Raw genomic sequence first — 144,179 nt, forward strand, 5'->3', positions numbered from 1 at the left:
ACTTAAAGAGCTGCTTTTCACCCGTACTTGGCGGGATAGAGTGAGTTTACCGGGTCCGTCCGCCATCTTGGGTGGGGGTGAAGTTGGTGAGCACTCCGGGCGCCATCTTGAGAAGGTCAAGGGATGCAGGAGGCGGACTTCCGCTCGGTCCAATACCTTAAAGGAATGATGGACCAAGCGCGCAGCAGATACGCGCAGTGGGCGCGTCGTAGGCGTGCCGGAGGTGCACCAGAGGTAAGCCCGTTTGCGCCCGTTCGCGCAACGGGCGCGCATAGGGCCGCTTCCTCTGGACTTTTGCATTCTCCCCGCTTAGTCTATTCCAGGGCTGCCCTTCTGGAACCTAGACCTATTCTGGCGCCTCGGTCTCAGAAGGCAATTGTTTCTCTTCGGTCTCAATCCCTGTCCTGCGGTTTGCTTAATGTGCGGTCGCTTTGCAAGCACCACACAGAGATTGCCTTCCCGATTGAATCCTCAGGTTTGGACGTGTTGTTTCTAACCGAAACTTGGACTCGAGAGGACTGCCTAGTTGAACTGGGACTTGCTTGCCCCCAGGCTTTAAAATCATTCACACCCCTCGGCTGAAGAACAGAGGCGGTGGAATTGGTATCATCTACAGAGAAAAGCTGGGTCTTTTTCAGCTTAAAATTGGTGAGGTTTCTGGTTTTGAACTGATGGGGTTCTCCATTAAAGATCTGGAGAGAACGCTGGTCACAGGTGTGCTCTGCTATCGTCCGCCGGGCTCGGCACCTTCCCTATCAGATTTCCTTGACCTAATATATGACTTATCCAACACTCACTCTAAGCTGTTGGTCCTGGGGAATTTCAACTTATGGCTGGGGGGTCCACTGGATGGGGCGTTTACGACACTTTGCCAGGCCTTTGGGGACCTTCATCTGCAGCAATTGGTCTGCTCAGCGACTCATAAGGGAGGTCATGGCCAGGACTTGATTTTTGCTGATGCTCTATTAGCAGTGGTCACCGATATCCTACGCCAATGCTGGACTGACCACGCACTTGTGGCTTTCTCCCTCTGTATAGGGGATTATTCCTCTGAGGCAGCTGGGGTAGGAGTGGCGAAACTGGGCAGGCCTTGGTCTCGGCTACTCAGTTTATCTCCTTTGCCCTCTTTACTACCAGACAATTTTGGTCTGAGTAACTCAGTGGAGGAAAGCTACTTGAATGTGTGCCGGTCGATTACTAACACGTTAGACAAGGTTGTTCCCTTTCGTAAGTCCTGCGGGAGAGTGAACCGGGCCTCTCCCTGGTACACGGAAGAGCTTCGACAGCTGAAGTTGAGCTGTAAACGTGCTGAGAGGGCTTGGAGGAAGCAGTATTTACCATCAGCAAAAGCCTCGTTCAGGCTCGCACTGCAGGGCTATAAGGCGCAGATTAAGTTGGCTAAGGCGGCTTTTTTTGAATCCACCTTGAATCAGGCGCCTAATAAATCGCAAGCACTGTTTAAAATCGTCAGGGACATGTCCCACCCTATATGTGTGGCTAACACGGTCCCCGCGTCGCAGGCCCTGTGCGATTCCCTGGCGGGTGCTTTCGAAGAGAAAACTGCTAAGATCTTAGAGGGCCTAAAACACCCTCTGCCCGCTGCTCTCGGCCGGGGAGCTCCGGTTAGCCTGCTCAGTCGACCCCGGCCAGTTGGCTCCAGCCCTGGCCTGGGAGCTCCGAACGGGTTATCCAGTCGACCCCAGTCGACCGAATCGGCTCTCCTAATAGGAGCCCTTGATCTGGGAGCTCCGGGTGGCCTGTCCAGTCGACCCCAGGCAAGTGCCTTTGGCCCCGGTCTGGGAGCTCCGGATGGCTCACCCAGTCGACCCCAGTTGAGTTTCCCAGTTTTTAGCTTGGGAGCTCCGGATTTTCTCTCCAGTCGACCCCAACTAAAACTTTTTCCTCGTCCCTCCTATGAGGAATTCTGCAGTGTGGCAAACACAGTGTCCTCTGGCTCTCCGCGTGATCCACTGCCTCCCAAATTTTGGAAGGCTTTTCAGACGGAACTTTTCCATCCTTTGCACTCCATCTGCCTCCAGTCTCTGGAGTTGGCATCTGTCCCTGTGTGCTGGAAGCTAGCAGTAGTGTCACCTCTGCTTAAGAAACCAACGCTGGACCCGACCTGTCTTTCCAACTATAGGCCAATTTCCTTGCTCCCTTTCCCTATTAAGATCATGGAAAAATGGGTGACCCGCTCGCTCTCAGGTTTCCTGGAAAACATCGGATGGTTCGATGAGGCACAGTTTGGCTTCCGCCCCGGGCACGGGACGGAGTCCGCGCTGGTAACCGTATTGGACAACCTTTGTTCGCGTGTCGACAGTGGTCGGGCAGCCTTTTTAGTGCTGCTCGACATGTCGGCCGCGTTCGATACGGTCTGCCACCAGACCCTTATCAGGAGACTGGAAGAGTGTGGGGTCACAGAGGATGCAAGAGACTGGCTCATATCCTTTCTTGACAGTCGGCAACAGTTGTTCTTGCTCCCTCCATTTTGCTCTGAGCCAAGGAAAGTAGGGCAGGGGGTCCCACAGGGCTCGGCCATCAGCCCAATACTTTTTAATCTGTACCTCCGCCCCTTGGTCCAGCTTAAAAAATCTTTTGGTGTCTCGGCTTTTAACTACGCCGACGACACCCAGCTGGTCTTTTTCCTGGAGGGCAACAATGCGGTCTCACTGGAGACATTCCATCGCTGCATGGCAGCCACAGCGGTCTGGCTACGGGCCAACTCCTTACAATTTAACAGCGCAAAGACAGAGGTGCTCTACTGCTCCACAGATCGGATCTCACGGACACTTCCAGAGAACTTTTGGCCTGCCTCCTTCCCCGAGCCAGTGTTGGCTGCTGAATCTGCTCGCAACTTGGGGGTGATCTTCGGCCCAAATTTACAGCTTGACATGCACGTCAATAAAACCACGTCTACGTGCATGATGCTGTTACGCATGCTGCGTAAAGTTATGCCCCTTCTCCCCGCCCAAGCCAGGCCGGAAGTAGTTCGCGGTACCATACTTAGTCGCTTAGACTATTGTAATGCGCTACTTCTAGAGGCCCCAAAAAATCTGGTGGGGAAGCTACAACGGGTGCAGAATATGGCCGCCAAGTTCACGTCCTAGGTCCAGTTCTTCTACCCTAGCTTTGAGAGAACTACACTGGCTCCCGGTACATCTGAGAGTGCTGTACAAAGCCGCTTGTTTGGTGTTTAAGGCAGTACATCAACTGGGCCCGATACCACTGCAGAATATGTTCACTTGGTATTCTGCCCCACGACTTCTCCGCTCCTCTTCGGCGCACTTGCTGGTAGTCCCGAGGTTTCAGAGAGTCAGGATGGGTGGCCGCTCATTCAGTGTTGCAGCGGCCAAACTTTGGAACTCCCTGCCACTCTCTTTGAGAAGCCACAGAGACTACCTTCCGTTCAGGAAAGCGTTAAAAACATACTTGTTTCCTAAAATTGTTGTGTAAGTGAACAGTGCCACCGCTCAAGTTCAAAGCGCCAGAATGCCCTCTGGGTGACAGGACTGCGCTTTATAAATACACTAAAATAAAATGACCTTATCCTCCCCAGCAAGTGTGTGGAATTATTGCTGTCATTTAGTGACACATCAATCAAAACCACACAGCCCGGGGAAAGAGGGTTAGGGTTTGGAAAATGGATGGGAATGGGGGTTTTTGGGAAAGTTTGTTGAGAGAAGAAAAAAAAAGCACAGCATGGACAAACAATAATTGAAGATAAACAAATCTTTGGGTACAAAGCTATCCATAAATCTTTTAAGTGACATAAAGGAAGTGCATGCACTACTGCATGCATGGTTACTGAAAAGTAAGTAGTACTTTCGACAACCGTGAATGAAAGAATGCGACAGTACAGGGCTGCAGTCATAATTATGCGTTTTCACTTGCCTATCTCTGCACTCAGAGAAACACTTCGTACATTAAATTAGGTTTTAAAACTAGCAGAAGTAAAACCTATACAATGGCTGTAGGGATGAATTTAGAAGCAGAGATCAAAGAAATGCAGAGTCACACTCATAGAAGTTCACAGCATTAACATTACTTAAAAGATAATTAAAAAAGAATGGATATTGTATCTGTATGTTGTTGTAGTTGTCCTGTTGAATTTGGTAAGTTGCATGCATCTAACCATTCCTCTTATTAGCGGGACTCTTCCATTCCATCTGACGCTCCGTCCATCAATGATGGTGACCAGAAGACACCCTGTCCACTGCCTGCCTGGCGGATGCTGAATTACGGCTCGCTAATGTGAATCCTGACTTCATCCTTTTTTTCCCATTGCACAGGCTGAAACCCGGCCTGTAATTATTGATGGAAAAACATAGAACACCACTGACAAATAAATATAAGGTACGTAGTGGAGTGGTGTGGCTCACTGGTTAGAGGCGGCAGACCTGGAAGCAGAGAACGGCCCGGGACCTGGGTTCAATTCCCGACGCGGTAGGGTCGTGGACCAGGGTCAGCGGACTCGCTAATTCTCGCCTCGGTGCCTACTCTAACCAGGGATCACACTCGGCAACTCTGGGCATTAGCTTGCCTCATCTCTACAACGGCCCCCCACATTCGCCGGGGATGCCTGGTTTCACCTTGGAGATACCCAGTAGGGACCATCTCACAGGGATAGCCAGGACGGGTTCCCCAGCGGTCTACAGCGCCACGACGCCTCAGGGCAGCAGTGCGCTTTACAAGACACATAAATTACATTACGCTGTGTAGTGCAAAAAGTCACACTTTGAGTTTCCTAATAGACAGTACAATATTTTTGAAAGTGCGTACTCTGTCTGAGTCTCCTTTTGAAGGATAAATAAGTATGGGCGAATTAATTTAGCGGATCTTTCCCCTCAAGCTAGGTGTACTGTAAACTGTTTTTTAGAACAAAATTAGACCTTCCCAGCAGTGCTCCCAGACCCTTACTAAACCCAGTCGCAAAAATGTAGAAGACCCCCAATCAGATCTTCAAAAACGAGGCCTAGTAGAAAATGGTGACAAAACGTACTTTGAAAGTAAAGTAGGCCCAAATCCCCCCTTACCCACCATGGATTGTATTCAAACCACTTGCAATCAAGCAAAAGTATCCATACCCATTATTGCTCCAAGACTCGCAAACCCCCCCACAAACACCAGGAACCCCCACAAACAGCCCCCCGAAAACGGTAGAGTAAGAGAAATCTCAGAAAATGCAAAAACTTTTTCCCCAGGGATTTTCTCCAAAACACTTTCTTTCGGGTATTAGACCTTCCCAGCAATGGCCCGAGAACTGTCAACCCGGGCGAAAACAAGTTTAACACCCCCAACAAGCCAAAAGGCAAAACACGGGAAAAGCCACACTTAGAAAACTTTGGGCCTACCTGGAATTCAGTCCAAATGCGCTTTGCAGCTAGGCCCCAACTCCCCTTTTCCACCATGGATTTCCTGTAAAACAAATGCAATCAACATTAGACTGTGTCCAAAACACTTGATTCCGATATTAGACCTTCCGAGCTATGCCCCCAGACCCCACCAGCCACCCGCAAACAAGCAGAACACCCCCAAGCAGGCAAAAAGCAAAAATGGGCCTACCTTCAATTCATTCCAAATACGCTGCGCAGCTCCCCTTTTCCACTATGGATTTCCTGAAAAAAAAATACAATCAAAATTAGACTGTGCCAGCAGTGCTCCCAGACTCCAAAACCCACCCACAAAAACCCGGAAGCCCCCCAAACAGCACCCCAAAGACAGGCAAGTGAGCAAAAATGCAAAAACTTCTTCACCATGGAATTGGTCTAAAACACTTGATTCTGATATTAGACCTTCCGAGCTATGCCCCCAGACCCCTGCAGCCACCCGCAAAAAAGCAGAACACCCCCAAACAGGCAAAAAGCAAAAATGGGCCTACCTTCAATTCAGTCCAAATACGCTGTGCAGCTAGGCCCTAACTCCCCTTTTCCACCATGGATTTCCTGAAAAACAAATGCAAACAACATTAGACTGTGCCAGCAGTGCTCCCAGACTCCAAAACCCACCCACAAAAACCTGGAAGCCCCCCAAACAGCACCCCATAGACAGGCAAGAGAGCAAAAACGCTAAACTTCTTCACCATGGAATTGGTCCAAAACACTTGATTCCGATATTAGACCTTCCGAGCTATGCCCCCAGACCCCTGCAGCCACCTGCAAAAAAGCAGAACACCCCCAAACAGGCAAAAATGGGCCTACCTTCAATTCAGTCCAAATACGCTGTGCAGCTAGGCCCTAACTCCCCTTTTCCACCATGGATTTCCTGAAAAACAAATGCAATCAACATTAGAGTGTGCCAGCAGTGCTCCCAGACCCCAAACCCACCCGCAACAACCTAAAAGCCCCCCAAACAGCACCCCAAAGACAGGCAAGTGATCAAAAGCGCAAAAACTTTTTCTGCTCCGATTTTCTCCAAACCACTTAGACCTTCACAGCAATGCCCCAGACCTGTCAACTGACCCGCAAAGAAGTAGAACACCCCCACAAGTGCAGATTATTTCTTCATTGGGTGTAATCCAGCCGTCTACTTTGAGGGAAATAGGAGTCTGGAGGAGGAGGATAGAGAAGCATGTTCTTGTGAACTTGTGAACCTGAGGAATGCAGACTGCGGCACCTTCAAATCAATAAGCAAATAAGTGAAGACAGTTCTGCTGATGGACTTGTTTTTGTGATTAGGTGATTAAAGTTTTTTTTTGTATAGATTTTGTAAAACAAAGAAAGACAGACACACAGGAATGAAAGTGAATAAGGACGAAAAAGAAAGTTAGTGATTCATTGACTCATTTTCAGGGCTCGGTGTCAGGGAAGAAGAGCTCGTCCTCAAACTCTGCGAATTCAGACGGGAGTAGGTCAGTTAAGAGAGAAGAACTTCCCTCATCTAAGTTGGTGTCCTCCTCGTCTTCTTCCTGCGTGCATTCTCGTATTTTGTAATCTGGTGGTATGAGGTGCTGATTCATCTTGATCATTGTTAACCTCTCCACATTTTTGGGTGAGAGGCGGGTCCTTTTGGAAGTTACAATGCCACCAGCAGCACTGAAAACACATTCAGAAGACACGCTTGCGAGTGTGCAAGACAAGTAAGTTATAGCCAGGTTGGTGATCTCTGGCCACACATCTCTTTTCCCATGCCAATACGCCAATGGGTCATCATGAACATAGACCTCAGTTGAGTCATTCAGATAGTCCTGCACCATCGACTCAAGGTTCTCCAGGGTTCCTCCACTTTGCTTACTTTTTTCTGGGACCTTTTGAGACGCAAACCCAAGCTGAGTTAGCCAATACTCTTATTCACTCAATGTTACTGTTGTGTCTGGTGCAGATGATACGGTTGCTGGTGTCGTTAACGGCTGAGAGGGAAAATCATTCACTTCTGCCACAGCCACAGATGCAGAAGTGGATTTTTTTGACTCCGGATTACCTGCTGATGCTGATGTACTGCCTTTTCCTTCAATTTCCTGCCGTTCTCTTTCAAACCGACTGGCTGACACAGCTAGCCAATGTTTGTACTTTGTAACATCTGCGTCGTCAAAAGGAAAGAATACTCTGCCTGCCACTGCCTTTTTGTACCGTGGATCCAGAATAGTAGCAGAAATGTAATGCTGTTCTGTATGGATCTTTTGAAGACGTTCATCGCAAAGTAGGCGCTGTAATAACTTCTCCGCCAACTCAAATGCTTCTTGCTTTCCATCTTTCTGAAACGTAGAAGACACCGCCTTCAGTTGGTGCTCTAGCATGCGCAACAATGGGATAGCTTTTCCCAAATTACAGTCCTCCCTGCTGACTGCACGCGTGAAGACCTCAAAAGGACGAAGCATGTCTGTCAGGCTTTTAACTAGCTCCCACTGCTCCCCCTGTATCCTCAGGTCTATCATAGGTATACCCAGTTTAAAGAAATACTGATCGACTACCGCATACTGCTCACACAGACGCTCAAGCATGTAGAAGGCTGAGTTCCAACGTGTTACCACCTCCTGGATGAGTGCTTTCACTGGCACTTTACGTTCATGTTGCAGGCACCTTAGCTGCTTCCGGGCCTTAAAAGAATGGTTGAAATGTGTGCACATTCTTCGGCAGGTGGTCAGTAACTCGCACACTGGACTTTCTTCACTCAAGAATTTTTTAACAACCAGGTTTATACAGTGCGCCAAACACGGCACTCTGAAATAGTTACCTTTATCCATGACCTTAACTACATTGGCGCCATTATCCGTGGAAACATAACCAATCATGCGTTTTCTTGGGGACAGCCATTGAAAGACCTTTGTGTTAAACTCATGCAAAATGTTTTCTCCTGTATGATTTTTCTCCATGGCAAACATGGCTAGTGTTGCATGTTTCCGAGCAGCTTTATAAACTTTGTCCGTATCAACACCTGCGGTTACCTTTGCTTTAACCCCTGAAAAAGAGACCCAGTGTGCAGTAATGCACATGTAATCATCGGCTTGGGAACTGGTTCACATGTCTGTTGTCAGATGTATAGTGTAAACAGCACTCTTCTGCAAAGCTGCCCCAAACACCTCCAGCACATCTTCATGTTGTGTTGGAACCGCAACTCTGGCAAAATAGAACCGGCTAGGAACCTTCCATTTAGGGCAGAGCATTGCCTCTAATTCAAGAAAACCCACCCCTTCCTCAAAAGAAAAAGGGAGAAGGTCCAGCGCTAGCATTTTAGCCAGCTTAGTGTTATACAGACGCGTCGTTGGGTGGTTGCGTTCAAATGGCTCATCTGAAAACAACATGCTTCTAATGGTGGGCTGGACCATTTTACGGGATGATGATGACTTCTTCGACCCAGTTACGCTCGGTGATGATGAACTTTTTTGCATTGGTGTCTCACTCTCTCCCACACTCTTAGTGTGGCTCATATATCTTGCAGGGGGTGTGCTGCTGACAGGGGTACTGGGTGTAAGTGAAGAAATGTTTGACGCTTCTTCCTCCTCGTCATCATCAGATGAAACATCAACAGATACAATTTATTGACTTGCAATTCGGGCTGCCTTGATCTCCTTTAGGTGCGCATGCCATTTACCAGTGTGCTGTCTCTCAAGATGACCTCTCTGGCCTCCGGTACCATAGTTGGTACCAAGCTTACCACGACTAACTCGAACCTTACAAATGGTACAAATGGCTATGTTTTCCCTTGTTGGGCCAACACTAAAGAAGTCCCAAGCTGCGGACTTCAAATGCCTGTGGGGGCGGAGGAGGCGATACTGGGAATGCTAATGCCAGATGGAGTGGAGGATGTGTGTTGATGAAATTTACTACGTTGTGATCTTACAGCACCACTAATTGAGGAAATGGAGGTCGAGGTGGATGGAGGCCCCTTCGGGCGAGAAAATATGGAAGCGGTAGGTGGTGGTGTACTAGTTAACTGCATTGGTGGTGGTCCCATTGACACATCACCAACATCACGCTCAGCAGCATTTCGGGATAGGGTAAAAATATCTGTTTGCTGCATGCCCGCTGAGGCTGGAGTGGCGTCTATGATGACTGCGTCGTGGTTGTGATAGTCTTCATCAGCAGGAGTATACGCCACTTCTTGTTCAGCGTCATCACACTCCATAACTATGAGACTTTCGGGGACCTTCCTTTTATGCTTAGCTACCTTTGTCAGATCATGGTGTGCCTCACTCTCAGACAGCCGTGGTAGTTCCCAATTTTCATCCATATCATCAGAAGGAAGGGGGCTTGAAGAAGATGTAGACACCATCCTTGATCTTTTCCTTGCTAGGGATCTGGAAGACAATTAATGATCAGGAGGAGTGGCTTCCTCAAATGATACCTCGGCTTGAATGTCGATTTCCTGATGTGCCCCTACTTCGGGAGGAACAACTATTGTGGGCACTTGTGCCGCTCCATGCACCTCTGCTTGCGCCTCTCCTTGCACTGCCTCTCCTTCCACATGTACTTGGGCTTGTACTTGCACATGTGGTTGTTGTTGCGGCTGTGGTTGTTGAACACTCGTCACATGAGTTACAACAACCTGTGTTGATTGAGGGATGCTGCTACTTTCTTGCGATGAGCCAACATCACTGGTCGATGGTGATTGAACAACTATACTGGCTGCCTCTGCACCACTCAAGGGCTTGGACCTAAGTTGGCGTGGTGGTGGTGGCACTGAGCCCAATGGAGCGGAGGTTCTGCTCCCAGCTTGGTCCCCAGCAGACCCCACTGCTGCTGCAGGCGTACTATATTTTTTCAAAAAAAATGCGGCGGTCGGCACACCAGTCTCCTTGGTAAGTGACGCCACTTGCTTCTTCTGCTCCTTACTGGCAACTTTCTTGCTAGAGAAGCTACGGGCAACTTTTTTTGGGGCCATCTTCTTCAGATGTCAGAACAGCAGCCCGCAGTTGCACAAGTTGCAGAGTTGTCTGTGGCCACATGTGACGTTGTGCTGCACACACCGCAGTAGGACTTGTTCCTGGCACTGATCAGGAACGATGAGGCTGATGATTCGTCTTTCTGCACCTAAAAGCAAACGAAGCCAGAGGAACATCAGTTAAATAAATGTTGCATATGTAGCGCTTCAATTAATAGTTTGCAAGTAAGCATTTTTATTATACCCACCCCCCAAAATGGAAAGACCAATAAAATGCACCACAGACAGAGTACCCCTGGGCATAATGGATGAAAGCATGGCAGACTGGGTGCAGGCCTATGGCACAACAAAGCGCACTGCCTGGCTTCTAAATGTCCCCTAGACCCCCACCCACATGGCCAGGCCCTGCCTGGACCAAGCCTCAAAATGGCCCCCACCCACATGGCCATGCCCCATCAACACCCCAAAAAATCGAAAAATCGAAAAACACACATAAATCACCACAATCCAATGCCATCCATGATGTTTACAAAGAGACCCCACAGAAAGAATCAGTCCATGCACCACAGACTACCCCTGGGCAAAAGGCCCCAACAACAGCAAAAAAATAAAAAAACACACAAAAATCACCACAATCCAATGCCATCCACGCCCTCCATGATGTTTACATTAAAGAGACCCCACAGAACGACTCAGTCCATGCACCACTGAGTACCCCTGGGCAAAAGGTCCCAACAACAGCCAAAAAATCGAAAAACACACAAAAATCACCACAATCCAATGCCATCCATGCCCTCCATGATTTTTACATTAAAGAGACCCCACAGAAAGACTCTGTCCATGCACCACTGAGTACCCCTGGGCAAAAGGCCCCAACAACAGCCAAAAAATCGAAAAACACACAATAATCACCACAATCCAATGCCATCCATGCCCTCAATCATGTTCAAATTCAAGACAACCCACAGAAAGACTAGGCCCATGCATCCCTGAGCACCCCTGGGCATAATGGATGAAAGCATGGCAGACTGGGTGCAGGCCTATGGCACAACAAAGCATACTGCCTGGCTTCAAAATGGCCCCTAGACCCCCACCACATGGCCAGGCCCTGACTGTACCAGTCCTCAAAATGGCCCCCACCCATATGGCCATGCCCCATCAACACCCCAAAAAATCGAAAAACACACAAAAATCACCACAATCCAATGACATCCATGCCCACAATCAGGTTGAAATTCAAGACACCCCACAGAAAGACTAGGCCCATGCACCACTGAGTAACCCTGGGCATGATGGATGAAAGCAAGGCACATTGGATGCAGGCCTATGGCACAAAGCACACTGCCTGGCTTCAAAATGGCCCCTTGACCTCCACCACATGGCCAGGCCCTGCTTGTACCAGTCCTCAAAATGGCCCCCACCCACATGGCCTTGCCCCATCAACACCCCAAAAAATCGAAAAACACACAGAAATCACCACAATCCAATGCCATCCATGCCCTCCATGATGTTTACATTAAAGAGACCCCACAGGACGACTCAGTCCATGCACCACTGAGTATCCCTGGGGAAAAGGCCCCAACAACAGCCAAAAAATCGAAAAACACACAAAAATCACCACAATCAGATGCCATCCATGCCCTCCATGATGTTTACATTAAAGAGACCCCACAGAAAGACTCAGTCCATGCACCACTGAGTACCCCTGGGCAAAAGGCCCCAACAACAGCCAAAAAATTGAAAAACACACAAAAATCACCACAATCCAATGCCATTCATGCCCTCAATCATGTTCAAATTCAAGACACCCCACAGAAAGACTTGGTCCATGCACCACTGAGTACCCCTGGGCATAATGGATGAAAGCATGGCAGACAGGGTGCAGGCCTATGGCACAACAAAGCACACTGCCTGGCTTCAAAATGGCCCCTGGACCCCCACCCACATGGCCAGGCCCTGCCTGGACTAGGCCTCAAAATGGCCCCCACCCATATGGACAGGCTCCAACACCACCCCAAAAATCGAAAGACACATAAAAATCACCACAATCCAATGCCATCCATGTCCTGATCGATGTTTACATTCATGACACCCCACAGAAAGACTAGGCCCATGCACCACTGAGTACCCCTGGGCATAATGGATGAAAGCATGGCAGACTGGGTGCAGGCCTATGGCACAACAAAGCACACTGCCTGGCTTCAAAACAGCCCCTAGACCCCCACCACATGGCCAGGCCCTGCCTGTACCAGTCCTCAAAATGGCCCCCACCCACATGACCATGCCCCATCAACACCCCAAAAAATCGAATAACACACAAACATCACCACAATCCAATGCCATCCATGCCCTCCATGATGTTTACATTAAAGAGACCCCACAGAAAGACTCAGTCCATGCACCACTGAGTACCCCTGGGCGAAAGGCCCCAACAACAGCCAAATAATCGAAAAACACACAAAAATCACCACAATCCAATGCCATCCATGCCCTCCATGATGTTTACATTAAAGAGACCCCACAGAAAGACTCAGTCCATGCACCACTGAGTACCCCTGGGCAAAAGGCCACAACAACCGCCAAAAAATTGAAAAACACACAAAAATCACCACAATCCAATGCCATCCATGCCCTCCATGATGTTTGCATTAAAGAGACCCCACAGAAAGACTCAGTCCATGCACCACTGAGTACCCCTGGGCAAAAGGCCACAACAACAGCCAAAAAATTGAAAAACACACAAAAATCACCACAATCCAATGCCATCCATGCCCTCCATGATGTTTACATTAAAGAGACCCCATAGAAAGACTCAGTCCATGCACCACTGAGTACCCCTGGGCAAAAGGCCCCAACAACAGCCAAAAAATCAAAAAACACACAAAAATCACCACAATCCAATGCCATCCATGCCCTAAATCATATTGAAATTCAACAAAACATTTGTATCATGCACCCATAACTAACCCTGGTCCTACTGGATACTGTGGCTACCCACACTATATTTTATTTAATGTTCTGAAAAAGTTCCAAAATTGTAGTTGCAGCAACTGTAATGCCCCAAACAAACTTACTTGTGAAATTTCTAATCAAGTCAAGTCAAGTACTTTATTTGGTTACTATTGATAACCATAAAAGCATACAAGGCACAACATTCATTTACATTACAAATATTACACAAGGTCAGAATTATAAATCATTTTTCCTTTCGATCAAACAGTAAACAGTCAACACCACCAAAGATAATCATGAGTTAAGGGAAAAAGAAATTTTAAACGGGGGTTAGGATTCGTTACATCTTGGCAAAGCCGTATTGTTCATCATGCAGAAAGAAAAATAACTGTACATCAATATTTACTGGTTGAGGCAATATCCTTGTCCAATTGAATCGCGCTATCTAGGACAGGGAGTAGGATTTGATGAATTATAGGTGGGTATCTGCTTGTAGTTTATCGGTACAGGGCCCCTCTTATCCACCCAGTGGTTTCCCTTTACAGTCCAACTTGTGATTGGAAAATACGCAGTTCTGAGGTAGAAATCATACAATTCCCGTGTTGCTATTGGCCCATCTCCTCTTTGTGGCTCCCAGCTACGCAGGTATGGGACGACCTGGTTATCCTTAAAATGAACAATTATCAGGTTTCCACCTATCGTTTTAGGTCGGGAACCTATCCCCCCCACCCTTCTCACATTTAGAATTCTTCTGTCAATGTTGAGTGGAAGTGGTCTGTTCTTCGACAACCAAAACTGTACTTTGGTTTTAAGGTCCTGGTAACCTTCAGTTCTTCCGATAGTGAGCTAAGGCACTCCTGAGAGGACACACACATAGGGGGCAGCCTCCGGTGGTAAGTTTATACATTTGTTAATTTTAGCTAACCCCTCCTAACTCCTTTCTACTTTGTTCGACCCTGCTCTAAGAGCAGAGCTAGGGGCCCTTGTCGATTTTTTCGGTGCCTCCTTGCTTTTAAAAACTAATGGCACGGAATCCAGTAGCTGGCTCTGGGCAATGTTGCTGTTAACAGAGGTGTTGAGCTTATTTGGAGCAACTATGCCCCGGGAATGATTGTTTAACTTGGTGTTTTCATCTATTTTTGAGAGCTTTTCCCCAATTCTCTCTATTCTCTCGATGAGCGGGGATAGTAGAGTTTTGAGCAGTTCTTCTAAATGGACCAGAAAATAGAGGGTAAGAGGGATACAGGGGTTTCCGGTGCTTGACGTGCTTTGGATGTCTCAAGGTTTGTGGTGTCAATAACTAAATGGAGGCTTGAGTTTATTTTTTGATATTTCGATGATTTCCCCTTTACGTTTTCTAATCTGTGAGGAGACTTGGGGGTGTTTTGTCGTTTGGATGGTAGATGTATCTGTTGGTACAATGGGGGTTTCCAGGGGAACTTTATTAAGTTGATACGATATCCTAGACTCGGGGCTTCCGATACCAGTAGAGCGTGTAGGGGAACCGGTTTGTTCAATTCCCTGCTCGCTAGGAGTATACCTAGTATTGCAAATTGCATTAAGTTCCCTGAGAAGTGAAGAGTTTGGTGAATCGGTAGAAATCGAAGGGGGTCGTACGTGACATGCGGTATCATGAGGAAGGCTATGTTCTATGGTCTCAATGGCCGATGTTACCCTTGTTAAATACAGGTCCAGTGTCCCCTTAAGTGGCCCTCCCTGTGAAGAGGATTGTTTAGGGGACCCTTTGGGGGTCATGGTGCAACTAGCTTGTGACCCAAAAGCACGCACCTGAATATGTGTCCAATGGGTATCTTAATCGTCAATGGTGCTACCTGGGGAGGACTAAGATGTTTGTTTTCAGCCTCTAGGTGATTAGGCTCTAGGTAGGCATACCTTAGCTTAATACGTTTGTCCCAAAGAGCCAAGATGGGTGTCCCGACCCGACCTCTTCAGGCCTCTGAGGGCCCGCAAGGGAGGGCTGGCGATAGTTTTATGCGCCTCCTGGCACTAGGATGCGGTCACGTGGTTCCCTGGGCTGCTGGGGATTGCAGTCCCCTGACGTGCACTCCACACGGTGGCCGGCGCTTCCCCAGATGGAAGTGGGAGCGGGCAGCGGGAGGCAGGCGGCCACCCCAGCAGGTCGGACAGCAAGAGTGGGAGCAGCCCTCCACCCGGACTCCCCAGCGGCAAAGTCAGCAACAATCAGGCAAGGTTTAAGACGCTCCCCGCAATTTCTAATCCAAAAGTGATCCAAAGAAAGTCAAAAAGGCCTCAAATCCAAATATCCAGCAGCATCCACAAAAAGTAATCCTTCCAGGTCAAGATCCAAATCAAAGTGACCAGGACATGAACAAAGCACTGGGAGGAGCCTGCCTGACAGGAAGAGGAAGTTGGAGACTGTGGGGCACTTCCTTCCTCCGACCCCCCCCCCCCTCCAAAATGGACTCCTTGCAAAAAAAAAGTGCAGGCAAATGTCAACCTGAGGAGTTATTCTGATAAAAATCATCATTTTCAGAAGGTTTATGCTGCCTGCTATTGGATTCCTTGTGCAGAATTGCAAATTTAGCAATTTCGCAAACGCGAGATTGTTGCTGCCCGCCGCATCTACGTGTTCGCAATTGTTTACTCCCGCGATGCGTGATCACGGGCCTTTATGACGTACTCGCGTTGACAAACTCTCGCTGTGCAAGGTGGCAAGCCGCGATGACGTAATCGCGGTCGACAAACTCCCGCGGGATCCCGCAGCAAGATCCAAAATGGCGCAGCATACGCAAAACATGGAGAAAAACAACTCTGCAAACGCTGAATGACGGTAAGTGAACGCCGCGCGCCGCAATATTGTATCACCAAGCGAATTTCTGGCGGATCGCAAATTTGCTGAAAATCCGCAAATTCCGCAAGCAGAACGGATTTTACGCCCATACTTAGTGCATAGTGATGACCATGGCTTTACCGTGCTGCCCAGTGAGAAGGGCACCAAACAGGCAAGGTGCTATTTGTGCAAACTAATGAAAAGCGCTAGGCTCGGGAGCTATACTTCGTGATGGTAGTGCATTAAATGCCCGCCTGGTATTAAAATGAAAAACACCGGAAAAGATACGCTTGTTGGTGCGCATTGAAGGAAACCCGTCGGGCATTAAAATGAAACCACCGGAGAACAAAGAGCTGTGAAAGGTAACACTTATTAGCTTGAAACATACAAATGAAAACTAAACAATTTACTAAGTATACGTTTGTGTGTGCATATTTAAAGGAAAACCGACCAAAACAAAGCTCTGTGAAGTTCCATTTCACATTTAAAGGAAACCGAAGGAAAGCAAAGCACAGTGAAGTTCCAAAGCTAAACAATTTAATAAGTATACGTTTGTGTGTGCACATTTAAAGGAAAACCAACGAAAACAAAGCGTTGTGAAGTTCCATTTCACATTTAAAGGAAACCGAAGGAAAGCAAAGCACCGTGAAGTTCCAAAGCTAAACAACTTAATAATAATGATAAGTTTGTGTGTGCACATTTAAAGGAAAACAAAGCACGTGAAACAAAGCTAACAGCAAACGAAAGGGCTAGTTGAAGCTGTCATGATAACAAACGCATGCAATGTCTTAAAAAACAAGCGGCACTGAAGGAAGTGTGAAGAGGGGGTGGAGAAATGCGAAACACGGCCTAGCGGCCGTGAAGTGTAAAGAAAGAAGGAGAAATGCGAGACACGGCCTTATAAGTATACGTTTGTGTGTGCACATTTAAAGGAAAACCGACGAAAACAAAGCTCCGTGAAGTTCCATTTCATATTTAAAGGAAACCGAAGGAAAGCAAAGCACAGTGAAGTTCCAAAGCTAAACAATTTAATAAGTATACATTTGTGTGTGCACATTTAAAGGAAAACCGACGAAAACAAAGCACTGTGAAGTTCCATTTCACATTTAAAGGAAACCGAAGGAAAGCAAAGCATCGTGAAGTTCCAAAGCTAAACAACTTTATAATAATGATAAGTTTGTGTGTGCACATTTAAAGGAAAACAAAGCAAGTGAAGTAAAGCTAACCGCAAACGAAAGGGCTAGTTGAAGCTGCCATGATAACAAACGCATGCAATGTCTTAAAAAACAAGCGGCACTGAAGGAAGTGTGAAGAGGGGGCGGAGAAATGCGAGACACGGCCTGGCGGCCGTGAAGTGTGAAGCAGGAGGAGAAATGCAAGACACGGCCTTATAAGTATACGTTTGTGTGTGCACATTTAAAGGAAAACAGACGAAAACGAAGCGCCGTGAAGTTCCATTTCACATTTAAAGGAAAGCGAAGGAAAGCAAAGCACTGTGAAGTTCCAAAGCTAAACAATTTAATAAGTATACATTTGTGTGTGCACATTTAAAGGAAAACCGACGAAAACAAAGCGCTGTGAAGTTCAATTTCACATTTAAAGGAAACCGAAGGAAAGCAAAGCACCGTAAATTTATACTTGTATAGCGCACTACTCACCCGCAAGGGTCTCAAGGCGCTTGTGCGAATACCGCTGTGGAACCCGTCCTGGCTTTCCCTGTGAGGCGTCTACTCCTGGGCACCCCCAGGGTGAAGGCCAGGCATCCTTAGCGTTGTGGGGGCCGTTGTGGAGATTAAGCAAGCTATTGCCCAGAGTTGCAGAGTGGGACTCTATGATTAGAATAGGCACCGAGGCGAGAATTATCAGGTCTGTGTAATTTTTGAGCCCAAGACCCGCCGAGACGGGGAATTGAACCCTGGTCCCGGGCTAGACCTCTGCATCAGGGGCTGCCGCTGTAACCATTGAGCCACACTTCTCCACCGTGAAGTTCCAAAGCTAAACAACTTAATAATAATGATAAGTTTGTGTGTGCACATTTAAAGGAAAACAAAGCGGGTGAAGTAAAGCTAACAGCAAACGAAAGGGCTTCGTTGTGCAAAAATTTGACGGCAATAGAAGTTAATTAAGAACCGCAGCCAAGCGCTCAACTTCAAACACACGAAGACAAGCAATGGCGGCTTCCTGAATCTGACCCCTGGTCACTTAATGGTGATATGGTCAACATGAATAAAAAGTCTGGTAGATGTTTCTGGGACTTCAAAGCCATAGAGGGCCTGGGGCGTATTTTGAATAAAACTATTTTAGAGTTAAATAACTGGAAAGGGTCTGAGTTAATCCACTTCAAGGATCTTATGGAGAGAATCATTTTGGATGTTAAAAAATCTAATTTGACACCGAAAAGGACTCTTCTCCCAAGATCGATTATTCTTCTTAATAGGGAAATAAATAAGTTAGTGAGGGAGCAATACTTGTGCAGATCAATTGAAAGACTCCATAAAATTGATCGCTTAAAAAGAAGGAGAAACAGGATTAAGAAAAAGATAAAAAAAGAAAAAGAAGATTCCCTTTGGATAAGTCTATGGGAGGCAGTGGTTCATGGCAAAGTAAGACAGTTTTGGACCCTTATTGGGGAGGGATGCGGTGCAAGAGTTGGTCCCCTACCGATTCCCATCCCTGAATCATCATGGGTCAATTATATCTCTACCTTATACGCTTTGAATGGGGAGTCGGTTGAGCTTAGGGACCTTAGTATTGAGCTTGACTCGGCAATAGAACCCCCCTCAGAAAAAACTATTGAACAGGCGATTAAGGATATGCGTACTTCAGGAGCCATGGGACCTGATGAACTCCCGATATCCATCCTGAAACAGGAGCCAAATTTATGGAGCAAAATATTGTTTCCTGTTTTCAGTTTCTGTTTCATGAAGAAAATTGTCCCCTGTTCTTGGAAAGGGAGTATACTGGTGCCACTCTTCAAGAAGGGCGATAGGGATATGCCAAAGAATTATCGTCAAATAGCCCTTCTTGATGCAACTGGAAAAGTTTTTACCAAATTGTTTGCTAGCATTAATTAATGATTGGGTTGATGCAAACCATATATTACCCCTAGAACAGACTGGATTTCGAAAAGGGCACGGCACCTTAGATAATCTTACTGCACTACAGATCATTTCGGATAAATATGTAAAGGTCCATGGGGGATATGTGTATGCGGCATTTATAGACTTCTCCACAGCATTCGATAAGGTGGATCGCTTTTTGTTGTGGAGAAAGCTATCCGCAATGGGCATGCCTCCTCACTTGTTAGACCTGGTGCAGGTTTTACATACTGATACATGGTGCCGTGTCCTGCAAGGTGGAGCAAGGGGGCTATCATGAGTTATCCCATCAATTAATGGATTGAAACAGGGTTGTCTCCTTGCTCCATTGCTCTTTTCCCTCTATATTGCGGATCTCCCTGCATCTATCTCTGAAAGTGATGGTATAGCCCCGGTTGTAGGGGGAATTCCTATTTCCTGTTTGTTATATGCAAACGACATCATAATATCAGATCTAACACCTAAAGGGTTGGCCAATCGTCTTCGAGCACTTGATCTTTTTTCCGAAGCCCATTTCTTGAAGATTAATGCATCAAAAAGCAAAATTATGTAGATTGCAGGGAGAAAAAAGTTAAAGTATAAGAATTTTGTATGGTCAGCTGGCGGTCACAAATTGGAGGTGGTAAAGACATATGTCTATTTAGGAAAAATTATCTCCAATATTTTAAGTGACAAACCCCACACTGATAAAGACTCCCGCAAAGCTTTATCCCTGGGAAAGGGTTTGACCACTTTATATTTAGCCACGGGGAGAAGACATTTCGATCACCTACTGGAAGTCTTTAGGGCAAAAATTCCATCCTCCCTTTTGTACGGAATGGAATTGGTAGATCTAAGGCAATGGAATTTTTTACACACCATAGAAGGGAAGTTGTTAAGATCTATATCTTCTCTTAATACTGCCTGCTCAGCAGCCGCCTGCAGACTTGAATATGGCCTTCGCAGTAGCTGGGTGCAGGGCCTAGCAGCGGTAGTAGGGTGGGTGGCTAGTTTGGCTAGAGGAGAAAAGGGTACATTAAGAGACTTTATGAAGATTGAACTTTTAGGCAGTTTAAAAGAACACTCACAAATTGTTAAAAATTTCAGAAAGGCAGTAGACCTTCTTCAATTGGAAGAGACCACTCTCTTTATTATTTCTGCCACACAATTAAAGTTACTTCTGAAAGAGGCAACCTGGGATCTTAGTTTTAAAATGGACAAGGAGGCTATTTTCGCTAAGAAGGGAGCTAACCATCTTACTGACTCGTATATGAGAAAAGCGATTCAACCTTATGTCACCTGGAATTTACCTCATGGCATCCGGTTTCTCCTAAGACAGGATCTACTGCCATTAAACAATCTATTAGCAAAATGGTACGGTTCTCCTGCAATTTGTAATTTTTGCAACTTGTCCACCCAGGATTGCTTGCATGTTCTCTTCATATGTCCCATATTGCGCCCATTTCGGCGCAAGTGGTTAAGATTCATATGTCTGCAATTGGGTATTTTAAATGCTAACTCTTTTTTACTTGCACTGTATAACCCTCCCAATGAAATTTTCTGTTTTAATATTTTTAACTTTTTTTAAATGTTTTTTAGCTATTTATTGATGACTTTTGTGGCTGATGAAATTTGACTTCTCTGTATTATTTGTAAGCATTGTAAAGGTCTATTTTGCATTCAGTGGATTTTGTATTGTGTATGGTTTTTATGTGGATCTCCTCGGAGTTCCAAAACATAATAAAGGAATTGAATTGAATTGAATTGAAGCAATGGCGGCTCTAACGAAACTGGTGCTCATGTGAAGCGCTGTGATACTCGATGTCTGGGGTGTAGTTCACGCTATATAAAAAAACACTAGGGGAGGAAAGACTCTTACGCAGCATCAGTATGATATTTTGAATATGGCAAAAAAGTGGTACTGCATGAGCGTTCGTAGCAAGTGATTTAGTGGATAGCACGTTTTTACCTACAGACAAGCCAGTAGACTGCCACCGCAGAGTCGATGTACATTCCGACTGAGGAAATGCTGACATCAGCTTTTCTGTTCAACTGGCTGCCATCTAAGGTATGCTTGCAGGGCGCAGCGAAATAGCTTAAGAACGGTTGTCGACATGAGTCATTTTATCTTGATGGAAATGCAGGCAGGCGCTCAAGAGACACGAGCTGTCAAATTAAGAAAAAGTCTCCGTCTTTAATTTACTGGCTGCAGCTGAGTAAACTGCCGTTTTGACACAAATAGGCTTCATTGTGCAAAAATGCGATGGCAATACTCTTACTTCTTCCTGCGCTTCTTTTGCTTCTTTTGCTTCTTTCTATACATTACTTACTTCTTTCTGCACCTCTCTTGCCTCTTTCTCCATTTCTCTTGCCTCTTTCTGCACTTCTCTTGCCTCTTTCTTTACAACTCTTGCCTCTTTCTGCACCTTACTTGCCTCTATCTGCACCTCTCTTGCCTCTTTCTGCACTTCTCTTGCCTCTTTATGTACTCTTTATGTACTTCTCTTGCTTCTTCCTGTATATCACTTGCCTCTTTCTGCAACCGACTTTCTTCTTTATGCACTTCTCTTGCCTCTTTATGCATCTTATTTGACTTTTGCTGTACCTCACTTTCTTCTTTTTATACCTGGTGCACTAGAAACACCCTCATTCGCCTGGAGTTCTCTCTCAATCAGCAAAATCTGGAAGAGCTGTCCGCCTTAAGCAAATATTACTTTTTAACAACGGCGGCACAGGAGAATACATTAAAGGCAGTCTTGAAAGGTATCTTCAGAGAGCCAGGGAACCACTGGTCGGCCACCCTTTAAGTGGCCAAAGTCCAACTCAATCTTGCCATGGACTCATGGAACCCTGAACACGTCAAATACTTCGCCATTAAAAATACGATTAAAAACAAGTGCATGCGAGATCACGGGAACTGGATCTGGAGTCGCTGGGAAGAAAAGGCTTGCATGAGACATTGGGTTTTCCGCATACCCTGCAAACCTCTAAACATCATCTCACGCAGGCCGTGGGCCGTGCTGCCCTGTACAAGATCTTGGCTTACAGACTACACCCACTGTCCCTTAAAGAACTATATCCTTGCAGTCAGGTCAGCTCAAGAGTCCAGGAATGCAGGCTTTGCCTGTATAAGCGCGAGTCTTTGGCCCACCTCCTCTTCTACTGCCAGGCCCTGCGTTTGGCTCATAGTCTCTATCTCAGGCCACTACTAAGACAATCGGGGTTATGCACTGCAAAGGAGGGGATTATCCATCTTTATGCCCTGTCCACGGTAAAGCATATGGCGGCCTTTGGAAAGTTCATCTTTCTAGTACGGGCAATGCTGATGACTTCTACTGGTCTGATTACAGAGGCTCCTGCAGGACAATGATCCTTTTCTGATGTAGCACCAGGGCCCATGGAGCAATTAGATAAACTGAACTTTTGTAATCTTCTTGATTTTAACTTTTGTAATGTTGTTATATTTTTATTTTAGTTTTATGTAATGGTTTTCAGTAACCAAACAATAAATATCATTCATTCATTCATTCATTCATTCATTCATTCATTCATTCATTCATTCATTCATTCACTCATTCATTCATTCATTCATACATTCATTCATTCTTTTTATACCTCTCTTGCCTCTTCCTGTACATCAGTATCTTCTTTCTGCAGCTCTCTTGCCTCTTTCATTACCTCACTCTCTTATTTGTGCACCATTCTTGCCTCTTTCAGCACCTCACCTCCATCTTTCTGCTCTTTTCTTGCCTCTTTCTCCACCTCTCTAGCCTCTTTCTGCATGTCACTTGCTTCTTTCAGCACATCTTTTTCCTCTTTCGGCACCTCACTCTCTTCTTTCTGTACCTCTCTTGCTTCTTTCTGTACTTCTCTTACCTCCTTTTATACTTCTCTTGCCTCTCTATGTACCTCTCTTGCTTCTTTTTGCACCTCACTCTCTTCTTTCTGCACCTCTCTTGCTTCTTTCTTCAGTTCTCTCGCTCCTTAGTGCACTTTTTGTGCTTCTTTCTGCACCTCTCTATTGCCTATTTATGCACTTCTCTTGCTTCTTTCTTTACGTCACTTGCCTGATCTGTTCCTCAGTCGCTTCTTTTGCATATCTCTGACCTCTTTTTGTACCTCACTACTTCTATCTGCACTCCTCTCGCCTCTTTCTGAACCTCTCTTGTCTCTTTCCCCACCTCACTTACCTCCTTCTGTACCTCGCTTGCCTCTTTCTGCACCTCTCTTGCCTCTTTATGTACTTCTCTTGCCTCTTTTTGCACCTCATTTGCCACTTTCTGCACTTTTCTTTACTCTTTCTCCTCTTCACTCTCTTCTTTCTGTACCTCTCTTGCTACTTTCTGTACTTCTCTTTTCTCTCTCTTCAGTTGTCTTTTCACTTTCTACATTTCTCTTGCCTCTTTCCGTACAATTCTTCAACTTTCTGCACTTTACTTGCTTCCTTCTGTACTTCTCTTGCTTCTTTATGCACTTCTCTTGCATCTTTAAGCACTTCTCTTGCCTCTTTCTGTACCGCGATTGTTAATTTCAGCACCTCACTTGCTGTTTCTGCTCTTCTCTTGCCTCTTTCTGCACCTTACTTACTTCTTTCTGTAGCCTTCTGGCCTCTTTCTGCACCTCTCTTTTCTCTTTCGATACCTCTCTTGCCTCTTTCTGCATATCTCTTGCCTATTTTGATACCTCACTCTCTTCTTTCCGTACCTCTCTTGTCTATTTCTGAACCTCTCTTGCTTCTTTATGCACTTCGCATGCCTCTTTCTGCACTTCTCTTGCTCTTCTCTGCACCTCTCGTGCCTCTTTCTGCACTTCTATTTAATCTTTGTGGCCTGCTTTTGCCTCTTTCAGCACTTCACTCTCTTCTTTCAGCACCTCGTTTGCCTCTTTCTGCACATCACTTTCTTCTTTTAGCATCTTGTTTGCCTCTTTCTGCAGTTCTCTTGCTTGTTTCTGTTCTTCACTTGCCTCTTTCTGTGCTTCTCCTGCTTCTTTCTGCACTTCTCTTGTCCTTTCTGTACCTCACCTGCCTCTTTCTGCACATCCCTTGCCTCTTTCTATACCTCACTATCTTATTTCTATACTTCTCTTGCCTCTTTCTGCACCTCCCTTTACTCTTTCTGTAACTCACTCTCTTCTTTCTGCAGCTTTCATGTCTTTTTCAGTACCTCTTGTGCCTCTTTATACACCTCACTCTCTTCTTTCTGCAACTCTCTTCCCTCTGTCTGCTCCACACTTGTCTTTTTCTGCACTTCTCTTGCCTCTTTCTGCACTTCTCTTTCCTAATTCTGTACTTCTCTTGCTTCTTTATGTGATTTTCTTGTCTCATTTTGCCTATTTTTTCACTTTTCTTGTTTCTTTCCGTGCTTCTCTTGCTTCTTTCTGTTCTTCTCTTGCTTCTTTCTGCACTTCTATTGCCTCCTTCTGCACCTTAAGTGCCTCTTTCTTCACATCTCATGCCTCTTTCTGCACTTCTCTTGCTTCTTTCTACACATCTCTTGCCTTTTTGTGCGTATCTCTTGCTGCTCTCTGCATTTTCTTGCCTCTTTCTGTACTTCCCTTATCTATTTATGCACTTCTCTTATTATTTTCATACCTCTCTTTTTTTTCTGTACTTCTCTTGCCCCATTCTGTACTTCTCTTGCCTTTTTCTGTACTTCCATTGCCTGTTTCTTCAGTTATCTTGCCTCTTTCTGCACCTCACTCTCTTTCTTTTCTACCTATATTGCTCTTTCTACATTTTTCTTACTCTTTGCTTGCTTTTACATTTTTCTTACTCTTTGCTTGCTTCTTTCTGCACTTCCCTTGCCTCTCTAATCACTTCTCTTGCCTCTTTCTAGATCCCGATTGCTAATTTCAGCACCTCACTTGCTGTTTCTGCTCTTCTCTTGCCTCTTTCTGCAACTTGCTTACTTCCTTTCTGCTTACCTCTGGCCTCTTTCTGCACCTACCTTTTCTCTTTCTATACCTTCCTTGCCTCTTTCTGCACCTCTCTTGCTTCTTTCTGCACCTCTCTTGCCTCTTTATGTACTTTCTCTTGCCTCTTCCTGCACCTCATTTGCCACTTTCTACACGTTTCTCTCCTCTTTTTTCCTCCTCACTCTCTTCTTTCTGCAACTCTCTCTTGCTTCTTTCTGTACTTCTCTTTTCTCTCTTTTCAGTTGTTTTTTCCCTTTCTGCATTTCCCTTCTTTCTGTACTATTTTGTAACTTTCTGTACTTTACTTGCTTCCTTCTGTACTTCTCTTGCTTCTTTATGACATCTCTTGCTTCTTTCCTTCTTTCTGCTCTTCTCTTACCTGTTTCTGCACTTGTCTTGCCCCTTTTTGCACTTCTCTTGCCTCTTTCAGCACCTTTCTTGCCTCTTTCTGCACATGTCTTTCTCTTTCAGCACTCCTGTCTCCTCTTTCTGCACCTCTCTTGCCCATTTCTGTACTGCTCTTGCCTCTTTCTGTATTTCTCTTGCTACTTTATGCACTTCCCTTGCCTCTTTCTGCACTTCTCCTCCTTCTTTCTATACCTATCTTGCCTCTTTCTGCACCTCACTTGCCTCTTTCTACACTACTCTCTCCTCTTTCTGCACACCACTCTCTTCTTTCTCCACGGTGTTTGCCTCTTTCTCCAATTCTCATGCTCCTTTCTGCACAACACTTACTTCTTTCTGCACCTCTCTTGCCTCTTTCTGTACTTCTCTCGCTTCTTTCTGCACCCCTCTTGCTGTTTCCTGAACTTCTTTTTCATCTTTGTGCACCTCTCTTGCCTCTTTCCGCTCTTCTCTTGCCTCTATTTGTGCTTCTATTCCCTGTTTCTTCGCATCTCTTACTTCTTTCTGTGCCTCTCTTGCATCTTTCTGCACCTCACTTGTCTCTTTCTGCACATCTCTTGCTTCTTTCTCCACCTTTCTTGCTTTTTTCTGTACTTCTCTTTCTTCTTTATGCACTTGTTATTTCCCTTTCTGCATTTCTCTTTCCTCTTTCTGTACTTTTCGGCTTCTTTCTGCCCTTTACTTGCTTCCTTCTCCACTGCTCTTGCTTCTTTATGCACCTCTCTTGTCTCTTTCTGTAATTCTCTTGCCTCTTTTGAGCTTCTCTTCCTTCTTTCTGCATATCCATTGCCTCTTTCTGTACTTCTCTTGCTTCTTTCTGCACATCTCTTATCTCTTTCTAGACTTCTCTTGCCTCTTTATGCACATTTCTTTCTCTTTCTGCTCCTCTCGTTTTTTTTGCACTTCTCTTGCTCTTTCTGCACTAACCTTGCCTCTTTCTGCACCTCACTCTCTTCTTTTGGTACCTCTCTTACCTGTTTCTGTACTTGTCTTACTCCTTTCTGCACTTTTAATGCTTCTTTCTTCACCTCTTATGCCTCTTCTTACACTTCTCTTGCCTCTTTCTGCACCTCTCTTGCCTGTTTCTGCTCTTTTCGTGCCTCTATTTGTGCTTCTATTCCCTGTTTCTTCGCATCTCTTACTTCTTTTTGTACCTCTCTTGCATCTTTCTGCACCTCACTTGTCTCTTTCTGCACATCTCTTGCTTCTTTATCTACCTCTCTTGCTTTTTTCAATACTTCTCTTTCCTCTTTATGCACTTGTTATTTCTCTTTCTGCATTTCTCTTGTCTCTTTCTGAACTTTTCGGCTTCTTTCTGCACTTTCCTTGCTTCTTTCTGCTCTGCTCTTGCTTCTTTATGCACCTCTCTTGTCTCTTTCTTTACTTCTCTTGCCTCTTTTGAGCTTCTCTTCCCTCTTTCTGCGCATCCCTTGCTTCTTTCTGTACTTCTCTTGCTTCTTTCTGCATATCTCTTATCTCTTTCTAGGATTCTCTTGCCTCTTTATGCACATGTAAGGGTGGGCGTAAAATCCGTTTCGCGGGCGAATTTGCGGATTTTCCGCGATTTCGCGATCCGCGAATCTCGCAAAATCGCGGTAAAATCCGCGAATCAGCGGGGACGAATTTGCAGCCAAGCAAGGGTTACAGCAGCAGGTGCAAAAGTTGAACCTAATTTCTTTGTAACCTTTTACAAAAGGGTTACAAACAAATTAACTTCAACTTGGACACCTGCTGCTAATTGCTTCCTGGCGCCTCCTTGCCTACTTGCAACTATTCTCTGACCTTGCTCTGACCCTTGAAGCAGGGTCAGAGAATAGTTACAAGTAGGCAACGAGGCACCTGTCCAAGGAATTAAACCTCATCAGGAAGCACTTACAGATATAAAAAACAGGAAGAAGGGAGAGGATGGCAAATACACCTATTTTGAGTTGTCAGGAGGGGTTAAACTAAAAGAGACCTTTACAGCACAATTTTCATATGCATTTTGCTAAAAATAAAAAGCTGTATGTTCTGTAGGGGCAACTCAGGAATCTGGCCCTTCAGAGATCCGGCCTCTCTTTCTTTCTCTCGTTCTCTCTCTCCCTCGCTCTTTCCCTCTCTTTCTCTATCTATCTATCTATCTATCTATCTATCTATCTATCTATCTATCTATCTATCTATCTATCTATCTATCTATCTATCTATCTATCTATCTATCTATCTATCTATCTCTCTCTCCCTCTCCCATAAACAACTGCATGGGTAACTTCGCTATGCAAGCGGCTCGCGAAGACGCAAAAAACCCCGCGAACACGCAAAAAACCAAAAATCTGCAAATTCGCACAAATTCGCGAATTTTGCGGATCGCGAATTCGCAAATCCGCAAATTCGCGGATCGCGAATTCGCAAAATTCACCCATGCTTATGCACATGTCTTACTCTTTCTGCACCTCTCTTATTTTTTTCTGCACATCTCTTGCATATTTGTGCACTTCTCATGCCTCTTTCTGCACCTCTCTTGCTCTTTCTACACTAACCGTGCCTCCATCTGCACCTCACTCTCATCTTTTGCTACCTCTCTTACCTCTTTCTGTACTTCCCTTACTCCTTTCTCACTCACTCCCTAGAGGCGCCAGAGAGAGCAGCACGAGAGAGAGAGAGCATTTTCCGCAGAGGAGTAGGCGAGAGGAGGCGAGCAGCGGTGAGCGGTGGCAGGAGGTTCCTGCCGAGAACCGTGGCTGTAGCTGAGTACAAGCTGCCCACAAGCCACCCATAGCCGCTCGCAAGTCGATTTCGGAGCACCGCAGCCCCGCAAAAGCCGCTTTGCAGCCGAACCAAAAGCCTTTGAACTCCTGAGCCTTCAAGCCGCGGTGCGAACTGCATCTCGGAGCACCGGGGCTCCGCTGAAACGAAAGCCGAATAGTAAGCCGGGGCAGGCCACCAGCTGTGGAGGAGAAGCGAGAGCTGAGGCAAGGCTCCCGGGCAGTGTAACAGAGCTGACAGAGCTGGTGCCGCCGGTACGGCAGAACCAACGCAAGGCACAGAAGCAGCAGCTTACCAAAGGAGACGATCGTGACAGAGGGCTATTGACAGCAGGAAAGCCCCTGAGTCCCTTGAGTTTAAGAGGGGATTTTAAAAGGCACGGCTGCAGCAAAAAAGTTTCTGACATCAGGACACCAGGACACTAGGAAGCCCCTTTGGAAGCCCCATTGGAGACTAAGAGGGGGGTTTTGCAAAAGCTGGAGCAGCGGTTCAACAAAGACAGAACCAGCACAAGAGGCAGAGGCAAAGCGCCAGCGACACCCCCTGAACCCAATCAAGAAACAAGTAAGGAGTGGTAAAAGAACAGGGTTCAAGGGTCAAAGGGCCAAAGGGGACGGTAGAATCGAGAGGGGCGGTAGAAAATACTGGCACTTGTATGATACTAGTCCAGTCAACCTAGTTTTTGGTACCAGAGCAAAGGGGCTGGAGAGTGATACCTATGAGAAAAGTACATTTTGACAGACTAATAGGACATAACAAGTCATAAAGGTGAGCCGAGATAGCGGAACCAGTCATTCAAACTGAGTGCATTTGCTGTAACATAGAAATACATTTTTACGCTCCTTGCCAAAAAGCTATTTATCCAACCATCCAATCCCCGTTTATACTCCCAAGTGTACTCCCCCGACGGCAGCTGTCGCGCAGGCGGCAGACGGGCTTGGGGATTCCAGGGAAAGACAACGCAGGAGAGGAGTAGGTAAAGACAAAATTCCGGAAAATTTGTCTAACATGCGGTCAGGAAAAATTCGACAATCTCGAACACAGAAAGCAAAAAGAAGGTTGACAGTAAAAGGGAAAAAAGATGAAGGGAATAAAAGCAATATAGAAGAGTCAACCAGGAACGAACAATCTGACCAGGCACCTACTCACATGGCGGAACCTTTTAAGTTGGGAAGTGAAAAGTTGAAATACAATTTTCAATTCTCAAAAGAGCAAGGGGCAACAACACTAAACAATAGCAATGGTGTAAAATCTCAAAAAAGTCCAAAACACCCAATCTGCTCGATTTCATCATGCAAAAAACATAAGATAAGAAATGACTCTGTAATAAGAATAAGTCCTAACCCCAAAGAAAAATCGACAATAAAAAATTGGCTGATAAAAACCTCGGCACAAGTTCATGCACCTCATAACCAAACAAAGTCAACACCCAACAAAACATCAGATGAGGCTAACAAAAGTAGCCCAGCCCCCATTAATCAGAGCAATTTAGGATCCCAAACAAATCTGCAGAAAAGCGCACAAAAGATCGAGTGGTCCAAATCTTTCTCGATCTTCAATGAAACAGAATTGCGTAGAATGCTCGAAGAAAATACACACAAGGAAGCCGACCCAACGCAACTGAGTCTAGAAAATTTGAGAAAATTGGAATACCCGGATAACATCGGTGAAAGAAAAGCTAATGGTCAAGAAAGGAAGCTAACAACTGCTCCAATAATCCTTACATCAAGCCCAATAAGACAACCTGCGGATAAGAGCCAAGACTCTACCATAATAAAGAGCACAACAAAAGAAGAACACCCTATAACTATTTCTTCTTTAGAAAGTTTAAATAGATCAATAGGGGTACACCCACAACAAAAGGAAGGAAAATCCACACTTTGGGGGATGTGCTCCTAAAAAGTTTACAACAAGCAATTAATGCGCTGAACTTTCAATCCAACAAACTCGACGTGCAGGTAGATTTAATGAACCTAATCGCATCTCACATAGCGGGAATACATTTGAAACTGGAAAAAATTTTGTCATACATCACAAAAGAAAAGGAGGAAGATAAAAAATGGAAAGAGAAACTAATAGATCAAAACTGCGTTTGTAAGGACATAATAGATAAATTAGCAACCTTACCAGACATCTTGAAAGAAATATTAGCAGTAACAAGTGGGAAAACCAGCAAAGGTGATAATCCCAATACAGAGGATAATAAAAACGGAAACCAAAACAGAATAAGTCACATCATCGAGGAAGAAAAAACTTTAAATGATACAGATGAAAACAAACAAATAAAGAGAGGTCTGGGAGAAAACAAAACAATGGGTTCATCGGGTAAATCAGAACCTCTAACAAAAAGACAGCGGAAACGGGCAAGGAAGGCAAGAAAAAATGCTACCAAAAGTAAGCAGGCAAAACAATTCTTTGCCATCTTCGAACAGAAGACAAAAGAGGCCAGAATAAACCCAATCACAGACACTCCAATTACAGACACCCCTACCAAATAAGACGGAAACAAAGAAACAAACACAGACGAAGCAGAGGAACAAACAAAACCCCCAGCCAGAACCAAAATAACAGCAAACACACAAGAAAAAGACGAGGAACAGTCAACCACAAACAAAGCCAATGACAAAAGCAAAACGCTAAAATTAAACTACAGAGAGGTCTCAGAACAACAAAAAACAAAGGAAAATAATCCAAAAAGGGAATGTGAAACATGGGACAACAAAGAATTAATCCAGCATACTGAAGGAAACTCACCACACATCAAGGAAAAAAAGGAAAAAGGTCAAAGACAAAAAATAGAGGCCGATCAAGCGAGGAAATTAAATATTGGCCTGATCATAACGGCAGGAAATAAAGGAAGAACATGCAGAGACCACGAATCTGAGTCAAACAATAAAACAAGCCAAAATGGAGGAAATTTTCAAACAGGTCAAGAAGAAACGCACCTCTTTCAACAAGCATGCACAGTAGATTCCATTCGTCCGGACTTAACAACTATGGCCGGCCAAAATGACAACATATCCCACATTCAATTTGATCCAACAGAGGGAAAAAGGAGAATTTATCAAACCGGACATCCCGAAACAGCAAGAATGGAAACAGAATGCAAATTACTGTTCAAGCCGGAATTCCAAACAAAAGGACATTCAGACACGCTGAACAGGGGAAATATCCTTTGATTAATCGAAGAGATACCAATACTGAGGGGGATAACAACAAGTGACCTGAAAGCAGTTGAATTTATCCAAGGAAACACAGATATGGACTCGGAAATAAGCAGTACCACCTGGGCATCTAAAGAAATAGCAGAACTCATATTCTCAACCAGGACACATTTTACAGAATGGGGAATAACCTTAGAGCGTCTCACCCCAATAAAATATCCATTCCCCTTACTAATCAACAAGATTACCCAACCTAAAAACGCAAAGGGAAAAACCCAAACAATCCTGAAAGGAGCAAGAAATAAATCTATTTCGGAACAAGATCTGAGTAGTACTAAAACAAAGCAACTATACCAGGGTCTGAAGGAACACAATGACTGGTCCTGGTTGGCACAGGCGCTAAATTGCCATCGATCCTGATGTATGTAAATTGATACAAAACAATCAAAGACCAAATGCCAATTTATCCCCAAAACCAAAAACAAAAATAAGGATTTGCTCGTGGAACTACATGGTTTCAAAGAAATGTCCCAAGACCGAGAAACAATAGATTACCTGAGTAAATTTGAAATAATTCTACTCCAGGAAACCTGGAATGTAATCCCGAGACAAATCATGGGATATGAGGAACATCACATAATGGCAGAAAAATGTGCAAAGTATGGACACCCAAGGGGAGGTCTGTCAATCTTTATTACCAATAATTTTGACTGGAAAACTGAACAGCTTGACTCAGGAGAGAATTGGATACAAGTGATCAAAGTAGAGCCGAAAGCAAACAAAAAGAACTCTGGATGGAGTTTACTTATTATAAATCTATACATTCACCCAGACAAGGCGTTCAAAATTGAAAAAGCTCTAACTTTGATAAATTTGATAAAATCTTTACACAGAACTTACCAATCGCACGAGATATTCATTTCCGGTGATTTCAATTGCAACCTAATAAAAACAAATAGGAAAAAGGATAAAATCCATAATATTTGGAGCGATCTGGAACCACTAGGTCTAACAATCCTAAATGGAAAAATGGAGGGAGACATACCCGCCAAAACCACTTTCTCCAGTGGGAAAAAGAACTCCATAATTGATTTCACCCTAACAAGCAATGAACTAAAAAAGAACATAGAATATTTTGGAATACAAACTTGACCTGAGAGCGACCACTTCCCACAAGAGACAATAATGAGGTTAAACACCGAAGAGAAAACACAATTAGAATTCCTTTCCGCAATTCCGGAAATATACAAACTGAAAAAAATCAAAAGCAAGGGCCCAGTAAAAAAGGAGATAATGGACTCAGTTTTAGAATATGAAATTTGTTCTATGGGCAGGGAAAACCAATCACCCATAGCAAATTGGGAAAATCTACATAAATTTGTGCTGGGAAAATTTGCAATAAATACACCGGTAATTTATGGTCACAAAGCAAACAAAGAGCCGTGGTACAACACCAAACTAAGAGATAAGAAAAGGGAAATTGCGAAAAAATTAAGAATAAGGGCAGCAGAAAAAATGTCAGGAAATGAAGTAGATAATAACGACATACATAAAATGAGGAAAGAATATAAAGAGGACTGTAAAAAAGCTAAAAAAGCTCACACAGAAGAAATCTGGGCAGATCTTTTAAGAACAAGTAAACTACCAAATAGTGGAGAATTTTGGAATATAATAAATAAACTTTCAAAATTAGTTGGTGAACAAGCCAATATAGGATTAAGTGAAACAACATGGGCCGCTTATATCAACAATCTGTACAACATCCAGAGTTATCCAACCAACATAGAAACAACCAAAAATCTAAAAAAAGATCTAGAACAAAAAGATACAGTTCCCGGACAATGGAAAAACGTCCAGCAGGAAGGCACTGCCCAAGAGGAACAAGCACCGTTGACAACGATTAAACACCTAACCGCACTAATAAGGAAAATGAAAGCGGAAGGAGCAGCTGGCCCAAATGGAATGCCGAACGCCTTATTCAAATATGACACTGACTTCTGGGCAAAATACTTGACCCCACTATTTAATTATATTCATAATGAAAAAAAGATCCCACCGTCCTGGCAAGGAAACATCTTCCATCCAATTCATAAAAGTGGATGTAGAATGGAACCCGGGAATTACAGATTAATAGCTTTAATCAATGTGGAGGCAAAGCTTTTCTCATCCTGTATATTGTCCCTACTTCAACATTGGATAAAAAACAATAATATAATACCCAAATTTCAAACCGGTTTCAGGGAAGGTATGGGCTGCTTAACCAACCTGTCAGCACTGTCGTTATTGATCGAAGGAGCAGGGAAAGGAAAGACTGGATTAATAGCCTGCTACATAGACCTGAAAACCGCCTTCGACCGAGTCCCCAGAAAACGCCTATGGAAAAAACTGGATCTTTGGGGTCTACCGCCGGCATTAATGGAAACAATAATGGCACTATATAGCAGAACATGGGCAAAAATAAAACTGGGAGACGGAAGAAGAATATCTGCAGAATTAAAAATAACTAATGGCCTCAAACAGGGCTGCGTGCTCTCCCCAAGCCTTTTCAATATATATCTGGCCGACCTAAAAGACCATCTCCAGAATGCAAACGGACATCCGCCAAAATTAGCCAACGAAAGTATTCAGTTTCTCCAATATGCCGACGACATAGTAGTCTTAAGTCAAATGCCAATAGGCCTACAAAGAATAATATCAGAATTAACAGACTATTTTGAGAGAGAAGGCCTAGAACTAAACATCAAAAAAACAAAAGTGGTGAGACTAGCGGGCAATAGTAGAAGATCTTTCAAATGGTACACAAAAGGTAGACAAATCGAGGAAACAACTGCTTATAAATATCTGGGAGTCACAATAAGCAAAAACATGTCACTCTCAGACCAAAAAAGAATCATCACCGCAAAAGCACAATCACTGAGCTTCGAGTATAAAGTTCTCCAAGATAAACTGCAATGTCCATCATACGACCACCTGCTAAAGGTAATGGCAGCCCAAGTTTTACCATCACTCTCATATGGACTGGAAATATGGCATGGAAAAGAAGCAGCCATTTTAAATACCCTCCAGACAAAAATATACAAATCTGTATTCCATCTATATAAAGGATCAGCCCCGGCTCAAATAAGACTGGAATTTGGTTTACAAAATCAAATATATCAATGGAAAGCAGCTCTAGTGAAATGGTGCTGGAAACTAAGATCGGTGGAAACGGGCTCTTTAAACAACTTATGTTGGCAAGAAATTAAAAAACAATATGACCGACATGAATCCAATTCATGGGGCAATGATCTGCGAGCATTAATAGAAACCCTCAAAATAGAGGAGATCTGGAAGAAACCACCGGAAGAATCATCTTTCAAAAAGATTTGCAAACTAAATGCAAAAGCCTTATCTTTGGTAGAAGACAAAAAGACTTTGGCCAAGCGGCGCCATGCATGGACCATTTTAAATTCATACAAACAATTATGTTATGTTATGTTATGTTATAATAAGTTTATATAGCGCACGGCTACTCTAAAAGAGTGTCCCGGCGCTTTCCACAGGCAGCTCAGTGTAGAATAACATAACAAGGAAAAACAGATACAAGAAAAAGAGAAAACCCACCAGAAAAAACTAGAGATTAAAAAGCCAAGTCTTCAGGCTCTTCCTGAACTGAAGCAGATTGGAGGTGCTGTGTAGCGTCAGTGGAAGCGAATTCCACAACTGGGGTGCCTTGAAGCTGAAAGAGCGCCCCCCCAGTGCGGGCCTTCCTCACAAGCGGAACCACGGCAGTGAAGAGAGATTCGGACCGCAGTGAGCGGGCTGGGCGATAAAAGGCCAACCTCCGCTGCAGGTACCCAGCACCTGAGCCAAACAATGCTTTGTGCATCAGCGTCAGGGATTTAAACACGCCTGACCCAAGACCACCTCTCCTTCAGGAAGAAGCTGAAGACCTGGTTGTTCGAGCAGTAGCGGCACCCCCCCCCCCAGCGCCTTGAGACCCTACGGGTATGTAGCACGCTTTATAAGTGTCACTGATTGATTGATTGATTGAAACATAATCCGCTTCCGGATGGGCAGCCAGTGGAGCGTCTGCAGCAACCCAGAAGCTCGTGCTTGCCTATGCAGGCCAAAGATGGCGTGGGCAGCAGAGTTTTGTGCCACCTGCAGGCGCTGGACCAGATAATCAGGGAGGCCAAGAAAGAGGGCGTTGGCATAATCCAACCTGGATCCAATGAGCGCTTGCACAGTAATCCCCCTATGCTCCACAGACAGCAATGGAAGGAACTTGCGGAGCATCTTCAAAATGCCAAAACAGGTGCCGGCCAGACCGAGAACATGAGCTCTCAATGAAAGCTTGTTGTCCAGCTTGACACCAAGGTTTTTGGCAACCAATGATGACTGTGCGGGAGGACACATGTCAGACGGCCACCATTGCCGCCACTCAGGGTCGGTGGCACAGCCAAAGAATAAGACCTCCGACTTACTGGAGTTGGCTTTCAGACTGTTCCGCTGGAACCAGTTGAAGACCATTCCCAGACAGCCCCGAATACTCTCTCCATCTAATGCCTGGTCTTTACCGCATGTGAAGAGGAGTTGCGTGTCGTCGGCGTAGGACACGATCTGGGCCCCATAAGCCTCCACCGCCGCCGCCAGAGGGGACATAAAGATGTTAAACAGCGACGGGCTCAACACAGAGCCCTGTGGAACCCCGACTCCCAATGGCGGCATCTCGGCGGAGCTCTGGGAAACCCAGATCGTCTGGCGGTGGCCTTCAAGGAAAGGTGTGAACCATTTGAGCACCGTCCCCCTAATGCCGATGTCATAAAGCCTGGCGAGGAGCGCCTCATGGGGGACGGTGTCAAAGGCTGCGGACAGGTCCAACATGACTAACATGGCCTTGCCACCAACATCCAAGGTCTCCCTGATGATCTCCGAGACCTCCAACAACGCCGTTTCCGTGCTGAAATTAGGACGGAATCCGGATTGGGATGGATGGAGCAGATTGTTGGCTTCTAAAAAGCTTGACACGACGCCATGGACATGTTTCTCAGTGATCTTGGCCAAAGCCGGGAGAAGTGAAATTGGCCTATAGTTGGCCAGAACCTCGGCATCAAGACCAGGCTTTTTCATGAAGGGGATTACCATCGCCCTTTTCTAGGTGCGAGGGACACTCCCCTCCCTCAGGGAGGCATTGAGGATGGGATTGACCAGGGGGTTCACCACCGCCGCCATCCCGGGCAAAAATTTGGCAGGGCAGGGGTCTAGTGGCGAGCCTGATTTAAGGCTGGCCAGCAGCACCCGAGACGCCTCGCTAGAGACGGCAGGAAAGTCTGACAGCACTGCAACAGGCGTGGACGATGACCCATGTCCAGCCCCGGGGCCGCAGCCACCCACCTCAGAGCTCTCCAAGAAGGAGACCTGAATCGCCTTGATCTTGTCGGTAAAAAAACTGGCGAGATCACACGCCCACGCATCCGATGATACTGGCGGGGGTAAGTGGGAGCTGGGGGTCGTGAACTCCTTCACAACAGTGAAGATCTCCTTACAGGAGTTCGCCGACGCCTCAATCCTCCTAGCAAGATATTCTTTCTTAGCACCTAGGATGTTCCGGTGGTAGGCCTTCACAACCGCCCTGTAGGCAAGCTTGGCCTCCCCGTCGTACTGAAGTCGCCAGGCCCGCTCCGCAACCTTACATTGGCTGCGAGCCACATGCAGCGCCTCCGTGAACCACGGCGCAGATTGCCGTATTACCGTGGACCGAGGGGCTGCCTTTGGGGCAAGATCATCCAGCCTTTCAGTCAGCCACAGCTGCAGAGCCTCAGTGTCTCTTTCCAGATCCCCCTAGAGGTGGCAGGGATGTTCCGTAAGCGCCTGCTCCAAAATATCAGGCGTCACTCTGTGCAACGCTCTCGAGGCTGGTCTAGGCAACGTGGGGGCGCTGTTGTCCGGCCGCCCATTCTCCAGCACGGGAAACCTAGTCAGCCTATTATCCGTCCAGAGCACCGGCAGGGTTTCGATATCAGCAATCGGGACTGACGAGAACACTTGATCAAGGGTGTGCCCTTTCTCATGTGTAGGACCCGACACAAACGGTGCGAGGCCAAGCGGAGATGTAATGTCCAGCAGTTTAATAGCGTCCGGGTCATCTGTCACGTCAAGGTGGAAATTGAAGTCGCCTGCCACTACACAATGCTGTGTAGACAGCGCCAGCTCGGAGATCGCTATCTGCAGGTCCTCCAAGAAGGAACCCGTAGGGCCTGGCGGCCTGTAAACCAGCAGCCCCTTAAGCGCTTGGCCCGGGGACAGTCTGAGTGTAAAAGCGAGGGACTCAGAGCCCCCGATGGGATTCAGGGGGAGAACTGAGCAGGAAACGTTCTTCTTCACCATACAGCTACTCCACCAGCCCTTCCCTTAACTCTGTCCTGCCGGAAAATGTTGTAGGCTGGAGGAATGGCAGAGAAAATGTCCGGATTGGACGCCTCTCCCAACCAAGTTTCGGTCAGGAGAAGACATAAGGGATTTTCCCTAACAAGGAGATCATATATGTGCAGGGCATGGCTACCTACTGACCTCGTATTGAGCAGCAGGCATAGATGTTTAACACGAGCCTCGGCAAGCCTATGGACGTTGACCGGTGTCCAAATAGGCGTCGAGCTGCAGCCCGGGCAGCGCCGTTTACCCTTGAAATGCCCCAGAAAAACCGAGCGACAGGAGCAGGAATAAGTCTGCATAGCACGCAGCGTCGCCGAGGTGTAACTGATCATCCTCACCCACGCCTGACCGGACCGTCGTCCACCGCCGCCCCGACGCCTCCGGGACGCTGACGGGCGCAGACGGGCAGGACTCCGGCACGACTCAGGCTAAGCGAAGGCGTCCACCTGCGCGTCCCGCTGCGCGTAAGGGAGCAACTTTAAATAGGCGCTCCAGTCAGCCCTTAGCGCGCGAGTCCGCTCCAAGATGGCGGCCGCCGCCGGATGAAATGCCCCAAGCTAAGATGGCGCCCAAAGTTGTCCCCCAGGACCCGGACCCACCAAAGTGGTGGTGCTTTGTAGGCAAATAATGCACTTTTTATATGCGGTGAGGGGAGTGAGGGGCGCGAGCTACAGGCAAGGAGACTAAAATCAGGGGTAAGTTAAAGCAAAAGCAAACCGAAATACAAAACAAGGAAGTCTTAAAATACACAGCGCTAGTGCCAGCGCGAGCGCAGCAGTGTGGTAGGTAGTAAAGACCGCCGCCACACAAAGGACCGCCTTAAATAGGCGTTCCAGTCAGCCCTTAGCGCGCGAGTCCGCTCCAAGATGGCGGCGGCCACCGGATGAAATGCCCCAATCTAAGATGGCGCCCAAAGTTGACCCCCAGGACCCGGACCCACCAAAGTGGTGGTGCTTTGTAGGCAAATAATGCACTTTTTATATGCGGTGAGGGGAGTGAGGGGCGCGAGCTACAGGCAAGGAGACTAAAATCAGGGGTAAGTTAAAGCAAAAGCAAACCGAAATACAAAACAAGGAAGTCTTAAAATACACAGCGCTAGTGCCAGCGCGAGCGCAGCAGTGTGGCAGGTAGTAAAGACCGCGGCCACACAGAGGAACGCCTTAAATAGGCGCTCCAGTCAGCCCTTAGCTCGCAAGTCCGCTCCAAGATGGCAGCCGCCGCCGGATGAAATGCCCCAATCTAAGATGGCGCCCAAAGTTGACCCCCAGGACCCGGACCCACCAAAGTGGTGGTGTTTGTAGGCAAATAATGCACTTTTTATATGTGGTGAGGGGAGTGAGGGGCGCGAGCTACAGGCAAGGAGACTAAAATCAGGGGTAAGTTAAAGCAAAAGCAAACCGAAATACAAAACAAGGAAGTCTTAAAATACACAGCGCTAGTGCCAGCGCGAGCACAGCAGTGTGGTAGGTAATTAAAACCTCAAGCCTACCTCATAGCGCACTTCCGGCTATCTTTAAAAACAAAATTCATGGCCCTCAGAATGGGAGACCACTGCTCCAAAGACCTGATCCCGTAATGGAAAGACACGCATCAGGGACGAAGTTGTAGGCTATGTGACTATCACAGTGAGACCTTGTGTCACCTCCTGTGCACATGTGAATCTTCCATAGAAAAAAGGAAAAATTTATTGAAACCTATTTTTAATATGCTACAGATCCGTACCTGCAGGCAAGCTGTGACCAGCTGGATGGGAGCAGGCTCAAACATTTTAATATGCCGCGGGGTAAAATTCATGAACTTCGTAGAGACTTTGCTCCAAAAAATAGAAACAGACCACAGATAAGGCCTGGGAGGAAGTATTTAATTAATGAATGCAAAAACAAATTTTAACAACATGAACTTTTAACCAGTTGTTATTTTAACAGAATTTTTGTACATGTATGCTTTATGCTTGTGACAAATCAAATAAAGTAAATTTTGACTGACTACTCCTTTCTGAACTTTTATTGCTTCTTTCTGCAGCTCTTTTGTCTCTTTATATACTTCTCTTGCCTCCTTCAACCTTCTCTTGCCTCTTTCTGCATTTCTATTGCCTTGTTCTACACTTTTCTTCCTTCTTTCTGTGCTTTCCTTGCCTCTTTATACATTTTCTTGCTTCTTTCTTCATTTCTCTTGCTTCTTTCTGCACCTCACTCTCTTCTTTCTGCACCTCACTCTCTTTTTTCTGCACCGCTCTCACTTCTTTCTGCACTTCTCATGTATATTTCTGTACCTCACTTTCCTCTTTCTGTACCTCTCTTGCCTCTTTCTGTACCTCACATGTCTCTTTCTGCACTTATCTTGCCTCTTTCTGCACTTTTCTTGCTTCTTTCTGTGCTTCTCCTGCCTCTTGCTGTGCTTCTCTTGGTTTTTACTGCACCTTTTTGCCTCTTTCTGAACTTGTATTGCTTCTTTCTGCAGCTCTTTTCTCTCTTTCTACACTTCTCTTGCCTCCTTCAACCTTCTCTTGCCTCTTTCTGCATTTCTATTGCCTTGTTCTACACTTTTCTTCCTTCTTTAAGTGCTTTCCTTGCCTCTTTATACATTTTCTTGCTTCTTTCTTCATTTCTCTTGCTTCTTTCTGCACCTCACTCTCTTCTTTCTGCACCTCACTCTCTTTTTTCTGCACCGCTCTCACTTCTTTCTGTACTTCTCATGTATCTTTCTGTACCACACTTTCCTCTTTCTGTACCTCTCTTACCTCTTTCTGTACCTCAATTGTCTCTTTCTGCACTTATCTTGCCTATTTCTGCACTTTTCTTGCTTCTTTCTGTGCTTCTCCTGCCTCTTGCTGTGCTTCTCTTGGTTTTTCCTGCACCTTTTTGCCTCTTTCTGCACTTTGCTTGCTTCCTTCTGCACCTCCCTTGCCTCTTTCTACACATGTATGTCTCATTTCTGCTCTTCCATTGTTCATTCATGCACTTCTCTTGCCTCATTCCTCTGTACTTCTTTTGACTATTTTTTACTTCTCTTGCTTCTTTTTTTACTTCCCTTGCTTTTTTTTGCATGTCTCTTGCTTCTTTCTGAACCTGTCTTGCCTCTTTCTGCACTACTCTCGCTTTTTTCTGTAACTCAATCTCTTCTTTCTGCATGTCTCTTATCTCTTTCTACACCTCACTTGAAACTTGCTGTACCTCACTCTCTTCTTTCTGCACCTCTCTTGCCTCATTCTGTACCTTTCTTGCCTCTTTATACATCTCACTCTCTTCTTTCTGCAATTCTATTGCCTCTTTCTGCTCTCCATTTGTGTCTTTCCACACTTCTCTTGCTTCTTACTGTAATTCTCTTGCCCATTTCCGTACCTGTCTTTTCTCTTTTCTCTCTTGCCTCTTTCTGCATCTCTCTTGCCTCTTTTTGTACTTCTCTTGCTTCATTCCCTTGCCTCTTTTTGCACTTCCCTTGCCTCTTTCTGCATATTTCTTACTTTTTCTGCACCTCTTTTGTTTTTTTCTGCACTTCTCTTGCCTCGTTCTGATTTCTCCTGCCTCTTTCTCCATAGCATTTCCCTCTTTCTCCAGTATTGTTGACTCTTTCTGTACATCCCTCTCTTCTTTTGGTACTGCTCTTACAGCTCTCTGCACTTTCCTTCCTCCTATATTCACTTTATTTGCTTCTTTCTGCACCTATCTTGCCTCTTTCTACACTTATATTGCTTCTTTCTGCAACTCTCTTGCCTCTTTCTGCTCTTCTCTTGGCTTTTTTTGCACTTCTCTTCCCTTTATCTGCACATCACTTGCCTCTTAATACACCTCTCTCGCCTTTTTCTGTACTTATCTTGCCTCTTTCTGCACCTCATTCTTTTCTTTCCATACCTCTCTTGCCTCTTTCGGCACTTCTGTTTCCTCTTTCTGTACCTATATTGGCTCTTTATGCACCTCATTTGCCTCTTGCACTTTTCAAGCGTATTTCTCCTCCTCACTCCCTTCTTTCTGCACCTCGTTTGCTTTTTTCTGCACTTCTCTTACTTCTTTCTGCACTTCTTTTGCTTCTTCCTGTACTTCTCTTGCTTTTTCTGTACCTCTCTGGCTTCTTTCTGCACTTCTTTTGCCTCTTTCTTCACTTGTCTGTACATTTCTTCCTCTGTATGCACTTCTGTTTCCTTTTTCTGCACCTCTCTTGCCCCTTTTTGTACTTTTATTGTCTCCTTCTCTACTTCTCTTACCTTATTCTGCACATCCCTTGCCTTTTTCTGTATTTTTCTTGTCTCCTTCTCTACTTCTCTTACCTTATTCTGTACTTCTAGTGTCTCTTTCTCTACTTTTCTTGCCTCTTTCTGCACCTCACTCTCTTCTTTCTTGAAGGACAATGATTGCTGTGCTTGAAACATGCTGCCTTTGAGAAAGGAGATTGCAAAACATGTCAGACATCATACTGCTACATTTGTGCGACTTAACAAAGCTGCTCTCTTTGAATTAATTTGCCTGACTTGATGAGTACACTTTGCCTGGGGCAACTTCTTTGATTATATTACTATGCCTGCTCGGCCAAGAAGTTCACCACCGCGGGATCCCAGCGGACCTCAGCTTGCTTTTTTAGGCAACGTTATATTATTTTTAGTGATTCGTTTTATGCTTTTCTGGTGACTCCCTTGTATAAGTCTTATGCTAAAAATATTAGGCCCGAGTGGGTGAGGGTGATGAGCCAAAAATAAAGGTTATATGCCTGATTGGCATTAAAAAATTTTTATGGTAACAGATTCCCTAGCTGTAATCTGCTTATTACAAAAGAATTTAAAAAAAGCCAACAAACTTGAATTATTGATTGAGTAAAGTATATGATAAAACCTTTTAGAGTGGATTGCTGGTAATGCTTTGTTATTTAATGAAGTCATTTATTTTATTTCACAGTAGTATGTAAGGATTTTTGTGTTTGTTACTTCTATTGAAAAATCTTTGAGTATACGATCTTAGAATGCACACTAGAAGCATGGTTTTATCTTTTTATTAAAATCAAAATCCCATCCGGGTGCATACAATGGATGTTGTGTTCACTTTAAGACAAACAAATAATGGCAATAAAATTAGCTAGTAAACTGAATAGCAGGAAAAAATACAGTGTATTTTGTATAATAGTTCTCCAACTCCTCTCTATCTCCTCAGTAATCTAATCTTTTAAGAAATCATTGATTAAAGGGGGTAAAAGTCCCTAATCTACCAACAGCTACAATCTTTAAAAAAAGTCACCAAATTAACCTTTGTGTAATCCCTGTTAGCTCTGCACAAGACAGTGGCACCATAGAGGCAATAGGTAAAGTATTTATGCAGGACTAAAACTCTTCCAAATTAAAAACATGAAAAAATCCCCTTGCATACTTTGTAAAATGCAAGACATTATTTAACACTAACATGACGATCCAATCAGCAGGAGCTCTTTTGTCTTATGTTTTTTGTATTTTGTGAATCTCTGCAATGTATCTGATGTAAAGAGCTCCGATACCCTAGGGTCTGGCTAGCGCTATATAAAACTTCTTAAATAAATAAATAAATTTAAGAAAGCTCAATAATGATGTTGGATAGAACCAAGATCTAATAGTGCCTGGGGTTGAGAGTCTGAAAAGTTTCAGTGCTCAATCCATCATCTTATTGTGTTTGCAATGTTTGCCCTAAGTTGTCAGGGTATGCCCCGACATGGGTCCTTTGCTCATTTTGCCACTGGATTCAAGCTAGCCCGGCTGAGGAGTGGTGTTGCCCTAAAAATGGTACAAGGATGATTGTTTCTGGTTCATGAAAGATCTGGCTTGGCAGTTTGGACTGGTATTTTTTTCCCATGAAGAGCAGGGTCAAGACTGATTTGCATGTGGCTGGGTCTGAACTAGGGCGGCGAAGTGAGCTACCAGTGATGGATTTAACCCAGATCTAATAGTGACTTTGGGTGGGAGTCTGAAAAGTTTAAATACTCTGTCCATTATAATATTGTGTTTGTACAGTTTAAAACTGAACGCACAGGCTGTAATGACAGTCCTAAGCCATAATTAAAAGGGCTACATAAGTGGGTAGCACAATAAGTGCTGCAATCCCACTAGAAGCAGTTAATGTACATGCACTAGGTACATGTTATACAACTTTACTAGGTACTCACAAGGAAATTAAATGTGCCAATTGGCTTTAAGTCAATTTGATCATGTTTAAATGAAAAAGCACAATCACTTTAGCACTTGTGAGCAGTGGTAAAGTGCATATTGTCATAAAAGCTTACAAAATCAGATTCAGAAAGCAGGAGGGTAAAATAAAAATGTTTAACGATGACCTTGTAAAGAAGGCCAAGTCTAACAAGTCTCAGAAATAAAAGAACCTGTGTACATTTCTAGGTGGACTCAATAATTCACTCGTATTCCTTAGTGGATCAGTGGACATATTGTCCCAATGGAGGCAGTTGTTTTCTATGTCTCGGCTCTCAACAGCTATGGTGTCCCCAAGGCAGTTAATAAGAGTCTGCCTGTAAGTGGTTCACTGTGCCTTCCTCTAGCCTTCAGGAAGGGAAAGGTGTTTTCACCTTTCTGGTTGCTTGATTCTAAGCCGGCAATCCATGGAATCAAAGATGTTCTCTACCCTATGACATAAAGGCAGCTGAAATACTCTACTTAGCCCTTATTGTTTGGTATTAGAACAACAAATCAGATATAAGCCCTGTTAGACCTGTCAGTCTTAGGGTGATCTTCCATCAAAATTCCTTTTTTCTTGGCCATAAAACTATGTGTTCTTTACCATTGCCAACCAGTGCTAAAGTTCTTGTGCTCTCTCCCCTCTCTAATGGTAAAATTGCCTTGCACCCAATTAGAAGATTGAATTTAATTGTAAGCCCTTAGCAAAGTAGTAATATAGCTACCCATTTATTTATTTATTTATTTTTTCAATTTATAGGGCGCAACAGCTACCCAAAAAGGGTTTCCCGGTGCCTAGACACAGCTAGTTAGAGGACAGGAGAAAGGGGTAATGGCTATTGAGTTTTATTGTTCAAATAGCCAGGTCTTAACAAGCTTTCTGAACCTGGTATAATGTTCTTCCTTTCGGATGAAGGGAGGGAGCGTGTTCCAGAGGGATGGTCCCAGATGGGCGAAGGATCTGCCACCTACTCTCGCCCGTTTGAATCTCGGCACACAGAAAAAGGCTGCCGTCTGCGACCGAAGGTTACGCTTGGGAGTGTAGAGGTGGGCGAGGGTTTGAAGATATTTATTTGTGCCCGCTTTAATTCTGAACATATAGTTCAGGGCTTTAAAGCGGATTCTGTTTTCAATCCTGAGCCAATGGAGTTCCCGGCGATGGTTCGAGACTCCGGAGTTTTTGGGAATATTGCATAGTAGACAAACTGCTGCATTTTGCACCACCTGTAGTCGGCCGACTACTGATTTGTTTGCGCCCAGATACAGAATATTGCCGTAGTCAAGCCTCGATGTAATGAGGGCATTGACTACGGTCTTTTGCGTGGAAAGAGGCAGCATCCAGAGGATTTTCCTCAACCATTTGACTATGGTGAGGCATAGACCAGTTACTTTACTGGCCTGTTGATTCATGGATAGGGAATTGTCCAGAATTAATCCCAGATTTCGAACTTGGGTCACCGGAGTAGGAAGAGCGCCCATCTGGTCAGGCCAGTGTACGGGATTCCACAGATCTTGATGTTTTCCCAGGACCAGAATCTCCGTCTTGTCACCGTTGAGTTTTAACTGGTTTTTCGTCATCCAGTTCAGGATGTTTAGGAGTCCTTCTTTGAGTAGAGAAGGGGAGTGAGGACAGGATTCGGATAGGGAAAAAATGATTTGGGAGTCGTCGGCATAGCTCATAAGAGTGAGACCCGATTGTTCAACAAGGTCGGCCAGGGTTCTGAGATATAAATTAAAGAACAGAGGACTAAGAATAGACCCCTGAGGCACTCCATGGGGTGCCGGCAGGATATCCGAAGTGGCTCGTGAAGGGGTAATCTGGAAGGTTCGGTTAGTCAGGAAGGACCGGATCCAATCCAGTGCCTTTCCGCGTACACCATTTTTGTGCAATTCTTTGACGAGTGTTTCATGGGAAATGGTGTCGAAAGCCGCGCTCAGGTCTAATAGCACGAGCGCGACCGTCTGACCTTGATCAAGTAGCTTTAGGATGTGTTCAGTGACTCCAAGCAGGGCGGTTTCTGTAGAGAAACCAGCCCTGAAGCCAGATTGTGAGGGATGCAGTAGAGAGTTTTCTTCTGCAAAAGTAGCTAGAGCAGAATGCACGTGTCTCTCCAAACATTTGGAAAATGCCGGGAGCAGGGATATGGGTCTGTAATTGGCGAGGATTTCCGGGTTTGCAGTCGTTTTTTTTAGAAGGGGCGTAACCATGGCATGTTTCCATAAGGCTGGGACAGTGGCAAGATCAAGGGAGGAGTTCAGAAGGTTTGTAATGATCTCCAATGAGTTATCACCAAGTTGTTTAATGATTTTGATAGGAATGCGGTCCCTGGGGGAGCTGGATTTGATGGTCTTAAGAATTAATTTCAGTTTGTCTACTGAAAGAGCAGGCCAGGATTCCAGTAAGTTGGCACAAGGGGAAGTTGGTTCTGAGTCAGAGGAAGAGGATGGTTCTGTATTGTTTGCCTTGATATCTAGGATGATTTTGTCAATTTTTTCAGTGAAAAAGCATGCTAACGCCTGACATTGTTGAGTGTTTAATGGGGGTGCTGCAGCTGTAGTGTGGGCACCAGCCAATTCTTTAACTTTGTTGAAAAGGGTTTTTGGCATATTAGTGGCTTCCATGATAGTTTTTGAGACGAAAGCAGCTGTTGCTTTTGCGCAGGCCGTGTGATAAAGGTTCCTGGCTTCCTGGTAGCTTTTTTTTGCGTCAGGGGCGTAATTCTTACGCCATTTGCGTTCGAGCGCTTTGCATTTGGATTTTTCGGTTTTTAGGCTATCATTATACCATGGAGCCGGGAGGCGGTGTCTACTCCCTTTGATGCAAGAAGAGGGCAAACATTTGTTAGCTGCATCGCTAAGCCAATTTTGTGCTTCGGTTGCTAGGCAGTCCATGTTTGAGCTACAACTTGGGGGGTTGTCTTGTTATGTCGAGTTTAGCAGTTCTAAGTTCACTAATTTCCAATTTTTCCTAGATGAACCTTGAGAGTCATGTTGCGAGTTGGGGGAGGGTGGAAAAGTAATGCTGAATTTTATTAGTTGGTGGTCAGACCAGCCTATGGGCGAGGTGGCAATACAATTGAGTTCACTGATGTTGGAGATTATAGGGTCCAGCAAGTGGCCAGCTATATGAGTAGGGCTAGAGTTGATCAGGGACAGATTTAAGGCCTTCAGGTCTTCAAGTAGGTTAGAACAGGAGGGTATGGTGGGGTCCTCTAGGTGCAAGTTCAAATCGCCCAGCAGGGAAAAAGTACTTAAAGTAATATAATAAGGGGTGATAAGATTGGCTAAGTTAGGTACCCATTGAGAAGGATTTCCTGGGGGTCGATAAATCAAAAGGCCTGACATCGTGAAGTTCGGGTTCAAGGAAATTTTGAAAAGACCCGCTTCACAGTCTGGAATAGCTACTGGTTCCAGAGTGCATTTTAGCTCTCTATTAAAAATAATTGCTATTCCACCACCTAGCTGTTTGTTCCTGTCTATTCTGACAATGGCGTAGTTGTCAGGGAGGGCGGTAGCAACATCCGGTCCGGCGCTATCGTGCAGCCAGGTCTCGGTTAAGAAAAGGGCACTGGGACCGTTTTCAGCTAAGAGGTTAAAAATATCGTATTTGTGTTTTGGCAATGATCGGCAATTTGTACTATAAAATACGTAATTTAGAGGTTCGTTTTTACGCAGTAACTTGCTTTTTCTATGTCTTCTGGAAGTGTCAGGGTGGGGTAGACAAATTGAGGTGGACAGTTTACAGTCAGCGCAGAGCGTATTCCGACTTTATGGAGGTTAAATATTGAGCACCTAGGATTGGGGGTAGGGCGCAGCGCTTTCAATTCAGATGACGATCTTACCAGCCTGAACAGTGCAGGGGGAGCGGAAGCCTCTGCCTCGTGCCCCGTCCTGGCACGGACGGGCACAGACGGGCTAGTCTTTGGCGTGTCTTCGGCGTGCTGATGGTGTGCCCGCTGCGCTCGACCGCTGCGCTTTCGAGAAGTGAGCATGGTAATAAGGAGGAGGAGGGGGTGTGGCTACATGGGAGGGGCGTGGCCCCTAGTCACGTGGGTGGTGACGCTAAACAGGGATATTGATCTTCCCACAAACAGCGCTCGAGATAAGTGCAACAAAGTTATCACAGTTTCAAGTTCTTAAAATCAACAGAAAACAGTGCGCGTGTGTATACAATTTTAAAATTAGTCTAGGAGCAAACACCCCCGGCTTCCGCCTCAAGGGTAGCTAGCAGGTATACCCAGGGCCTATAAATTAAATAGCAGCAGTTATTGTGCACTCACTCAACCTGAATGTACAGTTTTAAATTGCCATTTCAATAGTTTATGTTGATGTATTGAAAAGGAAATCACAATCCTTCCATTTTAACACATGTAGGTCACACCTAGGTTAGGCCTTGAATAGTCCAATGGTGCAGTATATGCAAAATATTGGACATGCACATTTAAGTTTTACATCTCCTAGTAATGCCAAAATCCTACATTAATTTTCCACTACTGCAAGGCCTACTTCTCCCATTGGATGACATTGGGATGCATTATTAGTGTGTGTGAAGTAGTGTGGCTCACTGGTTAGAGGCGGCAGACCCGAGAGCAGAAGTCGGCCCGGGACCAGGGTTAGATTCCCGGCGCGGCAGGTTTCTGGACCAGCGTCAGCGGACTCGATAATTCTCTCGCCTCGGTGCCCACTCTGATCAGCGATCACACTCGACAACTCTGGGCATTAGCTTGCCTCATCTTCACTAACGGCCCCACCAGACCGCCGGGGATGCCTGGTCTCACCCTGGAGATACCCATTAAGGGACCATCTCTCGGGGAAGCCAGGAAGGGTTTCGCAGCGGTTGAAGCGCCTTGGGACCCTCCGGGTAAGTAGTGCGCTATATAAATGCCTATACATTTACATTATTGCATTTAATAAGTGCTAATCTTCAAATGGGACCAGGTGACATGTCGAGTTTGGTGTCTAAGTAGTTGTACTTAAAAGCCCTCCTTAATGGTAAAGTTATATTTTTAGTCACAATTTGAAAATCTAAATTTTAGAAAGCTGGCAATTTCCTGTTCTCATCATTTGGTATCTGCTCCCTGTATCCTGGGTCACATGACTAGGCTTAGTTGGCAGTTGGTGCCAGACAGTGACACAAAGAGAAGCTAGGTGTGGGCAGGATGGGCCACTCTGAGTTAACAAGGGGGAGGAGCAATCAACTACTACACTTACACTTACTCTTGTGATATCCAGCATTGACTATGCAAACCCTTGTTACATCGGACTTACAAAAGATTACAAAGACTGCAGCTTGTCCAGAACCAGACAACTAGATTGATGTACTGTCTGTCTGTAAGTGGTTCACTGTGCCGTGGAGTGGTGTGGCTCACTGGTTAGAGGCGGCAGACCTGGAAGCAGAGGACGGCCCGGGACCAGGGTTCAAATCCCGACGCGGCAGGGCCCTGAACCAGGGTCAGCAGACTCGAAAATTCTCGCCTCGGTGCCTAATCTAACCAAGGATCACAATCGGCAACTCTGGGCTTTAGCTTGCCTTATCTCCACTACGGCCTGCCACAAACGCCAGGGATGCCTGGTTTCACCTTGGAGATACCCAGGAGGGAACATCTCACAGGGAAAGCCAGGACGGGTTCCCCCAGCGGTCTATAGCGCCACGACGCCTATGGGTAGCAGTGCGCTTTACAAGACACACACATTTACTAGCAGCCAAGATACTGCCATACAACACCCCGTTAAGAAAACCGCATTGTTCCCAATCACAGAACTAATTGTATTCAAAGCAGGTTGCACAGTCATTAAAACCAGGCAAACTAAAAGTTATTTTTTCATTACTTAGAGAATACAAACTATACTCTCAGGCGTCATCTCAGATCGCCAAATCTTAACCTTCTAGAGGTCCACAAATAGCGCAAGAAAAAAGCAGAAGGTAACCAGGCTTATGGTGCTGGCTCCTGGTGCCTGGAATTCTCTTCCAGATAGCATACACTTTTCAGACAATCTTATGACTGAAGTGGTCCTCAGCCCTGCTGCTGGAACACCCAGCACCATGAAAATGTTTGGTGTACGTACACATAACATAACATGTCACAAAGGCCCTGTCTGAGTACTCTTGCAAACGATATGACACTATTCAATTGTGACCCCAATACATCTGGGGCCAAAGCTTGATGGCAGGAAATTGCAAGCCACTCTGGCTGGTGGAAACCTATAGGAGCTTCTCCTACTTCAAAGTAGGCACCAAGTTTAAATATTGGACCTCATACCCCATCTCTTTAGTATACTTCTGTACATGTGTATGCTTTGCTGCCAGATTGACTGCCACTCTTCTGCCCTGGTATTCTGCTGTTCTGATGCCAGCTGCCTTCTTTGTTAAGAAGGAAGACTGGACCTGCACCCTTCATCTCAGGATGAAGTGGCTCCAAGGTTCAGTCAGCTGACCTCCTGTTGTGAGCTATGGGGACATAACTAGCTCCAGAGGGTCCCTGCAACTGCCCAGCAGACCTGCTGCCTGGAACTACTGCCTGGACCTTCAAGTGGACCTGCCCGAACCCTGATGGCCTCTGAAGTGAGTTCCAGATCCCCAAAGGTGCCCCTCAGGGCCTAAAACATTGGTGTGTCTTCACTTTAGCTTCCCTTGAGGGTTGTATGCTCCTCAGGGACTCAAACACAAGTTTTCAGTCATGATCTTGCACCCCCTGGCACCCACCAATGATACCCAGTAATGTGAGAGCGGCACTTCGTGTACAGCATTGACAACTCAAGGGGACCACTAATGCGTAGCGGCAGCCATGACTGTCTGCAACGCTCAGCCTACTCTTTGTGCTACTTTGATGGCTATCTGTACATTTCATCCTGCTCCTCTCGGCCTCTTCCACTGCAAAATGAACTCTTTACGCAGGACTGTGATGGTTATTCTTTCAAATGGACTAACCTAGTCCACGTATTTGACTTTAACCCTCTGTTGCTTTATTTTGCCAGTTCTGCAGTTTTGTTAATTTGGAGGGACTGGAGGCATCTTTCCATCATCTCTACGGACTCCCGCTTTCGTCTTTCTGTGGGCACTACACTCTGGTGGGACATGGAGTCCCAGAGTGCAACACTGCATCACCATCAGCCCCAAACTAGCCGCAGCTGCTGAGGGCGGAGGCATCAATACCGCGCTATAAAGCACCGCCAAGCCCCCGCTGGACAGGATGCGCCGGGCGAATCGCGGGCCAAGGGTGGGCCCGTCCTTGCCCGTCAGTGACTGTCAGAGGCTGGGCTGGTCCACATCTCTAACTTCCTGGTTGGACGCCCCTAGCCCCATTAATAGACCACCCCAATTCCCTGTGTTAACTATGCCCCCTCTACTTCAATATTCCAGTTTCTAATAGATTCCAGACTCTGAATCACATGGATGCAATAGATTGATGCTGGGGTGCAGATAGACAGGGACAGGAGAGTCAGGAAATGGGTGTTAGCAAAAGGACGGTGGATATGTTGGAGGTGGTTTCATTCCCACTTCAGTCACCGGATGGGAACCTCATTTTGTTAGTAGACCCCAGTTTGGATAGTCAATATGCAGGGCTATTTACCTTCTGCCCACAGGGAGTATCTAACAGCCCAATAATGGAGTTATCTGCTGACCATATGGGTACAGAAGCAAGCAATATAAGAAAGGGGTATACAATTACTACATGGAATGTAGCTGGTTTTAAGAAGAAACAGGATACCCCAGCTTGGATGGATTTCATTGATTCTAAGCATGATATTATATGCTTACAAGAGACTTGTTATGCTAATGTTATGTTAAAAGCACTTAGTAAGTGCACGTATACCAACGGTTTCTTGACGCTCAAGTGAGGATAAAGACCATGGCAAGAGGGAAGCTCAATCAGGGTATGCTTGGGTAAACAGCCACTTGGTGTATGGTACCTATGTATGTGGAGGGGATTACATCCTATTGGCTCCCTGCTAATAACTGGTAGAGCTAAAGGAGGCCTGCTAATCCTTGTTTCCATTAAAGTGACTGCATTTAAATTGAATAAGTGTGTTACTGTTGGTGCCCATAGCCAGAGTATGTGGCTTCATTTTAAAGAAAACACAACAGGTGATGGACCGAATGTGGATCAATGTCACACACTCAGCCCATTCCAAAGACCTGGGCCCAAATCCATCGCTTCTTTGCACTCCACACCACCCTGGGTTAGACAATGGCGATATGCAAATCAGCTCTGACCCTGTGCCCCATGGGAACAGTCCAGTCCGAACTACAAAAGCCATGTCCTTCCCAGAACGGAATCAAGCATCCGAGGACCGGACCGGCTTCGAGGTAACACCTTTCATCAGCCCGGCTAGCTTGACTCCAGTGGTGTGGAGTGCCTGGGACCCACGTCTGGGCATCCCCAGCGCACCTAGGGCGGAATATGCAAACACAACAGGTGATGGACCGAATGTGGATCAATGTCACACACTCAGCCCAGTCCAAAGATCTGGGCCCAAATCCATCGCTTCTTTGCACTCCACACCACCCTGGGTTAGACAATGGCGATATGCAAATCAGCTCTGACCCTGTGCCCCATGGGAACAGTCCAGTCCTAACTACAAAAGCCATGTCCTTCCCAGAACAGAATCAAGCATCCGAGGACCGGACCGGCTTCGAGGTAACACCTCTCATCAGCCCGGCTAGCTTGACTCCAGTGGTGTGGAGTGCCTGGGACCCACGTCTGGGCATCCCCAGCGCACCTAGGGCGGAATATGCAAACACAACAGGTGATGGACCGAATGTGGATCAATGTCACACACTCAGCCCAGTCCAAAGATCTGGGCCCAAATCCATCGCTTCTTTGCACTCCACACCACCCTGGGTTAGACAATGGCGATATGCAAATCAGCTCTGACCCTGTGCCCCATGGGAACAGTCCAGTCCGAACTACAAAAGCCATGTCCTTCCCAGAACGGAATCAAGCATCCGAGGACGGGACCGGCTTCGAGGTAACACCTCTCATCAGCCCGGCTAGCTTGACTCCAGTGGTGTGGAGTGCCTGGGACCCACGTCTGGGCATCCCCAGCGCACCTAGGGCGGAATATGCAAACACAACAGGTGATGGACCGAATGTGGATCAATGTCACACACTCAGCCCAGTCCAAAGATCTGGGCCCAAATCCATCGCTTCTTTGCACTCCACACCACCCTGGGTTAGACAATGGCGATATGCAAATCAGCTCTGACCCTGTGCCCCATGGGAACAGTCCAGTCTGAACTACAAAAGCCATGTCCTTCCCAGAACGGAATCAAGCATCCGAGGACGGGACCGGCTTCGAGGTAACACCTCTCATCAGCCCGGCTAGCTTGACTCCAGTGGTGTGGAGTGCCTGGGACCCACGTCTGGGCATCCCCAGCGCACCTAGGGCGGAATATGCAAACACAACAGGTGATGGACCGAATGTGGATCAATGTCACACACTCAGCCCAGTCCAAAGATCTGGGCCCAAATCCATCGCTTCTTTGCACTCCACGCCACCCTGGGTTAGACAATGGCGATATGCAAATCAGCTCTGACCCTGTGCCCCATGGGAACAGTCCAGTCCGAACTACAAAAGCCATGTCCTTCCCAGAACGGAATCAAGCATCCGAGGACCAAACCGGCTTCGAGGTAACACCTCTCATCAGCCCGGCTAGCTTGACTCCAGTGGTGTGGAGTGCCTGGGACCCACGTCTGGGCATCCCCAGCGCACCTAGGGCGGAATATGCAAACACAACAGGTGATGGACCGAATGTGGATCAATGTCACACACTCAGCCCAGTCCAAAGATCTGTGCCCAAATCGATCGCTTCTTTGCACTCCACACCACCCTGGGTTAGACAATGGCGATATGCAAATCAGCTCTGACCCTGTGCCCCATGGGAACAGTCCAGTCCGAACTACAAAAGCCATGTCCTTCCCAGAACGGAATCAAGCATCCGAGGACCGGACCGGCTTCGAGGTAACACCTCTCATCAGCCCGGCTAGCTTGACTCCAGTGGTGTGGAGTGCCTGGGACCCACGTCTGAGCTACCCCAGTACACTCAGGGAGAAAATTACAAAAAACAATTTGATGGACAGAATGTAGATCAATGTCGTACATTCACCCCAGTACAAGGATCTGGGCCTAAATCCATCGTTGTTTGCACTCCACACCACCCTGGGTTAGATAATGGCTTTATGCAAATCAGCTCTGACCCTGTGCCCCATGGGAACAGTCCAGTCCGATATGGCTGTGTAGTTCGGACTGGACTGTTCCCATGGGGCACAGGGTCAGAGCTGATTTGCATAAAGCCATTATCTAACCCAGGGTGGTGTGGAGTGCAAAAAACGATGGATTTAGGCCCAGATCCTTGTACTGGGGTGAATGTAAGACATTGATCTACATTCTGTCCATCAAATTGTTTTTTGTAATTTTCATTTTAAAGAAGGCAGTGATATGATTTTGGTCAATTTTTATAACAATATATTTGTTAACAACCGGGATTCTGTTATCCATGCACTGGAAGAAGAACTTGATAATATGTTGGAACATATTAGGAAACCAGCTATTATCGTTTGGGTGGGCGATTTTAATTTACAGCTATGCCCTCTAGCTAAAACTAATGTGTGTGGGTTTAGGAAGGATGGACAATAATGAACATGATGATGATGACTTTCTACACTTCCCCCACTGTGATTATGGCATGAATATGTCAATGTCTAAATTTGATTTGGACCTTCTCCCATGTCTTACAGATGGGGAAAATGTTAATCTCCCCACTTTTACAGGTTGAAACGCGGCTACTAACATCGACCACATACTGATTTCTTGTAATAATGATAATTTGCATTCAACCCCCTGGATAACGGAACAGGCAGTCAGTGACCATATTAGTATATCCGTGGCCTTATTTTATTGGGATCGCAATTCCATAGTAGAGGAGAGATACGTCACCGATGTTCCTCCAATTAGACCTAATGGAATGCGTATACGGTGGGCTGGTATTGAACCGGCGAAGTTTAAAAGAGAAGTTATAATTTTGGGAGCGGCTGTAATTAACTATTGTCTTAGAGAAGAAATTAGCCCAGAGCTGTTAATGTCTAACTACTTAAAGATAAATAGTACAGTAGAGGGTCCTTTAACCAAACCTTTTAAAGGGGATAATTATCAACATGTGGGCTGGTTTGACCAAACTTGTTCTAATGCTTTACGTAGCCTGAAAAAAGCCCTGGATATGAACCCCAGAGATTCAGCCGATATTAAGAAACTTCGTTTAGACTATAAAATGGCATTAAAAGATAGGAAAACTGAGCTCCAAACTAATGCATGGGAAAAGTTATGTTTAGCATCTAATTTAAAGAACAGTAAATTGTTCTGCCAGACAATAAATTCCCCCTTTTTGAAGGAGGATCATATTCCGGAATCGATTTCTCATATTAACTGTAAAGCCTGGGTTGATCATTTTACTACTATTTTTAACCCACTAGATAGGGAGGGAAACATCCTTTACAACGCAACTTTTACCACGCAGTGCCTTTACGATGAAACTTTTACATTGCAAACCATTACAACGCTTTGCGCTGGGGGGCGCTCTAGGATAGGGAATAGATTTAATTTACTATCCAACACCTTCCCTAGTGTCCACAGGGACTGGAGTTGGAATAGTAAATTAAACTATTCACTATCCAGCACCCCAAAGCGCTATGCGTTGTAATAGTATGCGATGTAAAAACCGCGTTGTAAAAGCATGCGTGGTAAAAGCATGCATTGTAACGTCATACATCCGATAGGGATGTTTTATCCACTTAATTTCTATTGGACACCGTGTGACAGGCACTGCCTCGCTCAATAAGTACTGAGGAGGTCTGTGATGCTTTAGCTAGTAGTAAGGGAGACAAAGCACCGGGCCCAGATGCAGTCCCGGTAGACCTGTATAAATGCGGAATGGATTTGTGATCCCCGATATTGGCCAGAGTTTTTAATGTTGCTGCTGAGAATGATTTCCTAAAATCCTGGAGTCAATCCCTTATTATCCCAATCTTTAAGAAAGGTCTACAAACCGAAGCCTGTAACTATCGCCCGATATCCCTGCTGGATTCTTCAGTTAAGGTTATGAGTGGGGTGTTATTAAAGAGATTGGAATCCTGGGTTAATGACAATAAGATCTTGTCCCCGGTCCAATATGGGTTTAGAAAGGGTCTAGGAACCCTCGAACAATGTGTCAATCTTGATTTATTGCTAGGAAAATACACTCTGGCCAAAGGAGGAAATCTGTATCTTTGCTTTGCCTATCTCAGCAGTGCCTTCGACCTGGTCGACCATTCTATACTGTGGCCAATACTACTAGAACTTGGAGCTCCCAAACAAATTATTAATTTCTTAGCAAGACTATATGCGACGCTCTCTAGCAAAGTACGTTATGGGTATAAGGGAGAATGTATACCACCCTTTAGGGTCAGAAGGGTAATCCGCCAGGGCTGCGTCCTTGCGCCTTTAATATTTTCTTTATCTATTAATCATGTGGATGCAGCCTTGAGATTGATACCTGTGGACGCCCCAATGGTCGAGGGAAGTGCTATACCCATTTTATTATATGCAGACAATGCTGTATTAATGTCACGAACACCCATTGGATTGCAGCATCTGATTAAGGAGTTTGTTTTGTTTATTGAAAATAGGAAACATTTAATCAACAAGACAAAGACATTTGTTATGGCCTGTGGCACGAAGCCTAAAACCAATAGCTACTTTTATATATAAACCTCAAAAATTCGAGTGGTAAAGTCTTTCTGTTACCTAGGTATTAGTTTTGCAGGCAAGGGGAGATGGGTGTGCGAACTCGAAAATATACGCTCTAAGATGATTAGGAATACCAATGGGATTTTTAGATTTGCATCAAAAATGGGTAACCGCCGCATTGAGGACATGGTAACTATCTTTAATGCCAATGTGTTACCTCTGCCATTTATGGTGCAGGGTTATGTGGTCATAGTCATCTTGATTTATTACAGCAGGATGAAAATACTTTTCCTAAATATCTTCTATGTGTTCCACATTCAGCTTCAACGGAACTCATACATCGCGAAGTGGGTATTAATTACATTACAGATCTCGCTGCTCTTCGCCCGGTCCTGTTATGGAGATCCATTTGGGCTAAGAACGAGACTTTTTTTACCCAATCAATAATTAAAAACTGTATGAGATTAGATAATTGCCTTAAAATACCATGGCTAAATTACATCCACCATTGGTATGGCCTCCTTTTTAATTATGATATACAGACTGAACTAGATTATGCGCCTTCAATTGCTAAATCGGAGGTAAAAACATATTTTCTTACATATAAATTAAAGACCCGTCTTAGAGCTATTGGTGACCAGCCAACTTTTATGTTCTATCAGCAACTGGGCCTCAATGATGGTTTCAGGATTATTTAACTATTGTCTCTAAACCATCTCATCATTTTGTTTTGACGCGTCTTTGGCTGGGTATTGCCCATCATCTTGTGGCATTCCCAGTCATGAAAAAGCGTTCTTCTGCCGTCTGCCCTTGTGACAATACATCACAACAAAGTTGCTGCCATTTTTTATTATTCTGCAAATGTTATCTTTTTTTAAGGAAATTTTACTTAGAACCTATCTTTTTAAAGCATAATGTAAGATCGACAGCAACTGCAATGAACTTGTAGATCTCGTTGGACAGTCCAGGATTATGGTTCCCTGTAGCATCTTATCTATTACATTCTATTGCTATCAGTAAATCTATTGTAGTCTGACACCTGGGAGGGTACAGCTAACCGCCCCTAAACCACTGATTGTTAATATGAAAAATGTTATGGCATCACTAATGTTAACGGCACCATGCACCTTATTTTAACATTTAGCAAGTATAGTTCTGTCTAAACAATGGAAAACTGGAAATTTGAATTGCACAATTCACTCTTCCCCATTTATTTTAACAAAACTGTGATTATATGATCGTGTCTGTTGATTTATGTATTTCCATTGTCTTTCAACTGTTGGTGTATGTTGCCTGTTTTGTACTTTATTATGTTTTATTTTTTATTGCTTTCATGAAGATTACATGCACTGCTCATATGGTTGTAGATTACACCCAAATAAAAGCGTTTGAACAGCGACTTTAACCCAGTCTCACATGAATTATATACAAAACCCAAGGAGTATCTTATTTCACCGATATAATAATGAAATAGTCTCATGTAGACAACATCAGTCCGACAACAAAAACTCTTCACTGCAGGCTTGCTTCTTCTTTCTTTTTTTTATTTTCACACTTCAAGTAATTTCTTCAACGATGTTTCAATAACTATCCGTACAGTTCAAATTATGATCAAATACAGCCACGGTGTTTCTGACTGGGATAAGATACTCCTTGGGTTTTGTATATAATTCTTATTGTTAGTGGCTTTCGCGGTGGGCCATTCCAAGTTGAGTATCTGAACAATTGTTATTCGATAGTGTAAGGTATTTTGATTTCTCACAGTGTTCAAAGTAGGTGACTCTCATCGCTTAGTGTTGTCTTTTTCCAGTGTCACATGACCAGATTGCTTCGGCAGGCACTTATGTTATTTACCGCTATTTTCACTTCAATCTCTAAAATTGCATATCTTCGGTTCTACTGATTGTATTTTTTACAGTTTGATCTTAAATTGTTTAGAAGATGTATTCCCTTTATTAGTTTTTGAAAGTGCTGGATAAAAACTATACACATTACCTCTAAGTTAAGCCTGACTGTTTTGTGCCAAGCTTTCAGAGGTGTAAGCACAGGTTCATTTGGGTTTTGCTTGTGTGGTTTTTGCTTAAGTAGCGTTTCACCCTCAGAATCAACAACCCTGTTTCTAACTGTCCATTATACCTTTCAAGTACATATGTGCCTGTGCAACTTTGTTAGCAATTTAAGCTACCTAAACTAACATGCTGCACAACTGGAGAAAGAAATATAATACAAGGTGATTAAAAGCGTCAACTAATCGATTATATGGACAAACACCAACAACTTCTGGTTGTCTTGAGTAAGTTCCGTTTTGTTATGAAGACACATGAATATGTTCAACCCTGCAACACTAAAAGAGGCCATAAACACCAAAAGAGGCCACAAATCCAGTACAAATAATGAGGATTCTTCCTCGGTGTATGTGATCAGAAAATGTAAATGTAAATGTCAATGGAAGAATGCAGGTACCGGATGTTGATGATGATGAGGAAGCATTAAGTCTCTCAGAGAATTAGGATATTGAAACTGTATGTGAATACAATGTCAAAGGTGAAGTCAAAGGTGTAGTTGTTCTTGTCCTGTGCTTGCAGGACTAGTATTAATTGACAGCAAAGGTGCAGTGCCAAATAAAGCAGCATAGTTGACAGGTAACTGTTTTGTAGTTCAGAATGCCTGATGTACTCTGCTGGGTAACATTATTCCAAAGTAAGGTTAGACATTACTGATGGTTGCTCAAATTAAATAAGCAGGAAGAATATTTCAAAGCAAATCATACAACAGAACACAGTTCACATTGATATTCAGTCAAGCAGGATCCGCCTTCTCTCATGTACGCTCTCATAATAGTTTTTATTTCTTCATTATGAAAAACATTAGAATCATGCAACAAGTATGTGTGATATTCAAACAAGTGAAGAAAGAAGAGATGAATGCATATATAGTATTAAAGACAGTTTATACGACAAATCCAGCAGTAAACTAGTCCTGTCTTTATTTGAGGAATGATAAATAGTTTGCAATAAATTAGCAAAGTGAGTCAGGAACTCAGGGGCATATTTATCAATATTTCATGTAACGCAGCAAGACACCTAGCTGCAATGCACCTTGTAAAATGTTGAGGTCAAGATTATGCCATAGTTAACATTATATGGTGCATTAATCCCTCCCCTGTTGATGACGGAACCGCTCCGTCATCATCCGCGGTGGCGCTGTGTTGATGACGGAGCGGTTCCGTCATGGCCCGACCGACGCTCATGCACGGCGCGAATTCCGCGCCTGCGCTGAGGGTTGTATTGAGCGGGCGGGGCCATGACGGAACCGCTCCGTCATAAGCACAGTGCAACAACAGCTGATGATGGAGCGGTTCCGTCACCAGCATGCGCCCGCCGCATTTCCGCCCCGCCCCTTAGCACTGCGGCAGAACAGCCGCCGCAGTGAAGGGGTTAATGCCTTCTAACTACTTTATTTTTCCTTGAAATATTATATAGCGCGAACTCGACAACATGGCATGAGCACAATTTACATTACAGAAGAACACATTCATTTGTGGTAGGCACGGGGAGACAAAGCGATTTGCCTGGAATCACCGGATGTTGAGCTGATGCTGAGATTCAAACGTAGCTCCCGAGCTCTAAAGTTCGCAATTCTAGAACTTGTGGCGGGAGGTGTGTCTAAAAGTGTATGTCGGTGCTGGCCATCAATGAGAGAGACCTGTGCATTTTTCAAATGGGTGGTGAAAAAATATGAGTATGTTGCTGGAGATGTGAGCCGCCGTGCCACCAATGTACTTACCGGGGGAGGGTAAACACCCATTATTCCGCAACTTTCTTTCCGCATACCATCACTCCGCATACTTTCATTCTGAAAGTACCATCATTCCGCAATGCCATTATAATGCATAGCATTACATTTTATACGCTTTTACCACGCATACCTTTGCAACGAAATTCGTTGTAAATGCATGAATGGTAAAAGCATGTTTTTTTTAATGTTTGGATAAGGTAAGTATGGGTATAGGGGTATATGTTTTGGGGTACTGAGTTATATGTTTTGGGGTGTTTGGGTATTTTAAGGGTTCAGATATTTTGGGTTATGGGGTACAGGGGTAGTTTTAGGGTTTAGGGATAGCTATGGGTTTTGGAGTACAGGGGTATTTTTAGGGTTCAGGGCTAGGTTTTGGGTTTTGGGGTATATTGGTATTTTTAGGGTTCAGGGGTAGTTTGGGGGTTTGGGGTACAGGAGTATTTTAAGGATTCAGGGCTAGGTTTGGGTTTTGGGGTACAGGGGTATTTTTAGGGTTCAAGGCTAGGTTTGGGTTTTGGGGTACTGGGGTATTTTAGGGTTCAGGGGTAGGTTTGGGTTTAGGGTTCAGTGGTAGTTTTGGGTTTTGGGGTACAGGGTTATTTTTAGGGTTCAGGGCTAGGTTTGGGGGTACAGGGGTATTTTTAGGATTCAGGGCTAGGTTTGGGTTTTGGGGTACAGGGGTATTTTAAGGGTTCAGGGCTAGGTTTGGGTTTTAGGGTAAAGGGTTATTTCAGGGTTTAGGGATAGGTTTGGGTTTTGGGGTACAGGGTATATTTATAGGGTTAAGATGGGTTAGTGTTTAAGGGTGTTGGGGTATTTTAGGGAGTAAGGGTGGGTTATGATTATGGGGTGCAGGGGTATTTGAAGGGAGCAGGGTGGGATTAGCACACAATATGAGACATGGCATGAAGGGCGGAACATACCACTCGCCCCCAGCGTTTGTCATGCCCCCAGCACACGCCCACAGCACAACGCAGACACTCCCATAAGGGACTACTTTGCTAGCACGGTTCTTTTACCTTTTAAATGTATATGGTGGGCATCTGCATAGCCTATGTCCTTATGCTGCAACTGCCCTTTCCAACGCTGTATTGGGTGTTGCGATTGGTGCTGTGGTTCCTGAGATTACCCGCCTCAATGGTTTGGGCTCTCTCTTTATTATATTAGTATGGATTGTCTCTAAACCATCTCATCATTTTGTTTTGACGCGTCTTCGGCTGGGTATTGCCCATCATCTTGTGGCATTCCCAGTCATGAAAAAGCGTTCTTCTACCGTCTGCCCTTGTGACAATACATCACGACAAAGTTGCTGCCATTTTTTATTATTCTGCAAATGTTATCTTTTTTTAAGGAAATTTTACTTAGAACCTATCTTTTTACCCCTTCGCTGCGGCCGCGATTTTACCGCTGTGCGGTAAACAAAAGAACAGGGCGGGGCCGTGACGAACCCCAGCCATCATCAGCACACGCCCACCGCGGGGCGTGACGGCTGTGGATCGTCACCAGCATGGGAGGGGTTAAAGCATAATGTAAGATCGACAACAACTGCAATGAACTTGTAGATCTCGTTGGACAGTCAAGGATTATGGTTCCATGTAGCATCTTATCTATTACATTTTATTGCTATCAGGAAATCTATTGTAGTCTGACACCTGGGAGGGTACAGCTAACCGCTCCTAAACCACTGATTGTTAATATGAAAAATGTTATGGCATCACTAATGTTAACGGCACCATGCACCTTATTTTAACATTTAGCAAGTATAGTTCTGTCTAAACAATGGAAAACTGGAAATTTGAATTGCACAATTCACTCTTCCCCATTTATTTTAACAAAACTGTGATTATATGATCGTGTCTGTTGATTTATGTATTTCCATTGTCTTTCAACTGTTGGTGTATGTTGCCTGTTTTGTACTTTATTATGTTTTATTTTTTATTGCTTTCATGAAGATTACATGCACTGCTCATATGGTTGTAGATTACACCCAAATAAAAGCGTTTGAACAGCGACTTTAACCCAGTCTCACATGAATTATATACAAAACCCAAGGAGTATCTTATTTCACCGATATAATAATGAAATAGTCTCATGTAGACAACATCAGTCCGACAACAAAAACTCTTCACTGCAGGCTTGCTTCTTCTTTCTTTTTTTTATTTTCACACTTCAAGTAATTTCTTCAACGATGTTTCAATAACTATCCGTACAGTTCAAATTATGATCAAATACAGCCACGGTGTTTCTGACTGGGATAAGATACTCCTTGGGTTTTGTATATAATTCTTATTGTTAGTGGCTTTCGCGGTGGGCCATTCCAAGTTGAGTATCTGAACAATTGTTATTCGATAGTGTAAGGTATTTTGATTTCTCACAGTGTTCAAAGTAGGTGACTCTCATCGCTTAGTGTTGTCTTTTTCCAGTGTCACATGACCAGATTGCTTCGGCAGGCACTTATGTTATTTACCGCTATTTTCACTTCAATCTCTAAAATTGCATATCTTCGGTTCTACTGATTGTATTTTTTACAGTTTGATCTTAAATTGTTTAGAAGATGTATTCCCTTTATTAGTTTTTGAAAGTGCTGGATAAAAACTATACACATTACCTCTAAGTTAAGCCTGACTGTTTTGTGCCAAGCTTTCAGAGGTGTAAGCACAGGTTCATTTGGGTTTTGCTTGTGTGGTTTTTGCTTAAGTAGCGTTTCACCCTCAGAATCAACAACCCTGTTTCTTACAAGCCATTATACCTTTCAAGTACATATGTGCCTGTGCAACTTTGTTAGCAATTTAAGCTACCTAAACTAACATGCTGCACAACTAGAGAAAGAAATATAATACAAGGTGATTAAAAGCGTCAACTAATCGATTATATGGACAAACACCAACAACTTCTGGTTGTCTTGAGTAAGTTCCGTTTTGTTATGAAGACACATGAATATGTTCAACCCTGCAACACTAAAAGAGGCCATAAACACCAAAAGAGGCCACAAATCCAGTACAAATAATGAGGATTCTTCCTCGGTGTATGTGATCAGAAAATGTAAATGTTCAAAGTAAGGTTAGACATTACTGATGGTTGCTCAAATTAAATAAGCAGGAAGAATATTTCAAAGCAAATCATACAACAGAACACAGTTCACATTGATATTCAGTCAAGCAGGATCCGCCTTCTCTCATGTACGCTCTCATAATAGTTTTTATTTCTTCATTATGAAAAACATTAGAATCATGCAACAAGTATGTGTGATATTCAAACAAGTGAAGAAAGAAGAGATGAATGCATATATAGTATTAAAGACAGTTTATACGACAAATCCAGCAGTAAACTAGTCCTGTCTTTATTTGAGGAATGATAAATAGTTTGCAATAAATTAGCAAAGTGAGTCAGGAACTCAGGGGCATATTTATCAATATTTCATGTAACGCAGCAAGACACCTAGCTGCAATGCACCTTGTAAAATGTTGAGGTCAAGATTATGCCATAGTTAACATTATATGGTGCATTAATCCCTCCCCTGTTGATGACGGAACCGCTCCGTCATCATCCGCGGTGGCGCTGTGTTGATGACGGAGCGGTTCCGTCATGGCCCGACCGACGCTCATGCACGGCGCGAATTCCGCGCCTGCGCTGAGGGTTGTATTGAGCGGGCGGGGCCATGACGGAACCGCTCCGTCATAAGCACAGTGCAACAACAGCTGATGATGGAGCGGTTCCGTCACCAGCATGCGCCCGCCGCATTTCCGCCCCGCCCCTTAGCACTGCGGCAGAACAGCCGCCGCAGTGAAGGGGTTAATGCCTTCTAACTACTTTATTTTTCCTTGAAATATTATATAGCGCGAACTCGACAACATGGCATGAGCACAATTTACATTACAGAAGAACACATTCATTTGTGGTAGGCACGGGGAGACAAAGCGATTTGCCTGGAATCACCGGATGTTGAGCTGATGCTGAGATTCAAACGTAGCTCCCGAGCTCTAAAGTTCGCAATTCTAGAACTTGTGGCGGGAGGTGTGTCTAAAAGTGTATGTCGGTGCTGGCCATCAATGAGAGAGACCTGTGCATTTTTCAAATGGGTGGTGAAAAAATATGAGTATGTTGCTGGAGATGTGAGCCGCCGTGCCACCAATGTACTTACCGGGGGAGGGTAAACACCCATTATTCCGCAACTTTCTTTCCGCATACCATCACTCCGCATACTTTCATTCTGAAAGTACCATCATTCCGCAATGCCATTATAATGCATAGCATTACATTTTATACGCTTTTACCACGCATACCTTTGCAACGAAATTCGTTGTAAATGCATGAATGGTAAAAGCATGTTTTTTTTAATGTTTGGATAAGGTAAGTATGGGTATAGGGGTATATGTTTTGGGGTACTGAGTTATATGTTTTGGGGTGTTTGGGTATTTTAAGGGTTCAGATATTTTGGGTTATGGGGTACAGGGGTAGTTTTAGGGTTTAGGGATAGCTATGGGTTTTGGAGTACAGGGGTATTTTTAGGGTTCAGGGCTAGGTTTTGGGTTTTGGGGTATATTGGTATTTTTAGGGTTCAGGGGTAGTTTGGGGGTTTGGGGTACAGGAGTATTTTAAGGATTCAGGGCTAGGTTTGGGTTTTGGGGTACAGGGGTATTTTTAGGGTTCAAGGCTAGGTTTGGGTTTTGGGGTACTGGGGTATTTTAGGGTTCAGGGGTAGGTTTGGGTTTAGGGTTCAGTGGTAGTTTTGGGTTTTGGGGTACAGGGTTATTTTTAGGGTTCAGGGCTAGGTTTGGGGGTACAGGGGTATTTTTAGGATTCAGGGCTAGGTTTGGGTTTTGGGGTACAGGGGTATTTTAAGGGTTCAGGGCTAGGTTTGGGTTTTAGGGTAAAGGGTTATTTCAGGGTTTAGGGATAGGTTTGGGTTTTGGGGTACAGGGTATATTTATAGGGTTAAGATGGGTTAGTGTTTAAGGGTGTTGGGGTATTTTAGGGAGTAAGGGTGGGTTATGATTATGGGGTGCAGGGGTATTTGAAGGGAGCAGGGTGGGATTAGCACACAATATGAGACATGGCATGAAGGGCGGAACATACCACTCGCCCCCAGCGTTTGTCATGCCCCCAGCACACGCCCACAGCACAACGCAGACACTCCCATAAGGGACTACTTTGCTAGCACGGTTCTTTTACCTTTTAAATGTATATGGTGGGCATCTGCATAGCCTATGTCCTTATGCTGCAACTGCCCTTTCCAACGCTGTATTGGGTGTTGCGATTGGTGCTGTGGTTCCTGAGATTACCCGCCTCAATGGTTTGGGCTCTCTCTTTATTATATTAGTATGGATTGTCTCTAAACCATCTCATCATTTTGTTTTGACGCGTCTTCGGCTGGGTATTGCCCATCATCTTGTGGCATTCCCAGTCATGAAAAAGCGTTCTTCTACCGTCTGCCCTTGTGACAATACATCACGACAAAGTTGCTGCCATTTTTTATTATTCTGCAAATGTTATCTTTTTTTAAGGAAATTTTACTTAGAACCTATCTTTTTACCCCTTCGCTGCGGCCGCGATTTTACCGCTGTGCGGTAAACAAAAGAACAGGGCGGGGCCGTGACGAACCCCAGCCATCATCAGCACACGCCCACCGCGGGGCGTGACGGCTGTGGATCGTCACCAGCATGGGAGGGGTTAAAGCATAATGTAAGATCGACAACAACTGCAATGAACTTGTAGATCTCGTTGGACAGTCAAGGATTATGGTTCCATGTAGCATCTTATCTATTACATTCTATTGCTATCAGGAAATCTATTGTAGTCTGACACCTGGGAGGGTACAGCTAACCGCTCCTAAACCACTGATTGTTAATATGAAAAATGTTATGGCATCACTAATGTTAACGGCACCATGCACCTTATTTTAACATTTAGCAAGTATAGTTCTGTCTAAACAATGGAAAACTGGAAATTTGAATTGCACAATTCACTCTTCCCCATTTATTTTAACAAAACTGTGATTATATGATCGTGTCTGTTGATTTATGTATTTCCATTGTCTTTCAACTGTTGGTGTATGTTGCCTGTTTTGTACTTTATTATGTTTTATTTTTTATTGCTTTCATGAAGATTACATGCACTGCTCATATGGTTGTAGATTACACCCAAATAAAAGCGTTTGAACAGCGACTTTAACCCAGTCTCACATGAATTATATACAAAACCCAAGGAGTATCTTATTTCATCAATATAATAATGAAATAGTCTCATGTAGACTAAATCAGTCCGACAACAAAAACTCTTCACTGCAGGCTTGCTTCTTCTTTCTTTTTTTTATTTTCACACTTCAAGTAATTTCTTCAACGATGTTTCAATAACTATCCATACAGTTCAAATTATGATCAAATACAGCCACGGTGTTTCTGACTGGGATAAGATACTCCTTGGGTTTTGTATATAATTCTTATTGTTAGTGGCTTTCGCGGTGGGCCATTCCAAGTTGAGTATCTGAACAATTGTTATTAGATAGTGTAAGGTATTTTGATTTCTCACAGTGTACGAAGTAGGTGACTCTCATCGCTTAGTGTTGTCTTTTTCCAGTCTCACATGACCAGATTGCTTCGGCAGGCACTTATGTTGTTTACCGCTATTTTCACTTTAATCTTTAAAATTGCATATCTTTGGTTCTACTGATTGTTTTTTTTTCAGTGTGATCTTAAATTGTTTAGTAGATGTATTCCCTTTATTAGTTTTTGAAAGTGCTGCATAAATACTTTACACATTACCTCTAAGTTAAGCCTGACTGTTTTGTGCCAAGCTTTCAGAGGTGTAAGCACAGGTTAATTTGGATTTTGCTCTTGTGGTTTTTGCTTAAGTAGCGTTTCACCCTTAGAATCAACAACCCTGTTTCTAACTGTCCATTATACCTTTCAAGTACATATGTGCCTGTGCAACTTTGTTAGCAATTTAAGCTACCTAAACTAACATGCTGCACAACTGGAGAAAAAAATATAATACAAGGTGATTAAAAGCGTCAACTAAAATCCACTTCTGGTTGTCTTGAGTAAGTTCCGCTTTGTTATGAAGACAAATGGATATGTTCAACCCTGCAACACCAAAAGAGGCCATAAATTACAACACCAAAAGAGGCCACAAATCCAGTACAAATAATGAGGATTCTTCCTCAGTGTATGTGATGAGAAAATGTAAATGTCAATGGAAGAATGCAAGTACCGGATGTTGATGATGATGAGGAAGCCTTAAGTCCCTCAGAGAATTAGGATATTGAAACTGTATGTGAATACAATTTCACAGGTGAAGTCAAAGGTGTAGTTGTTCTTGTCCTGTGCTTGCAGGACTAGTATTAATTGACAGCAGAGGTGCAGTGACAAATAAAGCAGCATAGTTGACAGGTAACTGTTTTGTAGTTCAGAATGCCAGATGTACTCTTCTGGGTAACATTATTCCAAAGTAAGGTTAGACAATACTGATGGTTGCTCAAATTAAATAAGCAGGAAGAATATTTCAAAGCAAATCATACAATAGAACACAGTTCACATTGATATTCAGTCAGGCAGGATCCGCCTTCTCTCCTATACGCTCTCATAAGAGTTTTCATTTCTTCATTATGAAAAACATTAGAATTGTGCAAGAAGTATGTGTGATATTCAAACAAGTGAAGAAGGAAGAGATGAATGCATATATAGTATTAGAGACAGTTAATACGACAAATCCAGCAGTAAACTAGTCCTGTCTTTATATGAGAAATGATAAATAGTTTGCAATAAATTAGCAAAGTGAGTCAGGAACTCAGGGGCATATTTATCAATATTTCATGTAACGCAGCAAGACACCTAGCTGCAATGCACCTTGTAAAATGTAGAGGTCAAGATTGTGCGATAGTTAACATTATATGGTGCATTAATGCCTTCTCCTTGCACAGCCACATTTTTTGTTGGCAGGTGCCAATGCAAGCATCCTTGGGTCATGGTGTAAGGGTGCCTAGGTTTCAAGCAGGATTGTTTTGGTGCAGAAAGGGACACCTTCCTGCACAAAAACAACCCTCTGAGGCTCTTCCCTTTTTTAATTGAAATCTCTGCCAAGATCATATTTTAAGGACATAGGAGACCTAGGGGCACATGCATCAAGCTAGGCTTTTGCGATTCCTTAATTATGATTTTCAAGGAATCGCAATTATGAAATCACAAAAGCCTTTGCATGTAGGAATCGCTAAAATAATAGCGATTCCTACAAATTCCTTAATTGCAAGTCGCAATTAAGAAATGGCTTCCTATTCATTCATTTAGGAATGAATGAGAATTGCATGCGCAATTTGTGAGTACCAAATTGGTACTCGCAAATTGCGCATGCAATTTCAAGGGGTGCAAAGGTGCCAGAAGGACACCCTGTTGCACCCTGAAATTGTAATGTGCACCCATGTTGCGCACACACATGCCCCAAGGGCATTTGTGTGTAACATTTAACTTTGAAAAATGCACTTTAGTGCATTTTTCAACGTTTTGCAAAATACCTACTAGTCTACATTTTCGGTATTTGGTGATCCCTAATAGCAAAATCGCTATTTCAAAATGCTTCTTGCGTTGCATTTAAGGAATCTCAAATTGCGATTCCTTAAATGCAATCGCAATTTGCGATTCTTGCATTTGGGATGCGAGTCAGCCCGCTTGCGAATAGTATTTTGGTTGATGCATGTGCCACTTAGTATACCTTTTTCAAAAAAAAAACACAGTCTTTAGGGCTGTGTTGTACCTCCTGCTGGCCCTCATTATATATTTGATCAACATTGGTGGAGTCCCTACCCATTTAGTGGTACTGCAGAAGCAACTGTTTATGCAAATAAGCCCTGTGCAAGTTTACCTTTATGAATCAGGCCCTAGGTACTTATACTTATGGTCCTCTTGCTCATGTGATGGCAGATTTAGACAGAATCCTGTACATACATATGTCAATATCTATTGGCCATAAGACTAAGGGGTTGATTATGATGGTGAACTGCCCACCATCACAACCACATTTACCCCCTGCCAAATTACCATGGTGGGGGTACCGCAGTGGACGGAAAGTTTGTCTGCCGCTTTTCTGCCGGTGGGCAAACATCAAGATTGCCGGCCGGGTGGAACTCAGGCGTAATATGGTGGCAGTGTCCGGAAGGCACTGCCATCCATATAATGATGCCTGGCAGTTAAGGCCTTTTCATGGTGGCGATGTTGCCATGGAAAGGCTGGCGAGAATTGCTTTGGGGACCCCTTGCGGGCCCCCAGGTGAGTGGGGGGGCAAGGGGCTGCACTTGGGCAGTACCTATCGTACCCACCTCATTCCATGCACAAGGCACTGCATGGTGCCTGCCACGTTGTGCATGGAAATGCACCACATGTATTTTTGGCATTGCAGCAGGTGCTGCTCACAGCAGCACCCACCGCAATCTTAACAATACAGAATGCAACCGTCAGGGTGGTGGTCGAATCCTAATTGGTGGTGCGGGACCGCTGCACCACTGGCGGGCCATCCCAACACCGCTAGGGTGGCGTGCATTTGAAGTCCGCCCTCCATCTTAATGGGGCCCTATGTTATCTGAACTACACAATGTTAAATTGTATGCTATATTTGGAACCATTTCATTCAAAGACTTGCTACTAATGTTTTTCATCCCTTTGAAAACCACTAAAGTGTGTTTGTAAATCTTTAAAAGAACCAAAGCTCTATCAACCACATGACAGTTTTCCAATCCTGTTTAAAATTATAATTTCCCTCTGAACCATGTGTGTCCTGAATGTGTGCCCCTAATTTTCAAACTTACAACTTGTCTGGCACCTAGTAATAATTAGATGCAGGTGGACCAGACCTGTCATATCTGTTAAAATACAAAAATATTTTTGGGGGAAATTCTGAGGACTGTTAATCAGTGAAGTCTCCCAATGCTTTCTCTGCATAAAGTTATGTATTTTTCTTGCCCTAGTGGGTCAGTGACTGTAGTGGTATCCACAATGATAAAAACAAAATAGCACCTGATAATTTTCTGTATTGAGATAAGGAGCGTGATTGTCCAATGGAGTATATCAGCCCAAATCATACGTGATGTAACCACATTAATGTCCCATGAAAATTAAAAAGAATGTGGTATGATAATAAAATCCACGGATATTGAATCATTGAGTTGGACCCATTCTATGATAAGGAGCTATTTCCCAAATAAAACGATCACACTCTAGCTATGCAGGGTTGTTATCAGCATGATAATCCCTTTTGATTTGTGTAAAGTTGTTTTTGCAATTCCTAAACCACAGGCAGCAGCATAATTTTATCAAGAACGTACTTCCCATGTACAAAAACAAAATTATAATCAGCATTGTAATCCACACTAGGATGGACATTACTCCATCACAAATCCTGATGTATGACCATGGTGTAAAATGGACAAACCAAAAAGGAGGTGCCCTCAAATCAAATTGCGACAGGGTGTAGTATCAGAAAGCTATACAGGTCCCTGCTATAAATATACAGTATCACTTTTACCAGCTTATGTGGAAGTGCACTTCGAATAAAATAGTATCAAAAATGAAAACACAATATCAACGTAAGTTAAAAGGCAATTACAAAAAACAAATACAAAAAAACATCAGAGGAGCACTGCATTGTATATCAACAAGGCAAAGTATTATTTTAAAAACATCAGATTTTATTATAAAAAAGAGGGATTAGCCTCCACAGTTTATTTTAAAAAAACACAATATACAATTCATATGCAGAAAAACCAAACAGTTGACACAGCCTTTCGGTGCTTTAGTGATGTGACACCTTCTTCAGGATGGTTTTCCATACAGAAGAAATTCATATGTTTTATTTGCAGGCTCCAACAGATATTGACGTACACATCTTCACTGATCTATAAATTGTTTTACTTTAAAACAAGTTCAACAATTAATTAAGCTCAAAACCTACCCTACATATCTGTATCTTGGGTAATTGTGGACTAAACCCAAAGGTCAAAATTACATACATATGATCCAATACCCACAATTAATTCAAGAAATAAGGATCATTGTTCATATATGTCCATTCCTCTGATAATAGTAACCGGGAACATCCATTTATTCCCCAATTAGTATCAAAAACACACATACCTCTAGTTTAAGAAGACTAGTCATCATACTTTAAAACAGAGGTCTTCAAACTTTTGGGTGCCGAGACCCCCCTGTCAACATTTTCAGTCGTAAGGACCCCCTCCTGACAAACATTTATAAACCTGTAGGCAGGGCTTCTGGAATTACGAGGCAGGTGAGTACCCAAATTACACGAAAGGCTTGACTAAATTGTGTGGGAGGAAAATGTAAATAATCTTATGTGATGCCACGTTATTTTGGGCTAGAATTGCTTTATTATTTTGACATTTTTTGCACACAATAACACAGAGGAAAGATTTCACCCCATCAGTACCAGTTTATAACCAAAATACAGCAACTAACATCAGAAAGATGTCTAGTCAACCTTTGTGATGGGCCTTCCACTCTGCAGGAATACATGCTGCCACATTAGAAGCTCACCTGGCCCCGGCCGGGAGCAGCAGGGGTCCCTTAAATCCCTGGCGGTCTTGTGCATAGTTAAGCAATTTAATCATGCCGCTTTTATCTCACCCCCTCCCTTCCATCCCTCTCTCCTCTCCCAACCCTGTATCCCTCTCTCATATTGCCGGCATTTTCTTTCACCCCTTTTTACAACTTCTGAATTCTGCCCATTCAACTTCTCACTTCACCCTTAATCACCTCTTGCCATTCTGTCTTTTCCCTGCCCTCATCTCTAAAAGTTTCTCGCATTTATCTCATGGCCTCTCTGGGCCCTTCACCTCTGCACTTCTCATTCACCTCAGGTCTCTCCATTCAAATTGTTGTCTATTTGTACCTTACTCCTCTCCAGTCCCCATATTCATCTTTCACATCTCTACTTTGTTCTTTCACACCTTCTTGAACAAATGTCCCTCTCCCCTGTTACCTCAGCACCAGTGCTTAATTTGAGCAGGTGGTTTCCGGTGCTCCGCACTGGCACCAAATTGTGCACACTGGCACTATGACCGTCTGCCACTTGGTGGCTCTGTCTGTGTAATTTAGAGATGAGCAGAACAGCTGTTTATTAATTCAATATACATTACAAACGATAAACTCCTGACATTCATGCCATTCTTATAGCTTTGGGGGTTTAGAATAGTCACAATTGTACAGTGTTTTGGTTGGTAGTTGCATAGGTATTGTCATTGGCCGCACAGGCAAGGCAATGGGTGGCTGGTCAAAGTTGCAGTGGCACCAACAATGCACCTCATCTCTCTGTAGCACCTTTCTGTCAAACATTTTTTTTTATAGTGCTACGCATAGATAACTCACACTCAGTTCTGTGATCTGCATAGTACATATTCTTTGTAGCACGCACAGTAACCCTCTGCACTCTGTGGATGAGAAGAGTGCCCATGTGAGTACACGGTGAGCGATGCAACAGTATGAGAGTATGGAAAGAGGAGTGTCTGCAGGGTGAGTGAGGTGGTCATATGAATTTGGGTGTGGATATAAGTGCAGAGTGGGATAAATGAATGCATGGTTAATGATGAACTTGTTTGAGCAAGTTGCAAATTGAGCAGTGAGGGGGCAGGTGAATGAGGTGTCACATGAGTGCAGGATGAGTGCAGATGAGTAGTGTGCCTGCAGGCTGAGGTACAGGGTGAACAATGCAAGTGCATTTTTATTTCAGAGTGATCAATGTGAGTGCCGGGTGAGAGGGTGAATGGTGTGAGTGCATGGTGATCAGTGTGAGTGCATTGTGATTGCTGTGAGTGCAGGGTGAGCGTGAAAGTGAAGTGCGAGAATCAGAAGTGAGTTCTCTGAATGCAGGGTGCATTTTCAGACACTTGAAGTAACTCAACATATTATTGATGGCAGCGTAGGGTTTAAGATATAAGTTAAACTATTGCTATTATGACATTAATCAGGGATCGAGGGTGAAGGTAATAAATAATATGCTGATCTTGCAACACACTTCCAGGCCGATGGTTAGGGTTGCCTGCTCCTTATTTTGATGTCCCAGAAGGTACAAAAATGAGCAGTCACCTAAAGCTGTATATTTCAGCACTCATCTGTGCATACTGGGAACAGCAAATCTAAATAGAAAGCACTTTTAATTGTGTTCTAGTGCTGCCTCAATGAGCCATGACTGATAATTAAAGGGAACAAAGACAGACAAGTCACATTACGAATTTATTTATTTATTTATTTATGCGTTTTTATATAGCGCAGACTTTGCCCGAAGGTGTCAGAGCGCTTCACAATAGGAACAGTAATGATAAATGAGGAGAAAATTACAAGTGAACAAATTACAAAAGCAAACGTTAAGGTACATGAGGCAAAAGTGACAATAGTGAGCAACCAAAATACAAGAGATGGCAAACGGTACATTACAGGAGGAAAAAGTGATATGTGTGCAGGTTACAAAAGCGTATAAAGTACAAGTAAAGGTATAATACTGCAATAAATGGCAGACACTCGAGCACAAGAACAGACGTTATGTGGCACTTGTGTAAGTATCTAAAGCAAACAAAATGTGAGAGGTAGCAAACAGTGTGTTACAAGAGAAATGGCTGGTATTATTTTCTTCTGGCAACCCTACTTTATATTTCTTTTCATGAAATGCATTCTCACAGTATTGAAGTAAATGTAAAATACAAATGTGAGGAAAAGGCTGAGTTGGGGCTTAGGGGGTACTGGAACTATAAAAAAAAATAAGCCTCAGTAACCAGTTTTCAAAAGATATGTAAATATGCAAATGGTCTTTAAGGACCTGTGAAAAACTCAGGGGTGTCAGGCTGTGCTGGAGATAAGACTGCAGGCACAGCCAGCGCAGCTCACAGCAGCTCGAGCTGAGACACACTACGGGGGAGGAGGGAGGCTGAATCCCTGTAGTCAGATGGGCCCGGGCTGAAGTGTGATTGGGAATGCGCGACCCCATTTCCATCACTCCACGGCCCCCCTGGAGGTCGCGCCCCACACTTTGAAGACCCCTGCTTTAAAAGGACAAATAGATCTGCTTTATCATTAGCGGTGTTGCTGATTTCAATGTGGATAAATGAGAAACCATCTATACACAAAACATAATGAAACAAAACACCCCCTATAGTAACCATGTTTTCAGGTACACATCTATTCATAAATTACTGTTTTCTGTCCTACGTCTCTGGAATCACATACCTGTTCAATAACAATCAAAGGTAGTGTATAGGCTGGACCCCCCAATCAAACATGGTCAAGAAAGATTTTGAAGTCTTCGAACGCAGTGTAGAAAAAAGTATTTAGGACCTCCTAGACAAAAAAAACTGGATTAAGCATAATTTCACGATACAGGAAAAGAACACTCTTAAAGCTCTAGACTAGGATATAGTTATAACGATTAAACCAGCAGACAAAGGGGGAAGCATAGTGGTGATAGATACAGAGGATTATAACAACTGCATGTTTTCCGTTTTGAGTTACAAATTACATTGTTGCTCATCAAGTAGAGAGGAATGGATTACTTTATCCAAAATGATTAATAATATTTTGAAAATAGCCAAGGACGAACGGGTAATATTTCAGGATCACTGTTCCCATTAACGTGCGCGCCTGGGCGCCCGCGCACGAATGTCTCTCAGAGCGCGCAGTGTAATTTACAAAGCACGCACACTCAGCTGAGGACAGTTCGCGCAGCTGCTTATGAAATGCGTGCGGCGCCAAAGGCACAGGGAGACCACTCGAAGTTTGTCAGCAAGTGGATTCCGCTGCATTTCTTTTTTTCGAAAGGACTCGGATCTAGGGCAGATTGTGTGCTTTTTTTAAAGTAATCATGTTAATCACAGCGCTAGCGTGTGATGCCATTAACATGATTAGTTTAACAAAGGCACATAATCTGCCCCGCAGCTATGCCCTCTTAACAAATAAAAGGCAGCAAATCTACCAGCATGACGTGTGCTTTCAGGGGTTTCTAAAAGCACACTTCCCGCCTGTAGACTTGCTGCATTTCGTTTGACAATAAAGCGGGGCAGATTATGTGCCCTCTCTATTTACAAATGAAATGCAGCATGTGTACAGGCAGAACGTGTGCCTTTAGAAACCCCTGAAAGCACAGGTCATGTTGGTAGACTTCAGAGACGTTTTTCAGGCATGGCCGTGGAAGGGGGAAGTGCAGGTCGGAAATTATCCGGGAGCGTGCAGGACACACAGACTAAGCTGCATGCCATTATAAATGCTACAATTTTTCAAGTTGGAGTGGACTCCTAGACTGCTGTTTGTGTTTCTTTTTGGACATGGAAGAATATTCTTTTTTCTCTCTTTCTTTTTCTGCTAGCCTTAGCCTTTGAGGGAACATTGTCATTCTTCACTGGAGGAACCAGAGGACCTTCCTCTGCCTCACAAGCATCATAATTGAGGGCTGGTGATAAACCATCTGACCTTCACTGTTCGTCAGTGGAGTCTCACCTAAACATCCAGGTGACTTACAATGCGTAAGCTGATGCTACCCTTTTGAAGAATGTGGTTAGATTGACTTCTTTACACTAAGGGAGATGATACTGTGCAGGTCAAATTGCAAAATGAAGCAACGTGATAGAATCAAAAGAATTGCCTCTGTCAACAAAAGGTCTGCTATCATGATGACAAATCTATCTGAAAGGAGGCATACATCCCAGTGCAATGCTTAAACCATGGACAGTCTACCCCATAATCCACAAATTCAGGGGAAAACATTGTTCCCAGTCTCTCACTACCTTCCGACACCAAAGGCACCAGTGCTTTAAATAGGAAATCATAAGTTTAGTACTCATCAAATTGAGCTAGGGGGCTGGGCAAGGGGCAGAGCTGGGGGTGAGGAAAGGTTATATAAAGATGCTACTGCCATCTAGATAAACCCTAAAAACACCCTACACCTAAAATTCCTACCTCCTCGTACCTGAGCCCAACTGCCCTGAGCCACTAAAACCTAACCCCACCTACCCACCCCCAGCCCAACTGCCCCTTAATCTTAAAACTTTCCCTTTCCTGTCCACTGCCCGAGCCCTAAAACTCCAGACCCCCCAGGCCTGAACACTACTCTGCCCCCCCACCTCCAGATAATCTACCCCCACCTCTGTCCCCTGCCCTGAGACTTAAAACTCCTAATTGCCCCCTCTACCTGAAAACTGCCCCTATCCTGTCCCCTGCCCTGAGCCATACAACTGCCCCTTAACAACTACTCCAACCCCAGCCCCCTCTCTGAGCCATAAAACAAGCCCCTACCTCCTAAAACCTACCCCCACCAACCCCGCCCCAGCCCATCTGCCCCCTTAGTCTAAAAACTGTCCCTTTACTGTCCCCTGCCCTGAGCCCTAAAACTCCAGACCCCTACCCACATAACTACCCCAATCCAAATAATCTACCCCACCTCCGTCCCCTGCCCTGAGCCCTAAAACGCCTGACTCCCCCAGCCCTCCCGACTCACCATCATCCCTGTAAAGTACCCTGACCCCCTCCTAGCTCTGAAAAGCACCTACAACCACTATTCCCACTAACGTGCACGCCTGGGCGCCCGCGCATGAATGTCTCCTAGAGCGCGCAGTGTAATATTGCGCCGCCGTTTTTGAAATGAGTGTGGCACGAAAGGCAGAGGGAGACCACTCAATGTTTGTCAGCAAGTGACTCCTGCTGCATTTCTTTTTTAACCTTGTGATGAGATTATGGGTGGTGGCACAATGAATGCAATGCCATGGAGCGAATGCGGAGTGATGGAAGATGTTGAGTAGGACATTGCCACCATCCAGGTGAGAGAGGATCAGGCCTTGTGCATTTCTTCTTACTCAGTTAGAGCTGTGACTGAGTTCTTTAATGGCTCTCGGGAATTGAAGAATGTATCCAACCAACCACTGTGCCCTGTAAGGTGACCGTACACTTCCGAACACAGAAAAAAAAAATTAGATTGAACATAGTGGAGTGGTGTGGCTCACTGGTTAGAGGCGGCAGACCCGGAAGCAGAGAACGGCCCGGGACCAGGATTCAATTCCCGACGCGGCAGGGTCGTGGACCAGGGTCAGCGGACTCGATAATTCTCGCCTCGGTGCCTACTCTAACCAGGGATCACACTCGGCAACTCTGGGCATTAGCTTGCCTCATCTCTGCAACGGCCCCCCACATTCGCCGGGGATGCCTGGTTTCACCTTGGAGATACCCAGTAGGGACCATCTCACAGGGATAGCCAGGACAGGTTCCCCAGCGGTCTACAGCGCCACGACGCCTCAGGGCAGCAGTGCGCTTTACAAGACACATTACATTGGTCGACGCCTCCACATGTGCCGCCTGGTTCCTGGCACACATAGCCTTAGCTGCAGCGCACAGAGGCTTTACACTGCCGCACAAAGAGGAAAGAAATTAGAGGGAACATTATTTAGGATGCGTTTAATTTTCTCAATCAAATCAATCAAAAATATCTTTATTTAGATATAAAACAAATATCTTTAAAAGAGAGTTTCAGGTTCTCATTATTCATAACAATAAAAATGATACAAGCAATCAATTGTTAAAACTGCTCCCTTGAGCTACGAGTCCATACATAAAACAACCCCATGCACCGAACTACTATTTAAACCATTGTTAGCATTGTTTGCCCAGTACTTTGAGGTTATTTAAAATACAATTAATTTTCTCAATAATGAATATCCCACAATACCTACCCTTTATGGGCTACCTAAGATTCACAAGAACATCCTAGATCCACCAATGAGACCGATCGTCTCGAGTATTAACTCACTCACAGAACCCCTAACCAAATATACAGTTAATCAGCAAAATACATATATTAAAGATACTACTGCAATGATACAAAAGGTGGAACAATTAGCCTTCAATCGTTCAAATCAACTCTTAGTGACCTAAGATATAGATGCACTATATACGAACATCCCCCAGGACAATACTATTGAAATGGTGGAAGAGTTGTTGAAGGTAGATGAACAAGATCTCTCAGCACATGCAACATTTATCGTGGATTGTGTGACATTAATTCTTAAGAATAATATTTTCTTGTTTGAAAAATTATTCTTTAAGCAAGTAAAGGGGACCAGCATGGGGGCTACTTGCGCCCCTAGTCTGGCCTGTCCTTATATGGCCAACTTTGAAGAAAAACACATTTTTAATTCTTTAGCACCTTTTTTTGAGAACATCACCCGCTGGTCATGTTATATAGACGACATGTTTTTTATCTGGACAGCAGAAGAGGAAAGCCTCATTGATTTTATTAAGTGGCTCAATCTAGGAGATCAAAACTTACATTTTACCTCATCCACAAATAGAAAACTGATGTTTTTAAAATAATGCTTTACCTTCTTGATATATAATGCAGTGCTCCTCTGACGTTTTTTTGTATTTGTTTTTTGTAATTGCCTTTTAACTTATGTTGATATTGTGTTCTCATTTTTGATACTATATACTATTTAATTTGAAATGCACTTCCATATAAGCTGGTAAAAGTGATACTGTATATTTGTGCCAGGGACCTGTATAGCTTCCATTGTGTAAAATGGACCTGCCTTCAAACCAACAACTAGCAAGAAGCTGTTTATAGTGTTGACTAATTGGAGGGATAACTGTTTCTTTTGTTTTGACGTCTGTTTCAGAATCATTATCATACAGCACAATTTCTTACAGCAGCATCATTGCAATTGAAGTAGATTATATGTGTGGTTCACTATACACAACAACTGCACAGGTTGCAATTGTGATATTATAGCAAAGCATTCTCTTGTTGCAGTTCATGCTTAAATTGCACCATTAAATTCATTTCCTGTACTTGCTTTCCATGATACATCATTCTAATGGATTAATGATTTCAACATGCCTGTACTCCTTTATGGGGTAGGTCTTCCAGAGTAGGAAAAGGGATGTACTGATCTTATCTAGAGACACCTTGGTGTTAATTGGGGTATATGTTTCCCTGAATGGTTTATGGCTTATATGGAATAACTCTGTCAGGAGCAAAAATTTAAGGAACATATTACATGGCTAACTTACTAGGTAGTGTAAAGAATTGATGATTTATGGTTTGTTTTTAATGTTTACTTTTGTTACATTTATAACAACATTGAATTATCCTTGCAAAGAGTAATGAGCTCTGGTAATACAGTTAGCATCATGTTTATTACATCTATTCTGTATTTAAATAGCTGATCAGGGTCCTGCAGAAGATTCATTTTAAGACACCTTCTGGAGCTGATTTTGAATTTGATGACTCAGGTGATGCACCAGCTCAGTATGACATAGTAAACTGGCTTGTCTATCCTAATGGAACCACCAGAGAAATCCAAGTTGGCACGTTTGACTCATCCGCTTCCACTGGTCATCAACTTGTCATCAACAAAAATTCAATCCATTGGGACTCTTTCTGGTCCAAATTTATTCAGGTCAGTTTACAAAATGTGCTTCCTATACACCTAAACAAGCTATAACATGTATAAAATTGTAGCCATGTTACAAACAACCTACTTTCTTGAGGCATCAAATCATTTTACATTTAACTGAATGTTACCTACAATATATTTTAGCCTAAGCTCCCAGATATTGGCTTCATGCTGCTCTGGCAGATTTTTCAATGCCTTTTTCAGGAGTTATACTACATTTCATCAGCAATGAATTCGGTGCACCCAGCAAGTATATCACAGAGTATTACATCCGATTGACACAACTCTAAATCAAAATTAATTCTATCTCCGTACATTCACAACCTGTTTGACAGATGGCCCTTCACCACACTCCTCAAGCTCTAATCATTGAAGTCTAAATTATTTTCTACATCAAATTTTGTAATGTTTTTGATTTTGGACTTCCCCACTGCAGCTGCTGCAACAACCAAGGTGAAGGAAGTAATTCTTCAGTTAATCCCAGTCATTAGCAACCTTATGGGGTGTATTCCAGTGCATAACTTTTCAATTACTCTCTCGATAGACCCTAGACAGTGTCTGTGTGTTGTACGAGATGGTTCAGTCAGAAATGGACCCCATGCTCACCCTTAGAGAAGTTTGCAGCTAAACCTGACAAAGGGTGCCTAAGTAAGCCCACACTGATCTGGGCCACTTGTGTTCCTATAGCACACAAAAAAGAAGGGGAGAGGGTACAGTGCTCACCTACTCCAAACTCCCTATTAAATACTTATACACACCAAGAGTGGAGTGGAGTGAGAAAACGAGGTGTCGTGAGTGGGAAAATATTGTTTTGTGATCTGGTGTGGACACGTGCTGTGTGTTCTAATACTTCCCTCAGTCAAACAAATGTGGGACATGCTTCATCATAGGGCTGCTTACAACACACCACGATTCAGAAAAGGGGGTGGTGATGAACAGAGTGTCTGAATTAAGCAGACCACTCTTACCCAGTCCAAAGATCAGGGCTTGATCCATCACCGTTATTTATCTCACTGCACCATCCCAGCTCAGAACCTGGCTATATGCAAATCAGTCTGTCCCTGGCCCAGTGCATCATGAGAGCAGGGCAGACTAAACTACCAAGCCAATTCTTCACCAGAAAGGAGACAAGCTACCGGGGACCGGTTTCTGGCATTTCAGCCGTCTTCGGCCCGGCTTGCTTGAATCCTGATGGTGCAGTGAGAAAGAGACGCATGTCTGAGTATACCCTGCCACACCTATAGTGGCCAAAAACGATTCAGAAAAGGGGGTGGTGATGAACAGAGTGTCTGAATTAAGCAGACCACTCTTACCCAGTCCAAAGATCAGGGCTTGATCCATCACCGTTATTTATCTCACTGCACCATCCCAGCTCAGAACCTGGCTATATGCAAATCAGTCTGTCCCTGGCCCAGTGCACCACAGCACAACCGACGCATGGGGTGGAGCAATACAGTGGAGGAAGATATACACAACATAAAAAGAAGAGAACAATATTCCAACTTGTGACTTGGAACAATGGAGGTGAATGTGAATGTTAAAACTAACTCGGAGGTGTCCCTAAACCTAGACTTAATTACTGGATCCTCCGGCCAGGACTAAAAACATGAAGGATGGTAGTGCTAGGGAAATATCATGTGCTCCTTGCACCCCTCCTTGCTGCCCAATGGTCAACATGTTTCGGCCGTCTGGTTGTGCCTGATACAGGGGTCATGTCAGCCTTCTTCAGGACTCTCCTGGTCCCAGTGTATAGGTTCCTACTTAGTCTGCCATTTGAGGTAGTAGGTGTTTCAAACCCTAGTCCTTACTCTGAGGAATTTCCCACAAGAGATTCCTTGGATTTTACTGTGAAAGATAAAAAGACATACAGTCCCAAGGTTAGGCTGTATATTTTCCTTGATGTGCTCTAACGAGTTAAAAAATGCTTCATGCATGCATTTCCCAAGGCCCGCTCCACACCAAAGTTAAAAACACTAATATCCCGGGTGTTACACCCTGCGGACATGGGCTGCCTCAATTAGGTCACTATATTCTTATTTCATTCTCCAATTTTGAGGTCATGCTGAAATAAGTAGGTTTAGTCACCTGTATCATTCACACACTCATGTTCAACATTTACATGGCCCCACTCGCACACGTAGCCCAACAGCACGACCTCAACATAATCTCCTACGCTGACGACACTCAACTAATCCTCTCCCTCACCAAGGACCATCACCCCCAAAGCTAACCTCCACGAAGGAATGAAGGCCGTCGCCGACTGGATGAAGACCAGCTGTCTGAAGCTGAACTCGGACAAGAAAAGGGTCCTCATCCTCGCCTCCAACCCTTCAGCCTGGGATGACTCCTAGTAGCTGACAGCAATGGGGGCAGCCCGACACCCACTGAGCAAGCACGCAACCTGGGAATCATCCTCGACTCAACGTTCTTAATGACCAAGCAAGTCAACGCCGTCTCCTCCACCTGCTTCAACACCCTCTGCATGCCCCGCAAGATCTACAGATGGATCCCGACAGATACAAGAAAGACAGTCATCCAGGCCCTCGTCAGCAGCAGACTCGACTACAGAAATGCACTCTAGGCGGGAGCCCAGACCAAGCTCATCCAACGACTACAACACATCCAAAATGCCTCGCACACTGATCCTCGACACACCACGCCAAGGCCACATCACCCGCCACCTGAGAAACCTGCACTGGCTCCCCATCAACAAGAGGATATCCTTCAAGCTCCTCACCCACACACACAAGGCACTCCACAAGACCGGCCCAGCCTACCTCAACAGACGGCTCTCCTTCTACATCCCCAACCGCCAGTTACACTCCGCCGACCTCTCCCTTGCCACCGTCCCGCGCATCCGAAGAACAACCACCGGTGGGAGTTCCTTCTCCCACCTCGCCGCCAAGACATAGAACACCCTCCCACTGAACCTACGACAGACCCAAGACCTGCTGACCTTCAGGAGGATATACAAGCCCTGCCTGTTTAATCAGTAGCGGCCCCTCCAGCGCCTTGAGACCCTCGCGGGTATGTAGTCCGCTTTAGAAATGATTGATTGATTGATTGATTGATTGATTGACTCATCAAACAAGCCACACTTCAAGTACTTGCCACTATTAAGGACTACTCGGATGTAGAATACTCACAAAGTTTGCCCCTAAGTCATGCTAAAAATGGCGGTTTGCAAGGAGAGACCGCCTGTTGTCATACTCTAGGATGGTAAAAGCAAAATGAGGGGGAGAGACACACATTGTACTCGTTAATATTGTCTTAACAGTAGCTGTACATGTTACAGTACTAAAATATCGTACCCTGTGTGGTTTTATACGGGCTGACTTGTCAGTGCTTTGGGTCAATTTCATGATAATTATCATTAGTGTGCCGTTGTGGTGCTCGTATATGCCCAAACGTTTACCCGCATATAAAGTTGTAATGAGGGATGTTTTCTATAACCCCCATATCTCAAAAGTTCATCTGCCATAAACAGGGCGGCGGCAGTTCTGTCACCGTTCACTTGTGCCAGGTCTTTCAATAGTAGTGTAAGAGACTGGAGTCTCTGTAATGGACAATCAACAGATTGCGCATGCCAGAGAAGGTGCCCAGTGAATTGAGAAATCCCCCCCAGAATCAAGCTGATGGTCAGCGTGTGTGCCCCTAGTGCTATCCTCCATCTCGTTTTTCCTCCTTACTACTCCAAGGGTGGTGCTCTTCCTTGGTCAGTGCTCGCCTGCTCCAGCCATGTAGAAGTGTGAGGAGTCAGAGAGCCCAGCTGTATATGAAGGGAATCCCGTCTAATGGATCCGCTTCCGGGTACCTTGACATCAGTGCACGATCACGTGCCTCAGTTCTCCCAATTCCCGGTTTTGTACCTAGAATGGGCGGAAGCCCGTTGCTCTGGGTCCCAACAAACCCATTGACGTCAGACGCACAGTTACATGGCTCTGCTCTACCAAGCCCCGGCTATTTCCTCGAATGTATGGCGGCCTGTTGCTATGGATGCTTGGAGAAGTGTGGCTCACTGGTTAGAAACAGCAGACCCTGATGCAGAGGTCTGACCCGGGACCAGGGTTAAAATCCCAACCCGGCAGGGTCTTGGGCTCAATGTCCATGGACTCGATAATTCTCACCTTGGTTCCTACTCTAATCATGGGTCCCACTCTGCAACTCTGGGCAATAGCTTGCTAAATCTCCACAACGGCCCCGAAAGCGCTGGTATGCCTGTCTTCACCACGGGGGTGCCCAGTAGGGAGCATCTCACAGGGAAATCCAGGAAGGGTTCCACAGCAGTATACAGCGCCAGGATGCCTGAAAGGTCATAGTGCGCTTTACAAGTATACATACATTTACATTTACATACCAACAAACTACTTGTCAATGGTTCAGGCATTTTTAAGAAAAGGAGTGGTCTGCTACCCTGGTTAGCAAAAAGTTGAATTTGCCCTGAAGACACACACCCCAAGGGTGCCAGATCAGGTTTTTTATTGTGCCCCTTGAATGTATCTATGGGGGCAGGAGTGCATACATGGTCATGCTCAATAGGCGGTATGATTAACACCTTGGCTGCTAAGGCTTTTCCCGTCCTGTGCTGAAAATTGTTAAATCCCATTATTCATGACGAGTTGACCTTGTCATGAGCACAGCTCAACTGTGCATCATGACGAGTTCAACTTGTCATTAGCATGCAAGTGGTTAAGGTGATCTAAGCAAGGGTTCTGGGTGCAGACTACGCTACCCCACTATGCAATGTGGGTAGTAGGGTACAGGTGCTCTGCGCTGAGGGTCTACGCAGTGGTGGATATGCGCACATTTAGTCTTCGAAAGTCTGGTTATCGCCCACAAGCCCCTAGCCTAATCCCTGTAATTTAGACATACCAGGATGGAATGTTTGGGGAGAGGGGTATGTGATTACCATTTTTCACTGAATCAAATGCCAGTACATAGGGTTTTATCTATTAAGAGAATGCCACAGTATTTCATCATTTAAGCCAATTGTCTGACTCCTCAATCGGTACACCCAGTACTGCTCCCTCAAGAGTAGTGCCCTTGGTTTGTCCCCTATAAAGGGTGGCAGAGTGGGTTTTTCAATAACCGTCCAGGTCATATCATCTGGAGTATGTTGTCTTCCCAGGTAGTGGGTTGTGAGTTTGGTATTTGATCTCCTGCATCTTATCCTACTTCGATGTTCCATGATACGTGTCTTCACCTTCCTGGTGGTCATGAACAAATACTCCATGTCACATGGACAAGTGATCAAATAGATCACGTTTTCTGTGTTACAATTGGTCTGTGATCTTTGCTCCTAAGGATAGGTCAATCCTATGTCGATGGTCTTGGTGTTAGTTAATTGACAATCGTTACAAGATCCGTAGCGGGAGTGTCCTTGTACCCGTGGGAGAGGATCCTGTGCTTCAGTTCTTCTTTATGGTAGTCCTCCTGGTCTTGTGTGTACTAGTAGGTCCTTCAAGTTGGTGCTCCTTATGAAAGAGAACAGGGGTCTTTCAATGTTCAATCCCTGGGAGTTCAGTATACTTCAATGTTTCAGTATCACCTGTTTGATTTGGTGAGAGGCTGTATTTAAGGTGGTGACACACACTGGTTTGTCTGTGACAGGTTTCAATCTTTTTTCTAATAGGTTATCTCTGTTGGCATTCTTTGCTCTTTTGCAGGCTATCATAATGGTGTGTTCTGGATAGCCTCGATGAGATAGTTTACTGGAGAGGAGGCTGGCTTCCTCTTTAAAGATTGTTCTCTCCGTGCAATTGTGGCGCAGTTGAAAGAATTGGCCTACAGTTAGCTTCTCTCCCAAGGATTTGGGGTGGAAACTGTCAAAGGCTATCAGGGCGTTCTTGTCAGTAGGTTTGTGATAGACACAGGTGTGGAGTATTGCCTCCTTTGGTTTGATAAAATGGTCCAGAAATGGGAGTCCTGTTCTGGTCATGATGGATGTGAAATGGAGCAAAGGATTCCTTTGGTTGAGCCAGTCTAAAAATGTTCCCACTGACTCTGCATCCCCCTCCAGATCACCAAGACGCCGTCTATGTAGAACCTCTACAATTTTATATTTCCCAACCAGAACTTGTGTTCCTGCCTAGAAGAGTTCTGGCAGTTTGGGCTGGATGGCTCCCAAGGGAGTTATACTTGTCTGATTTGGATATGTTGGATCTCTGTCTAGAGTAGTATCCGGCTGAAAAAATATGAACTGAAATAGGGCCCCCAGTGATCGCTAGTGACTGATAATATTTAGACATTAAAGTTAATATACATATTTCTTCCAAAGGCTTATTTTGTGTTACCTTTGTCACCCCAAAATAATTGGCAAAATATATGCCCAAAGGGTTGGATAAAGAATAATTTAGGGGTTAACTTGACCTTCTGGATAAGACTGTGACGCTGACTTCCTTTCAAGCTCTCTCGCAGCACATTGAATGCAGCAGCAATATTTGTTACACTGTTTAAATAGTCACAATTATGTACACCGGCTCACATTGTAAAGCAATATTCCAAAACTTGCATAATATGTGTGATTAAAAAAAACGTTTTAAATCTCTTTTCATTTCTGACCTGAAGGTGATAACTAGTTAATGAATGCTTATAATTATTATTTCAACCTTATAAAGCATTTGAGAAATGCTTGTCTTTTATCTGAATTGCAATGTTTCCCATCTACTTTCTCGTGTATTTTGTCCGGTTTGCATCTGATGATTGATCCCTGTATCACAAGTACCACTCATGGAGATAAGCTGTGCATTCATCCTGTGCTAAGTAATGGGAAGACATGGGTACATCACCCCAATGGAGGCTTGAGAGTTCCTGTAGTCTGTCATATCATGAATAAAGAGCTTGTCGAGTTCTGTCATAGGACACCTGATTTTCAGTGAAATAAAGGAATTGCCATAGATGAACTGAGGGTGCAGCTGGTGCATTCATTCAGATTGCAATCCTCTTGGTACAGGCCAGGGTTCCAGCACTGCTGTGTCTCTTCTTCTTGCAATTTCAGGAAAGGATTTAAGTTGCTAGGAAGCTCTCCCAAATGTATTCAATGGCATTGGGTGCCAAGCAGGTGGGCACCTCTGTCCATAGGGGTGCAGGGTACCACCCAGAACTAGGACAACATCCTCCAAAGTGTGGCATTCTCTTGTGCCACAATGCACAGTACTTTAAAATCCAAATTGGAGAAATTCTCTTCTTGGGGTTAGGATATGGGTCAGCCAGGCTACTAGGGTGGCTTTATTCCCTAAAACACCCCTTCCAGACTCTCTGCTTATCTAATTACTGGGGCTCCCAGTTTGCTGCAGGGGTAGGTAGTGGGGGTGAGCCTGTGTATTGTCTCAACTGATTGAAGATCAGTTTGGCTATTCTACTCCCTGCCTGCTCCTTGCTCTGCTCCTGCAGATCACCTCCCACCAGATGACCTTTGTCTCTGTGCATGCCACTTCACACCTCATCAGAGCAGTTTGATAGAGTCTGTCAAAGGCTAGAGAATCAGGAGAGGCTGCTTGAAGGGTGAGATTTCGCTCAACAGAAAAGTTTCATAACTGTTTTATGTATTAGACACACTAAATCTAACATTGGCAAGCTGTTCATTACTAATCTTTCAAATCTCTGAAATATAATTTTAGGTCACTCCTGCAATAGTGACAGTTTAATAAAGTATTCCTATGTTGGAGCTAAAATGCAACAATGGGGAAAAATTCAATTGGTAAGTTTTCCCTCACCTAGGCATATAAAACACCTTTTAAAATGGCCCTGCTTAGGGGTGACATATGTGTAAAAATACGATATTTTAATACTTTGGACGTATCTCAAAATAAATGCAATGTTGATTTTGCATATAATTTCAATATAAAAGCTGCTTGCAAAGGAAGCAACACAGCAGTGCACACTTAAGTGCCATATAATAGGGACTCATGGGTAGGTGCCACTTGTTATTACAACTAATCAACTTATACTTTTTAACAGAGTAAAGGCACAGGGCATGGCTAGCAGGGCCTAGGGCACAATCAGAGTCAGTAAACACCACTATCTTGTAAAAAATGGAGTAAAACAATTGTAGGACACCGCAAACAGTCCTGGTTTCTCACACCATATAATCCCTTTTCTTCACAGACCCCCTCCTCTGTCTGTAGTAAGAGCTGCTCACCTGGGTACAGGAAGGCTCCCATAGAAGGAAAATCTGCCTGCTGCTTTGTCTGTGTGCCATGTGCAGAGGGAGAGTTTTCAAACTCCTCTGGTGAGTGAAGACTTTATAACTAATAGCGTTTTTAAGGCATTAACAAGAACAAGTGCATTAAATACAGGAGGGAATGTTTCAAAAGGTGTGCCTCCTCAACAAATATTCATGTTATTAACCCAGCTGATTGTGTGTTTTTGTGAACCTTCTGTGCTAGAGAATAATGAATGATGCTTCTGGAAGTGCTTTGTTCACAGCATAATATTATAGCTTGTTCTGTCCTACATTGACAACAGAGGGACTCCTGGCTTTATTGGACACAAAAACAGAGATGAGTCTTCGCAATGTATCCTGCTCAGAGACTGGAGTGCATATTTATGAGAAAATCACACAGCTCAGCAAGTCAAGTTCTGCACTGCGTAACTGGGAAAGGGCAGGAATGCACCACATTTAAAAGATGATGGTGCATCCCTGCCTTTTTCTTGCACTTGTGTTATTTTTGCCACCTAGTACAAATGCAGGTACTCCTAAACCATTGTGCAAGGGTGCCTGTGTTGTCTGCAAGATCATTTGAAGCCTGATACCCACGCAAAGGACAGTGTCAAAAAGCAAGAGTGTTGCATTGGAATACCCACAGCAACACACATGAAACCCCCTTCCACAATGAGAAATGCATTTCCTTACACCATATAATGAGGGCCATGAAAAGCCAGGCAGGGGGGCTTTGCATGGCCTTGTAAATAGGGACCGGCACACTGCACCTCCGCATCACCAAAAATTGACACACTGGCTGCATAAAAGTACTGCAGTGTTTAGCCTATTTAAAAATATATTTGTGGCACTTATGCAGGCAATGCACCTCTCCACCAGTCTGCTAACATATGTTTAGAGACACAAGAGTCATCTCCTCACTCAGCTCTCCTGCGGAGAGGTCCTACTCTGGGGAAAAAGGGGTTCACTTGTAGTGTAGTTCCTATATTCCCAATAGGCTCTTCACATTGGAATAATATATCCTATAGATTAGACGTAGGACTGAGGTCGACTAGGTCTCTATCGAATATATTAAACTTAATTGTGAGTGCCAGCTAGCTCAGAGGTCACTAGAAACTTTCTCAAATAAACAAGAAGGGATTAGTTTCTGACAACCGCATGAACATGACAACTTTGTTTCCCAAGAGTGAGAAGTATATCTCTAGAGTCGTGGAAACAATAGATATGTATTTCGCTCAGTAAATAATGCATGCTACTTTCTACAGGTTTGTAAAGAAATAGAGAGACAGGCGTTTTCAATAAAAGATTTATTGATCAGTCTTCTTTCTCACACAAGAGAAGTGAACTGCTACAATCATTAAGCAGGCTGCAAAGTATAATGCGTACAATAGGAAGAGTATTATAGCATAATACTGTAAAAGCATGGTATGGTTTCTAAGCCATATAAAATAACATACATAAATAACAAAGCTAAAAATACTCAACTGGTGCTTCTAAAATACGCCTACCCCAATGTACCTAACCTAAGTCTAGTACGCGGGAAGAAGTAAGTATGGTGTAGCATAGGTTTAGTATTCTATTGCCAAGAATCTATCCAAGATACCTCTTAGGGTCTAATCAGCTCCGTACCTTGGTTTTAGAATGAAGGAGGTCTGGTATCTCTCTGTCTCAGGACTCGATTTCCCAACACCCCGCAAGGGGAGCTTGGAAACACTGGAGCTGGATTTAGGACAGCTTCTCACTCAGTGCGTCAGCTGGAGGGTCGGCTTCCCTCAGCACTTGCTGTAGCGAGTTGCGTAGGGCAAGTAGATAGTCGAACTGCTCCAAACCACCGTGTGTTTGCCAGAGCAAGTGAAAGTATATTTATACTTTGAAGGAGCCTGGTATAACGTAAAGTCGGGCATAATAACGTCATCAAAGAATGGCAATTCTTTGAAAACTCCATGAGTTCTTGGACAAATCAATATTCAAGCAAGGCCTATATTAGGGCAATGTGATTTGTTCCTATATAAGAGCATGAATCAGGAAAATTCAACTAGTGTCCTAAAATGCTATACAACACACTGGTTGGTGGTTGACACCTTGTTTGCTCATGACGGGGAGGAGAATGGTAGTACATTAATTTGGGGGAAGGGTTTTCATATGTACCTTGCATGCTGAACTCAAAGTATCTACTGATCCTCTCAGATAACATCAGCAACAGGTAGTAAAATAAAATAGGATAATCAACCAAGATCAACTATGAAACATATGGAAACCTGGTCTTAACATGGCGAAGTGAAGAGACATGTTTATTTTGCCTCGTTTTTGCAAATTTTGTGTGCTGCACTGTACAGCACACATATAAACATAGTGGATTTGACATATAGAAGGCTCAAACCAGTTCAAACAATACCCAATAAACTCTTGTGACAGATCTAAACACGCCTTTTAGATATTAATCGGTCATGCCTAACTAGGCCTTGTTCATTTAGAATCATTCTGGTGAAGTAGTAAAACCCTGTGGGAGTGCTGTCAATTATAATTCAATTTAAAGAAAAACAAGTTTTGCCAAAACTACCTATCTATATCTGGTTAAACCCAAAAGGGTGCTGATGTGTCATTGATTTTTGACTCTAGTGGGTAATTAACAACATTTCATTAAAGAAGTGACAGGAGTAGAAAGAAGCAAATTGACATTCTTAGTCAAGAAATATTCATGATCAGCATAATAAATATTCATGACCTTTACTTCTTTTTTTCAGAGAAACATTATTGAGATAATTTACATGTCGGATAATAATCTTTGTCATGTTGTGTCCTGTTTGTCAAGATGATAAGGGCTCCAAGCTTTTACCCACCCCCATTTGCTGTGTGGCTGACACTGGTTGCCTGTTGAAATTACTAAAAGGAATCACAATTATGGCTGTAGACCTTTTCTCAGAAGCTCCCTTCGGACAGGCACGTGCCAAAAGAAGTGGGCACATCAGGGTGTGCTTGTATGTGAGCAAGAGCGTGTGTGTCATAGGGAGAGAAAAAGAGTGTGTGGGTGTGTGTTTTGTGATGTGTGTGTATCACCAGCAGGGGACTAGGTGGCACGGTGAACATTAAGGTGAAAAGTAAACATTTGGCAGCTGAAGCCTTCACACACTGATGAAGTGTGCATTGGCAGGCAGTTTGTGGATCTGGTCTCCTCTTTTAGATATCTTTTGAACTCTGACACCATATTTGTGCTCCTGTGCTTGCAACCTAAGATATATATTACCAGATACAGGTACAGGTCTTTATCTGTCATCAGATTCTATCTTATGGATGATGAACTAATAACAAAAACATGGATTTTGACTGTGTGAAAAATGAATATGGCTGAGGGCAAAAGATAGTTTCCACAAACTAACAGAGTGTATAAATTATTGCAACTAAAGGGGCCTCATCCAGGGCTTTAAAAATTCTACTCCATTATGCTAGTCTTAGATTCACAGGAGTAATTTTCAGAATGTACTGATGCTGAACAGACACCATTGGGCCGTATTACACAAAATGCCCTTAAAGGCACAACAGGAAAGTGTTCCCGCTTTGTGCATCACCAGAGCACTTCCTTATTATAGAATGGGCTGCAGATACTTTTTGCCCCTTCTGTAATACTGATAGCACTGTTGCACATATAACACCAGCGGTGTTTCAAGAGGGCATTCCTTCATTTGCAAGGGAGCTTGGCCCCATCTAAATTATGAAATCGCTTTGCCTCAATGCCCGCCATATTATTAATGCAGGTTCAGAGGCAAATTTGCCTTTAAGAGGCACACTGATAGCATCCCTTTGGAGAGGAGAAAGCGTGAGCCATGGACACCCCAGACATCCCCTTGCATATGCTTGCAGTTAATCTGTGTATTCACCTGCACTGCAAGGGGATCTCTCTCCCCTCTGGAAAATGCAGGCCGGTGCCGCCTACCCAGTGAAACACTGAGTGGTTTTAAACAACCATCCCATTTATCTCTTGAAGGTACTGGCCCCAGGGCAACTGGAGGTTGCAGCTGCATTGGGGGCAGCACATTCGACATAATAAGGTACACTTTCCCTTGTTTGCACAAGGGGCCCCTGTTTGAAAGTGCTCTATGGCAAAAACAAAAAAAGTATGCCCTTTCAGTAAAAGGGCCCCAGGTGGAAAAGCTATATGAGTAAATAAGTTAAGATTGTGAATGTTACTATTAAAGTTTTTACTTTGAATATTTGACATTTGCATTCTATTTTTTCAAGGGAATATACGCTTTGTGTGAAAGCAGTCCTTTCCACTCATTACCTTGAAGAATGGGGAGGACCCTCTCCATTTCTACTCGGAATTGGCAATTATTCTAGAATTTGGAAGTATTATCTTACATGCATTCCATGGTAATAAATATCCTGAAAAAATATTATCAAACACCCACATCATTTTGCAGACCTACACCCATGCAGGTTGTGATTTGGCTGCCTTGTTTATGACTGTATGCATAGCACATATAAATCTACCCTGTCAATTTTGTATTTACACATAGCAAATGTAGATCCTATAATTGTACTTATAAATCACAAACAGCATTTTGAACAACTAAGTAAGCAAAATCCTTTTGTGAACCTGACCCTAAATAATAGATGTTTTTGTACAGGTTTTATACAAACTCATATTGAATCTTGTGTCGGAGGTTGTGCAGCTTTTGCTTAATGCATCTCATTTTTCCATGCAGCCTCAGTCACACATTTAATTTGCATTTATTCTATTAACACTTAAAAAGTTATGTTTATCTTATGTGTATATCATATGGTCACTCAGGGAATTTTCGTCTACTGGGAGTTCATGAAGATATTGCAATTCTTTACCATTATGCATCACTTTATCCTTTAATAACAAGCCAATATTGTAGAGCAGGCAGCAGATAAAGTTATGATAACATTTCTATCTCACGCTCTAATATGTATATTAAAGACACATACATATCATTTTAGAACATACATTTTTTTGCAGGAGTCGTGCAACCAGCGTGCCCCAGCATGTATATGATGTCACGCGGGAGCCGCCACAGCACAAGCGTTGCATACGTAATGCGAATGTGTCGCAAATGGGCGGGAGCAGGAGTCACAAACTGGTTGCATACCAATCTCGCACATCACGTAATATTAAATGTATATGATGTAACTGAAAAACATGCAGCCGTTGCAACCCGAAGTGAATCCTTCACAACTTAATGCATCTCACTTTTCCATGCAGCCTCAGTCACACATTTAATTTGCATTTATTCTATTAACACTTAAAAAGTTATGTTTATCTTATGTGAATATCATATGGTCACTCAGGGAATTTTCGTCTACTGGGAGTTCATGAAGATATTGCAATTCTTTACCTTTATACATCACTTTATCCTTTAATAACAAGCCAATATTGTAGAGCAGGCAGCAGATAATGTTATGATACAATTTATATTACAAATGAGACATATGTTTTTGCTTTTAGACATGGAAAACTGCCTGAAATGCTCAGATGACCAATGGCCCAAAAAGAGGAAGGACGGCTGCATGCAGAAGGATGTGGTTTATCTTTCATACACTGATGGCCTTGGTGTGAGTTTAGTCTCCATATCTATTGCGTGCTCCATAGTCACAGCAGGAGTGTTGGGAATCTTTCTCAGATACAGGGACACACCAATAGTCAAAGCTAATAACCGAGATCTCAGCTACTCCCTTCTTGTCTCTCTAATGTTGGCATTTCTCTGTACCCTCCTATTCATCGGACGCCCTACCTCATCGACCTGTCTGATTCAACAAGGCGCATTTGGAATTATTTTTACTGTTGCTGTATCTTGTGTATTAGCAAAAACCATCACCGTTGTCATTGCTTTTAATGCCACAAAGCCAGGGAGCAGCTTAAGCAGATGGCTGGGACCACGGGTATCTGCCTCTATGGTCCTTTTTTGCACAATGGTTCAACTAGTAATTTGTGCCACTTGGCTGCTTACCTTACCACCTCATCCAGATAGTGACACACAGTCTGAAGCTGGAAAGATGATCCTGTTGTGTGCCCAGGGTTCTACCACTGCCTTCTACAGTGTGATTGGCTACATGGGCCTGTTGGCCTTTATGAGCTTTATAGTGGCCTTCCTAGCCCGGGACCTGCCTGATAGATTCAACGAAGCCAAGCTCATCACATTCAGCATGCTGGTGTTCTGCAGCGTCTGGGTATCCTTCCTTCCAGCCTACCTTAGTACTAAGGGCAGAAACATGGTGGCTGTGGAGGTCTTTGCTATTTTGGCTTCCAGCACTGGACTGCTTAGCTGTATATTCTTTCCCAAGTGTTACATTGTTCTGCTTAGGCCCAATTTAAATACAAGATAAACTCTTGTAGATAAGAACAATTTATAGTTAGACTTTTTAAAACCGCAGGTTATGTTTTTTGTATGAAACAGCATATTTGATTTTTATCACACACTTCTCATCTTTTCAATTGTGTGTTGACAGTTCTTTAAAAGACTAGGTATAACAATGTATGAGTTTATATGCAGAATTGATTGTAATCTCTGTTTTCTGAAATATTTCATCCAATTTGACCTGGCTGACCATCTGAGGATTTTAGTGGTTGTGTGGGATTCTGAGAGCTCAACTTGACATGTTTTACAGCCATCACATGGTCTGGATGCAGAGTAACACAGTTGTGAATATCAGGAGTCTAGGCTAAAGTTATTTTGAGGTCTTATGAAAAACATTGCTGAAAAAAATATGAAGGTACTTGACTTCAGTAACGTGTCTTTAGATGGATGTGACCGTGCTTTCTCCTGATAAGGCTTAGCAATTGAAATAAATTGTCATTTACCAAATTTAGAGTTCTTATGATCATGATGACTCTGACTTTATCTAAGAAAGAAAACACACAATATATTCACTTCCTTGGAAGGGTGATGAGGTGGGATGAAGGCAATGTATCTGCGAGAACATGGAAGCATTAAGAGGAGTGATTGGGGAGGCCGAGGAGAGGAGAAAACAACCAGCTCCAACTGTAAACACAAAGTCGACAAGAACAAAAAATCAGGTAGTGAGGACCCATCCTCACCACATGATATTGAGAGTGCTTTTACTAAGCATGAGAAGTCGCAAGAGCACATTTAGATTAAGCGCTGTAACTTCAAGTGCACCTAGATTATTATCGCGTACAGCATGCAGACATCGAGAAAAAACAGGAAGGAGGGCCTCACTGACTTCTAACTTACCACAGAAGAATCCACTCAAGATGGCATTTAATAAGCATGACAACAAAGATAGGACATTAACCCTTAGGTATTGTTTCAGCAGTATGCAAAATGAACTCCCCAATTCTAATTTCCCATCACCCTCTCAATCCACCCTCCCTGTTCACGTTAAACACTGCTGAGCACCACCTAGGCACAGAAATGTCGCCCCTAGTCTGCACAATGTTAAAGCAATTTTAAGAAACATTTTAGAGGTCATTATAAGAGAGCCATATGTAATCAAGATGCCCATTTCCTTTTCCCTTGTCGATCCCTAGCACGTTGAGAAGAGTAAACTACATACAAGAACGACCAACAAATAAGATCCCAGGAGAGATACTGCATCCTATGATGCAATTTGGATATGGTATGTCAAAAGTCTCAATTTAGCTAAACAACACTCAATACAGTAGACACTGAACTGAGTGCTTATACGTTTTTAATTGTCTATCCATACAGGCACCTAATATCATACACGTTTAAAATCCCACCCTGATGAAGACCTTCACACAAAACAATCTATCTGGTCCACCAATTGAAGGTGGAAACGCGTTGGCTCTCTTTACAGAGAGTCTCAGAGCAACTGTACAAAATTAGCATGTTCAATTACAGGTGCACTTGAGCTGATAAACTGCAGATCTGGAAACAAGTCGGTGAACCTATCTCTGACCTCTCTAGAACCTGGCTAGTAGATTTAATTGAGGGCAAAACATAGATAATAATCCCAATTAGAATTGTTAATCAGTAAGACTTACGTGTGTCAGGCTTGACATTCGTGAAAAAATTGGTGCATGCAGTACTGTTTTAAAGTCCTGAGTCTTATATTCGTTGTGTTTTGTAAATGCTGTACATTTTTGCACGACTTTGTCTAAGTCGTGCAAAAGTTCTGTACTGTATATACTCACAAAAAACAAAAAAGAGGTGGATGTTGCAAATGTGTATTGTGAAGGTAACCCCGTGTTTGATTAGGAACAAATTAAGGAAGAATCCATAATATAAATGGAGTCAATGGCTATTAATAAACCATTGTGCTAGGAGTAAAATACTTGATTTATGGTGTAAGAGGTATTCTGTTTTTTCTTTCTTATTAAAAAATTTGTGTTGCAAAACCATCAAACTTGGTTGTTTATGAAACCTTGTTTTAAGTTTTGTAATTGTGTCTTGGTAATCATCAATATCATCTCCAGGAAGATTAACAACTTCAGGAAGATGTTTGAAGATGGATCTTTCTTCGAAACCATGGGAGTGAAGAAGAAGAAATGTTTTCCATTTGTTACTGAACCTTGAAGTACCAATAGCTCTGAGGTAAGTTTGAAGGGCGTCAAACTAAACCTCCCATCTGACAGGAGGCTCTCCTCGAGATGCCAGAAAGGAAGGAGGGGGGGTTACAGATTGCATGTCTTTAAAGTGTTTACAGAGCTTAAAACAGAAAATATAAAACAAATGTAAAACACTTGTCAATTGCAGATAGAGTGTGCATACCACTGTTTTATGATCTGCCAAAATAAGCACAAAGCAAAAAAAAATGGTGTGCAGGTCACCGTCTATTATGACCACAATATAGCACTTGACGATAGAGAAGTGTGCTAATCACTGTTAGATGATCTGCTTTAGTGTGCGGATCACTGTTTCAATCTGCTTGAAACAAGATTACATTAGTTTATGTCTAAATTAAAATTTTAGTAGCAATAGTAGGCAAGTAAGATGGCTGTGGTAAGATGATGACACGTATGGCCTTCGTTGCGGTTTATAGACCGTAATTGTTAAGAGAATAGTTGGCTGAGTCGAGCTGTTAACGTGTTAGGTTGCGATCAGCGGTAGCACAAGATGTCCAACGCGACATTGCTTAACAATGCTAAACACGCGTTGAAGAACAGCTGAAGACTCAGATGTGACGTGCGTCACAAACGTAGCGATTAAGAGGTTCGGCAACCAGGCAGCTGTGCGCGCGTCCGTGAAAAGTGGTTAGGCCGCGGGGAAAACAAAGACCCAAATAAAAGCTTGCGCGGTATTTTAAAGTTCCCAGAGACCCTAAAACAGACAGTCCACATCAGATTAAAAACTGCTATAACATGGTAAGTTCCGTTAAACATTTTCTTGAAGACATGTAGAGAAACAATTAAATTCTTCTTTATGGTTTGCGGTAATCATGGTGTGTCGAGGAGAGAGAATGCCAATGTGAAGAAATATAAATGGGACATTCTTACCACTTTACTGCAACTGCTCTCTCTGACCAATTCAAAACCTAGAACCCAGTGACAGTGCATCCAGGCAACCATAAACATTCCACATGACAGAGCCTTGAATGCAGAACATATTAACTGAGCACAGTGTTACTCATTTAAGTTAAAAACACTATTGAGAGAGTATAACAAATGAACTTGTATATCTTCTTGAACTTTTGCACACAAATATGTTTATTCATTATCTTTTTCACTGGATATCAGATTTTTCTTCATTCTCAGGATACAGGATCAACTGATCAAAAAGGTAGGTGTTATCTATCACTCAAGCACCTGTATCTTCTGATATCTGAAAACATATATCCCCAGTTTGAAAAGAAATTTGTGGACTTCCTCGACTGGATGAAATTTAGTTCATCGCCGTGAAGCTGAATACTGGTTGTTTAGATAAACATCTTTGGTATGATACTATTGAACTCTGGTCATTTCTGCCTGACATGTTTAGCAAGATCAGCAGTTTGTTTTGGATAACACCACACCACAACTTAACACCTCAAAACCATATCCAACATATCTGACTACACATATGTGTTATTTATACACAACATACCAACCGGCATATGCTGTCAATTTGTCCGATTGTGTTGATACAACTGGAGGGGGCCGTTCTGTCCTCTGTAAATGGCATGAAAATCATCTATTGGTAATGCTTTAAGGCTAGAAAAGCTGCCATTCGTTAATTATCTATGTCCATGCCAGAATACACATTTGGCAGCAGAAATGATTCTTGACAAGAAGTAGATTATTTCACTTAATGTAATTGAATGTTAGAGGAAATGTGTTTTATTAACACATTTTATGCTTCTAGTACATATATACTTTTTAAAGTGATAAACCTATAACATTTTAATATATAACATTAGTATAATGCAAAACAAAAAAAATCATAGATTTACTACTACTATATATAAATATATATTTTTATGAAAATATTATAAAAACATTTATATTCACTGAAAAAACCATAGGTTTCAGGCACATTATAGTTAGGATATAGCATTTAAAAAACCTTACAAATTCACTGAAAAAACAATAGGTTTCAGGGGTGTTTTAGTTAGTTGGAAATTTCACTCGTACAAAACATTGAAATTCCCTTGTTATAGTTATTTCAGCTAACTCTAACACACGCGACCGCAATGTACTGCTGATGACGTCACATAATACATCACTCATGACATGGCATCACTGATGACATCTCAAATGACATCACTGATGACATCGTCCATAAGGCGCTCCTCACACCCTAAAATACAGACTACCATTCTCGAAACCATAGAACACCAGTACTAGTACAGCAACACTATTCTGTGCACTATGCATGTAGAACTCTAATCAGCTAAATAGCATTGATACAGTGTTTTAAATACTCAGTTAGTACCTATACACTCTAGGAATCCTTTTATCTGTCCCATGCAGTTATCCATTCATCCATCCAGCACAATCTACATATCCTATCACTTCACCAATACCTAAGCACTTATAAATTGAGCACGCACTCTCTTTGCAGCACTGAAAGTACTCCAGTTATTAGTCATATACTTAAAGAATAGCCGAGCCACTAATACAAGTGCAGGTACAATGTTTTGTACACTATGTATGCAGACCTTTAACCAGCTACATACTATTGATACGCTCTTCTAAATATCCAGTTAGTACCTGTGCAGTGTAGAAATCCTCCTGTCTGTCCCATGAATGTATCCAACCATCCATCCAGCACTAGCTACTTATCCTATTACTCCACCAATACCTAGGCACTTATGATAACTGTTTTGTTTAACCATTTTCTGATATGTACTACTGTCAAGGTAAGATTATTTAATCCAAACACTATCAATGAACAACTATATTCAGCTGTGCACTATATATAAACCTCTAACCAGCTACTTAGTAAAGTACTACCCATGCAACCTAGGAATCCTCCAGTCTGTACCACGCACTTCTCCAATCACCCATCCTACACTATCCACGTATCCTATCACCCTGCAATTCCTAAGCACTTATAATTTCAACATGGACTCTCTTTGCAGCACTAAAATTATTCTAGTTACTAGTCATGTACCTAGGGAATGGCCTAGCTATTAACACAAGTACAGCTATAATATTTTGTGCACTATCCAAGCACACTTCTAACCAGCTACAAACTATTGATACACTCTTCTAAATACCCAGTTAGCACTCATGCAGTGCAGGACTCGTCTGGTCTGTCCCATGCATTTCTTTAATCACTTATGTGCCATTATTTACGTATCCTATCACTCCACGAATACGTAAGCATTGATAAATTAAGTGTTCACTCTGTTTGCAGCACTGTCAGTTACTAGTGATTCTTATAAAATGACCTAGTCTCCAACACAAGTACACATAAAATATTCTTTGCATAATCCCTACATATCTCTAAGCAGATACATACTATTGGTCTACTCTACTGAAGTCTTACCCATGCAGTGCAGGATACCTCCTGTCATTCTCATGCAATTCTTCAATCACCCATCAGCACTATGTTCTTATTGTATCAGTCTGCCAATACCTAAGCACTTATGGGGCAGATTTACAATCACCCTGTGCCACCAGTACGTCACTTTTTGTAACGTAGTGATGGCGCCAAGCACTCCTTCATATTTACAAGGAGATGAAATGCCACCCTACATGGTTTTTCCTCTCCTTGTAAACACGACCCCTTCATAAACAGAACTTTGCATTGAAGGGGCATTCCATAGGTGTTGCTGTGGGTTTTGCCACGCAACACCCATAGAACAAGACACATCTCCAGATTTATGAGAAATCATAAATCTGGAGATGTGTGTGAATGCTGCACAATCCTAGAGTTGGTGTTGCAAGGCGCAATGAGGAGAATTGTTTTCATTTCTCCTCATTTTTTCCTCTTTCAATGCATACTGCATTCCACAGCATACATTGAAAGAGGAAAATGCCTTTACTGATTGTTTTTGTGCAGGAAGGTGTCCCTTCCTGCCCAAAAACAATCTCCGCTCGACACGGACATCCTTGCACCATGGTGCAAGGGTGCCTGTGACACCGCATGGCTGCAGTTTGTGCAGCAGTGCAGAGGGAAGCACAGAGTTGCAACATATTCATGTACATATGTCACATCCCTGTGCTTCGGAAGTGCCACAGTGCAGCGCAGCTAAAGAGCTTGCAGAGTCACTCTGCAGTACTTCCTTTAAAAAATCTTCACCTTTAAATTCACCATATACTACTAATGCATTCTTTCAGTAAATCATGCTGTATACGAATATTCAACCAAGCTTTCACACATTACCTTGCAATTATAGTTCTTTCTTTAACCAGATAAGGTGGTTCTGATAAGAATTTTTTACCTTATTTTTTCTTTTGTATTTTTTTGAAAAAATGTGAATTTTGTTTGGTGTATTTTCAAAAAATTAAAAAATGAACAAAAAAACCCAATAAAACAGGAAAAATTTGGAATTACTTATGATTCCAAAAACAAAACAAAAACAAAAAAAATTACCAACGATGGTTGCATGCGCAGCACAAACTGCATCCACCGACTGCTCACCGAAGCATATACGTTTCTTACACTTCACGCAGTGTTGCTCCAGAAAGGCGAATTCTGGCCTCATGTTTATTGCAGGTGTTCCTGAGGATGCTCCAGACGTACTTGCCACTGCAGGTGAGGGGTTCAAAGCAGCTCGCCTCATTCCTCCCGAGCAAGGTTGAGAGAATGTGTGGTCTGGAGATGCTTGTACATAGAAGCAGTGCCACAAGAGTATTTTTTTTCACTGACTCTTGACAGCACATCACCTTTCTCACATTTACTTTCTTCTCTCCAGGTGGAAAAGTGAAGAATTTCCACATGACAGATTCCAGCCTCTGTGGACGTTGTTCCTCCTACAAGAATTCTTCTTCAGAAGATACTTCCTCCTGCTGCTGCTGTCCAGATGCCATTTTGTTTGATATTTTTTGAAAAACACTCAAAAAAACAAGCAAAAAGGGTTCTTGTAGGAAAAAGATGTCTCTCTAAAGATGCTCCAACAATAATGATTAAATTGGTGGGGTCCTTTAATAGTTACAGTGGGAAATGTTATGAACCAATTAAATATTTTTTTTTTAGGTCACATGGGATCCGCGCACTCTGAACTCACAAAACACGCACCAGACGCGACTTTGCAAAAATATATTTAAAAATAATATAAGTTTATTATAAGTACAAATATATTATTTTTATGAATGTCTTAGATAATTATTGATTGATTATAGTGCTTATATAGCGCATGCTGTCACCCTACGGGTATCCTGGCGCTTCAGATTAGGAAGAATTGACCAGAATGGAATAGGTCAGAGCAGAGAGACAGGGAGACAAGACGTTAAGCCCTAGGAAAGAGCCAGGTCTTTAGACTCCTATAAAACTCTATCAGAGAATCCGTTTGCCTAAAGTTCAGGGGTAGTTCATTCCATATGCGGGCACCAGGCACATTAAATGCCCTCCCTCCTGACCTAGAGCGTTTGAACCTGGGAACCATCAATAGACTGGCGCTAGAGGAGCGAAGCTGCCTCTCGGGCTGGTACCATGTAAACTTTTCCTGCAGTGGGGCTGGACCAAGCTCGTGCACCGCTCTGAATACCAGGCAGAGAGACTTAAAGTGCACCCTTTCCTTAAAAGGCAGCCAATGTAGGTCTCTCAGGGCCAAGGTAGTAGGTCTCACGCTCTAATATGTATATTAAAGACACATACACATCATTTTAGAACATACATTTTTTTTGCAGGAGTCGTGCAACCAGCGTGCCCCAGCACGTATATGATGTCACGCGGGACCCGCCACAGCACAAGCGTTGCATACGTAATGCGCATGTGTCGCGAACGGGCGGGAGCAGGAGTCACAAACTGGTTGCATATAAGCATGGGCGAATTTTGCAAATTCGCGATCCGCGAATTTGCGGATTTGCGAATTCGCGATCGGTAAAATTTGCGAATTTGTGCGAATTTGCGGATTTTTATTTTTTTGCCTGTTCGCTGGGTTTTTTGTGTGTTCGCGGGGATTTTTGCGTCTTCGCGAGCCGCTTGCATAGCGAAGTTACCCATGCAGTCGTTTATGGGAGAGGGAGAGAGAGATAGATAGATAGATAGATAGATAGATAGATAGATAGATAGATAGATAGATAGATAGATAGATAGATAGATAGATAGATAGATAGATAGATAGATAGAAAGAGAGAGAAAGATAGGGAATGAGAGAGGGAGAGAGAGAACAAGAGAAAGAAAGAGAGGCCGGATCTCTAAAGGGCCAGATTCCTGAGTTGCCCCTACAGAACATACAGCTTTTTATTTTTAGCAAAATGCATATAAAAATTGTGCTGTAAAGGTCTCTTTTAGTTTAACCCCTCCTGACAACTCAAAATGAGTTTATTTGCCATCCTCTCCCTTATTCCTGTTTTTTATATCTGTAAGTGCTTCCTGATGAGGTTTAATTCCTTGGACAGATGCCTCGTTGCCTACTTGTAACAATTCTCTGACCCTGCTTCAAGGGTCAGAGCAGGGTCAGAGAATAGTTGCAAGTAGGCAACGAGGCGCTAGGAAGCAATTAGCAGCAGGTGTCCAAGTTGAAGTCAATTTGTTTGTAACCATTTTGTAAAAGGTTACAAAGAAATTAGGTTCAACTTTTGCACCTGCTGCTGTAACCCTTGCTTGGCTGAAAATTCGTCCCCGCGGATTCGTGGATTTTACCGCAATTTCGCAAAATTCGTGGATCGCGAAATCGCGGAAAATCCGCAAATTCGCCCGCGAAACGGATTTTACGCCCACCCTTAGTTGCATACCAATCGCGCACATCACGTAATATTAAATGTATATGATGTAACTGAAAAACACGCAGCCGTCGCACACCGAAGTGGATCCTTCACAACTTTTGTAAAATGGTGTCGTGTTCTATCTAGGACCCCGATCAATATTGTGACCTTATGCCCCTATACGGCTATAATCCATCCATACCCCTATAATGGCATAAACGATCAGAGCCATATTTCAGAAACTCGCCTCTGCAGCTCATTACAGTATATGACACAGCAGAAGCCACTATCTTAGATTCCTAGATTACACACCGAGTTCTTTCAACAAATAAACCCCCCAGCAACCTGGGAAAGCCCCACTTGCTATGTTTTGATTAGTAATAGAACTCTAATGAGCACTGTAAGAACGACCGGTTCCTAGTGACATCTTTATTGACGTCTTATGTCCAAAAACGTAAGTCAAATAAGGCACCTTCCAGGTATAAATAATACCAACGTTGCCTTAAGCAAACACAGTGGTGGTGGTGGTGAATATAGGAGCAGAACAGCTGTCCTTTGCAGAGCCCAGCAGATGCGAGATGCCCACGGAAGCTGCCCCTCCTCCTCCTTGACGCGCTGAGAAAGACGCTGTCTTTTCTCCTGCTGAGAAAATCCAGCTCCGGTGTTTCCAGCCTACCCTTGCAGGTAACTGGGATATCGAGTCCTGAGTGGAGATACCAGACCTCCAACATTCTATTCCAGAGGTACTGTGTTGACTATAACCTTAGAGAGAATTCTTGAAGCAAACCCTTGGCAAACCAACTTAACTTAAAATGCTACTTACTTACTCCCTCCCAAGTATTAGGCTTAGGTCAGGTACACTGGGGTAGACGTAGTTAGAAGCACCAGTTGAGGACGTTAGCTAAATGTATATATGAATGTATATATTTTACTCATTTTAACGAGTGTATGGCTAAGATCCATATCAATACTTTTACAGTATTATTTCGCAATCCTCCTTTTACTGTACGCACTTTTTATAATAACAAATCTTGCAATTGTGGCAATTCATTTCTCTTGCATGAGAAGAAAGACTGCTCAATAAATAATACCTTTTATTGAAAACGCCCGTATCTCTATTCTCTGCATCCTGGTGAAAGTAATTCTTGCACAACTGACTGAGTGAAATAGCTGTCTATTGTTTCCCACAACTCTAGAGATTGACTCTTATTCTAAGGAGCAAAGTTGTCATGTTTATGCGGTTGTTGGAAAACTGAATCCCTTCTTGTCTGTGCCTGGGGAGCTGATCACTACCTATTCAGTCAAGAAAGTTTCCAGTGACCTCTGAGCTAGTTGGTACAAACCCAATTAAGTCTAACATAGTCATTGGAGACCTGGAAGACCGCACTACTACGTCTACACTGCTGTTTATGTTATTCCAATGCGCAGGGCCTATAGGGAAAATAGGAACTACACTACATGGCACCCACCATTTGGTAAGGCGATAAAACTAACGCAAGACGTTCGAGTAACTCAGTCATGCTTTTTCACACAGACCCTTTCTACCGTAAATACTCCAATAGACATCTGGAGTGGGTGAAAGGTTAAAATCCGCCCCAACTTAGTAGGAAGAGATTCCTATGTAAAGCTTCTGGTTTATTCAACGTTGAAGGATACAGTGTTCCAAAATATTGGGCACCTAATCTTTGTCTCCTTGGAGACCTGCTATTAAAAACTTTCATTTATACAATGTCAGTACTAGACAACGGAATCACTGATGCCGCAGTAAATGCGACTCAGCAGGGTCCCGATGAAATTAATGAACCGGGTGCGATAATCATCCCGGTCAACATAAGAAAAACTATAACGTTAAAACTTATAGAAAATGGACTGACCACACAAGGTGGCACAGTCATCTTCGTGATAGAGGCACATGAATATCGGCAGACAGAGGTATTCTATTCTTGGATAAAATTTCCAGCGGCAAACGCTGCAACACACTAATTCCACTATTACAAAATAGAGGAACCTCCGGAAGAGTACGCTCCTTTCGAGGAGATTGAAATTCCATTAAAATACCAAGAGCATCTGCTCTGGTTTAAAGGCACCCTAAAACACAATGATCATATTACCAGGCTCGGTCCACTAGGTAGACCAGGAGCAACGTGGTCGGTTCTAGCCAGCTACACACCACATCCGGACATTGCAAAAATGTCAAAAGAAGAACTTTTAGCACAGCTAAAAACATTAATTAAAATACATAGACAATTAGTCCAATATGTAATGCGGACTGCAACAGTCCAAACAGCTGTTAATGTCCCACAGCTGACCCCTCATCAGGGGAACACAAATAAAATTACACCACAGAACATACAATCATGTCTTGGTAAAACACCCATAAAACGGGAACAAATTCCTTTCTGGTTAGCGCAGAAAATTACTCAAATAGAGGAGGTATTTCCGAATACTACCCCTATTGAGAAACACAGAATTCTGACCATCTGCCTTCCAATGGGGGTGGCACCACATGTGGAGGACTGTGACACTTGGGGTACTGTCTTTGCTTCCATTTACACAAAAACACATGGTGTTCCGTCAATGGCGGTAATACCAGATGTGCTAAAACAGATTCAGAATGAATACGGTCCAGAACCTGCTTTAACTCTTGGTATGAAATTACTGAAAGACTTCAAGCAGGTCTCGGCTATATTACTAGCCAATATAAAAGGAGAAGCAGCATCTGTGGCGATCCACCAGAAATGGAAGGAAACAGATATAACAGATCAACCAATTGAGCTTGCCAGAATTATAGAAAAATGTTATGAAGAATTAGGTAGAGACAGCTTGGGTGGGAAACCAGTAAAACCCCAACTACTCGAAAATCCTTAAAAATTATTTATTAAAAATAATTCAAACACTCCTAAAAAGAACTGGGATGGAAATAAACAATCCACTCTCAAGGAAAAAGTTTTCCAGTCCAGAGGAAGGTCTCCTCGACGGAGGGAAAGAACTCCAACTCGAGCACACCAGTCTCCCCAGAGGGAGCCCACTGAGAAAAGATATAACCTTAGAAATAGGGATAACTTGAAGAAGCCTGATAGATATCAAAGTATTGATACACGTCCCTCTCGATCTTTTTCGCAGAAATCGGAAAGAAGAGGACGGTCAGACCCAGGAGAGCACACCAAGTCCAAAGACAAGAAACCTGCTCAAAGTAAAAAATCACAATTTCCAAGAAAGAAGGTAGCCAGTATTAGAGTAATCGAACATGCCGAGAATACTGAGGACACAGCTGAAAAACGGGGAGTGGGCACAGACAATGCTAGACAGTGCAGCAGAAATCACCATAGCTCGCAAGATCCTGATGAGTCATCTGGAGACAGTGGACATGAATGAATACATTCAAGTAGAAACTGCCGACACCAGAGTTAGCGACCCTCATAAGATATACGAAATAACACTGCGTATAGAGGGAGATAAGACTAGAAAAATAAGGGGTCTATTCTGGGATAAACTCTCAAAAGGCTATGAAATCCTGTTAGCTGAAAAAGATTGGCCCCCGGAGTTTGTCAGAGAGTGCCCTCGTGGCGAAGAAATGATTATGCCTGCCTTCTCGAATCACATTCCGATTCACACTAAATGTATATATGCAAGGAAATGGGCAGTGGCCCAGGCACCAGCATTATATAAAAACCATGTAGGATGGGATGAGGACTCTCCTCCTCACAAAATCCAGTTACAAAATCAACCGACTGCTGAAAGGCAGTATCTAATTAAGCAAGAAGCTAAAAAACAAGTCAGGGAGATTTTAGATCAACTTGAATACCAGGGGGTGATTGAAACATGCACCTCTCAAATGAACAATCCTTTGTTTCCTGTCTCCAAACCGGACGATTCATATCGTCTAGTCTTGGACTACAGACACCTTAACTCATGTTGCAAAACATTTGCAGTACAAAATTTGCATAGTGCTGCACTAATGAATAACATAGTTCGCAAAAAATATAAAACGACATTAGACATATCTAATGGTTTCTTTTGTCAAAATATTGCAACAGAAAGCAGATACTTGACCGCTTTCTCAGTAATGGGGTCTCAGAAAATTTTCTGTAGGCTCCCACAGGGATTCAAGAACAGCCCAGGATTATTCTCAGCCAGAGTAACAGAGTTACTACAAATATATGATGATGAGGCATTATCTTACGTCGATGACATCTATCTAACAGACGATGACTTGGAGACTCACTTGAAAAGGGTGAATACCATAATACTTGGGTTCGCTGCAGAGGGTTACAAATTCAACTTTAAAAAGTCAAGAATTGCCCATCTGACAGTATTATTTTTAGGATACGAATTATCAAGGGAGGGAAAAAGCCTAGCGGACAGCTTCTTAGAGAAGTGCGCTGGGTTCCAAGCACCAAAAACGCTGAAGAACTTACAATCAATTCTAGGCTTCCTGGATTTTGGAAGAACTTACATTCTAAATTATGCGGAGAGGGTTAAACCTCTCTACGAACTAAATAAACCTGATTTTAAACCAATCAACTGGACTCAAAAACACACAGAAATTTTAAGATCATTGCAAACAGACATGTTAGCAAAAACAAAATTAGATACACGTGACAATACACGCAACCTTGTAATCCGAGTCATCACAGGAAGATGCGGATTCACGTACCTGACCTCTAATGAGGGAGAAACGGTACCAATAGCTTACAAATCACATTTGTAAACAAAAGCTGAAATAAAATTCAGTTTAACGGAAAAAATTCTAACTGCGGTTCAGACTGCTGTAGCAAAAGAAAGGGCCCTAGCACAAGGTAAACGAATAATAATCGTTACACCTATACCTGCTTTAGAAGCGGTAACTAAAGCGAGCATTCCAAATGCTAAAGCTCTGCATCCAAGATGGATCCAATGGGTTAATTCTCTTGCTGCAACAGACGTAGTGTATGAATTTGATCCTAACCTAAAGACACAGGAATTTTTACAATATGAATATGAATGTTCTCTGCCAATTGAAATCCTGCCACTAGAAGAATACAAAAGTATCATATATACAAACGGATCAGCACAACCCGCAGTTGGGGGTAAACAAGCTTACAGTGCTGTGTGCGCGATTGTTAAAGGTCGTTGGCACAAAGGAAAATTTAGACCACTGGTCACTAAGACGCAATCTCTAGGAGATTGTACAGCTCAGCGAGCTGAACTACTAGCAATTAAGATGGCGCTAGAAAATACCGATCGCGAATTCCCCACACTTATAGTGTGCGATTCATATTATTGCGTACAATCTTATAATGAATACCTTCAGAATCGGGTGTAAAATGGGTTTAAAGATGCAAAAGGTGGCACAATTAAGCATAAAATGCTTTGGGAACAAGTAGTTCTTTTACAGAAGGAACTACAAAAGAATCACGTGATACACACTCTGAGTCATCAACGTGATGGCGTTCACATTGCAGGGAATTCATTGGCTCATGAAGCCACGAAGGCAGCTGTACAAACGGCTTCCGTAGCTGCTATCACCCGGTCAAAAACAAAAATAGACAGCGATATACCACAAGCTGTCAGTGCGTCAGTAAAAGATGATAGAAAAACACTCTCAAAAGGCGTTCCAGAAAAGTACTTATATTTAACAGATATGAATAATGTTCCTTTTGCTCGAATCCCTGGTGTGGGGGATAGAGTAATTCCAAACATGGAACACAGGTTAGGACTAATTACAGCGGCACATGAAGGGCTTGCTTCTGCAAACGCTGGCGTTTCCGCAACAATATCACTATTAAAACAGAGATATTGGTGTCCTCACATGAGAATACAAACTAAGAAATATGTATTAGAATGCGAAATATGCCAAAGAATGAAAGTATCAACAGTAAAACGACCAGCGCAGACACCCCTTCTCATCTCAGATAAACCATTAGCATGTGTTTACCGGGACCAATGTGGTCCCCTACAAAGGGACGGCAACTATAAATATATCATGGTCACAGTGGATTCCTGTACGAGATTCATATGGATGTGGCCCCAGCGCTCGGCTGACGCCAAAACTGTTATAAAAGATCTTCAAGTCTTTATCGGCACATACGCAAATTGCCATGTTCCATTCTGACCAGGGTCCTGCTTTCAGCTCTCGAGCTTATAAGGAGGCCATGGCCAGTATGGGCGTTGGATTGCGATTCTCTTTCCATCACACCCTGAGGGGAACAGTGTAGTGGAAAGAAAAAACCGAGACATAAGGCAATCTATAACAGCGAAGGTATTAGGTTCGGGTGATGGGTGGGTCAAACATTAATAAGTGTCCAACTTAGTCTAAATAATTTGCCAAGAAATTCTCTAAAAGGTTTCAGCCCGTACGAACTATTGTTCGGAACTTGAATGCATGTTCAGGACCTCGATAGTCAGGCTTCAGTGGTAAAAGATAAGAATAAAGACTTTGACATCAAAGATCGTTTGGCTATTTCACAGGACTTGAATGAAACAAGAAAATCCTTAAGCAACATAAAGTTAAAGCAACTGCCAACTACCACTGAAGACACACCACCTGTCCCAGCAAGACCTGTCTGGATTCCAAAGATTGGGGATCTAGTCAGAGAGAAAATAGCGGTGAAGAAGGAATTTGGGCCTTCTTACAGAAAAGTAGTACCTGTCTTGGCAATCAACGGAACAAGATCAGTAGTACTACCGCCTCTTGCTGGTAAAAAGGAGAACAGAGTTGTATCAATCGACCTGGTAAAACCACAATCATGTGGCCTATAATCAACAGTAGGCCAAGTGGACTCCCAAGAAACAACAGAATACCCAAATTTGCAACTATCCAAGAGGTTCAAACTGAAAGACTAATCACATTTGATAAATCTGCAGTGCACAGAGAGGGACTCTGCAATAATGCCATGGAACTCGTGCCTCTTGAAACAAAGATTGAAACAGTTTGTCATGAAACACCAGTCTACAATGATGTGGCATCAGAATGTGCTAACGAAAGACAAATTGTAAAAACAATTCCAACAATTGACAGAACTGCCTCTGGCTACTTCATCAACTTCGATACCTTTTCTGAAGATCAAAACGACCCTGAAGTGAGACCAGAATCAAAGACTTTTAAAGAAAAAGCAACAGAACTCTTTCATCAACTCAAGGAAACTTACCTTATTTCTCCATGGTTAGAGTTTTGGTTTGGGCTAGGTGAATTCTTTCTCCTGCTTTTGCTCATCATGATACTTTGTTTGGGAAAATTCATTGAAGTGAAATACAGTTCAATGGACACAGCAAGTCAGAACATCAACTTAGTTCTAAAACCTCACAAATCATCCCACGTGAAGAAAAGAGGACTATCATCAGTAAATGTCACAACCATTCCAATACCCGGCGGGTTGTATGGGACAAGACTGACTATGAAGTATATGGCCCGGTCGAGATCTTGAAATATCCTCACCAGTTCAAGGTTTCCTTAAGTGACTTTGTAAAACCAAGTACATTCTCTGATGATTGGGATTTTGAAAGTATAAATAATATGATGTCTGATTTAGTGCTGTCAGCAAGATTTACAGAACATGATTATTTACAAGGTTCGTCTAATTATGAACAGATGTACTGCTTCTCACATTACGGAGACCATTACTTACATAAATCTGCACAACCTAGAAATGTTTTTAAATATAACCAATGGGAACATTGTGCTACTCCACCTAAAAGTAGTTCAAAAACATTCTATGAGAAATTCCAGTACTTCTCAGGGTTTAACACAAGTGATGCAGAAACATTTTATTATAAACTGTTGGATAAAACAGGGACGAAAACCAAGCTGACAAATACTAAATTAATATATTCAGAAGCATTTTATGAAAAAATGATGACATTTGGTTTTGATTTCTGGAAAAACAACATTGAAACAAAAACCATCTGGGGTACAAAAGATTGGCAGGTACACAGCCTAGAAGCATTATTTCGAGCCTGCATTTTCCCAGAACAAATAATGTTCTTAAATGACACAATTCACCAAACAACCTGTCTTGGCCTAGCTAAGATTAAAGACCTTAACAAACCGTCTATTCCAAAGCCAATACCTGATAATGCAACAACAGAAGTTGAAATGGACGTATCTAAAATTTTATATCTAAACAGAACACATCCTGATTGGAAAAAGTGGTTAATCTGGCCTACTGACACGAATACCTGTCAAGATAGATTCCTGAACAAAACACAGGGGTAAAAAATGACCAGACCAGACCCGAGATACTCCCAGAGACAACATACAGGGATTGTAACAACATACAGTGTGAGGAAACTGTGCCTTGAATGGCTAGAATCATCCACACTGGCAGAAATTAAGCAACACTTATCTTTACTTAAATATGGTGCTGATTTGCGTGATTTCATTATGGGACCACGCAAGCAGCGTCAAAAACGTGTCATAGCGGCAAGTGTATATGCGGCTTACAACGAGGCATGGAAAGTAATGCAAATTGAAACAGCTGAAAAAATACGAGAAATTGATCGTATTAATTTGATAAAATCACTTTCTGTTGTGGACAATGGGTTAATGACTCTGTCCTCCAGAATATATTCACTGGACAGTATTGTATCATCTGCCATCGATATAATAGATAAAGACTTGCTAATGTTACAACATGGCCAGTCGCAAATGCGTTCTCTTGTACAGCTAGGCTGGACGCTGCAAAATCTTCGTTCAGGCTATGTGCCATGGCGTTTAATCAACACAACGTCATTGTTTTCTATCTTTAACCTTACTGATAAACAAATTAGCTTGGCACAGAAAGGAGCAGACTATACAATCCTGAGCATCGAAAAACTTGAGAGATTACCATTGACAATGTCAGAAAGACCTGTCATTGAATGGAAAATACACAGGATTATCACAATTCCGATAACAACTTTCCAATTTAAAAATTGCCTTGAGAATATACCGACTGACCAGCATGAATGATTGGGTAAAGGGTACATTAAGTCAGCATGGAAATTACCATATACACACACATGCTATAGTGACAGCAACAAAAATGTATTTCTTAGTGGTGAAAATTGCAAACATTCACTAAGCGGTATACTTTTGTGCCAGGGTATTAATTTACACGGGGCCTGTGAAGGAACTTCAAACAACCTTTCATGCCACCAACATGTCACACCTGCAACGCAGATAGAGCCTTTCTTTAAGCAACTTTCTAACGGGAGTTACATTCTAATAACGGATCACAGCTGTTGTGGCTTGATGCTAGGGAAAGCATATCTCGTAAGCGTAACTTCCATGGTCACTTGCTGTATGGAAGCATTGTTTCCAAACTGCCCTGGAGATTCCGAGACGCCGATTTGGCCTCCTTTGAATGTCTCTTCTATACGAATTGATACTTTAAGCAGAATGAAGTCTGTGCTTTTACGGACAACAGTGCCCATAACGTCATCAAAAGAGACGTACGATCTCCAAGTTGGAAGGACAACATCAGAGATACATGACCTTTTATCAACAAATTGCCCCGTGCATTTCACAGAAATGCTTAGCCAAATTCTAAATATGTTGGATGCCGTAGGTATCTCAAACGTATTTAAGACGATTTTTTCGGGACTGTTAACACAATTCAAAGCAATTCTGGGCATCATTCCCAATTTTGTCCATTCAGTCTTCGGCGGCATACCCCTAACTTTGGGACTTGTAGCAGACATTTTATTTTTGACCCTCCTGCTCCGATATGGCAAGCCAAAACACAGACATGACCCCGGCAAGGATGGAAGAAACGATCCTAGCAGTACGCTACCAGGACCGCATAACTAGAGTCCTTGGATTGGCCAGGCTGAGAGATCTGAACATGACCTGGTTTCTTTCATTTAGACCTATATGGCAGACCTGCATCTTACCTGTGCTTCGATTTATGCTATGCGGCGAAGAATGCGTGTTAGACACCTGTTTTGCACTACCATCAGCAGTACCAATGGATATCGATACTTTGCTAAGTCCTGTAACGGCTCATGCATCGTGTTGTCCCCAGCGGCTACCAATCCTGATGACGGCATTCGTTGAGACTCCTGTGCTACGACTAGGTGGCGGCAGTGAAGCGATACATAAAAGCAACATCACCCAGGTACGGCCTTCTGTGAGCATTGCTGATCCAAGCATCGATGATAGCAATCATTCTCACACCTGCCAAGTTACAGCATTATCGAACTTGGTCGAACTGTCACCTGAATATGTAGACCTGTTCTTTAAGAGCCTGTCTGATATGATGTTCTCGCCTGAACAGCAACAATGAATTTTTGGAAATACATTCCGGTGCACAGCGTTCCCATGAACTCTGAATTTGGCCTTCAGTTTTGATCAACAAAAACTACTAAAAAGCGTTTGGAACTCTATTCCCCCGCTCAGCATGAACATTTTTATTAATTGAACATTTTTCCAAATATTTACCTTTTTTTTTTTCCTGGCACGAATAGATTTGCTTAAAGTAGAACTATTCATAAAGAACAGAACTTCTATATTTAGTAAATCTAGAGACAAAAAAACCTTTTCCTCAGCCACTAGCAAATTTTACAACAAATGCATTTATATGTGATGAAATAGTCTCGCCATTCTTTTCTGTATAAAGAGACATTTCATGTGTAATTTTTTCGCAAATCGTTCAACTGATTACATATGCTATAATTTTTTAATGATTTCTATGCTTAAAGACGTACAGTAGCTATATTTTCATGTATTTCAAATACGCCATTTCAAATGCAATATGTATTTTGGGGTGGGAATTATTACACACCAATCCTATTGCTTTAGTTTTTAGTAATTTGATGGACATAAATTCGTGGAGTGGGTGTCATGTTCTATCTAGGACCCCGATCAATATTGTGACCTTATGCCCCTATACGGCTATAATCCATCCATACCCCTATAATGGCATAAACGATCAGAGCCATATTTCAGAAACTCACCTCTGCAGCTCATTACAGTATATGACACAGCAGAAGCCACTATCTTAGATTCCTAGATTACACACCGAGTTCTTTCAACAGATAAAACCTCCAGCAACCTGGGAATGCCCCGCTTGCTATGTTTTGATTAGTAATAGAACTCTAATGAGCACTGTAAGAACGACCGGTTCTTAGTGACATCTTTATTGACGTCTTATGTCCAAAAACCTACGTCAAACAAGGCACCTTCCAGTTATAAATAATACCAACGTTGCCTTAACCCCTTCCATGCTGGTGATGAACCCCAGCCGTCACGCTCTGCGGCGCTCGTGTGCTGATGACGGCTGGGGTTCATCACGGCCCCGCCCTGTTCTTTTGTTTACCGCACAGTGGCGGAAACGGCCCAGCATGGAAGGGGTTAAGCAAACACAGCGGTGGTAGTGGTGAATATAGGAGCAGAACAGCTGTCCCTTGCAGAGCCCAGCAGATGCGAGAAGCCCACGGACGCTGCCCCTCCTCCTCCTTGACACGGTGAGAAAGACGCTGTCTTTTCTCTTGCCGAGAAAATCCAGCTCCGGCGTTTCCAGCCTCCCCTTGCGGGTAACTGGGATATCGAGTCCTGAGGGGAGATACCAGACCTCCAACATTCTATTCCAGAGGTACAGTGTTGACTAAACCCTTAGAGAGAATTCTTGAAGCAAACCCTTGGCAAACCAACTTAACTTAAATTGCTACTTACTTACTCCCTCCCAAGTATTAGACTTAGGTCAGGTACACTGGGGTAGGCGTAGTTAGAAGCACCAGTTGAGGACGTTAGCTAAATGTATATATGAATGTATATATTTTACTCATTTTAACGAGTGTATGGCTAAGAAACCATATCAATGTTTTTACAGTATTATTTCACAATCCTCCTTTTACTGTACACACTTTTTATAATAACAAGTCTTGCAATTGTGGCAATTCATTTCTCTTGCATGAGAAGAAAGACTGTTCAATAAATAATACCTTTTATTGAAAACGCCCGTCTTTCTATTCTCTGCATCCTGGTGAAAGTAATTCTTGCACAACTGACTGAGTGAAATAGCTGTCTATTGTTTCACATGACTCTAGAGATTGACTCTTATTCTAAGGAGCAAAGTTGTCATGTTTATGCGGTTGTTGGAAAACTGAATCCCTTCTTGTTTGTGCCTGGGAAGCTGATCACTTCCTATTCAGTCAAGAAAGTTTCCAGTGACCTCTGAGCTAGTTGGTACAAACCCAATTAAGTCTAACATAGTCAATAGAGACCTGGAAGACCGCACTTCTACGTCTACACTGCTGTTTATGTTATTCCAATGCGCAGGGCCTATAGGGAAAATAGGAACTACACTACAATGGCATCTAGAATCCGCACACCCACTGTGATGAGTACGCTTTGGGTGCGCAACTTCGAAAAAAAATTGGAAAAATGTTTTTTTTAAACAAAATAATATAAATATATTAAAATAAAAAATAAACAATATTTCAGTTTAAATTAACAAAATATTTTTTTGCAATTTCAGAAAAATATATATTGTTATTTAATGAATAAAATATTTATAAATAAACAGTTAAAAAACGGTAGAAAATCAATAAAAAAATAGGTATAACAGTAAGATTCACGTCCGCTTCTTAGATTCCGGATGATGTCCAAAGGGGTACACCTCCCGACGTCCCCAACTCTAGATAATACAACACAGAGTAGTAAGGCAATCAGGTGAGAGAAAGGTATTAGGGAAGGAACAGCGGGGAGAGAGAGACCTGCAACACAAGAATACAGGGTTAACACAATGTGATATCTGTCTGCTACTCTCATATATTCTCACTATAACTGACTAATACCTCTACTCCAGTATACCAACTCAGATCCAAACAGAGATACTTCTCTCCAATGTATAGGGGTATACCTATACAAAGAATGCAGGGAATGTTAGATACCCAAGCATACATACTACCAACAAAAAGACTTATGACACGTATCCATACATACCCAGGTAAATAACTTTCATACTCAAAAGATATATCACATCAGCAGTCCAAGGATGCTCCCCCTTCTATGGTTATTTGGAGAACATGGGCATTGGTATAGATTGAAATCCAATAGGTCTCTATACTCCTCTTGTTCCAATTGGGATAAGTAAGGAAGAACACAAAATAACAAACTCAAAGTCATTGGTGAATAAGACCTCTCCTCTAAGGTAAGGCCAGTGTCACTGCGAGAACAAGAATTCCAAGGAAACCAAATTAATCCTCCTGAAGCCAAAGCACAAGAGCAGCACGAAAATAAACGAGCTTCTTTCCAGCTCAAAGAAAAGAAACAATGTTAAGAACCACTGACCGATTTGTATCGCTTACCTTCATCGCGGTACACAGGCTGCAGCGAGAGGTCAGAGCAACCAGCGCTTCTCTCAGCGAGGCTTCCCCAACTAAAACGCTTCCTTCAGTGCAATCGGTAACATCAGCGGTCCAGGAATTGGCGCTTCCTTTAGCGCGGCTTTCCAAATGGTAATGCTTTCTTCAGCGTTAACAGCCAGAACAGATGTTGTGGAAGCACCGCATCCCTCAGCGCGGAATCCCCAAAACAACAGCGCTAACTTCAGCGCGGCTTAACTAAATCACAGCACTTCCCACAGCGCGGTCGGCAGTCTCCAAAGACACAATATACTAAGGAAAAAGGAATCGAGTATCCACCGGATCAAACAGTCCGAACAGAATTACGCGCACTTCCTTAACTCTCTGGCTGGGTAATATTAGAAATGCTCCTCCAATTGTAGAATGAATTCTAGGAGATGTAGTCATTAAATGAAATTGTCGGTAGGCGCATAGACTCAGCGCCTGACAGTATGTCCTCCTCCCAAGAGCCTCCTAGACCCTGGCTTATCCGGATAGCGAGCATGGAATGCTCGCACAGCTCTGGGATCATGGACGTTGGAAAAAGGTTACCAGGAGTCATCCTCCATTGCATACCCCATCCAAGCGATGAGATACCACAAACGTCCACGACGGTACTTGGAGTCCAACACCTTCTGCACCTTGAATTCCAGCTGACCATCCCAGACCAACGGCGCGACCACCATTCTCTTGGCCCCCGTTGTGGGTTTCAACAAACTATAGTGAAACACAGGGTGAATGCATAAAGAAGCAGGCAACTTCAGTTTGTATGCCACAGGACCGATGGGACGCACCACCACATAGGGACCAATATACCTAGGATGAAAGATGCTGCGGAAACGGAATTGAATGTTCTTGGTGGATAACCATACATGATCACCTGCCCTATATGAGGGGCCATCCTGACGATGCCGATGCACCCAGGTCTTGTATCGTGTTTTAGCCACATCCAGATTCTGTAGAACGTTCTCACGCATTGCTCGAAGAACCTCTACTTGAGCTGCCATGGTAGGTTGATTCACGATATCACAGGGGACAGACAACGGAAGGACCTTAGCATGGAACCCATGGTTGGCTCTGAAAGGAGATTCCTGTATGGAGCTGTGCCAGGCATTGTTATATGACAAATCCGGTAGCCACAGCATGGAGACCTATGAGTCACTTGCTTCCCTCGAATAACATCGTAGATAGGACTTAAGAGTCTGATTCAGCCTCTCCGTTTGTCCATCCGTCTAAGAATAGAAGCTAGTTGACGTGGCCACCTCCGTCCGAAGAGCTTTGCACCATATCTACCAATACCGGGCAATGAATTGTGGCCCTCAGTCTGATACAATCACTCTCGAAAGTTCGATTAATTTGACAACATGTGACAGTAACAGCTGAGCGGTGTGACCTGCAGTGGGTACGTATTTGCAAGGGATGAAGTGTCCCATTTTTGTAAGACTGTCCACCACCACCATGATGGCATCACAACCCTGATCCAAAGGTAGACCCAGAACAAAATCCATACTTATGGTGTGCCACCGCTGAGAGGGAGTAGGCATGGTAACCATCCTGCCTTTTGCTTTGGAATGCTCTCCTTCTGCACGAGCACAAGTGTCACATTCCTTTACCCAAAGACAAACATCTGAATCCATGTGCTCCCACCAGAACTGTCTTTGCATCAAATGAAGAGTCTTATTGCATGCTGAATGACAGGCTATCACTGAGTCGTGACACCAATTGAATGCTTTTAGTCTGAGAACTAAGGAAGGCAAATAGAGACGTTTTTTGTAGAAAGGTAATCCATGCTTGAGGGTACGCTGTGGAAACTAACTTGCCCATTTCCTCCACCACTCTGAATCTTTGTGTGTCTTTACCTCTTCCAAGAAATTATCTAACGTGAGAGAGCACATCACTTTTTCTGGTGAAATGATGGCTTCTGAAATGTGTTTTCCGGATTCAAGAACTTCCTCTTGTCTTGACAGTTAATCTGCTTTTCTATTTTCGGAGCCTGGCCGAAAGGTAACTACAAAGTCAAATTCTGCAAAAAACAGCATCCACCGCATTTGTCTTTGGGTGAGATGCCTGTCCGTTTTCATGTATTGTAGGTTTCTGTGATCGGTGTTTACCTTGACCGGATGTTTTTCCCCCCACAGGTAGTGCCTCCACTCCTCTTAGATCTAGTCTGGTGTAAATGACAGCCTCCCTCACCTGATCCAGCAAGACAGAGATGTGTGGAAGAGGGTATCGATTTTGGACAGTGTTTCTGTTTAATACCCTAAAGTCCTATCATGTCCTCAATTCACTGTTGGATTTCTTTATGAAAAATAAAGGCGAAGCCGATGGTGAACGAGAGGGTCGGATAAACCCTATGTCTACATAAGGGTCCAAGTATTCATGTAGGTGTTGTGTCTCGGGTTCAGATAATGCATAGACCCGACATGAAGGCAAAATTGCCCTTGGCATCAAATCTATCTGACAATCATAGGCACAGTGTGGTGGTAATACCTCTGCTTTGATTTCACTGAATACTTGACATACCATGAAGGAAGTATTGTCTCTTGTTCTGTGGCTGTCGCTGCATGATACATCTGAGCCAGAGCCACTAAATGAGTATTGTGAGGGTGGATACATGTATTTATACACTGTTCTGATTCAAACTCCACTGTCTTCTTTGTCCAATCAATCGTGGGGTTATGATTCCATAACCATGGCATACCCAGTATTACCTCATACTGAGGTGCCTCTATGATGTTTAAGGATATCTTCTCAACATGATTCAGATCTTCCCCTTGTCTGACTAACTTCAGTTCCTCGGTTACTTCAGTGATAGGACCTGACTTCAATGGCTTCCCATCTACCGTCAACATACTTTCGGTGGTGCCTCTAGGTACATGCTGCAACTCAAAAGGTTGAACTAAACCACTGTCTATTAAGTTCCCTGCAGCTTCTGAATTCACCATGACCCCGATCAGATGGGTTCTTGACTTATCTGTAATAAACATGGGTATTACAATGTTAGAGACTGAAGTAACCAACTCAGAGCCTGCCAAAGAAGGCAACTGCAACCCTTGTGAAGGTGTCTGATCAACTTTCTTTCCAATATTGGTTTAGTTTGGAAGAGAAGTGGGAACCGTAGTAACGGCCTTGTTAGAATAAACATGCCCGATTTCTTTGGTTTGGTGGGACAGTCTCTCACAAAATGACCCTTCTTACCACAATACATACAGAGTCCCAACATTCTGCGGTTTTCCCTTTCTGCCCTAGACAATGGAGCTCGGATGGCTCCTACATCCATTGGTTCAAAATGTTGTTCTGAGGAAGAAGTGATAGTTCTACTTCCTCTCTCTGTTTTTTCGGCATAATTATATGCCCTTTTTCTCCTCCTTTCTGCTATCCGGCGATCCAAACGTAACGTAAGATTAATTAAATCCGTGTATGTTGTTGGCTGTGGATCTATCTGGGCAATGACATCTTTCATGTCGTCCCTTAAACCTTGATAATACAGAGACATCCTCTTCTCTTCCGGCCAAGCTGTCTCAGCAATCAGACGATTAAACTTAGTCGAGTAAGTCACTAAAACCTGCTTCCCTTGTCTAAGTTCTAGCAACTCTCGATCTGCAGAGAGAGTTGTAGCTCGCCTATCGAATACCCTTTCGAATTCTCTATGAAAACAGTCCCAATCTGATAGGAGAGAATCATCATATATGACCAACGGTACCGCCCAATTAGCCGCATCACCAGTCGTATATGAGAGGGCAAAAGCAACCCGGGAATGGTTGGTAGGGAATGATGCTGGTTTACACCAAAAGTGTAACATAATCTGTGTTAGAAATGTTTGTATCTTTAAAGGGTCCCCTGAAAACCTTTCAGGACTAGCCAGTGGAATGGGAGGTGGTACATTCACTTGAATTTGGGACGTAACCTGTGAGGCATCAAACGGGTTTCTAGCTTGATGGTCCACCCTTTCTCTTAGGGCAGTAGTTTCAGCTATAGAAGCAGCTAATTCCTCTCGTACTATCACTAGTGCTTGTAATACATCATCTAAGGTCACCATGTTTGTGCCACATACGAAATGGAAGGAGTGATATATCTTGGGGGCGTAATTCTGTAAGATTCACGTCCACTTCTTCCGGATGATGCACAAAGGGGTCCACCTCCCAACATCCCAAACTCAGGATAATACAACACAGAGTAGTAAGGCAATCAGGTGAGGGAAAGGTATTAGGTAAGGAGCAGCGGGGAGAGGGAGACCTGCAACAAAAGAATACAGGGTTAACACAATGTGATATCTGTCTGCTACTCTCATATATTCTAACTATAACAGACTAATACCTATGGACTTGATGTATGCGGTATCTCTACTCCAGTATACCAACTCAGATCCAAACAGAGATAATTCTCTCCAATGTATAGGGGTATACCTATACAAAGAAAGCAGGGAATGTTAGATACCCAACCATACATACTACCATCAAAAAGACTTATGACACAAACAAAAATATGTATGAATGCCTATAGTGGCCACACAAAATATAAAAAGTCGAACTTAAGGCCTACTCCCAGTTCATAGGCCCAGAACATATGAAAGTCGAATGTTCGTATTAAAAAAGGCACCATTCAGAATTACTAAAAAGTCACGTGCCATAATAATGAAAGTCTTCAAAGTCACTCATGGGTTGAATGAATATGCAAAATAGGTAGCTACAGCTTCCAACATGAAATCACTGTCATCATCCGAAAACAGTTCAGCCATCCAATTAAGCAATTGGAAAGAACATACGTGCTCCTCCAACACCGATTCCTCTAGCAACATCAGAGGACAACTCAGTGGGTTCTCGAGAACGCTATGTGCCAGAAAGTCATGCGCCGCTGCGAATATGTCCCACTGACCCATTAGTCCATGCATCGCTGCCACAGCCATAACCCTTTCGCCAGAACAAACCAACTCGTGAGCAACTACGGGGCTCATCAGCTGATCAAAATTGACGTCAGGAGAAGTCGGTAAGCAGAGACACAAATCAATGGCCCAGTCGAAATCACAGCTCAGGCAATGAAACACGGGCTGGACACATGTGAAATAGGAAAATCTGAACGATAATCCAAAAGCCGTGCTTAAAGTCGCAAGCGGCAAGGAGCCATAGTAATCAAGCATCCGGTTGCGAAACTGCATCAGTAGGGGCTGAGCGTTTCCTTGCGCAGGATGGGCATCCATGTTTTAGAAAGCAAAATATCACTAGAACGCCTGCAGCCAAAGCCAGCAAAACAGGAAATCCGCCAAACAGGCTTGCGAATATAGAATGAAAGAACGCAGGGATAATACCAAATACTTTTTCAAATGTAGTCACGAGACCACTGCTAACCAATTTAAAAAAAATGTGCCAGGCCTGTTGTGAAGGAGGCATTGAAGATTTGATGAACCAGCTCGGAGAAATGAAATGGCAAATCAGTATTTAAAAGTGCCTGCACTTCTGTGCGTGTGTTAGCTATGTGAAGGACATAAGTTTCGTGGGCAGAGCTCAGGGCCACTTGCTTCTGAGACAATAGGGCTCTTATACGGCTTAAACCATTGAACTCGGCTTTCAAGGTTGGTATTCGTGGCCAAATTGAAACATCTGAATTCCCATGCGTGGGTGGATATAACACATTCTTGCAACAAATCACCCTCTCTGAAACGGTTACCACATAAGCGATACCGACCTGTAACCCACAACACAGTTCGTTATTCAAAAGTAAATAACTACCGTTGGACAATAAAGTGAACGTGGGAACTATTGCAGGAACCGGTGTCCCCTTCAAAACACAGGCCAAATTAGGCTTGTCCTGATTACAAGAACCATGCAACTGGAAGTGTCTGCATATTAGTGAGCGGTCAGGCAACTGTGTACATTCTTCACCATTCAGATTCACTTCATTCCCCTCCTTTAGGCATCTGTAAGTGTACGGTAAAGACCATGTCTCATGGAGGAAAGCACTGCCTAATGGTTCATATCGCCCTATAGCCATATATTTCATACAATTTGTAAATTTATACAGAGCAAAAGGTAAGGTAATAACACCATGGATAAACCATGTAGCAGCAGTCACCTCAGCCACAGAAAAGGGCAAGGATTCTAATTTTTCAATGTGTAACATAGAAAATGATGCATCTCTCATTGAAAGCATGCGCTGTTTTTCAGTCAAATTAAATGGGGCAAATAGTGATGAGACGTTCATATAATTCCAAGGCACTCGACCAGACTTCAGAGTCTGTAGTGTCCAAGCAAACTGCATCACAGAACGCAATTGATTTTGACCATGATATAACACGGACACTTCATCATGTACAATGTCAACAACAGAAGACACAATATTGTTCAACGTGTAAATTCGGGAAGAAAGTGTGTTAATACTTTTATCGACAACTGCAAGCACTTTTTCTAAATTTGCTTGATCAATAGCTCTCAGGCGCTTAGCAGCCTCGATTTGGGAAACTTTCCAAATTTCATTGTAAATCGCATAAAGCCACCGTTTAGATCTACCTTTAGCTGGGCCTTTTATAAAATCGTTCAAATCCACATTATCATTTAATTGAGACAGATGTAGTTTAACTGCAGCTAATGTGGAATGTTGCAACCAATTCTGACACAGCTTCCCCACAGAATAAGTTGTGACAGTATAATCTTCATCAAAACGGGGATCGGGTCTGACTTCTGTGAACCCTTCAGCCAAACCCAGAAAACGACGTTGGCAATAATCAGCACTCCTATGCCACATCAGCCAACCCTTGGAATCCAAACTGGAAACGTTAAAGGATGAATTGTGCAATAGAGCTTGCAACTCATGAATGGACAATTCAGTAAAGTTACCCCAACCTGAATATTGGGACGCCACTTGGCTGTGGCAGCTACGCGCTTTATAAATAAAATAACATAACATAACATAACATAACATTCCTCTAAATCTGGGATGGTCGGTGTATTTAATTTTTTAGAAGTAGCCAATCCAAAGCATGTTGTTTGGAAAATGGATGAATTTAAAAACAACATGTGATTCGGGATGAGACATGCACGGTGCAAAGCCTCAGTGCCTTGTACCTGCCAATCCTTGGTACCCCAAACCGATTTAAGGTCAATTGTTCCTTTCCAAAACTCGTAGCCATCTACAGCCAACCTGTCTAGAAAGGACTTCGAATGCAGTAATTTTGTATCGGTAAGTCTAACTTTGGACATGGACTTTTGTGTCATTTTAAAAAAAAATGACTCAGGATTCGATTGATTAAAGTCTGTAAAATAAGTGTATTTTTTCAGAAATGTATTGGAGCTGCCTCCTAATGGAGCAGGGCAATGTTCCCATTGTGTATAATTTACAGCAACCCTCCTTGAATTTGTCTTATGCAAAAAATGATTACCATAGTGTTGAAAACAAAACAAATCACCATAATTAATAGAATCTAAATACAGATCCTCAGCATCGAAGGCAGCATAATACTTCAAATCAGAGAATAATGCTTCTACGGCCTGAATATCCCAATCATCAGAACGTATATTTTGTTTAATCACATCTCCCATGTTTACTCTAAGCACATTTGGAACATTAATCACTTCAGTGGGACCATGTATCTGAAACCTAACCGCATCCCACACAATCCCATCAAGGACAGGCCAAGCAGTAATGTTAACTGTATTTAAGTTTCGTTTCAGTCTGTGCGCTGAATGTGAAGAGGAAAGAGGGGCCAATGTTCCATTAAGGTACCGAATTCCTGTTCTTTCTTTAACGTAATGACCATCGATCAGGCAGAAAAAATAAAACACTAAACCAATTGACATAAAAAGGTAAAAAGAAAATAGGATCAACCAAATGTATGTCCAAGGGGGAATTAAAAAATGTTTTTTAAACAAGGTGGCATATTTTGCAATAGTTGAGGGTTTCTTTGAAGGTTCCGAAACAGAGTCAAAAGAGAATCTGGACTGGTCGGCCAAACGAGTCTGTAAATCAGGCATTGATAAATCAGCAGGATAGGTGTAGTTCAACTCATCAATGTTAGTTACAGGAATAGTATTTAATAAAGGACTGGATATGGCAGGCATCTCGAGGGACACCTCCTGTTCTGCACCAGATGTAATAGCCAGCACAGAGTGCCTCACCATGGAAGGACAGGATACAGCCGGTGTCATGCTATGAAGAATCGGCCACCCTGTGTGTCTTGACATTGTTAATAGAAATAAATCTGTTTTCCTTACGACCTGGAAGTGGTGGTAAAATGACTGTTCTTGTGCCCTTCACTCCAAGAACTCGAACCGGTGCACGATATGAGGGACCAAACTCTTTCTTGTTATCGATCTTCTCTCGAACCAGTTCTCCAACTTGGGGTAGCCAGCCAACTACCGGGATCTGCAGCGCATCATCCGATGTGGAGGGCAAATGTTCCTTTGCAAGACTTTCTCTGGTCTTTTGTAGATTCTGTAAAACATTGCAATGTTCATCTACGTCAAAGGCCGTGGCCTGGGCCTTGCAGTCTAGCCCATCGAGGTCAGGAACATACATCTTGATACCGAAGAGCATTTCGTACGGGGCCCGCCCACCCAGAGACCTTCTAGGGAGATTATTAAGCGCACGCTGCACGCCTATGAGGTGGGCTAACCATTTTCTGCTAGTGCCTATAACTCGAGCTGTCAAAGATTGCTTTAAGTCGCGGTTCATTCGTTCAACTACACTATTGCCCTCGGGCCTGTAGGGACTCGAAAACTTGACTTGGACCCCCAACGAAACCATAGCATCCTTATACGCCTTAGAGGCGAAAGCCGGACCCTGATCCGAATGGAAGGTACCACAGGCAAAAATTCCCACAAAGACTCGCAAATCCTTAATGACAGTTCGTGAATCAGCGCTCCGATGTGGCCATACCCACACAAAGCGTGTGCATGAATCAACTGCTACTAAGATGTACTTGTACGCAGTATCAGAAGAAAAGGGACCGCAGTGATCTAAATAAACGCATCCAAGCGGTTTATTCGAGATGAACAACTGTGTCTGAGGCGGACGCGCAGCAGTTGAAGGCTTAATCTGCTGGCAAATGTCACATTGAAGGACATAATCGCGCGTCTGTTTGTACAGTCCCCGCCACCAGAACCTTTGTTGTAGCTGAGTTACAGTGGCTGAGACGCCCGCATGCGCAGACGCCACACCTTCATGAGCCGATGTAATCAAAGTAGCTCTGCGATCCGAGTTGGGAACTAGACGTTCGCCAACATCAGGGATTTTCACATAAGGAACCTTATCGGGACTTAAGTGGTATGTGTATTTAGAAGGGAACCCCGCAGGAGATTTACTTCCCTTCTCTGTTGCAGCAACTGCTGCCAAGATGTCATCATCTATCTTGCTTTTGGACCTCGTGACCGCTGCAACTAAGTATTTTGATACCGCTGACTTCGCTGCTTCATCAGAAAGCGAATTGCCAACAGCGTGGACCCCCACGAGCTGATGACCAAGAGTATGAATCACAAACACGAGTGGCAACTTCTCTTTAAGTTCCGCCACTCGGACCCAGATCATTTTATGTTTTATTGTGCTACCTTTGGAATCACGAAACTCATTCTGAATCCAAAAGAACAAGTTTTCATTGTAAGACTGGACACAGTAGTAAGAGTCACTTACGATCAAAGTCGTCACACTTGGATCTGCGTACTCCAATGCAAGCATCAGCGCATGAAGCTCAGCTAATTGTGCGGTGCAGTCCCCAAGCGTCTGCGTGTGCACGACACTGGACTTGAACTCATCGTTCACCATGGCACCGACCACAATGGCGCAAGCGGAAACGTAGGCATGTTTAGAGCCGTGCGCAACCTGCGCCGAACCATCAGTGTAAATGATGCAATGGAAATCCTCCAACGGCCGCATTGCTAAAGGAGCAGGATGAACAAATTGATACTGTAAATACTCCTGCGACCGTAAAGTGGCGTCAAAAATAAACGTGACATCCTGGGACGTCAAGGATGCAGCCCATTGAATCCACCGAGGGTGCAAAGCTTTGGAATTAGGTACACTGGCTTTCGTAACCGCCTCTAAGGCAGGACACGGGGTAACAACCAACATGCGTTTTCCTTGTGACAGGGCACGTTCCTTAAGAATTGCCATCTGCACAGCCGTTAAAACTTTCTCCACAGTGGAAAAACTCAATTCAGCCGAAGTGTACAAGTGTGACTTGTAAGCAATAGGTACTGTGTCTCCTTCATTAAAGGTCAGGTACGTGAAACCCACTGCCCCAGGGATAATTCTTATCACCAGGTTGGTCTGGTTATCACGAGTGTGTAAGTATTCAGAAGCGAGCAAATCAGCCTGCAAAGACTGCAGAATGGCTGAATGCTCAGGCAGCCAGCATGATTTGGAGAAAGATGGTTGTATCAAAGCATACAAAGGCTTGATACGCTGGGCATATTCCGGAATGTAAGTTCTCCCGAAATTAAAAAATCCCAGCAAAGACTGTAATTTTTTCAGTGTTGTCGGAGAGCGCAATTGTGCGCATTTCTCCAGGAAGTGAGGGGCTAACCCTTTTCCCTCGTTGTTAAGCTCGTAACCGAGAAACAACACTGTGTACTCTGCAATGTGCGACTTTGCAAAGTTAAACTTGTAACCAATGTCAGCAAAGTTACAAATTATGCTATTTACTTGACCCAGATGCTCCCAAAGATCGTCGTCTGTGAGATAAATGTCATCCACATACAAACAAGCAACCGGGTCGAAGCCCTCCAGAAGAGAGACAATGCGGGCGGAGAATACTCCTGGACTGTTCTTATAGCCCATTGGGAGACGCCGAAACATTTTTTGCACACCGCCGCATGTAAAACTGGTCCATTGGGAACTTAGACCGTCTAATCTATGTGCATAAAAACCATTGGAAATGTCAAGCGTGGTTTTGAACCGTTTACGCTCAAGACTATTCACTAAAGCAGAGCCATGAGTATTCTGTACTGCGCAGTTACGGCAATGCGAGTTTAAATGCCTGTAATCCAAAACCAAACGATATGAGCCGTCTGGCTTGTTTACAGTAAAAAGGGGGTTATTCATCGGTGACACACACGTTTCAATTACACCTTGATATTCCAATTGTTCAAGGATAGCCGCGACTGAAGCTTTGGCTTCACGCCGTATGGGATATTGAGGTTGAGGCTGCGGTTGAGACCGTAAAGGGATCTCGTGGCTTGGTGACAATTTATCCCAGCCACACTGATTGCGGTACACAGCCGGCGCAAGCGCCAGAGCCCACTCTTCTGCAAAATGCAGCACTTCCACTCTCGGTACAGTGTGCGCGAAACTGGGCAGGATTACCTCCTCCCCTCGCGGAGCTGCGAGAACAAAAGTTGGGGGCCAGTCAGCCTCCGAAAGCAAAATGTCATACGTAGACGAGAGATTTTCCCAAAATTCCCCTTTTACAGTTCGCTGCATGTCACCTTCAATTAACAGGACAATTTCAAAAAGACGTTCAGGGGGAGCAACATGCGTATCAGCAGTTTCAATCACAACATAAGTGTCAGTCGCTGTCACCTTCAACAGTGGACGGAGGGCCTCTCTCACTATGGTAATCTCCGCCGCGCTCTCCAGCAAGGTCAGAGCCCACGTCAGATTCCGAAGCCGCGTTCTCACTATCTGGGGCATAACGATGCGCTGTCAGGGCGGCGACTTTCTTCGTGGCAAACTGTGGTCTCTTGGGCGTAGAGCCTTCCTGCTGATCTCCACCGTTACGCGGGCGGGGCTGACCACGTCCTTGCTGGCCACCCCGGCCCCTGCCGCCCCCTCCACCACCGGTTGACGGAGCCGATGAGACCTGAAAGGAACGAGGAGAGCGTTGGTCAGAAGCCTGAAACCTCTCACGCGATTTAATCATCGTGCGGTCGCGCAAATCATAAACACGATCCGACTGCGCAGGCAACGGAGACGCAGGAGCAGAAACCTGTGTTTGTTGTTGCTTACCCTGATTCTGCTTTTTAGGCCAATTTTGTTTCTTGGACTTTTGTTGACCACTAGTTTCCGATGTCTGACCCTGGGGCTGCTTTTTCTCTTTATCAGGAAAAGCCTTAAGCCCCTTCGCATTGTGGCCAACCGTTTTATAAGCAGCCACAATGATCCTTGCCAACTGACGGGGTCTTTCGGCCTCGGGAATTAACGCTAAAGCGTTAGCTACCTGAAAGTTCACTGCATCCCCCTTGACATTTGCAAGGATCAGATCGCAAACTACATCAAAGGAGCCACACAGGCGCATACCCAATTCGACCGCCGACTCCGGTCCGTGTTCATCCTGAACATGTTTAAGGACCGCACCCAGATTGGTCACAGACGGGGTGCCGTAGCACCTCGAATTGACCGCCGCAAAAGTCTTACCCCAGGTCTCACAGTCAACAAGCTCGGGTGCCAAATCTTTCGGTAAACTTAGTGTAAGAATCCGGTGCTTATCACCGGGATTCGTATTAGGAAACACAGCTTCTAGCTGGCCGAATTTCTCTGCAAGCCAGAACGGAAAATCATCCTTGTCCTGCGGCTTTTTGCCCTTCACGGAATTCACCATGACAGGATTGATTTTCAAACCAGCCTGTTCTGCACAAAGCTGTGCACCCCTAGGTGCTACGTCTTGAACATTATGGCTAGTGTAATGAACAAGCGCTCTAATCACTGCCACTGCGACTTCATGAAGTTGCCGCAGATCAGCCACGTTGCAAGTGGCGCGATTAGGGTGAGGAGTGAATCCAGCCAAAGCGGGCCAAGGAGTGCCCGGAATGGTCAAAGGACCCAACCTCGGAGCGGTTAAAGCGTGTGGTAGGGCGCCACCAAACCAAACTCCATGCTGCCAAGCGTCAATAGGAACCTCCAGCGCTCTGTACGGAGCATACGCAGCCGGTACAGCCGTAGCAGTGTAGGTGTGGAAAACACCAGAATTGGCGTTCACCGCCGGAAATGTCACCCACGAATAAAATAGTTTGTATGGGTAAGCATGTTCCGCACTCACCACTAGAACCACAGCCAAGCCTTCCATAGGGACATTATAAGCCCGCAAATGGTCACGCACCGCAATGCGACTATGCTGCGGGATGTCCATGGCTTGTGCCATGTCAGCACAGGAAAGTGAATAAACAAAGATTACTTTGTAGCACAACTGGGTAGTAATTCAATGAAACCGTTTTCAGATTGATTCAAGCTTGAAAAAAGACCTATTTCAAAAATAGGTAGGTTTTACCGACACTGCCGTTTTCCGGAAACGGGAATGAAGGGGTTAAGGTTTGAATGATATACTACTCGAGTGTCATGATATAAGGCCAATCAACGTTGGGCGCCATGTAGCAGGGTTTCCGTTCTCCTACAGAACTGTGCACAGAGATCTAGAACCTGGGTGAGTTAGGGTGACCCAAAACTCACCTTCGTTTCAGAAATCCCCTTACCAAGCTAGCTACAGTGTCTCATCAGTAGTAATAACTTCCCAATGACTTAGACAATCCAGAACATGAACTTAGGGTACCTCAGGTATCGTGGAACACATGAACACTCTTTCGTTATATAATCATTACAAACCGAAACTGGGAGGCAAAGAACACACGTGCAAGTTTGAAATGTTTATTTTTCAATGCAAAGTTCTCAAACGCAGTATCTTGTATAATACCAACATACATATTATAAAAATCAGAGTTAGCAGCATAGTCACTAATCCATAATAAGCAAAAGGTGATAGCATGTTATGATGCAAAAATCTATAGAATTCTGTATCACCTATATTTCGCGCACCCTATTCAGTATATTATATTATATCTAAGAAGGTCTCGTTTGGGTTCTAGCAGGGCGGGCCCATACCTCTAATTCTCAGTAGGAGTAGATCACATCAACAGCTACCAGCTCTCTGCATGCAAAGCATCAAGTGTGTTGATTCATTCCCTGTAACTCTATCTTAAACCCGCGTAAAGCCCAATGTTGGCAGCAACATTATTTGTGTTATGTCTAACGTGGTGCGAGGATCAGGCCTTCAGCAACCTTGTGTTAGGTTATTCTTAGAGTGTGCAGGTCTCGGTGTGCAGACAGTTGTACCAAGTGTACCAAGCACGACTGATACTAGAGCAATAACATATTATTCTCATATAAATCACATCTTTCGTCTAGGTTGAAAGCTACAATAACAATTAGGTGTCGTGTGCAAACTCAAGCTGAAAGAAAATATTGCGTTTAAACATTTAATAAACTCATGCTAACTTAACACAATATATAGAAACGTAGTAACCATATGACAATATCCATACATATCCAGGTAAATAACTTTCACACTCAAAAGATATATCACATCAGTGGTCCCAGGAATATCCCCCTTCTATGGTTATTTGCAAAACATGGGCATTGGTATAGATTAAAATCCAGTTGTCCTCTATACTCCTCTTGTTCCAATTGGGATAAGTAAGGAAGAACACAAGATAACAAACTCAAAGTCATTGGTGTAAAAATCCTCTCCGTGTGGGAAGGCCAGTGTCACTGTGAGAACAAGAATTCCAAGGAAACCAAATTAATGCTTCTGAAGCCAAAGCACAAGAGCAGCACCAAAATAAACAAGCTTATTTGTCCTTCTGATGGCGTTGGTCAGAGCTGTTTACTGGGCATGCTGGAGGCAATGTTTTGAGGTTGCTGAGATGGGTGCCTACCGGAGGCATAACTTGTGGTGTCAGGACTTTAGTAAAGGCCATTTGGATTGGGAATGTGGGCTTTAATGCTATAGGGCACCGTTTCCCAAACTTTGGTCCATGGACCCCCAGGGGTCTGTGACACATTCCCAACGGGTCGGTGTAGAAAACGAAATGCTCATGCGCCTTCACAGCACATAAGAGGTGTGAATGTTTTTGGCACCGGGGCAGCAAGACTGCAATACAATCTGGCCAATCACCATTCAGCTATAGGTGCAAGCTGAAGGGTGATTGCCCTTATTGTGTTATTCCCTTTTGCCCGACATCGCGCTCGCACAGCAGTGCGTGCGTTTCCTCTTCTGTTTGTGGCCACGCCCAGGGCATTTTGCTACCATATGTCTTCATTTGCCCTGAAAGCAGCTGTGTGTCGACATTGAAGAGCATTGGAGGCTGGAGCATGTCGAACAAGCAGGGGGGCTCTTCTCTGTCTGGAACTGCATGTAAGTGTTTAATTTGTATGTGCACTTTTGATAACGTACTGATCTTTTCAGGTTTAGTAATGGCAACTGCAAATTTTCAGTACTTTCCACTTTGCTACTACAGTACCTTGTCTTTGCTTCTCTCCGTACTTAGTATGCAAGTCACTGAGATTGGCACGCTTGTAATGTTGATTTAATTAGAGGCAGAAATATTGAGTATCAGCCAGGCCATAAAACAGTAATAAACTTATGACCCTAATGGAACTGATCAATATGAGCTGGAGTGATCGCCTCTCGCAGACTTGCTAAAATTAGAAAAAACGGAAGCAGGGTTTTCTTTCAGGCCTCAGCAGTTTCCATTAGCACGCCTTCTGGACGGGGCCGTGAGTATCCCGTGGGCCTCCACCTCCGTGCATCGGGATTGAAATTCCACCAGGAGGATGGATTTTTGTTCTAACATTAGCCTGCTCGGTTTTTGTTGTTGTTTTTTTCTTTGTTTGGTTGCAATATGCATCATAAGCAGGCAGGGCAACCTCCCCAGCCTTGCCGATGGGGCTACCTGGGGTACAATTCCGAGATTTTTCTGATTGACTGCTCATAGTATTTTCTAGAAAGTGTTTTACTTCATGTTGCTGCGTTCCAAAGGGCAGGCTCAGAAGACTGGGTTTCTCATTGTAAACGGAAGTAAAACTACGGTAAATGGATGAATAACAGTTCCCGATTGACACCAAATGGGAACGCAATTTGAATTTTTAAAGTAGCAGCTGAGACTAAGACAGCAGCACAGATTCTTAACAAGCAGCGTCATCTAAAAACTTCTTGTCCAGATCTGGGTTCCACCTCCGAGAAGGCAGATGTCTGTCATAACTGCTCTTAGCAAACCCCTGCCTCTCCATCTCAGTTCACAGTGGACCCCCCACCCAAGAAGGTAGACGTCTGTCATAAGCTGCTCTTAGCAATTCCTGCCTCTCCATCACAGTTCACAGTGGACCCTCCACCCAAGAAGGTAGATGTCTGTCATAAGCTGCTCTTAGCAATTCCTGCCTCTCCATCACAGTTCGCAGTGGACCCCCCACCCAAGAAGGTAGACGTCTGTCATAAGCTGCTCTTAGCAATTCCTGCCTCTCCATCGCAGTTCACAGTGGACCCCCACCCAAGAAGGCAGACGTCTGTCATAAGTTGCTCTTAGAAGTCCCTGCCTCTCCATCATATTTCAGAGAGAACCCCCTCCCACCATCTGTGAAATGGTTTATTAGAAAAGTATAAACACTGTGAGGTCATAAGCAATGCATTTTGTCTGCACGTAATAGTTTGCATGGTTGATGCATCGGTAATGGATTGCAGCGTTTACTATCAATCAATCAATCAATCAGAGTACTTGTAGAGCGCGCTACTTACCCGTGAGAGTCTCAAGGCGCTAAGGGAAGCGGGTGCTGCTACTGCTCGAAGAGCCAGGTATTGAGGAGTCTTGTGAAGGCGAGTAGGTCTTGGGTCTGCCGTATGTGGGTAGGGAGGGTGTTTAGGTCACAATCAGGGAACAAAGGCAAAGGCAAAGGCCTGTAGGGACTCGAAAACTTGACTTGGACCCCCAACGAAACCATAGCATCCTTATACGCCTTAGAGGCGAAAGCCGGACCCTGATCCGAATGGAAGGTACCACAGGCAAAAATTCCCACAAAGACTCGCAAATCCTTAATGACAGTTCGTGAATCAGCGCTCCGATGTGGCCATACCCACACAAAGCGTGTGCATGAATCAACTGCTACTAAGATGTACTTGTACGCAGTATCAGAAGAAAAGGGACCGCAGTGATCTAAATAAACGCATCCAAGCGGTTTATTCGAGATGAACAACTGTGTCTGAGGCGGACGCGCAGCAGTTGAAGGCTTAATCTGCTGGCAAATGTCACATTGAAGGACATAATCGCGCGTCTGTTTGTACAGTCCCCGCCACCAGAACCTTTGTTGTAGCTGAGTTACAGTGGCTGAGACGCCCGCATGCGCAGACGCCACACCTTCATGAGCCGATGTAATCAAAGTAGCTCTGCGATCCGAGTTGGGAACTAGACGTTCGCCAACATCAGGGATTTTCACATAAGGAACCTTATCGGGACTTAAGTGGTATGTGTATTTAGAAGGGAACCCCGCAGGAGATTTACTTCCCTTCTCTGTTGCAGCAACTGCTGCCAAGATGTCATCATCTATCTTGCTTTTGGACCTCGTGACCGCTGCAACTAAGTATTTTGATACCGCTGACTTCGCTGCTTCATCAGAAAGCGAATTGCCAACAGCGTGGACCCCCACGAGCTGATGACCAAGAGTATGAATCACAAACACGAGTGGCAACTTCTCTTTAAGTTCCGCCACTCGGACCCAGATCATTTTATGTTTTATTGTGCTACCTTTGGAATCACGAAACTCATTCTGAATCCAAAAGAACAAGTTTTCATTGTAAGACTGGACACAGTAGTAAGAGTCACTTACGATCAAAGTCGTCACACTTGGATCTGCGTACTCCAATGCAAGCATCAGCGCATGAAGCTCAGCTAATTGTGCGGTGCAGTCCCCAAGCGTCTGCGTGTGCACGACACTGGACTTGAACTCATCGTTCACCATGGCACCGACCACAATGGCGCAAGCGGAAACGTAGGCATGTTTAGAGCCGTGCGCAACCTGCGCCGAACCATCAGTGTAAATGATGCAATGGAAATCCTCCAACGGCCGCATTGCTAAAGGAGCAGGATGAACAAATTGATACTGTAAATACTCCTGCGACCGTAAAGTGGCGTCAAAAATAAACGTGACATCCTGGGACGTCAAGGATGCAGCCCATTGAATCCACCGAGGGTGCAAAGCTTTGGAATTAGGTACACTGGCTTTCGTAACCGCCTCTAAGGCAGGACACGGGGTAACAACCAACATGCGTTTTCCTTGTGACAGGGCACGTTCCTTAAGAATTGCCATCTGCACAGCCGTTAAAACTTTCTCCACAGTGGAAAAACTCAATTCAGCCGAAGTGTACAAGTGTGACTTGTAAGCAATAGGTACTGTGTCTCCTTCATTAAAGGTCAGGTACGTGAAACCCACTGCCCCAGGGATAATTCTTATCACCAGGTTGGTCTGGTTATCACGAGTGTGTAAGTATTCAGAAGCGAGCAAATCAGCCTGCAAAGACTGCAGAATGGCTGAATGCTCAGGCAGCCAGCATGATTTGGAGAAAGATGGTTGTATCAAAGCATACAAAGGCTTGATACGCTGGGCATATTCCGGAATGTAAGTTCTCCCTAAATTAAAAAATCCCAGCAAAGACTGTAATTTTTTCAGTGTTGTCGGAGAGCGCAATTGTGCGCATTTCTCCAGGAAGTGAGGGGCTAACCCTTTTCCCTCGTTGTTAAGCTCGTAACCGAGAAACAACACTGTGTACTCTGCAATGTGCGACTTTGCAAAGTTAAACTTGTAACCAATGTCAGCAAAGTTACAAATTATGCTATTTACTTGACCCAGATGCTCCCAAAGATCGTCGTCTGTGAGATAAATGTCATCCACATACAAACAAGCAACCGGGTCGAAGCCCTCCAGAAGAGAGACAATGCGGGCGGAGAATACTCCTGGACTGTTCTTATAGCCCATTGGGAGACGCCGAAACATTTTTTGCACACCGCCGCATGTAAAACTGGTCCATTGGGAACTTAGACCGTCTAATCTATGTGCATAAAAACCATTGGAAATGTCAAGCGTGGTTTTGAACCGTTTACGCTCAAGACTATTCACTAAAGCAGAGCCATGAGTATTCTGTACTGCGCAGTTACGGCAATGCGAGTTTAAATGCCTGTAATCCAAAACCAAACGATATGAGCCGTCTGGCTTGTTTACAGTAAAAAGGGGGTTATTCATCGGTGACACACACGTTTCAATTACACCTTGATATTCCAATTGTTCAAGGATAGCCGCGACTGAAGCTTTGGCTTCACGCCGTATGGGATATTGAGGTTGAGGCTGCGGTTGAGACCGTAAAGGGATCTCGTGGCTTGGTGACAATTTATCCCAGCCACACTGATTGCGGTACACAGCCGGCGCAAGCGCCAGAGCCCACTCTTCTGCAAAATGCAGCACTTCCACTCTCGGTACAGTGTGCGCGAAACTGGGCAGGATTACCTCCTCCCCTCGCGGAGCTGCGAGAACAAAAGTTGGGGGCCAGTCAGCCTCCGAAAGCAAAATGTCATACGTAGACGAGAGATTTTCCCAAAATTCCCCTTTTACAGTTCGCTGCATGTCACCTTCAATTAACAGGACAATTTCAAAAAGACGTTCAGGGGGAGCAACATGCGTATCAGCAGTTTCAATCACAACATAAGTGTCAGTCGCTGTCACCTTCAACAGTGGACGGAGGGCCTCTCTCACTATGGTAATCTCCGCCGCGCTCTCCAGCAAGGTCAGAGCCCACGTCAGATTCCGAAGCCGCGTTCTCACTATCTGGGGCATAACGATGCGCTGTCAGGGCGGCGACTTTCTTCGTGGCAAACTGTGGTCTCTTGGGCGTAGAGCCTTCCTGCTGATCTCCACCGTTACGCGGGCGGGGCTGACCACGTCCTTGCTGGCCACCCCGGCCCCTGCCGCCCCCTCCACCACCGGTTGACGGAGCCGATGAGACCTGAAAGGAACGAGGAGAGCGTTGGTCAGAAGCCTGAAACCTCTCACGCGATTTAATCATCGTGCGGTCGCGCAAATCATAAACACGATCCGACTGCGCAGGCAACGGAGACGCAGGAGCAGAAACCTGTGTTTGTTGTTGCTTACCCTGATTCTGCTTTTTAGGCCAATTTTGTTTCTTGGACTTTTGTTGACCACTAGTTTCCGATGTCTGACCCTGGGGCTGCTTTTTCTCTTTATCAGGAAAAGCCTTAAGCCCCTTCGCATTGTGGCCAACCGTTTTATAAGCAGCCACAATGATCCTTGCCAACTGACGGGGTCTTTCGGCCTCGGGAATTAACGCTAAAGCGTTAGCTACCTGAAAGTTCACTGCATCCCCCTTGACATTTGCAAGGATCAGATCGCAAACTACATCAAAGGAGCCACACAGGCGCATACCCAATTCGACCGCCGACTCCGGTCCGTGTTCATCCTGAACATGTTTAAGGACCGCACCCAGATTGGTCACAGACGGGGTGCCGTAGCACCTCGAATTGACCGCCGCAAAAGTCTTACCCCAGGTCTCACAGTCAACAAGCTCGGGTGCCAAATCTTTCGGTAAACTTAGTGTAAGAATCCGGTGCTTATCACCGGGATTCGTATTAGGAAACACAGCTTCTAGCTGGCCGAATTTCTCTGCAAGCCAGAACGGAAAATCATCCTTGTCCTGCGGCTTTTTGCCCTTCACGGAATTCACCATGACAGGATTGATTTTCAAACCAGCCTGTTCTGCACAAAGCTGTGCACCCCTAGGTGCTACGTCTTGAACATTATGGCTAGTGTAATGAACAAGCGCTCTAATCACTGCCACTGCGACTTCATGAAGTTGCCGCAGATCAGCCACGTTGCAAGTGGCGCGATTAGGGTGAGGAGTGAATCCAGCCAAAGCGGGCCAAGGAGTGCCCGGAATGGTCAAAGGACCCAACCTCGGAGCGGTTAAAGCGTGTGGTAGGGCGCCACCAAACCAAACTCCATGCTGCCAAGCGTCAATAGGAACCTCCAGCGCTCTGTACGGAGCATACGCAGCCGGTACAGCCGTAGCAGTGTAGGTGTGGAAAACACCAGAATTGGCGTTCACCGCCGGAAATGTCACCCACGAATAAAATAGTTTGTATGGGTAAGCATGTTCCGCACTCACCACTAGAACCACAGCCAAGCCTTCCATAGGGACATTATAAGCCCGCAAATGGTCACGCACCGCAATGCGACTATGCTGCGGGATGTCCATGGCTTGTGCCATGTCAGCACAGGAAAGTGAATAAACAAAGATTACTTTGTAGCACAACTGGGTAGTAATTCAATGAAACCGTTTTCAGATTGATTCAAGCTTGAAAAAAGACCTATTTCAAAAATAGGTAGGTTTTACCGACACTGCCGTTTTCCGGAAACGGGAATGAAGGGGTTAAGGTTTGAATGATATACTACTCGAGTGTCATGATATAAGGCCAATCAACGTTGGGCGCCATGTAGCAGGGTTTCCGTTCTCCTACAGAACTGTGCACAGAGATCTAGAACCTGGGTGAGTTAGGGTGACCCAAAACTCACCTTCGTTTCAGAAATCCCCTTACCAAGCTAGCTACAGTGTCTCATCAGTAGTAATAACTTCCCAATGACTTAGACAATCCAGAACATGAACTTAGGGTACCTCAGGTATCGTGGAACACATGAACACTCTTTCGTTATATAATCATTACAAACCGAAACTGGGAGGCAAAGAACACACGTGCAAGTTTGAAATGTTTATTTTTCAATGCAAAGTTCTCAAACGCAGTATCTTGTATAATACCAACATACATATTATAAAAATCAGAGTTAGCAGCATAGTCACTAATCCATAATAAGCAAAAGGTGATAGCATGTTATGATGCAAAAATCTATAGAATTCTGTATCACCTATATTTCGCGCACCCTATTCAGTATATTATATTATATCTAAGAAGGTCTCGTTTGGGTTCTAGCAGGGCGGGCCCATACCTCTAATTCTCAGTAGGAGTAGATCACATCAACAGCTACCAGCTCTCTGCATGCAAAGCATCAAGTGTGTTGATTCATTCCCTGTAACTCTATCTTAAACCCGCGTAAAGCCCAATGTTGGCAGCAACATTATTTGTGTTATGTCTAACGTGGTGCGAGGATCAGGCCTTCAGCAACCTTGTGTTAGGTTATTCTTAGAGTGTGCAGGTCTCGGTGTGCAGACAGTTGTACCAAGTGTACCAAGCACGACTGATACTAGAGCAATAACATATTATTCTCATATAAATCACATCTTTCGTCTAGGTTGAAAGCTACAATAACAATTAGGTGTCGTGTGCAAACTCAAGCTGAAAGAAAATATTGCGTTTAAACATTTAATAAACTCATGCTAACTTAACACAATATATAGAAACGTAGTAACCATATGACAATATCCATACATATCCAGGTAAATAACTTTCACACTCAAAAGATATATCACATCAGTGGTCCCAGGAATATCCCCCTTCTATGGTTATTTGCAAAACATGGGCATTGGTATAGATTAAAATCCAGTTGTCCTCTATACTCCTCTTGTTCCAATTGGGATAAGTAAGGAAGAACACAAGATAACAAACTCAAAGTCATTGGTGTAAAAATCCTCTCCGTGTGGGAAGGCCAGTGTCACTGTGAGAACAAGAATTCCAAGGAAACCAAATTAATGCTTCTGAAGCCAAAGCACAAGAGCAGCACCAAAATAAACAAGCTTATTTGTCCTTCTGATGGCGTTGGTCAGAGCTGTTTACTGGGCATGCTGGAGGCAATGTTTTGAGGTTGCTGAGATGGGTGCCTACCGGAGGCATAACTTGTGGTGTCAGGACTTTAGTAAAGGCCATTTGGATTGGGAATGTGGGCTTTAATGCTATAGGGCACCGTTTCCCAAACTTTGGTCCATGGACCCCCAGGGGTCTGTGACACATTCCCAACGGGTCGGTGTAGAAAACGAAATGCTCATGCGCCTTCACAGCACATAAGAGGTGTGAATGTTTTTGGCACCGGGGCAGCAAGACTGCAATACAATCTGGCCAATCACCATTCAGCTATAGGTGCAAGCTGAAGGGTGATTGCCCTTATTGTGTTATTCCCTTTTGCCCGACATCGCGCTCGCACAGCAGTGCGTGCGTTTCCTCTTCTGTTTGTGGCCACGCCCAGGGCATTTTGCTACCATATGTCTTCATTTGCCCTGAAAGCAGCTGTGTGTCGACATTGAAGAGCATTGGAGGCTGGAGCATGTCGAACAAGCAGGGGGGCTCTTCTCTGTCTGGAACTGCATGTAAGTGTTTAATTTGTATGTGCACTTTTGATAACGTACTGATCTTTTCAGGTTTAGTAATGGCAACTGCAAATTTTCAGTACTTTCCACTTTGCTACTACAGTACCTTGTCTTTGCTTCTCTCCGTACTTAGTATGCAAGTCACTGAGATTGGCACGCTTGTAATGTTGATTTAATTAGAGGCAGAAATATTGAGTATCAGCCAGGCCATAAAACAGTAATAAACTTATGACCCTAATGGAACTGATCAATATGAGCTGGAGTGATCGCCTCTCGCAGACTTGCTAAAATTAGAAAAAACGGAAGCAGGGTTTTCTTTCAGGCCTCAGCAGTTTCCATTAGCACGCCTTCTGGACGGGGCCGTGAGTATCCCGTGGGCCTCCACCTCCGTGCATCGGGATTGAAATTCCACCAGGAGGATGGATTTTTGTTCTAACATTAGCCTGCTCGGTTTTTGTTGTTGTTTTTTTCTTTGTTTGGTTGCAATATGCATCATAAGCAGGCAGGGCAACCTCCCCAGCCTTGCCGATGGGGCTACCTGGGGTACAATTCCGAGATTTTTCTGATTGACTGCTCATAGTATTTTCTAGAAAGTGTTTTACTTCATGTTGCTGCGTTCCAAAGGGCAGGCTCAGAAGACTGGGTTTCTCATTGTAAACGGAAGTAAAACTACGGTAAATGGATGAATAACAGTTCCCGATTGACACCAAATGGGAACGCAATTTGAATTTTTAAAGTAGCAGCTGAGACTAAGACAGCAGCACAGATTCTTAACAAGCAGCGTCATCTAAAAACTTCTTGTCCAGATCTGGGTTCCACCTCCGAGAAGGCAGATGTCTGTCATAACTGCTCTTAGCAAACCCCTGCCTCTCCATCTCAGTTCACAGTGGACCCCCCACCCAAGAAGGTAGACGTCTGTCATAAGCTGCTCTTAGCAATTCCTGCCTCTCCATCACAGTTCACAGTGGACCCTCCACCCAAGAAGGTAGATGTCTGTCATAAGCTGCTCTTAGCAATTCCTGCCTCTCCATCACAGTTCGCAGTGGACCCCCCACCCAAGAAGGTAGACGTCTGTCATAAGCTGCTCTTAGCAATTCCTGCCTCTCCATCGCAGTTCACAGTGGACCCCCACCCAAGAAGGCAGACGTCTGTCATAAGTTGCTCTTAGAAGTCCCTGCCTCTCCATCATATTTCAGAGAGAACCCCCTCCCACCATCTGTGAAATGGTTTATTAGAAAAGTATAAACACTGTGAGGTCATAAGCAATGCATTTTGTCTGCACGTAATAGTTTGCATGGTTGATGCATCGGTAATGGATTGCAGCGTTTACTATCAATCAATCAATCAATCAGAGTACTTGTAGAGCGCGCTACTTACCCGTGAGAGTCTCAAGGCGCTAAGGGAAGCGGGTGCTGCTACTGCTCGAAGAGCCAGGTATTGAGGAGTCTTGTGAAGGCGAGTAGGTCTTGGGTCTGCCGTATGTGGGTAGGGAGGGTGTTTAGGTCACAATCAGGGAACAAAGGCAAGAAAAACGAGCACATTCAGGGGGCAGAGGCAAGAAAAACGAGCAAAATCAGGGGGCAGAGGCAAGAAAAATAAGCACAATCAGGGAACCGAGGCAAGAAAAACGAGCACAACCAGGGAACAGAGGCAAGAAAAACTAGTACAACCAGGGGGCAGAGGCAAGAAAAGCGAGCACAATCAGGGGGCAGAGGCAAGAAAAATGAGCACAAGAGGCAAGAAAAACAAGCACAACAAGGGAACAGAGGTAAGAAAAACTAGCACAATCAGGGGAAGAGGCAGGAAAAACGATCACAATCAGGGAGCAGAGGCAAGACAAACTAGCACAATTATGGGAGCAGAAGGCAGGAAAAAGAGCACAATCAGGGGATGTTAGACAGACCGGGAGGGTCGGCCGAGACTACGGGGAGAGGTCTCCGGGGAGAGCCGTCTCCAACGACTGTACAGACAAGTAACTTCCCCCCCACAGACGGACACCACACAAGGTTGAAGTTTAACGAGGCTTTATATGCAATTCTTAGGTTACGATGATATGATACAAGGAGGTCTGGACTCAGGGGTCCCCTCGGTTCTGGTCTCTGGTTTAGGAAAAGGGGTAGCGGGACAGTCTTGTTACCAATGAGTGGAAAATAGCTCTCAATCCTCGAGCTCGGCGTTCTAGATGATCGGGCCGCGGCGGAGCCAGCCGGTCCCGAGATGGATGAAGGAAAAACGACGGTCCGCGGCGGAGCCTGCAGGTCCCGGTGAAGATGACGGTTACAACGGTCCGCGGCCACGCCAGCAGGTCCCGACGACGATGAAGGAGATGAAGGTTGCGAAGGCTGTGGCAGCGCCAACAGGCAGGACGATGGTGCACAAGACAGAGCTACGGCAGCGCCAGTAGTCGGCCTAGGATGAGTTCCTCTTTACGTCTCTCGACTCCAAGATACAACTGCCTTCCTGCTCTGGAGCTGCCCCAGTTATAGGGCTGGGGTGCTTTGATGTCCGGACCCTCGCACTTGGAGGTCGGGAGGTCCGGGATGAGGGAGTCCAGACACCCAGCAGGGGGGTGGAGCCAACGCCCGGGGAGGCGATGGGCGAGCGGCACTTGGTGGGGGAGAGCCATCGACACCTCCTTCTCCCATTGACTTGCCAAGTAGCCCGCTCACCTCCTGGGTGGATGGTGGTGCCGGGATGTCTGAGGCCTGGCCAGGCCCAGGGTTGAGGTCGGCCGGGGGCCAGGCGGCCACGTGGGGGAGTGTTCAAGATGGCGCCCCAGGATGGGCGCGTAGGCTGGCAGTGGGTCGGACCCACGAGGTGGACATGCTCGAGGGCAGGGGTCCCTGAGGGGACGGAGGACGTGCAAGGGTGGTGTGTAGTACCTGCGTGACCGGGCTCAGGCCTGGTCGGGCCGGGGGAGAGCGGCCTTTCATGTGGCCTGTCCAACATGCGTCCCCCCCAGCTGAAGGCGGGGAGAGTTACCCATCCTCTTGGGGACTCTCCTCGTCGAGGCGGAAGAACCGGGACAGGCCATCCGCGTTGGCGTGATCTGGCCCAGGCCGGTGTTCGACTGTGAAGTCCATACCTTGTAGGGAGATGGACCAGCGTAGTAACTTCGGGTTTTCCCCCCGCATCTGCATCAGCCATTGCAGGGGTCGGTGGTCGGTCTGTACCCGAAAGTGTGTGCCAAAAAGGTAGGGCCGGAGCTTCTTGAGGGCCCATACCACAGCGAAGGCCTCCCTCTCTATGGTGCTCCAGCGCTGTTCCCGTGGTAGGAGTCGCCGGCTAATGAAGGCCACCGGTTGATCAAGGCCGTCGGTGTTCACTTGAGACAGGACTGCCCCAATGCCATGGTCGGAGGCATCCGTCTGAACGACGAACTCCCGGCTGTAGTCGGGGGCCTGGAGCACAGGGGCGGAACACATGGCGGCTTTCAATTGTTCAAAGGCAGCTTGACACTCTGGGGTCCAGTTGACTTTCTTGGGCTGGTTTTTCGACGTGAGTTCTGTGAGGGGCCCCACTATAGTCCCATAGTCTTTCACGAACCTTCGGTAGTAGCCTGTGAGGCCCAGGAAGGCTCGTACCTCGGTCTGGGTGATGGGGGGCTGCCAGGACTGGATGGCGGCAATTTTTAGCTGCAGAGGGGCCACCAGGCCGCTTCCCACCTGGTGCCCGAGGTAGGTTACAGACCCTTGCCCAATTTGACATTTGCTGGCCTTGATCGTGAGGCCAGCCCGCTGTAGGGCTTGCAGCACTGCTCGGAGGTGGTGGAGGTGCTCGGACCAATGGTGGCTGTACACAGCGATGTCGTCTAGGTAGGCGGCGCTGAATCCTTCGAGCCCCGCCAGGACCTGATTGACGAGCCGTTGGAATGTCGCTGGGGCGTTCTTCATGCCGAAGGGCATGACGGTGAAATGGTAATGGCCATCGGGTGTGGAAAAGGCAGAACGTTCTTGCGCCCTGGGTGTGAGGCCGATCTGCCAGTAGCCCGCCGTCAGGTCGAAGATACTGAGGTAGCGGGCAGCTCCCATGCGGTCGATCAGTTCATCTGCCCGGGGGATGGGATGTGCGTCTGTTCGGGTGACCGCATTCAGGCCCCGGTAGTCGACGCAGAACCGGAGTTCTGGTGTGGTGCCGGGGGCAGCTGCTTTGGGGACCAGTACTACAGGGCTGGCCCAGGGGCTGTCTGAGGCTTCGATGACCCCGAGTGTGAGCATCTTGGCTACTTCGTCCTGGATGCAGGCCCGTACCCGATCTGGCACGCGGTAGGCCCGGTGGCGGATAGGGGGGCTGTCCCCCGTGTCCACATCGTGCACACACCAGGAAGTGACACCTGGGGTGAGGGAGAACAGGCTGGCGAACTGTGATAGGAGGGCTTGACAGTCCTGGCGTTGCTCTCTGGTGAGGGCCTCCGAGAGTCGGACCCCATCCACGGAGCCGTCTTGCTCCCGAGTCCGTAGGAGGTCAGGGAGGGGCTCGGAGTCTTCTTCAGCCCCAGTGTCTGTGGCCATCAGGAGGCTGAGTTCTG

At 44.1% G+C, this 144,179-nt stretch overlaps 1 protein-coding gene across 1 annotated transcript; it reads left to right on the forward strand.

Annotated features, from left to right (window-relative positions):
• The first annotated feature begins 29,229 nt into the window (after positions 1 to 29,229).
• On the forward strand, positions 29,230 to 94,391 carry LOC147725921 (vomeronasal type-2 receptor 26-like). The gene is made up of 4 exons (XM_086963388.1): positions 29,230 to 30,066; positions 79,652 to 79,888; positions 87,992 to 88,115; positions 93,514 to 94,391. Exons 1-4 carry the CDS (start codon positions 29,230 to 29,232, stop codon positions 94,389 to 94,391), a joined length of 2,076 nt encoding a protein of 691 aa, XP_086819514.1.
• The last annotated feature ends 49,788 nt before the right edge of the window (positions 94,392 to 144,179 follow it).

This window comes from Lissotriton vulgaris, chromosome 3_1, assembly GCF_964263255.1.
Source record: "Lissotriton vulgaris chromosome 3_1, aLisVul1.2, whole genome shotgun sequence".
NCBI classification, from domain to species: Eukaryota; Metazoa; Chordata; class Amphibia; order Caudata; family Salamandridae; genus Lissotriton; species Lissotriton vulgaris.

Bases quoted from the DNA above. Each gene is read 5' to 3' on its own strand.
- LOC147725921 (XM_086963388.1), top strand. From the start codon at position 29,230: ATGCGGTCAGGAAAAATTCGACAATCTCGAACACAGAAAGCAAAAAGA. The intron at 30,067-79,651 runs GTACACCCACAA...GTATTTAAATAG, and splicing joins GTTTAAATAGATCAATAGGG to CTGATCAGGGTCCTGCAGAA. The intron at 88,116-93,513 runs GTGAGTGAAGAC...TTTTGCTTTTAG, and splicing joins AGAGTTTTCAAACTCCTCTG to ACATGGAAAACTGCCTGAAA.